General features: G+C 36.4%; 1 protein-coding gene across 1 annotated transcript; it reads right to left on the reverse strand.

Annotated features, from left to right (window-relative positions):
- Nucleotides 1–5,786: 5,786 nt before the first annotated feature.
- ST18 (ST18 C2H2C-type zinc finger transcription factor) lies at nucleotides 5,787–101,385 on the reverse strand. The gene is made up of 21 exons (XM_079299847.1): nucleotides 101,260–101,385; nucleotides 74,269–74,323; nucleotides 72,327–72,357; nucleotides 56,622–56,812; nucleotides 51,483–52,280; nucleotides 48,594–48,728; nucleotides 46,813–46,903; nucleotides 45,201–45,305; nucleotides 43,899–44,104; nucleotides 40,502–40,713; nucleotides 31,717–31,962; nucleotides 25,989–26,104; nucleotides 22,747–22,809; nucleotides 21,880–21,948; nucleotides 16,718–16,780; nucleotides 16,537–16,617; nucleotides 15,281–15,502; nucleotides 13,176–13,264; nucleotides 11,594–11,697; nucleotides 8,999–9,142; nucleotides 5,787–8,322 (listed from the first exon to the last, which is right to left on the reverse strand). The coding sequence occupies exons 2-21, from the start codon at nucleotides 74,321–74,323 to the stop codon at nucleotides 8,182–8,184; spliced, it is 3,162 nt and encodes a 1,053-aa protein (XP_079155973.1). The 5' UTR covers nucleotides 101,260–101,385; the 3' UTR covers nucleotides 5,787–8,181.
- Nucleotides 101,386–144,179: the final 42,794 nt, after the last annotated feature.

Genomic DNA, 144,179 nt, shown 5'->3' on the forward strand with positions numbered 1-144,179 from the left:
TGGAATTGTGTGGGTAGCAGCCGGTACCATCTGGCTTGTTAATAAGTAGAGGATAAAAATGTCTAATGCCTTGCTCTACATAAATACAAGAATTGCCCTACAAATAAACAGCTCCCAAAAACCTCAAATGATGAGAACAAAAGAAAATAGTGTGGTCTTAGCTCATTAAAAAATACTGAGGAGAGAATGAGGGAACAGTGGGAAAGCCCCATCACTTGCCATCTGAAGTTTTAGTGTAACTAAAACATATGGGGAAAATAATGCAAAATTAAAAGTGGTAATGCACTTTTCACACCAAAACATATTGGGCCACTATACAAATGATGCAATTAAAACTGCTGCCTTCGGGAGCCAAAACCTAAGCTGAATAAGTACGGTACAATTAAACTTTTTGATTTAAAACCAGTGAAAGATTTATCATAATGAAGCTCAGAATGCACATAATATGACTTGGGGGCATCAAAGCTAAGCTATAGAAAGCCACATGTCCTACAACACAGAGTTAGAATTGGAAGACTGACATCAGCAGATTTTAGGGCACAGAAAGGCTTACAAGTTCATTTGCACGTGAATGGCCAAGACCATGCAAAATCTTGCCTGTAAACAGTGCAGTATTGTAATCACTACTTTAATTAACAGGAAGGCAGTGCAAAGCTGCCTGCATTGGGGAAATAAACTCTGATCCTGTGGGCTGGATGTGAGAGCCGCGCTGTTGTGTTTGGAACCTGCTGGAACTTGCACAGCGCCTTATCTGGGAGGCTTCATGCGCATCACGACAATGTCCCCTAATCTGGCAATAAAAAGGGCATCATGAGCCCTGGCAGCCGGGCCAGCCAGCCAAGGCTGCAGTCACGCCATGCTCCCAAGATGGGGAGAGGAGATTTAAGCCTCTTGCAAGAAAAAAACCCAGCAAGGATTGCCTCCAGCGTGGCCTGGGTATGGAGGGGGAAAGCGAGGAAATGCAGCTGGGTGTTCACTGCCTGGCTGGGGCTGGCTGTACGTGGGAGGGTGCACAGGTAGAGGAGAAGAGGCACTCACACAGCACCTCGGTTCCTCCAAACCACCACCCCCCCACCAAACCTCAGCCTGCAAAGGCAGTGCTGGCCATCGGAGTTTTGCACCTTTGGGGTCTCCCCAGCAAGGCTTAGCCTGCCCTGCTGATGCTGGGTAATGCCTTCATTCTTCCAGATAAAACCCATGCCAGGGCGGGCCAGGGCCCAGAGCATGTGCTTCCCCAGGTAGGAGGGTTAGTAACAGTACTCCTGAGCAGAGAGAGAAAGCTGGAGAGGATATTTACTGTGACAAAATGGGTGAAGACCCACATTTGGAAAACAGGCCTGTTCAGCTGGGTGGAGCTGATATAGTTTGGCACCCAAGGGACTACTGTGGCTTTCTGCCCTGTGCTCCAACCCTGTAGGTGTCAGGGTTATAGTTACTGCTTGTCTACCTTCATTCTTGCTCAAATTACACTCACACATAAGACTTTTGCTGTTTACATCCTTTGAGGTTGCACCAAGCACTCAAGCACAGTTCTCTGGCCAGCCTTACACTAACTCTTGCTGCTACTCTGAGTTACACGTCATGCTGATCTGGAGCTGGCCCTTGCCAAACAGAAGCTCTAACAGCTGAACCTCCCTCCTCTTCCCTCTTCTCATGAATCATAATTTTTGCTCTCATAACAATCAGCTGATTTTTCACAGAATCTGTAGGAGCTCCATTATCTCAATAAAAATACTTCTGCTTTTATAGCCTTTGCTTCTGTTGTTTTGAAATTTAGCTTCTGCATTTTGAAAATTTAGTTTGAGGCTGGCTGGCAGCACTAACTGGAAGATATCTTCAGGGGAAACCATATAAGAATCAAGGCAATAAAATGAAGACTGTGATAATGTCTTAGAAAAAAGAAAAAAAAAAAGGGGGGGGGCATGTTATATGCCTTACACATTTGCTGTGGCTCTTTCTCCCTCACTGTATGCACATCTGTACCTCATGCCCATGTGTAAGACTGGTGTTGCTCATTCTCAATGCACTTTGGTGTAATTTTCTTTTTCCAGATGTGGAAACAGAGCTTCACGTGTCTTGCTCAGGGTAACCTAGAAGCCTGAGTTGGGCCTCAGTCTGGGGTTTCTGTGGGTCCATTTTGTCTCCTGCCAGCTGGAAAACATGAGATATCCCTTCACAGCCTTCAGCACTAGTGCTTTGTGTGTGGTACCTCTGCCACGTGTGTCTGTGCAAAGAGCTCAGCTCTTCAGTCTGTGGAGGAGGCACTGCACTTCCACTGCAGGAATTCAATTTACACCCATTCTCCTGGTAAGTTTTTATGAGCCTTTTACAACCTTCATTCCTTCACTAAGATCTTTTTGACCATGTATCAGAATTAAAGAAACCAACTCCCGGTTCTAGGCACTTGCCTCCCAAAGGAACTAAACTCATCCTGCACCTAAAGGATCAGATCAATTTAATCCCAATAATTTTGAAATTAGGATAGAACGTGGGTCCTAATTCGAATTTTGTTTATTGTTTTACAAGTAAGCAGAGGGTGCATGTCAGATGCTACATGTTACTGTAATTAGGGAATATTGCTAGCCAGATAGCTTCAATCCTAGTTCCAGCTTCAAGGAAATGTTTGGACAGACAGTATTGTCATTTAAGGAAAAAATTATATTAATTTTTTTTTTTCTCTCAAAAAAAGAAAAAAAGAAAAAAATTAAAATAATTAAACAAAAGAAATGTGCACAAACCAGTACATGAGGAGTTTGGTAAGCTATAGAACCAGGCTTGGGGAAACTAGAGTGATGTTTTCTTCAATAGTTGGGATGGATACAAGTACCCACCTGGAATTTTATGATGTACTGTTTGTGCAAACAAGTTTTAATAGGATATATATATATATTTGAGGCATAGATAGATAGATAGATAGATAGATAGATATAGATATAGATATAGATGATAAGATGATAAGATGATAGATATAGATATAGATATAGATATAGATATAGATATAGATATAGATATAAATATATAACAATTCTATGAAATAATAGGAAAACTTAGTAGATCTGGATTGGCCAGAGAAAGGAATTTGAAAAATGCTTTGTTTGGCAAAAACTGTTGTGCATTTAGCTTCTAAAAATTAGGTTCCTCCAAGGGATGTGAAGCTGGGCACCAAAAGCTGGTTGGAAAAAATCTTGTGCAGTAACAGTTTCAGGAGCAGACAGCAGCAACCTAAACAGTAATTGCTATCACATAACTGAAAAGTCCTGAGATTTACTTAGACAATGTTCCTGGGAACATTTGTTAAGAATGAAATGCAGTTGAAGCAATTTGTACCATGAAGTCAGACAGGAAATCAGACTAATCCCTGATGCAATTATGTGTAAGCTTGGCTGTCTAAGACTTACTAGAGCAAAAGAGAAAGAAGAAAACCAAGCCAGAATGAGATATTGAAAGGTGCTGTAAGTAGGTCACTGTCCTACATTGCACAAAAGCTAAATGCAGCTCTATCATCCCACAGTATCCTGAGCAAGTTGAACAAAGGACTTTTTCTAATACAGATCTCCCGGCAGCATCCAAGTTATACAGCTACATAAATCATAAAAAAAGTTCAGGCATAGCAGAATTTACAGGACAGGTAGAATGTACTGTGCTGAATAAACACAGGAGAAAACCAAGAAGAGGACTTGTGTCATAACTCTGTGTCACTGCATGATAACAAATTCCCATCAAGAAATCCTGTGATTTATTAAGAGTACAGTGTAAGAAGGATGAAGGGGCATTGAGCAGAAAAGCCATGACATGTTAGATATATACAATAAGTCAGCAAGAGAGACAAGATGCTTATTTAATAAATAGAGATAAAATTCTATTTTCTACAGAGTTTATTTTCTACATCATGAGCTCAAAACTCTTCATCATGCTTAGTTTAGAGAGAGGATGGGCTTCCTGAGCTGTCAGGACAGCAGATGTTGACTGTTCTTGCTCCCCTTCCTTCTCTTTCGTATTGAAAGCTTCAATTCCTTTCAAACTAATTACAATTTGGGATTTGTGTATTTTTACTGAATTATGTACTTTCCCCCTTCTACAGGCATGGTTACAGAACAGTTGTTAAAAATGGGAACTTCAGAAGATGGAAATGGTTTGAAAGGTTATTCAAGCACAATGCCATTGTTATGGGATATCCCCCACCCCCCAGTTTATATCAGTTTAATAATGAATATAGCTGTCTTGGAGTGACTTTATAATGTTTGTGTTTATTATTTCTTTTTTAATGGAAAAAGGCCATAATTTCAACACCAAATCATTATTAGGGCAAGTTATTTAAAGATGAATATAAATAGTCTTTAGATAGTCACTTAATTGTGGATATCATATTTCTATCCAAAACCACGGGGAAAAGGGTTTTTCTGCTCACAATCCTTGTCTCAGGTTACTGGAAATATTTGAGATTAGAGCACAGTTTTCTTAGGTGTGTGTAGAACCCAACATCCTGATACCACTGCCTTTCCCCAATCTTATAAACAGCAGATAATCATATTTAGTATATTTGTATAATATAATATAATTATAAATTATGTGATAAGAGTTTTCTGTCTGAAATAAGGCTTTCTAAATTTGTGATTTCAATTTAGGCAGCCAGGAAAAATGAAAATGTTTGCCTCAGTCCTTATCTGTTGAGCATTAAGGCACATTGCTAAGACAGACCTGCTTTCTGCTTTGTCTGTGATGTGTGAGGAAAGACTGTTCCACTAGTGCCTCATGATATGAAGATCCACAGCAGAAGTTTAATAGTAAATTTTTAGAACCCTTAAAATCTTATTTTATGTTCATTGTCATATTGTATAAATAACTAATAATTGACTTAATAAAAGAACCAGTTCATGGTGCCCTTGGATAAGTGTCCTAGAACAAAGAAAACTGAATTCCACTAGAGCACAGCTTCCCAGGACAGCTTCTGTCTTCATTCCAGCCCTTTGCTGACTCTACAGCTTCAAACCTGGCTAGATTTGTGAGCATCCTGGATTCAAATTTTTTAATTCTCTTCTAGCTAAATGCAGGACATGCAATTTTTTAATGTGTCTGTCCATTTTGGTTTATCTAAATATGTCTATTCAAATAAATAATTATCAGCTGCTTTATGGCATTTAAATTTGACTTATTTTCCAAATGAAAATTATTCTCTATCTGTGGAAAGTTGGAATCTGAGACAAGAAATGCTCCTGAAGCCATTAGCACACATCCTAAATAGAACTGGCCTGTTTTCGCTACAACGAGCAGTGAAAAAAGAAAGTCCATTAGAGGGAAATATTGTCTTTCTAAAGCCAGCAGATTTTTATTTCTGCAATGTCTAAGCACTGCAATTCTCAGCAGAAAATAGCACTGGAACAGTGGGCGGTTCCGAATTGCTGGAAACTTTACAATGGCTTTTATGTTTAAACATCATTTAGCAGCTGTTAAAGGTCAGCACAAATCCTGTACTTTATCAGTATAAATGAAGTCTACAACTGCCAAGAAAAGAATTCATTAAATAATGCAGTGATTATCATCTTGAATTTTTTTTCCCTTCTGAAGTGAAAAGGACCTCTTAAGTGGTTCTATTTTTCTTCTCCTTATTTCGAATTGACAAAGTAAAGCACTAATTGAAATATTTATATCAGAAATTTACTTATGAGGATGACACATTTTGTACACAAAGCAAGTGAAACATTTGACACATCATATAGTGCCAGGTGCAGTTAAGAAAGTGTAATATAAGTAGGCATTTAGAGACTAAGAAGCCCAACAAACTTGCTGCAATATTTCATTATCAATTTTATTTCCTACCATACACCAAATGTACAGCACAGAACACAATTTTGTCGTTTTGATGTAAGAAATATTAATTGTATGAAGAAACAGTATACAAACTACTCCAAATTAAAAAATGCATACATCATTGCTCTTTACAAAAGGTCTAATTTACAATATAGCTCATCAATGCATTTAAACACAAAAAAAAAAAAAAAGAAAAAAGAAAAACAGAAAAGAAAAAAACAGTGCACATTACAAAACACATCAAGTACAAGGGAGGCAAATAAATACAAACATACTTCACAGAACATCCTGAGCAAACAACCAAACACAGATAAATTAACCTGAAGCCATAGTAAATCATAATAATAAATACATAGCTCAGTAAGAGATTTTTTTTACTTAAATAAAATATATAACAAATTTGTTAAAATATTTAGTAAATTAAATTTTAATCTCTGTAATGAGTGAACTCATTTTGTATGCATTTAACAAGTATAACAAATGTTTGTTTTTTTGTGTTTTTAGCAAGAACAATAATAGCAAATTTTTGTTTGGTGTTCTCCTATTTATATTAGACAGCACATATGGTAGCTTTTGAAAAATCAATTTTAAAATAAACACAGCTCCTAAGAACACACATTTTCCCCTGTCTAAACTAACATTGGAGAGTTGAATTAACTCCCCAACAAAAAGCAAGCCCCACCTAATGCAGAACAGTGACCACAGTGCATGAGAGTTGAATCACTTCTGAATAGTACTTTTGTGCAGGAACAGTAATAATATAATTGTATATGTCAAGCCTGTGAATGCCATCATATTCAATCTAAATATAAATGCGGCTAATAAAAATAAACACTTTCATTATAGCACGGAAAAATTAAACACACGCTAGATCCATGTATACATTTACACTGAGGCACATATGCACATGAGGTGTGTGTGCATACAAAAAAGGCAGTTTAGCTGGTTGTTTATACCTTTTTCTTAAAAAAAATAAATATAAAAAAAAACTTCTGAAACAATGCTTAATTACTTACAATCCCTGAAATAGACATTGCCTCTGTTATAGCAACCGCTGCTTTCTGACGGATTCAGAAGTTCCACACCCAGGCTGACCGGATACCGAGGCGCAAGTGCTCGTCTGTCCACACCTCCACCTGCCTGTCTGCTCTGTAGCACTTGGGACCCTACCAGAAGGCTGGTGGCAAATTCAGTATCAGCCTAGTCTTAGTGAAGAAGGATGGGAGAAACCAGTCACGGTGTTGCTACTGGCCGTTCAAGGGACCAGCGGCCACCGTGGTGCCAGAGGGGTGTTTGCTGGTGCCCTCCAGGCCGCTGCCTTCTCAGCTGCCATTACCTTCAAACCATTCAAATGCCATTTCAGGGGAGATGTGTTCGACTCACTATGTACAAAGCCTTTAGCTTGGGATGTGTTTGCGTTTTTTTTAAATCCAAATCCATTGCAATACTGGTCACTTGCTTAAAACCTCAGCGTCTCATACTAAAAAAGTACCAGTACCTACCTAATTACCCTTCTTGTTTAGAGATAATTGTCATTTCCCTCCGTGAGCTAACTCTGAACAAAAACTGCAGTGGTAAAATAAATCTGAAGTTCTCTTGAAACATTTTAAATAATCATTCTCATAGGCTAAATCACGCAGCCAAGTCAAGTGCTTTGCTGATTGCTATATTTCATTATTGCTAACATATTCTTTAACACACTGTTTTCCAGCATACTGTGCTTTTAAGAGCCCGAGTTCCCCACTAGTGGGCACCATTTATCTTCTCATTCCATGCATCTTCACATCTCATGTTACTGCAAACCCATTTCTGATACAAAGCCATTATAAAAAAGCAGGATGTGAGGAAAATAAAACTAGAACCACGGTTCAGTCATTTGTTACTTTCATAGTTTTTTTTTCTTCCTGTACAAACCCAGCAAGTTATTTAATTTACAGTATAGCTTTCAGTCTATTTAAAATCCCATTGGAAAATAAATTAATAAACACATTTGTAAAAATATGGCAGGCCGCAAAAATGCTGTTAAAAGATAAAAAAACCAACTCTTTGATTAGAAATAAATAAAAAATATAAAAAATAGTCGCACACACTTTTTACATTCACTTTACAAAAACTGAGTGCAAAAGAAGAAAAAAAAAGAAATTGTACTGAAATAAATACAATATACTAACAGAGTGCATTGCTGTTAATACAAATAGTCTGTTGTGGTTTTATTCTTTTTTTTTTATGTCAGCTGGGAAAAAATTAGTGCAATGTTGCAATTGTAAATGCAGCATGGCAACCTACACCCCTTAGCAGTACATGAACTCCTAACAGATCCATCTGGAGTTTACTGCTGTTAAGTAATTTCTGTTGCCCAGCAGCTTTCACATCCTACACATGGATGCCCTTCACTGCCTGTTTGATACTTTCCAGCAGAGCTTTGCATTCGGGGGAATAGTCCCGTTCCAGATTGCTGTACATGTCTGTGAGTGTATTTACATATGCTTCGAAATTCTGCTCACTGATTGGCCCCTAAATGGAGACAAAACAGATTATAATTGTAGGAGGTAAAATTAAGGCTGAAAAAATCCAAACACCCAACCCCAAAACATGGCAAAGGAGCGATATGGCAACTGGGGAGAAGTCATAAACATCTATGTTTTGTTAATGTTTTATGGTGTGTTAGGGATTTTTATTTTTGGTGGCCAATTTTTCTCTGGGACTGTGTCTGATATTCCCCTTAACTGTCCTTTCTTAATCTTCCAGTGGCACTCTTGACATTTGGAAAGGGGACTGGAAACACGAGTACCTCTGTGGCTTTGACTGTGTTTGAGAGAAAGATGTGAAATTTTTGAGAAGATAGAACTTGGTTGTCTCCAGTAAAATAATCTGCATGAAACAGGTTATAGATTATCTGGGAGCTGAGTAAATAAGGATTCTCACCAGAGTGATGTTTTCACCCTTTGTGCAGGGAGGTTTGAGGGAAAAGCCTGCTTTGCACAGTGTGTACAGGGCAGAGATACCAGGGCTGGCTCGTTCCTGAAAGCAACTGCACCTACTCACACTCTTCATGATCCTGCATCTCTGCAAAGCAAATCAGCCTAAAAATGCTCTCTGCTAATGCACCTCCAGTGCTCCTGTGCTTGCTCATCTTCTTCAAGTGCAGGCAAGACAGTGTCAAAAGAAGGTGTTATGGCTGGGGTCTTACCATCTGTGGGAGCTGAATGTCAGCAAGACTGGAGATGAGGGCTTGGCTTAAGCCAGCTAACTCCTTCAACAGGCTCTCGTTGTTCTGCTCTATGAGTTTGTTCTCTTCTTCTATTGTTTTCAAATTGCTCTCCATAGATGTGATCTAAAAGAGACAGGCAGGAACAAACACAGACAGACAAACCCTTGGCAGCATTGTTACTGCAGTTTCAACCCAAAATATCAGCTGGACGGTTACAAGAGAGGCCATGATGAATCTGAAACTCAGCTATGTGGTTTTTAAGAGAGACATAGCTTCTCCACAGAACATTCAGAGCAAAGAGGAGGAGGTATTTCCTCTGAAATGACAGACTTGGCTGCTGGTTCATGGAGAAACCTGGCAGCAAGGCACTGGAGAGTGCCCCAGAGTGGGAGGAGGGAATTGAGCTTGGAAGGTCAGTGTGGAGCTGGGATGGAGAGTGTGGCCACGGGGCTGGTGGAGGGAAGGAGAAAGGAGGTTGATGTTTACATTGCTGTCCTGCTCTTACAGCATCCCTGCTGCTCGAGCACAATAGCAAGGACATGGGTATTAGATGCTGTGCCTCTTTCCTGCCCTGCTCCTGGGTGAGGTCTGGGCTGGCTGGGATTAGCAACAGGCCTGGTGCTGGGAGCAATAAGAAAAATACAGAGTGGAAAGGAAACTGAGAGGCTGAGTGTGTATCACAAAGATGATCTCTGACCAACAGAATGGTAAGGAGGATTTTGGAAAGAGCAGGAAAAAGCAGCCAAATTAGAAAACTGGTATCTTTTTAAAGTGAGAGTTCTGGGATATACTCAGGTCTGAAAGCTGAGATGTCAAAAGCAGTGCTTAAAAAATAAAAAAAAAAAAACCAAAAAAACCAAAAAAACAGCAGTGGCAAGGTCTGGTTCCTTCCTGCCCTGCTCCTTGTCCCAGGAGCAGACAGCTTGGCAGGGCAGAACAAAGGGCTGCCATCCTAGTTCCCTGTCACAGCTCCACAAGGCACTGACTGGTGCAGTCATATTGTCATGCCTATCCTATCCTATCCTATCCTATCCTATCCTATCCTATCCTATCCTATCCTATCCTATCCTATCCTATCCTATCCTATCCTATCCTATCCTATCCTATCCTATCCTATCCTATCCTATCCTATCCTATCCTATCCTATCCTATCCTATCCTATCCTATCCTATCCTATCCTATCCTATCCTATCCTATCCTATCCTATCCTATCCTATCCTATCCTATCCTATCCTATCCTATCCATCCTTATGAGCATCCACCTCTTTGCACTACTGAATTGCCTCCTGCTTGTGGCTGTTGTGCTTCCTTTGCTCACACACAGTCACACAGCAAAGCTCCCCAGTGTGAGAAACCCCTTTGTGTGTGCCTGTCATCCACTACAACCCCTCCTCTGGAGAGTGTTCATAGCAGCCTAACACCTGGCTGGGTGGCAGGAGGTAGGAGATTTGTGGCTTCTGCTGTAGTTGAGTTCAGGCTTTGTTGGTCAAACTGCCTTCCCCAGGGAGAAAGCCCAGGCAGGACAAATCTGACTGCATAAACTGGGCAATCTCCATGCAAGTAGCAGAGTCATCAGCAGGGAGAAGCAAGTGTCCTGAGACAGTGAGCACAGCCCCTCTGCCATGCAGTTTGGTCTGGGTATCCCCACAACTGCTGTGTTGTGAAGCCAGATTGTTTAGACCCAGCACAGGTGGCACAGGCTCCTACCTTGTTTAGATCACAACACACAGTGGTTATTGCAAAAACAGCAGGAGTCAACACTGCTCATTCCAATGTGGTGCAAATACAGGGGAGTATGGTTACACTCAGTTTGGTTTAGATCAGTTTAGATTCATATTCAGTTCACAGATTTCATTTAATTTCACTCTTATTCTGAAAATTCTGAAGCTTCTGCTCATGTTTTTACCCAGTCTGCCCAGCTTAACTTCCAGGTGCATATGTGAATCTGAAGGGATGAACCTATACAGCTCACTGCACAGAACCACTACCAGCATATTAAAGACAATCTCTCCAGTACACAAAATAATGAAAGAGAATGACTCTTCTCCACCACTGCCATCAAAACCCTCTGCTACACAAATTAGCAAAAGGTATATATTCTTTACCAGCTGTTGCCTGGAGGCAAAATTCAAACTATTTGAATAACTGACAGTGTATGAACTAAACTATTTGAAAATTTTCTTAGGTACACATAAGAACTCATTAAATTCAGCTCTCATTAAGAGTTGGACTGGATTTGTAACAGGAATTATCATCCCTAAAAGTTCAAGTCATAGGACCTCCATGGTTTGGTAAGCAAATATTCAGTCAATAAAGGAAAATTGATGTTTTGTTTGGTAAGTATGTTTTATTTCTGCTTGCTAAGATTAGTTACAAACTGCCCTGAATTTGTCATTCACCAGATCTTTAAGACAATACCTGCTAGTTATTTACAGAAAACAAAAAAAATCCATGAGGCTGGAAAAACAAGTGCAGAGGAGAGTAGCTATTTTTAAACATAGCATTTATATAGCATTCAATTTATTTATCATGCTTAAACATAGCATTAGAAAAGTATTCGCATTTATGGCATACCTGAGTTTGAAGTTTCATCATGTCAGCTTCAATTTTAAGATTGGATTCATTCAGTTCTTTTATTTCCTCATCCAAATGTCTTATTTCTTCATCACTCTCAATACCTGTAAATAGTTGAAAATAACAATATCAGATTCAAAGTGTCCACATGTAAGTGGACATATGAGTAACAAGCTGCATTACCTGTTACTTAACCATAGGAAAATAAGCTTTTCAACAAATAGATTGATCCTTAAATTGTGTTTTTGTTTGATTTTGCTGTCAAAATTCATTCCTACCTGTTAAGCATCTATATGAACTGAAACAGATGGAGCTATCTTAGTCCTCATTTTTTCATAATTTCTTTTTTTTTTTCATTGCATCGTGCAATTACAAGCTGGAGGGTACAGAAAGGAAAAATTGCCCAGGAAGAGGAAAGTTTATCATAAAACATGAGGAAATATTTATGGTGCTTGGGTGTGGGTTTTTTTTGTTTTGTTTTGTCTTTGCTTTGTTTTGTTTGTTTGTTTGGGGGTTTTATGAGTTTTGTTTGTTTTTGTTTCGGTGGTTTTGTTTGGTTGGTTTGTTTTAAAATGAATTCAAAAGCAACCTTTCCTTTGCAGAAAACACATCAGGGCAACATCTTCACTAGTATTATAATTTCTCATTCATGTTTCTGATCTTGCAAGAATAACTTCAGTATCACAACCTTAGTTATATCTGATAAATAGTGAAATCTAAATAACGGTGAAATTTACAGATAACTAGCAAGTATTACAGGAGAAAAACAAGAAAAATGAAGCCTGTCTTTTTCATCCCAACAAGTTAGACTACAAGTAAAAAAAAGCTTCAGTTCTTTAATTAAAACCTTGTCCTGAAAAATACTGAGCTGTAGCAGCTGCTGGCAATACATGTGCCTGTTTCTGCTTAGGATCACTCTGAGCCCAACCCTTCCTGGAGATTTGTGCCACTGTTGTTACAGCTTTAAAGCCTAGAACTGAGTCTACTGGGGAGCCAGTTTGGGAAATCTTCAAGCAGTACTGCAATCATTTTCCTCAGCAGTTGGAGGCTAAAGACTAAATTTTCTGAATCCTGGCTCAATGCCCAACTTGCTAAAGCACATTGTATAAGAAGGGAGACTCCTACACATTTCCCCCTGCAACTCTTTGGCAATTATTGCTTTACACTTAGGTTAGCTAAATTGCACAAGCACTACATAGATATAAACTCTGTAGGAATGAAGTTAGAGAGATGAGTCCATTTCTGCCCACAATATTTCTCCCTTCTTGCCTTATTCATCAGGCAGCTAAGTCCTCCTGGTCTGTAACTAATTGTTTATTAATAAAAACAATATTGAAAGTATACCCTAATAAAAACTCATGCTCTGTGACAAGAGCATATCCTTAATGTTATCAAGATGTAAATGAGAATAATTTTATAATCTCTCATGCAAACATTTTTGTTAGTCAAGATTTTTTATTGCTAGAGACAACTGAAAGTAGTGAGAATTAATGCCAGAATGGCGTAAAAGGGCACAAGTATAAATGGGAGTCAGGGCCCTTCTATCTAAATAAATGTCATCATTTTTTACAGATCTCCTTACCGCCACTTGCTTTAAGCTTGATAGTCATTAATTCTTCCGAAATTTTGCCCTTTTTTATGGTTTGTGCATTCAGAGGACAACCAGACAGGCTGAAACAGATAGGAAAAAAAACATTAGCACCCACTTGAAAATGGCAATAATCCTTTCAGGCAATATTATCATGCACTTGGACAGACCTCTGTACCTAAGGTCACATCAGTATCTCCATTATAGCCTGGCTCCGGGGAATGACATAACACATAGAGTCATTTAGCTGTATATTCCAGCTTCAAAACTGGCACAGAAATCTCAATCTGTGAGTAAACAACTCTTAAGCATATTTCAAAAATAACAAAAATTGCAGTAGCAGCTACTGTTAAACTATATGAAGATACATTTACAGAATTCCTAAAGTTCAAACACTTATAAACTGTTTTTATCAAGGGATTGTGCTCCAAAGGGGAATAGAGTATGGTCCTTTAAAATGGCAAGTTTACTATCCTAAAAAAAATTAGTTAATGGGATGATGTCCACAGTGCACAATTATTGTATCACTTTGTTGATACATAATAATGATCAATACAATAATAACTCTGCATATACCCTATAGGCTGTAATAGCTTTTTTGAATGGTCCTATTATATAGTCAGTTTGCTTTTTAACCACTGTTCACATTAAATTACATTTTGCTATTTCAAAGCTTACAATTTCATCAGCTGGTAATTATCTGAGGCAATTTTTATAGCCCACTAAAGGGCTGAGAGGAATTGCACTGTCTTAATACAACCTTTATAAATAACAAAGAAGAAATACCCATATGCTGAAGAACTGGCAGAAGGATTTTTTAGGTGTAGCTGAGTAAGGAGTGAGGGAAAATTTTATTGCACAGGAAAATGGTTGCTCTGTGTCTGTTTGTGCATGTGTGTGTGTGTGTAAAAATTAATTAAAAAAAAAGAAAAAAAGAAAAAGAGAATCCTAACAGAAATTGCATTTTACACATAGAAAAAACACCCTGAAAAAAAAAATAACAAAAAACAAACCAAATCAGCAAAACCTAAGCTTTCATTATCTTGGCTAAAAGCTATACAGGTTCTAAATTTCTGCTTATTATCTCTGTCCAGAGCAGATAGATAACTGGGAGATTGTTTGACAGCTATGAGTTACCTGTTAGCAACTTCAAAAGTCCTAAGAAAGGATATCAGAGTTATATTTGCTATGTCATTTTAATTAACATGGTCCTGAGGGTGACAAAGTCTTATGAAGGACAGGAATCATCTGTACTACGAATTGCTACCAGCTAACATACAGTTTTTGCTACTTGCTTAATTAGCCACAATTTACAGTAGTGTCCTGATGAAAAGACTTTAAGGTGGAATGTAGGTAATAAAATTAGGACAACACTGGACTCTTGTTGAATTTATTCAAATGACCTTGGGCATTTCTTGTTTTGGAGAAGTTGGCTCAAAGTGTTAGGAGGAAAGCAAAAGAGATAGAGAATGTAGATTTAATTACTGTTAAAGACAGAAAACCAAACTTGTCAATCAGACTCTAATTATTCTTGATTCAATATGGTCAATGGTGTTTTTCACAGTGATAGATGGTGTTCATTGTTGTTAGTTATATGTGTAACTCCTTCTCTGTAATGATAATTTTCTTTGTAAGATTGTTTTAACTCCAGAGTTCTTTAATCCAAATGAGTGCTGCATGCTTAATGTTTTTCTTTGTTTAACTTGACCGTTTAAATGCAACATTTTTGAGTATAATTTTTCCAGTGGTAGAAAGATGAGATTAATGACTCTTGGCTAAAACTTTCTGATGACATTTCAATTATATTTCTCTTTTCTTTTGAGGATATTCAGATACAACTCCATATTTTCCTAGGAAAGGAATCTATTTAATTTTAAAATTCATAGGTACTGTGCTAATCTGAACACCTTGGAATGTCATGCTTCAATGGGAACATAGAAAAAGACATAAAAGCTTAAGTCTCTCAATTCTGTTTTATATTACTTTAGCTGCAATGTTATTACTCAAAAGACTTTAGCACAATTTATTCTAAACTCACATGTTTCCAATTCAAAGTGGAATGTTAAGGAAAAATGAAAAGAGAAAACACAAAGTTATACCTTCTGTGGGTGACAAAAACATTATTAACATGACCCAGCCCGTTGCAGCCTGGCAAAGGACAGTGTGGCAGCTCCTGTTTGTTCAGTTTCCAGGATAGTGAAGACCCATTGACAGGACTCTCCTTCTGTCTCTTGGCAGCCAAAGGACAGCCAGAAGCAGTGCGATGAGAAGTGTATTTACCTGATATGTGACCTTGGCCATCACAGCCTATCACTGGACATCTACAGAAACACAGCAAAGGAAACCTCATTTTCTCTGGAGAGAGCAGGCAAAGAGTCACAAAAATTCCAAAAATCCTCCTGGCTGCCTTTGCCACTTTGCTTTAATGGGGTAAGGCTTGGTCCCTGGTGGCACACTGTACCAGAGCATCTAAATCTTGTCAAGCTGAGTTATAGGGGTTCAGCTGATCTTAAAATAAGGCAATTTAAAACACAGTTATAGGGACTAAGAAAATAAGACGTTAATTTAGACAGTATATTACCAGAAAGGAAAATTGAAATTCTATCACGGGCAATAAATCACACTTCTTCAAGTGTATGGAAGTCAACATTGTCTCCTTTCTATCTTGGTTTCTGGTATGAAGCAGGGGGTGGGTTCCTGTAACTGGAAAACTTGCATGGAAATCCATGCAAATACTTGCAAAGAAAGGATAGGGAATTTTTTGTGCTGCTCTGTTAGTGTTATACAGTTTTGCATGTCACTAGCAGGTATTAAGACAACATTCCACACAACTAAGTCTTCACTTTTATATTCTGGCAGTTATCAGTTACAAATTTTAATTAAATGTACATTTAAGCCAGGAATGTAGTGAATATCTATTGAGTTTCCAGTTTTCACTTTAAGTGAAATTTTCATTCACAGATAAAGACATGAGACTTACAGATATTTAAGTTCTCTGGAACATATTCTGAACGTGTCACTCTGATTTAATTAGCTGACATGTTTCACCTCAGTCAGTAACAAATTTCCTTCATTTTGCCAATTTTTTCAACCAATTGGCAGTTACATAGCACTCTTTAAGATAACTGGAGCAATGCAAGCAGATACAGCAATCCTTCCTCACTGTTCAGTCTCCTAGGTGATGGACTCCACCAACTCAACTGGAAGCAGAAACATTTGGTTTGCTTCCAGCTCTGGGCACTATTCGCACATGGTTGAGATTAACTGGAGCATCTCCCTATGATTCCTCAAGCCCTGAGCTCTTACAGGCCATTTCCCCCCTCCACTGGTGGTGGACCCCTGTTTCTGTACTCACTTAAGTTCAGGGTCTTCTTTTTCTTCCTTTGTAGGTGTGACTTTGATACCCCCTTTCCTGGCACGAGGACAGCCAGACAAGCTGAAAGAAGCACACAGAATAAGAGCCACCTCTTTGTGCTGCTGCCAACCAGGAGCCCTGAGCACTGCAGCCCCATGGGATGGGATGGGATGGTTGTTACCTTCTGTGGGATGCATAGTTCCCTGTGACGTGGCCAGAACCATCACAGCCAGGTGTTGGGCACCTATGGAACAGCAGAGGAAGCTTACAAAATACAATCACAAAGATACAGAGCAAATAATGTGTACAATCTATATTTTGTCTAGAGTAGAAGAAAGAACAGAAGAGCTTTTGTCAAATAACTAAACCTACCTCTCACTGGTTTTTGTCTTTTTCTTAAATAAGCAGACATTGGGGACAGACATTATTGGGGAGGGATTTAATTTTTTTAATAGCAGAGTTTTAATAGGGAATGTGATATATATTGTATATTGTGTGCAGATTTAGTTTATATCAATGTTTGCATCAAACATTTTTCCTTGTACAGAATCAACATTACAAAGAGAAGAAAAAAAAGCAGCTTGATATAGATCTATCTGTAAATTTGCTATTACGTGTTTGTTTGTTATTGGTATGATGTTTTCAGGTAGAGATATAAATAAACACTTTGCCAGTATTTACAGAAGGGGAAATGAAAGCAGAGCAGCAGTTTTACTTTTGGGCATCAGTAGATGATAGCCAGAATTGGAATTTAATAATTTGTGTATTCTAGCACTGTAAGCATACCAGAGGAAAATCTCTTTCTAGCTTGAGATTCAGTTGGGTTTTCAGCTGAGCAATTGGATTATGCTTATTTCTCATAGTTAAGGGGTTTCTCTGTTTATGTGTGACAAACAAGCCTTTTAAAGTATGAATGTTTAATACTGAAACATCCATACAATATAAAAACCACCTGCCTGTTACTGTGCTTTTGCCAGCAATCTGGCAGGGTGGGCTTTTTGCTTGCTGTGCCCCAAAAGCCAGCTTGGGTCAGTAGGTCTTTCCACTGACTTCTGTGGGGTTTGGGGCAGGACCTCACTGGTAACACCTGCCATCTCAGAAGTACAGAGGTTTTATTTTTTCTTTAATTTTTCATGTTGTTTTGTTTTTTTGTTTTGTTGTCTTGCTTTTTGGGTTTTTTCTGGTTTTTTTTTTGTTTTGTTTTGTTTTGTTTTTGTTTTGCTTTTTTTTTTTTTTTTTTATTTAAAGCTGTTATATATTTGTAGGGTGGTTTGGTTTGAGGCTTTTTCAGAGAATATAAACATATCTCAGCAAACAAAGCAGCACCAAAAAACATTTGCCTTAGAACTTATGCCAGTTTTCTCTATGTTTCTGTATTATACAACACAAAGTTCTTATACTAAGCAACCCTAAGGGACTTTGAAATGCTATGATTTTTACAGAGTATCAGAATTACATAAGGAGCTGTGCCAAATAGTGTTGTACTGAACCACTAAGGAAAGTGGCAGGGTTCAATGTGCTCTTAAGGGTCTCAGTTGCTACTGAATCTTTCCTGAGTTAAAGAGATTTGTGATTCCATCTAGTCACTCATAGGATGCCATGGAAAACACCTACAAATATAATTGTAATAGCACATCTGAGTGTGCAGGTGCATCTCTTCACATAATATTTAAAACTAGTTTTCTGTGAACAATTAATTTGTCAAAAATCTGACTTCTTTAGGACAAGAACAAATTTATGCATTGATTCAAGTAGAACTGAGAAAATAATTTCAAACTGAGAAAGGGGTGACTTTTTTTTTTTAAGATAACGTCAAAACATTTCATGATGACACTTAGTGAACAAAATATTTTTGGCAGAATGACTTGCCTCACACTGACACCAGAGGTAAATGTGGGGGTTTGCAGAGTGGCAGGGTATGCCTGAGTAGAACTAAACATTGACCTATTAAGGGTAAGGACTGGGCACAATGTCTCGTGGAGCAGGCAGCAAGGGCAGATGTCTGGAGAGTGTGAATGTTCACAAGTAAATCCAGAACACCTGCCAAAAGCTAAGGAAATTAATTTTGGCTACTTGTTTTATCAGATGATCACAGATGGAAGGGCTCCCTGCATAGACTGGAGGGGGACCTTAATTCAAGAAAAGCTCTTTGTGTGAGACATTCAGATCTGAAAGTCTGGGAGTTGTGAATATACTTAAAAAAAGACACTGAACCAAATTTTATACCACCCCATCTGTATTTACCACTTCTGGCAGCAGACAGATATCCAACTGGATTGGAGTCTAGCTATTCTGGAGGTCACTGAAGATTTGAGGCTGAGATATTATCAGTACTAATGAAACTGTAAAAGGATATTTCAGGTGGGCTACTCATAAGCAGTAAAAAAAATCATTAGCATGGAGTTCGGTTTTCTAAATTTTGGTCATATCTGTGTCTGGATTGTGAAATTCAAGGACACAAAAGACACCAAAAATCTATTGCCTTGCAATCAGTAATGCTGTGGAATTTTGTCAGCTTTTAAGTGGTGTTTGGACTGGTGCCCCAGCTTAGGGAGTCATCCTCTGTAATGGATTCCTGCACAGAGCCAAGAAAATAGGATTTACATCGAAGGGCCAGAGGTCTCAGGACATCAAATTAAGAGATGTCAACATTCAGGTGAGTGTAAGTTACGAGTTCTTTTCCAATTCTTCCACATTCTTTATTCAAAAATAAATTTCTCAGTGAATTCATATATAAATTCTTGCAAATGGGAATTGAGTACCTCCTATTTTGTCAATCTCTCCAAGTGGATTGCTTTATCTTTAGGAAGATGAACTACAATTATATGTAAAATTTAAACACTGAGCTGCAGGTTTAGAAGCACTTCTGGTACTTTTTTTCTCCTCAAAAGCTCACCAGAGGTGCTGGATATTAAGCAAACCCATAGAGATCAGCTGAGAAAACCATTTTCTGAAATTTGTTATACTGCCTATGGAATATAAATCAATATCAATGTTTTATGCGGAAGCCATGTAGAAAAACTGCTCAAAAGTCTCCTAAAAATTAACATTTAACCATTGCAAAAACTAGTCTAGGATAGGATTGACCACCTATTCCTAAAAGTTTCTGAACTATAAGTAAATACCTCTAAAGTACACATCTAAAATTATTTAAAGTTTGATATGCAAGCTCTTTGATTAAATAGAATATCAGCCACAATTATTCCTTTTAGCTTTAAAATCTGAGTCATCATCAAACTTATTATGTTTTAAATTGACCATCTCGGATTGTTCTGAACAACAAGAATCCTCATAAAGAAATTTTCTTGAATCTGAATAACAGGCCCACTTTCTGAGCAGATCTTCCTTATTTCCAAACTGTGGATCACATGGAAGCCTTGTATCTTTGCTGGCATAGAGTTTCATAATTAAAGCCAAAATCTTATCTTGATTCTGGCAAATTAAACATGAATAACATTTGGAAAAAATACACAGCTTTTTCATATTCATGCCTAACTACATGAGGGTACTTTCCTGGCCTGATTCTGTGAGCGTTTATGCCCTCTGCTCACACAGCAATGCTGAAATTAACTACTGATATACCAGCACAAGCATGATTGCAGCATTTTGGAATAAGATTTAATTTAGACAGAAGCAGAGTTTTGTTAAAAATATCACCTGAACTACGTTTGCAGGAACCTAAATTAAGGTGGTGCATTTGCAAAAAATAATTTTATTTAGCCTTTTTTCCTTTTGCGAATTGTCTGTGAACAGATTTTGATTTTTGCTCTTTTTCTAGTTAATTGAAATTAAATGCTAACTGCGTTATGCAACATATTTCTGTCTGTGAAATGTCCATGAACTTTGACTTTGTCTTTCACAACTCACTTATTATACATGGCGTACAGTGTGCAGTTTGTCATTTAAGTCATATGCTGTTGCTCCTCTTTCCTTATGGCATGACCAAAACTCTAGAAGCTTTAGTGGAAAAATAACCATATTGGTATGCAAATTTTCTTATTCACACATGAATGGGGTGGGGGGGGGGTGATGCATGAGGAGCAACTATTCAAAATATTTGTATGAGTGTCTTTGTATGGCAGCAGGCCAATAAAAGCAGGGACAAATATATATGACTCAGCAAATGACTTCAAATTTGTCAGCATTTTTGCAAATCAGTTCCTCGCTAACCATTCTGCTCTTTTAAAATAAACTAAACCTAAATTTTATACCTTTGAGGATCAGAGATATCAAAAAATGAAGCATTGTGCCAGTGTGCCAGTTTACCTACTGGCTTTGGGAACTGCTTTGGACAGCTGCCTGTATAAATGGTCTTTCTTTGCTATTTTGCTGCATCTCCTGTACATTCAACTTCATAGCTACCATCAGTTCAGCATTTCAATTATAACTGAAGTTGTAAGGCTAGGGAGTAAGACCACTAACATTTGATCTGGGGAAGTCAAACACTGTGCCAAGCCTAAATGTAGTCACTTCTGCTATTAATATCATTAGAAACGAAAGCAGTACCATGATCAGACTTTAATTTCTTCTATCTGGACTAGGGATGAGCCTAAAGGACAGAAAGGACAGTCACAGGGTTCTCCCCTTTTTACATGCATTCATGAGTTTTTCCAAGCCATCTATTATGGGATCCAATTTACAAGTTGCAGAGGGAAAGCCATGAAAGAACTCTAATTATCCTTCCCTTTTCCCCACATCCTTATTGACAAAGCCAATTCAATAACTAGATGACTGGTTGCCAGTGCCTCTCTTGACTACAGATTTTTGAAATATTCATATGTCCCTATACATCTGTCTATATAGCAAAGCCTGCACAGTCCTTTTGTAACTGACATTTCATGGTGAGAATTATGCCAGCACAAAATCCTATGACTTGATGTCTGCTTTAGTGACATTAAACTCATCGTATAGGGTAGTGAATAATAAAAAGGATTTGCAGGTATTCTGGTCTCATTTTTAGATTTATTCTGACTAGATTTATTTCTAACTAAATAATTCCAATTAATACTATCTCGATCAGTTGCCAGGTCAATCTTGCATATTAGATATTTTCTATTCCTCTCTGATTCAGAAATACTGAGAAAACTGCATCCTTCCTAGTGTTCACAATTTTTGTCCCCCCAGGTCCTGAATAATGAATGAAAATGAAGGGGTACAAGAATGAAGAAAGACAAATGGTGAAAAGTAAACTTTATTTCACTTAAAAGCTTTCAAACCATTTCACTACACTTTTCAGACAAAGGTTTGATACCAGAGCAATTCAAATTTGCAACTTCAATAACACAGGGAACATGTTTGTCCAAGATAAAAACCAATAATATTTGTGTTATTGTCAATACTTACTTGAGCTCCTGAGAGTTAGCAGCCATAAGGGATTTTAATGTCTTGTCAGCTAATGGGCACCCAGAAACACTGAAAAGAAAACCTGATGTGAAATATTTTACTAAACCAAAGCATTTATTGTTATCCAAAACAGCAATGTCCAGACAATCTATGATTTATATTAGTCAAAATTATACCCTCAAATATTTATTCTTGGCCAACATAAGCCAACATAAGGCTGTGGTTCTTAAATCACTAAAAAAAAAAAAAAAAAAAATTAGTTTGGGACAAAGGTTTCTAACTCCTTTAAAGCTTTGCTATGTGAGGACAGTGGTACATAGAATCCATCTTTTATGTTTTCTATATGAAGACATCTAGAGGATCTGGTCCACGTGGTTGGTAGAAGGCAGAAAACACTTCCATTCTGCTCCCAAGGGAAAAGCAGGAAACTATTGTTTCAACAATAATTTACTGTCTATGTTGACAGTAGGCTATTTTGAGGAAAATACTTAATATCCTCATGTTTATAATAGCAGATTATGAATTTCAAAGCCATTCATAGAGAGGTATGCAGAAACCTCATTTATGCAACAGCATCTGTATAGAGACTGCTTGTACACTCAGGGAAATGCAAACTTCACTAAATGACTAATCTGCAGGTCTCAGCTGATAAATGCAGCTACAGTAATAAGCATATGATGCTGAACTTCCTCAGTCTACTAAGTCCAGCCTTCACAAATGTAACAAAATCAGGAAAAGCAACCACATTTCTCTGTGGATAATTTTCTGCAAACTGCTCTTGAATCCATGGTTAGTACAAAAAGGTTCAAAGTTGACAGAGGTAGAAGTATCTCTGTTTCCTGTTTCAGGCTTCCTGTTGTTTCTTACCTGCGGTGTGAGGCATAGTTTCCTGTTACATGACCACTGCCATCACATCCTGGGGTTGGACAGCTGTGCAAAAGAGAAGGAGTGAGAAATTACAGTGTAGATAATGCACCACAAAGCTCACCATACTCTGCAGTGAATTATGTAATGATCCTGATATAATGTTCATCATTACACACTGTCACAACACTGCAGAAATCTGGAAAAAATTCACTTCTATTTTTTAATTATTATTTGAAGCACAGAGGGAAAGAATTTATCTCATTTCCACAACACAAGTAATTCAAAACCTTGGGAGATTTTTTCTGTGTAGGGTTACCTTTACACAGGTATTTGCTTACAAAGTGGGCTCTTAAAAAGACTGTTTTATTATTGGCACAACATTTTCACAGTAATTCATAAATGTTGGAGCAGAAGTTTGTGATCTGACCTCTAGTATAACATACTGGAGGCCAGAGAACAGTAATATTTAAAATAATTCCTTTCACTCCTGACTAAAATAAGGCACCTTCTTTAGAAACATATCCAATATCTATTTACTGATACAAGTGAAAAAGATGTTAGGGTTGTTTGCAGTACAAAAAGCACGTCATCACACATCTAAAATTTTGAAAGAGAACAAAACTTTCTCAAGCTTCTCTCACTGAACTGAGAGGTGATACAAAGGTGGTTGTTGTGGTGTGGGAATGGTACTCCCCAAATTTGTGTTCCCACCAAGACTCTCCAAATCTTAGGCTTCTTCCTCGCCCTCCCTTTCTCCTTCCCCTGTGACAGGTTGGAGAGTAGAATTGGAGGCACAAAAGGTGAAAGCCACATTTTGAGATAAGAACAGTTTACTGGAAACAGCAATGAGATAACAGAATGATTGGTAAAAGCAAAAACATCCACAGGAAAGTGTACAAGATAGGCAAATGATTGCCAGAACAGAACTGGTGTTACCCAGCCATTCTCTTTGCCAAACTCACTCGACTGGGAGGAAAGCATCTCCCTGGGTGAGGTTATGGAATAACCCAGCTCCTGGTTACTGCAATATTTAACCCTGTCCTGGCTGGAACCAAGACAATTGTGTATGTTTAACAGAACAGATACACTCATTTAAACCAACAGATGGAGTCATACTCCATTTAGAGAAGATGTTACAGTTTCTTTTTTTCCTCAGTCTTTCTTCAGTTGTAACACTGAAGTAAATTTTCAAACTGGGATGCAGTCCTCTGTAAAAGGGCAAAGATACCAAGAAATGCAACTTGTACATGGAGGGGGATAATATGCCTTTGTGAAATACTTTAAAAAACTTTAACACCAACCCTGCAGAGTTACCTTATAAAGAACTGTTTCTCTTTCACTGGGAATATGGATAAAAAGGGCAAGCAGATGCTGCACAAAAACTGTTATCTAGTGCACCATGTTAATGAACAAGGGGTGCCTGAGATGCTCACCTGGCTATTTTCTCTGAGCTGGTAGAATGCTAGGAAGTTTTTCAAATCTGTAAAAAAGCCTTAGGAAGACATCAGCCTCATTTTCACAGCCCATTTCAGCCTGATTGAAGCTGTTATGGCCAACAGAATTAGCATGGAAAAATAGAAAGCACATGCTGGACGGTGGTGTTCATACAGCAGTTCACTCCAACTGCACTAACCATGTATGAAAATTTTTCTCTGCAAGTGCTTATGTCATTTTAAAAGCTTCCTCATGATGGAGCCAACTGTACTGAATTTTTTTGTAAAATATCTGAGCTCAGTGGGATCATAGGAATGTAGTTAGATCCCTATATTTCCTATGGATTCTTCTGATAAATTAAAATTATTCCTTGTTTAATTTTTGACACAATTACATCTTAGATTCCTGTTTTTAGATATTGTTTGAACATAATAGAGTACAACCACTCTAAGCTCATCATTGCCCTAGTAAATACTTTGGTCCTATTATTTAGGAGAGTAGAAAAGTATATTACAGGTATCTCAAAACAGGTCAGTATCACAAAGAAATAAATATTGCTAAAGAAAAGCCATTAGTCTTCAGCAAATAAACTCTCAGTGATTTTTGTATGCATTTGTTTTAGGAGAAAAGGCAAAACAACCTGACCTGTAGCAATTTAGGTCATGAACTATGACCAGATATAATGTGGTGAGTAGACAACATGCAGACTGCATGACATGAGGAGAAACAATTGCTCTTCACAGCAGCTTGCCCCGGGGAAATGTAAATTCTAGAGACAGAGGCAGCTCTAACTGCTTCAGTGCCACTGAGTCTGGAGAGCAGGACACAAGTTGGAGGGACGTGATTCATTTATTTATGGGTGAGCCTGCAGTTATGGGCTGTCATCACTAAGTGATGTGAGCCACACTTGTTCAGAGAGACCTGCTCTGGTTTGGGACAAAAGGAAAGTGCCATAAATGATTGCTGAGTCCTGCTTGACTATTACAGTGAAAAGTCTGTGTTAATATCAAATTGATATTGACATGAACGGAAAGGGATTTTGTGAAGAGCCTGGATAAGATTTAAAAGGTGACTTGTGTTATGATCTGTTTGGGACGATTTTAGTGAACAATTCTAGACTGAAGCAAGCTGTTGTATGCAGACGGATTTAATAGACTATTTGCAGTTCTAGATAGTAAAGTTATGGAACTTAACACAGAGCAAGTGTGTCTCAGTATTTGGGAAAAGAGACTATTAACCTGTAGTCCCAGGGTGTGAATTTCTACAGCCACTGGATTTTCAGTGGGGCTGAATAACTAATTCTGCTTAGAAGGAAGCAGATGAAAGATTCAAACATGTTTCTTACAGGCTGGAAAACCCCATTCTATCTTGTATTTTGTCTCCTTATGAACTCTGCATGTTTTCTGTCTGAGAAATCCTGACTGCTTCTACACAAGCTCTAAGCAATGGATCTATAATGACGATTGTTCAATTAAAGCTTATTTAATTATGCAAGCATTAGCAGAGGCAATCTGTAGCATGTTATGAAGCTGTGTGTTTTGTAGAAGGAGCTGTTGCCCACTTGTTACCTATCTATCTGAGGAATAAAGAGTGGACCCAGTGTAAATTTAGTCATTAATCTATCTGGACCCCCAGGCACACTCTGGCTTGTTACAGCTCCAAACCTCATCTGCATACCCACAATGTGGAACTAGCTACCAGCAGTGAATTGTGCAAGTCTCCCTGCTCAGCTCCTGCAAATCCACTTCAAAACAGAAGCCAGAACAGCAGCATAGCCAAAGGAAAATGCAGCATTTTATGTGACTCACGTGATGAGTTCCTTTTTGAGATCCCTTGAATGGAGCTTGGGTTTAGGACTCGGTATGGAGACATCTCCTGGGTACTTCTTTTCCTCCATGTTTTCTGGAGAGCTCACTGGATCTTTCTGAAATATTAGATGAGAATTTAACAAAAGATTTCTCTCTTGAATTCCTCCCACACATTCAAGAAACAATTTGCCATGGCAAGAAGAGAACCTCTTGTAAATTATGAAAAAAAATGTGAAAGAGAAATGATGGAGAGAAATTAAGAAAGTTTAGTATATCATAGTTTCAGGTTCTTACAGGCAGATTTTTAAAATGTGCAAATATTTCTGAAAGCAGATGCTCGTTTCAGCCATATATAGGATAAATTTGTGTTTGTTTTGTAGGATGATGATAAAGGCCAAAGAAAAGTACACAGAGAAAATAAAGGTGATTGTTGGTAGAGCCAAACAAGACTGACAGTTATGTTCTTTTTATTTGCTATGTAAGTACATTGCTGGCTTTTTTAATACAATTGAAGTGGTGACCATTGCATCATAATTTACAAAACTGCAACCATAAATTTTATAAAGTGTTATTTACATAAGCAAATGTAAATGCAAAGCTTTTTAGCTCTGTGGAATAGACTGTCCTGTTATCTTATTGAAAGGGCAGATTCTTGTTGAAATAAAAATCATAAAAAACAAAAAAACTTCAGAACTTTTTTAATAGCAGGCTGCTAAGGGGAGTTCTTAATTTCTAATATTTGTAGATCAAAATCATCACTGCTACCCTACTGTTTGGTGGATGGTATGAATTATGAGCCTTCACTCCCTTGGGAAGCCATTTTGGAAACTTGGAGTCCTGGAAGGAAATTACATTTTTGTTTTCTGAAAAATTTTCTTTGATAATTTCAAACTAGCTTGGTTTATACTGTTTTGAGACTTAAAGCCTTCAATTATTATTATCTTTATCAGAGATAAGTATTTTCTTTTTGGAGAGATGCTCTGCTACTATTTTATCATTTGAGAGTTCTCCAAAGCTTATAGCATCAATTATCAGACCTCTATTTATCCCTTCTTGGACTTCATGTTGGTTTTGTGATTCCGTTCCAATGCTCAGGTGTTTCCCAGAGATTACCATCTGTAGGAGCAGAAACTGCTGCCTGTGGTTGAGAGGGGAAGGTCCCAGCCTCTGCTAAACTCAGAGTGCTGGTGCCACGGATGCTCTGGGCTTGTGCAGCTGGCAGTTGTGCCAGGACAGAGGAGCAGGGCTGTCTGCAGAGCTGTTAGCACAGAGTGCAGGGCTGAGCTGAATCTGGACTGAAAATGGGGTTTCTGCCTCCTGGGTCTTGTAAGCTCTGCAGGGGTTTTTCTTCTGATAAAGCTTCCATATGGTCCTCAATTCTGGCAGCTCATCTTTGCCTGCTTGAAGGCTGGATCCTCAATATGACTTTCTTCTGCTTTCTGCTACTGGTTACCTACTGCCTACTGTAACTCACACTTCACATATATAGAAACGATGCCATATTATTGCTGTGTGAATTACTACTGATTTTTTTTCAACCACATTTGTGGGGTTAATTTGTTTGGGAATAATCTAATCTGCTACAAATATAGAAAGCAAAAATACATATACTCAGCTTTACTAAACACTCTTGCACAGTAATTAATGAGCAATTATTTTGAATAAATAGAAAAACCGTCATATATTTCAGGCTTGGGGAATTATAGTTCTGAGGGAGAACTTCAGATAAGGAGCAAGAGAAAATTAGCAGCTACAGAAGGTCTTGATAAAATGTCAGTACAGAAATAATAAATGATTGAAAGTCTTCCAAACATGGAAACTAAAATGCTAAAATGCAAAAGTAGAAAAATGGATGTCAGCTTTGTTCAAGATCTAAGAAACATCAAAGATATTATTTCAGAGTTGGGTTAAATCTTGTTCCCAGTGGCATATAGGGGTGATTTTGGCAGTGGTATCTGGGGGTGATTTTGCCAAGAGTATTTGAATTCCTGACTTCTGTCCACAAGTTCTGACCCACCTTTCTTACAAACTCATAAGTGCCAGCAGGGATCATCACTTGTAAAAATGAATGCTCCCCAAAGAAACACAAAAAAAGTACTAACTCCCTGTTGCCAGCTGGAAGGGATCAGACGTCAAAATAACTTCAAAAAACACAGGTAAAATGGTTTCCAGTTAATTTAACGGAGGTTGAAGAAGGGCGGTTTATTAGTTTCCTGTCTAACTCTGCCAGGCTACATCTGCATCACTGAACTCATGTGTGTTTCTAAAATTTTAAAGCATGCCCTGCCTGGATCCTATGTATCTGAGAGGCATGCATCAGCCTCTTCCACTTCTTCTGAGAGCAAGGGTGTGATGAAAAAAGCCCTGTAGCACTCCACTGATCCTGATCTGGGTCATTCACCTGCAGCACACCAACCAGAGGAGCCATAACTGTGCTCCAGGATATGATAATATCTCCATATGTGTAACTTGTGTTCTTTGTTTTAAATTAAAGATATCCTGATATTTTGCTGGCAATGAACTGGAAAATTTGTGTGTGTGTGTGTGTGTGTGTGTGTGTGTGTGTGTGTGTGTGAGTGTGAGTATGTGAGTTATTCATCATGTCACTGTCTGATACCTGCTGCACCGAGCAGACTGATGGAGAATTATGTATATCCAAGGTCTGACAAAATGCTACAGTATTGCAGTTCACAACTCCATTTCCCTGATTCTTTTAATAAAACAAGATTTTGTGGTGAAGACTGACAGGAGTACACCTACAGACACCAGTATAACTGATATTAAAGGGTTTAGAATTGCAGTATTTTCATTTTCTATCTTTAAATAATTGGGGTTTTTTCAAATCTTAATGCTGAATTTCCTGAATCAAGCTACTAAGATTTGTAATTTTTTAAACTAAAACTATATACACACATACAATCAGAAACATCAACAATTTTATAGGTTTCTTTCTTAGTATATTGCCCAGGAGTAAGGGAGATATATAGACATTTAAACAGATGACTTCTTCAGCATTTTCTTAGTTCCTTGAGGGACACTTGGTGGTATTTAAGCAGCATAAAATCCTCATATGTAGAAGCTACAAAATCAGGACAGTGCAAAGGAAATGGAGGCAAACGAATACTGAAACTCTGCCTTTCTAGAACATTACATCACTACACATGGCCCCAAAGGTTCTTGCATCTGTCTGAAACATAGGTCAGAAACAAAGAACAAATACTTTTTAAACCTCTGCACTTATGACTAAAAGTAGAGCATCACATCTTGGCTTGTGTGCTTCTCCAGCTATTTATCTTTGGAGGGAGAGAGGGAAAACACCTTTAGCACTTCTCTCTTTCTGGAATGTTGGGTGATAATCGTCACAGCTAGTCAAGCCTAACTGTATGTATAATTTTTCCTTTTCCATTTGAATGGATTCATGGTTAAATGCTATCAAAATCTAAAGAATTTCAGACTAAAAGGAAAATCAGAACCAGCCCAATTGGTCCAAGCACTTCTATTTCCTGCAAAAAGCATGTGTGTATTCATGCATGCACACTACTGAAAGAAAGCAAGCAATGATACTCCATTAATGTACAGATGGAAGTTTATATTGATTTCAGCAAAGACCAGAACATAATGGTAACATGAATAACAGATAATAGCATCTGGCACTTTTAACATTTTTAAGCCCTGAAATCTTTGGAGAACTGACAGTTGAACTAACTGACAGCTCTAGTTATTTCTCAGTGCTTTCCTTTTGGAGAGATTTTGAGCTTTTTCCAAACTCAGATTTTTTTTTTTTAAGGGGGCATCTGGACAGGCTATTTTGCTGAAAGAGAGAGAGACAATATTTTCTGGAAATTACCACCAAAATTAAGCAACTGTTGTGCATATGAACCAGATAACAATGAATTAGAAATAGATATAATCAGTCATTTTCTTTGCATAAGGATAACTGCCAGTCTTTGATTTTGAAAACAGAGCCTCTGGCCCTGACATCACTGGACATATCAAGGCTCCCTGGGATGGCAAAATCTCACAGCAGAGATCTGGGGCCAGATCCTCAATTAAGGACAAAATACAGTGTCAAAGCACTGAGTGCAAGTGCATAGGACCATTATGTTATGTTGGGTAGTTTTTTCCAATTCCCTGTGCTGGAAAGGGACAGGGAAACATCCAGACACCCATGACAGCCTTGTCCGGTATGGACTGGGGGGGATGTGGAGATGCTCCTGACTTGGCTCTTGTGCTGAGCTGTGATGCAGAAGGGAGGAGGAGTGACACAATAGGTCCCCTGCCAAGCCTGTGACATCTCCTGATCCCAGCATCAAGGCACTCCTCTCAAAGCTGGATGTGCTTGCTCATTGTGCAGCCTGAATGGGAAGGGACTGAGCCCTCAGCTTCCTGCTTCACCTCAAACCCACTCCAAAACCCTGGTCCATGGATGTTCTGTCACTGGGGAGATAAAGACCATCATTAGCCCCCAGGGGGAGACTGCAAAGGGTTCAACAAACCCAGCCTCCAAGAAATGAAAGCTTTTTCAGTGGACACATTGCAACCCACTACCCAGCGGTGATAGATTTCTTTTTCCTCACGCAACTAAATTGTCTTTTAATTCTTAGTGGGTTCTGAATTGGATGCCTGGATCCCCCAACTTCAATTGTTCACCCCATCTGTGTCTCCTTGAAGTGTCAGATTTGATATTTGAACAAAAGATAATTTCATATTAATACAATAATCAAATTCTATTATTAGATATATAAGGAGTAAGTAGTATAAAACCTCCCAACCAGGACATCTTTTAGTTTATTTCTGAAAACTGTAACATAGTTTTTTATCTAATCAACCTTTTAAAGAGCTGGTGGTTCCTTCCTGATTTAAGAAAAGTGAAAACAGTCTATAACCTGAAATTCAGGCTCAAGAGAAAAAAAAAATTAAATCAAACTTGCCAGCAAAGTAGAAGAATAAGAAAAAAAGGCCATAGTAGACTACGCTGCCTTGTTTTCAAGACATGATAAACAGACATGAAAAAGCAAAACAGAAACAAAATCCAAATCAAGACAATTACTGATTTGGAAGTGACACTCTAGAAGTTTGATTGCATAAGTTGCAAGTTGGAGATCTAAGACTCAGTGGCATAAATTTCTTGCAGTACGTAAAATAAAAAGTTTTCTGATGAAAGAATATTACAGACAAGGTTTTAAGTATGAGTTTAAATGCTTAGATAGCAAATTATCTAGAAATCTAAGGAGCTGGTATGGAAAAATTGTCTTTTGTTTCAGCATGAAAAAAGTGTCTTGGTTTGATTTTGCTTGTTGGGTTTTTTTTGTTTTGTTTTGGGGTTTTTTTGTGTTTTGTTTTTTGTGGGGTTTTTTTTGTTTGTTTGGTTGGGTTTTTTATTTGTTTTTTTTCCCCTGGTGATTGCTTGTCCATTTGGGTGTCTGTGTTACAAGACTGAACCATTAGGAAAAAAATTAAAAAGTAGACGCTAATGATGGATACCTTTGTTTCCTTTACCTTAGAGACTTACAAACATTAACAAGTAGGCTCTGAAAGGAAGATTTTTCAAACTGAGTAATGGGTGCTTTTATTTTTATGTCCCATCCAAGAGACTATTAAAACCAGATGAATGTTCACAAGCCTCTACCTGTGGAAACTGATTCCCTTTAAACTGTACTAGATGGTCCTAAACACTATCATATGGTCCCTCGTGCAAGAGAAAAAGTCACTCAAACTGAAAAAATACCTCTTTTTCTTCTTCTTTTCTGCCATGGGTCTTGCTGTAGTTGATTGGTGTATCCCAGCCTTCCTGTTCACAAAGTGCCTGGTAGAAGGCTGCATTTACCAGGATGCTGCTTGCTTTGAAAGGAGAAGAGGAAGGAGTGGGAAGTGCTGTGCTGGAAGAAGTGAGAGGCATAACTTTGTCTTGGCTTCGATTCTTTTTCATGCTCAAATCCAGTGTGCCATTTTCATCCACTTCTATCTCAGCTCCCTGACATGCAACAGGAAATAGAGACATGTTTAGATATGGACAAGGCAAGGCTGTAAAATAACCATGTGGTGCTTTTAAAGGATAAATATAAATGCACGCTTTTATTTAAATTTATCTGAATCTAAACCCAGCTTTTCGAATTATGTCAGTTAATGTCCAACTCTTAGGCAGACTTAAGATTAGCTTCAGTAATGGTATCCCTGCATCTCAGCTTAAACATAGTAAGTAGAATTTAAATAAGATGCCGCTAAACCATAACCTATACACCCTAAATCTAGTTTTATTTAAAAAAAGTTTAGCTTTAAATCTTCTTGATCTTTTCACTCTTACAGAGAACTATGACCCCAATTCACAGTTAAAAGCATTAATGCATTGTTTAGATCATCAACAGCATTACTATTACATATCCACCCTTCCCCCCACACCCTGGAAACATTACAACATCTGCATCATGGTGGGGGAGAAGGAGGCGGAAAGAAATACATCTAAAAGTAGCACAGTAGGGTTTTCTACATTACTTGAAATAACAAACTGCCTTTATCATAGTTTGACTAGGCCACTAAGGCTCAGGTCTGCACCACAGACTGGGAGGTACAGGAGGATCTTGAGGAGGCTCTCCCTAATGGAGACATTCTGCCTGAGTTAACAAACCATTTGCTTTCTTGGAAGTACAGCAAAGAGCAGCCTCTAACTGCAGAGATGTGTTCAGTTTGGGGAGAGACCCAATCTCTCTTTCCAGCCTGGGAGAAGTTCTCCTGCTCACAAAAAGGGGCAAATGCTGCTTGACTGTATAGAAACAAAGGAAGGAAATGTCACTGTTCTGCCTTACACTGGTCACAGAAAAAGAGGACAAACTGCTCTTCTTGCAGTGGTAAAAAGCTGCTGAAAGTGCCACTTACTAATGTAAGCAGCAACAAATTTGCCCTCATGTTTAATATGCTACACTGCATATTGACATATTTTATGTATAGGGATGAATATAAGACTAGTCCTTGCTATTGCCAACATTTACTGAAGGCAGGTAGGGGGAAAATGAAACCTGGCTTCTGGAGGACAACTCAGTAGTCTAGTTCAGTGTTTTCCTGAATAAGGTGGAGAACATTCAAAGACTATGGGGATAGATAGCAATGCCAGAAATTTACACACAGAATACTGTAATTAACAGTATTCTGCTCATTGTCTTCCTGTTATTGTCATCACTACTATTTTTAATTTACATCACCACAAAGCTTGGACAACACTTGGAATTTGGGGTAGATGTGTTTGGTGCTATGCAACTGTAGGAGACAATTGTGTAAACCAAGATTTCCAATCTTGAGTAATATCACAGGAAACTCACAGTGTAAGTGAATCACCTAGATGTTGTGCTGTAAATAGAAAAGGGTCAGGTATGTCAGGGGGAGAGTTTGTCTGTCTTTCTTAGACCTCTTTCTCAGAAAGACATTGGCAGAAGGAGTCCTTTTCTTTTCCTGCCCATTACATATTGCTGGGGCATGATGATTAGTCAAACATTCAGTTCCTAAAGATGGGGCAATGAAACCTGTCCTTGCTTGAGGATCTTAGGAGTTGAGGTGAAGCAGGGAGTTCTTCTCATGTGCTGAAAGTGTGACCTGGCCATGTTGACTGGACCAAGGATTCAAGCTTCCTTCCTGCAGCCTTGCCTTCTACCACTGTCAGTGATGATTCATTTAAACATAAAATATGATTGATTAAATTTTCTGAATCACAAGGAAAATATTGGTGGTAGATGACACTTTGAGGCCTGACAACCCCTCTTCACTCAGCCAGCATGATTCTCATTTGCATCCATGAGCCTGACACAGATGCCCACCTAGACCAAAGCACCACCAAACCATCTGCTTGTCCCTGGTTCAGAAACTCAGGCACCTCTTATGTTTGCTTCTCCCACATAGCCAAGTTCACATTTTCAATCATACAGCTTAAAGGGAGAGATGTTTTATTATATTTATGGGAAGTAAATACACTTCTAATATGTTCATACTAAGACGCTTTTGTTATATCTTTCTGTCCCTTTTTAGTAAATAGTTTAATCTCCTGTGATAGTTTTAAGCCCTGAATTTGACAGTGCAGCTTATCCTGGATAATAACTTAGTAACCACAACATCTTATGCCATCTGTATAATATCAAATACATTTTTATACCAGCATTAATAAACCTTAGTTACAAAAATCCAAGATATTAACTATATCAGTGCCAAGCACACACTCCAGGATCTGACAATATAGCCCTGCCATGATCGCCCCAGTGTTTTTTGGCTTCATAGTTGATATGTAACTATAGCAATGAAATAGAGCTACAGTAATCAAGTTTAATGACCAATGTAAAGTAAAATGCTAAATATTGTAGTTGCTGACATTTTTCATAATAAAAAAACTTGGGTTAAGTCTGCACAACCAACATTCACATAAAATTCCAGACCTCTGTGACAGATGGCTTAGGAAAGGAAGCCATGTGACTGGGCTGCGGTAGTTTTATAGTGCAAAACCCATAAATAGTGCAGATTCTCTGTCACTGACAAAATATCAACTACTCAGAAGGCAACAGCAACAACAAAAAGGACCAAAAACAATCAAGGTCCCCTTCTTAATGCAACTTGACATAGAATAATGTCAAAAAAATCATTCTCTCTGAGAAACAGATACCAATAGCCTCCACAAGGAGCTCTGGCTGATAAGCAGAACATTTGCTAACACAGATATTTAAAGCTTTCTCAACAGTTACTGAAATTCATGTAGAAGTTGGGCTGTCCAACACATACCTAATTCAGATCAGGGGAGGCTGTGTTGTGTTTGTGAAGTAGAGTGCAGATGGGGTTTAAGTGTGCTCACAGATGCACACAACAATTAAATAAAGTCATGGGAAAAACGAGATTTTGCCCATTGCAGGACTGATCACACTTTTACAGCATGGCTTTTTACTCAGAATGGTATAAAAGAGCTATTGCTTTGGTGCCTTCCTAGCAAACTCCAAATGGCAGAGCAAAAGGAGGAAAGTCAGAGTTATTGCTCCAGTTTACATTCCTACTCTGATCCCACCCTCCTCTCAATATGTCTCCTTTGCTTGCTTTGCCACATTTATTTTTACATTAATTTTTAAATGGAACTAAAAAGACAAAAATGGGAAATGGGAAAAAATGCTAGAGCAGTGCTCTGACATGCTGACAGAAAATGGCACTTACTATGCTTAGCTCAGGCTTGTAAAGGCTGTGTTCTCCTCACTGAAGGCAAGATCTTATTACTGTTGACTCTAGTGCATGTGGGAACAGGCCTATATTTATCCATTTATGATGACATATTTAAAATACAGCTAATAAAACAATGTAAACTGTTCTGGTTATTTCTTAAAACTGTAAGCAAAACAAAGATGAAAATGTATATTTTTATTTCCTAACTTATGTTTGTTTTAAGCTATGTAAATTGTTGCAGCCTGATTTTGATCTTATGTTTTTATTTGCACTGGTGTAAATCAGGAAAATATCGACTGAAGCAATGAAGAAAAGTCAATGAGCATGATAGGATACACACAGTAATTAAAGCCAGGTTACTTCTCACCTACTACCTCATCAGCGGCAGTCTAATCCCCCCACCTCACATTTTACAAGCAGCTGATAAAAGGATTCCGGAATAAAAAATGAAAGAAAAATGATGGGAACACGTTTTCTTTTTTCCAGCAGATATTCAGTGAAAAAGTACTTTTCAATATACAAAATACTACTTTATTACCAAAAATTAAGACTAATATAATTAAACAACAACAACAAAAAAAAAATAGTCTGTATACTCTCCAACTACTTTGTACAATAAAGTCAATCTTTTTCAGCCTTGTTTATCTTCTGGCATAAATATTAGGGAATATTTTCTATTCCCTAATTAGGTCCTGTCCTTAGACCTGAATTACAACAGCTAGGACAATAAAGGATGCTAGGTTTTTGTGTTAAATTTCTCCTCCATTTTTGGTATGCTTTTGGCCCATCTGATCAGTCATAATATTTAATACTCTCTAGTGTGTCTCCAGTAATTATTACAAGTTAATCTTTGTCTCAGCTGGATCAGAAATAGTAAATTATTGTGTCTGCATGGATTTTATTTCAAACCTGTGACACTGGAGATTGTGTCATGACATATAAGGCAACTCATGTATTCTTTGGTTGGCATCAGCCGTGGAACTTAATGCTAACCAAGTCCAAAGGAACAACATGATCAATGATTTTGCATTCCCCCTAGCAGTTCAATCTGGTTTGGAACACTCAAAAGAGCTCATAAGTTCTGGTATTGGGAGTAAATGTGACTTGTATCTTGCCGTGTGTATGAATAATATTCTTAATACAAGTCCACCCAAAAGAGCAGAATCTTTATTTCCAGCCAACAAAAACACATGCACCTGGTCCTCAGTTCTTCACACTTAAATTTAAGCGATTGACTACTTCTGCAGAAAATTAAAATATTAATTTGGGTCAAAGTGAGAAAACTTGTAACAGCCCAACAACATCTGAGACAAAACTGGAGTCACAATTTAAGCCCAGAGCAGTTCACAAATTAAAAGAACCTAGCCAAGAAGGTACTTAGAGAGCAATATGCACAGCGGTATTACAGGATGGTGCTTAGTGATACTCTTGGATGATTTTTCATCCTGTATTTAGGCTTTAAGGTATTTGGAGAAAAGTACTGCCTGAAAACATGCTGAGTGCTAACTACATGTTTTAAATAATTGATGCAATTTTCACCATCATCAATATCCAAGAATGGAGAGAGATGATACAATTTTATTCAAAAATCAGAATTTAAACTTTAAACATTTTTAGCAAGTGTGATTTTATTTTTATATTTTTTGTTGGTTTATATTTTTATATTTGTTGTTTTATTTCAAGGCCTAGTGTGCATATGCCATTTTGTCTAAACAGGTGGGAAAAACACCAAAACAGTCAACAAAATGCTTGGCAAGCAGTAGTGATGAGGATACAGATAAAATGTTGCTTGCAGCTACCTCACTGAGACATGTGTAGTGAGGGCTGTAAACAGAGGAGATCCCTGCAAGTTATGATGCTGTGGATTCTTACACAGAGCTAGAAACTGCAAGCTAAGTCTCCTTGGAGAGCCCTTCTGGTGACTTCAATGGGAGCTGAATGAAGCTACATAAACTGCAAATCAAATAGAACCAGGAGACTGGCCTGGGGTACTGACTGCATGAGAATTGCCTGGTTGGGATTATACTCAGGGGAAAATTTTACTACAGTCCCAGGCTGAATGGATCAGACAGTGCAACATTAATGTGATATTAATTATTTTGAAAACTGTATCACCAAGGTATCTGATGATCTTACTATTTTGTATGCAACTGATACATAATTCATAGAGAAGATTTAAGATTAATTTTACTGTACATTTCAGAATAAATGTATTTTTAATAGCTTAATTTTTAAATTGTTATTTTTAAACTTGTGATATTTGTCAGATCACCTTGAACATAAGGTCTCTTTGGAAGTTTTTCTCACCAGTGTTAATGTGTAATGTGACTTTTCTATTATTGTTATACTTCTCTTTCTCTTTTGTTATCTTGGACTCCCTTTTGAACTGATATGTAGAGGATGAGAGATACAAATTTGAATATTAATTAAATTACTGACATTTTGAACTATGTTATAAAATTTATTTACTTTTTTATTTAAATGTTATCTGTATATACAGGAAAGGGGTGAATATTCAGGGCAAACTATCCAACTCTTTCTAGGAGAGGGACTATGTTTTGGGGGGTGAAGAAATAAAATTTAAGAGGCAAAAAGAAAAAAGATACTTGGGAACACACTTGTGCTAAAAATCATTTTGCTGTTTCCCCCACTTGTTTAAGCAAGGCAACATATGCATGCCTTGAGCAAATACAAGGAAATGCCACATACTTGAAATGTTTGAACTTTAAGTTCTGCTTTTAAAACTTAGATGCACAATATTTTTACATCTCTGACAATTGTGCTACTGGCAAAGTATTTCCAGCAAGCGTGGGAAGTCCTCTGCAGTCTCACATATCTTGTTCTACCACCACACAGCCTCCCATCTGTAAAGAACCAAGGACTGGATTTCTGGGACGCTGCCTGATACTCAAACACCTTTACAAGTCAGGAGCTTTGATCCACTAAAGTATGGATGAATGCTAATCAGATTTTCTTAAAAAATGGAGCAAAAGGATGTGCCAAGGGGCAGGGATGAGATGCTTGATACTGTGGAGCTCTGAACACAGCCACACAACTATTTTCAAACCTGTTGAAAGTGTGTGCTGTTGAGTAGAAAAGGGAAATTATTAACTCTGTAGTAATGCATTGCATTATTTGAGTACAAATGCAGATAAACACTCAAGAGGGGTGTTTTTAATACTCTAAAAATTTGTAAGATATTCTAGCAATTAAACATTTACTTTTAAAGGATTCAAACCAAAAAACTGTGGAATTAAGTTGTCAGACTGTCTTCAGTAAAGACACTTTCTAATTTTAAAATATGAAACAAAAAAATACTATTTATCAGTGTTTCTAAATTGTTTTGTGGCTGGTAGTGCACAATTTTTTTTTTTGTTTGTTTGAATCCTGTATGATCAAGGTAATAAATATCCAAAACCAAATAAAAATATGTTTTGTGTGCTTTTGGACACTGAGTCTGTTTGGGGCTTACTTGTCTGTGTTTTGGCCAGAAGCTAATTATGATTCTTCTGTCAGATGTTTTGTAGCAGTATGCCCTCCAGAAAGTCTGGCAAAAGTGGAGGCAGGCAGATAGCAAGGTAGGCAGGTGATTTTCTTTTAGGCTGGATTCCTGGCTGTGAAAAAGGAGTAAGCTATGTGCCCCAAGTGCCCCTCTGCATCATTACTATTATGTTCACTTCCATTCAATCCTTCCCCATGATTTGGCAACTGTGAAGCAGGTACATAGGAGAAAATCTTTGGGTTATGCCTGGTCCCTTTACTGCTCTTTCTGGCATCAAAGGTCTATTGCTGAGGTCAGCCAAAGGCTGCTGCAGCAATTTAATCCAACCATTGGCATCAGTTTTCATTTCCCTACTAGAAGAAGTCTCTATTAAAGACTGATGGAAGGATGTTTTTTGCAGCAGATATCAAGGATGAATTTGTCATTGGGAAAGGTTCTTTGAAATAGATAATGAGTTACAGGGAATGCATGTGGATGTACTCTAGAAAGCTTACCCTGTGGCATCTACCAACACTGATTTTAATGTCCAAAACTTCACATGCAAGTATAAATCATAAGCAGCAAATTAGGGGATAGCACTCTCCAAAGGCACAAGGCTCAGAATACCTAAAAAGGTATTATGATGGTGGCAAAATTAATGATTCCACACATACAAAAAAAAAAAAAAAAAAAAAAAATACAGCTAACCTAGCAGTGGTGAATAAACCCTCAACCAAAATGTACCAAAATGTAGATCAACAGCTGTGGAAGACACATCTAGCCTTGGAGGCTCAGATAACAGAGAGATAAGGTAGAGTGACACAGACTTGCAGAAAAACAGATCATCTGTCTTTTGCAGCAAACATCATGAGTCAGAGTCCCGCAGCAAAAGCACACCTGCTATGCTGTGTTTTGACAAATGCACCTCTTTTCACTCCCCAATGATTTGTCTTTAAGTTCTTGTAATGACTCCCTCTTACCTACAAAGAGCTTTCAAAAGTTTCTTTGCAGTGGAACACGTGTGACTTTAATGCAAATAATAAACAACCGTACTCCCACACCACTGTCATCAGAAGAAAATCTTGTCTATTTTCATCAGCATTATAATACTATCTAATGGCACAGAAAATAAGGCTCATAGCTCACACAGCACCATTTGTAAATCATAAAGATCTGTGAGGAAACGCAGAGCAGAAACCAAAACACGAAAGCCACACAAACATCTACAAAATTAGGCAGCTTTCCATTATGACAGACTTGCCCAAATTATCTATCTCCAAACGCAGTGGGCCTGATTCTCCACTCTTGCCAGCAGAAAGGGGAATTTTACCAAAGTCAGTTGTTATTCACCCCTTTCCACCTTGCCAAACTGTTAGGGGCTCCAAACACAACAGACTCCATAGGTAGTTCTGTTCCATTGCTAGCAAAATATCCCCTTGATTAATCATATGATTTTTATGTATTTTTCATACATCAGTCCCCAAAATGATCACTAATGGCAGGTTTCAGAGGGAGAAAAATTCCCTCTTAAAACAGATCTTACTCATTATCCACCACAGATTGTTTTTGGATTTCAAACAACCTTTTACTTTTTCCTCCCAGAAAACTCCCCCCTTGTAATTAAGGCTCAATTATGAAAAGAATTAACAACGTAATTCCTGCTATTTATTTAGTTTTTATCAGAACTGGTCACTGTGTTACAGATTTTTTTTTTTTTTCTCTGCCTCTCTTCAAAAGAGCATGCAAACAGAAGCCTCCTTTTGGGGGATTTAATGCAGTCACTGACATGAAAGACAGTTTATTCGCACAGTTCAGTAGCTAGCACACCCTCCAGGTTCTTGGACTACCCTACCTTGGCAGACAGACTCTGTGGTTTGTTGGAGAGGATCTCTGCTGCTTCCCTGCAGCGGGTGGAAAGGTTCAGGATAGCAGCAGCTGCTGCTATGTGGGTGTCTTCACTACATTGACCGTAGCTATAAGAGTTGGCATGGCAAGGGCTCTGTGTGTGGGCGCTAGCACTAGGCAGTCGATTAGAAAATTTCACTGGATTTGAAAAATGCTTTGCTGTTGAAGAGAGATTTGATTAGCAATTGCATGTATGAAATTTCCCCCGTTAAATAGTTTTGCTTCTCAGACTACGATTTCATACATTAAAAAAAAAAATATTCAAAGATTACATTTAAAACAATCCGTTTGCTATTGCCAGTAAGGATTTACAGTAAAAATGGCTTCAGAAATGCAATAATTTAATTTTTCCTTCAGAAATACACATCTGTCAACAAACCTTCTGAGATTTTTACTCTTATTTTACATATCCTTTACTCAGACATTAAAAACAATGATGTCCAAGGAAAGACTGAGCAAGCATTAGTGTGCACCCATTGTGATTTGACCACTCCAGTGGACAAATGCAATTGTAAATGTATTCTTATAAAGGCTTCCTCTTGGAGATCTGTTGTGCAAAAAAACCAACTTGTGACTTGTCCAGTCTTAGCTAAAACAACACTGCTTACTCTCCTTAGATGAATATGTCTCTTATTTAAATAGCTTTGCTTATGTGACTAAGGACCAAAAAACTCTTGAATGAAGCAGAAAAATCAGATAAAAACATTACCTGTAAGGCACATTCAATACTAAATACTTTGTGGAAATATTTAGAAATTTAAGTCCACTCTTTAAACAATTTAAAACATAATGAACATGCATGTGTTTAGAGTCCTTTGTTGGCTATATTTAGAATAATACACAGATTTATTAGGCACAGGGAGGTCAGCTGAAAATTAAATACTAACAGGTGAACAGAAAAGCACTTTCACATACAAAAGTGGCAAGTGTGCTTCTTTTTCTTCATCAGTAGCATTTACTCTAAAACAGTTAGAGAGAACTCTGCTCTCTCTTCTGGATTTTGGAGCTTGAGATGGCATAAACTGTTGCAGAGAGAACACAGCATCATGATTTCAGCTGTAAAGAAGCAATAATCACTTCTTTTGTTTGCAGCCTTCACAGTGTCCTACAAAGATAAACTAAGTAAAATCCAATTTCTCAGCCTACACCCAGATACATCAAGAACATTTCTGCATATGGCCATCTGCTCCTTCCCTAAAGATCTGAGCCCCAAGGCTCTGGATCCCTTTGGATGTAGAGCTTTGGCTGAGTGCTTTTTAATGCTGAGAGCTACACAAGGCATAGGAGGACTCATCTTCCCTCAAACTTGGGATGCTCTGAAAGAAACGCTTGTTTATGTGCTTTGACTGTGGCTGAATGCTATATTCCATTTTTCTAAGCACTGGAGGCATCTCAGTAGAGCAATACATGAAAGCCTCATGATTCAGTCCTTCCTTTCTCTAGTGAAAATTAAAAAGGATTTATCTACCCTGCTGTAAACACAGCACTGTAGCACAAACAAGATAGTCTACATTTTTAACAGTTACTACAATAGAATTTAAATTGTGTTTAAAGACCAGAAAGTGCATTTTTTTATTACCTATCTTAAAATAAAAAGCAACCAACAACCAATCAACCAACCAACTAAAAAATCACCCCAGGCTATAAAGGGTGTATTTTTTGTTAAAAAACCCCCAAGTTTACAAGTGCAGAATACACAGAGGGCTAATGATGGGCTTTTGTCTGGCTACATATTTACATAGGACTCTGAACCCATCACTACATCATCAGCTTCTTATTGCCAACTTTTGTATACCTGAATAGTTAAATCACTCTCCAGCTCTTTCACTTTCACCTTTCCATTAAAATAATAGCTGCACATTGCAATCTTTGCAAGAACAACAGGCTGTAAACTTCAGCTCTGATATAGTTCATACATAAATTGCATATATATGTATTTGCATTTGTATAAAAACATTTCAATCATTTTTTCCTTGAAATGAACCTGTGAAATAGACATACATCTGTGCAAAGAGACAGCTAATAGGGAATATTCAATTTTACAAACAAAATTGGAAAATCTGCCACCCAAGAAGCTGGCAATGCATATATTTGCTTTCATTTAAGCAAGCCTATTTTCCAGGTCAGATAAATATCTACTTTTCATTTGCAATTTTAAAGAGAATATTTATATATATAAACACAACAAACAGATACCTACAAACACATATGTGTTTTTTTGAGTACAGACACATAAACAAATAAATATTAAAATTTACAAAATTTTATAAATATGTAAAACATATATAATATTTTATAGAATTATATGTATATTATAATTAATTTATATATTAATTTATTCATTAAAAATATATTGCTTTTCTGTTCACCTTACTATGAATGCTCTTCTTTGTTGGAGTAAGTGGGACAAAATTTGTTTTCCTATTTTATTTTCCTTTACTAATCTTTTTATCATTTGCAAAACAAAAGCCAACTAAAAATTCTTTTTTAACATTGTTCTGGATCTATTTTCTTCTGACCCAACTTTTGGTGGAATGAAACATTTCCATTTCCCTCATGGCAACAGGATCATTTGCTTCTTTAAACTGAAGAATATTTTATAATGGTCAATAAAATGGCAGAACCTTGTTGATATTTCCTATGAGATTCTGAAGAGCATCTGCAATAAACCATCAGTGTTCAAACTGTGGTATCTCATTTGTACAGAGTAGTATCTCAACAAATCTGTAAATGATTCAAGCAGAGGAATCTTGATAACAATTTGATGCACTGGATATGACTGCACTACAAATACAATTTAGTGCAGGAATATGAGGTACCAAAACAAATTCAGCCCAGGCCTGGAATTAATGTAGCTTGGGCACGTGCTCTTCTAGGAGGAATAATACCTGTATAGATTCACCTAAATGGTACCTGAAGTACCTTTGAAACCTAACTTGGATTTCTTTATATTATAATTCATTATATCTTGTGCAGATACATTCTATGGGACTTCTCATCTATCCCATAAATATTACAATATTTAATACAATTATTACAATTTAATCAAGGAAGAAGGCAATGAGTAAAACATAAAACATTCCTTTTTACTCCTCTTTTCTACTGATAACTGCTTTCAAAAGAAGCACCAAAACCCTAAAATTTCTAGTAATTATATTTAGCATTTTAAAATTCTGTATTTAGCAAATTAATGTTCTATTTAACATTCTAGACACAAGTGATTAAAGATAGTTTCTACAGACCTTTTTAGAATTCTAGAAGTTTGAAAGCAGGACAAGCAAAAAGGAAAAATATTCATCGACATTTTGCCCCTTTTCCAAGAGAAAATTTAATTTTCAGCTTACATTCAAGAAACTGAGGTGTTTTTCGACCTTGTGACACAGGTGCTGTTGTGCGTTTCCCAAAGACTTGTGCATCAAAACTGGCATAATCAAATGGGACTTTCCCAAACTTCTCCTGTTCTTTCACCAGGGTGCCTCTGGAGGAAGTGACTGGCTGTGAAGTTCTATAATTGTAATGAGATACCTCAGGCTGTTTTGTTAAATTTGTCCTGCAGAGAGGAGGAAAAGAATGAAGGAGAAATACAAGAATGTCTTTAAATAACTTTGTCTTAAAAATAGGATATGATTGCATCTCATAATCCAAAAATGTGTTACTATCACATGCAAAACTTCCTGGTGGGTGTATACAAGAAATAAACAAGATGAACATGGTGGCTGACTAGTAGTCAAAAAGTCCTTTGACTACTTCACAAACTAAAGAACATTAAAAAAATGCAGTATTCTTCAATAGCAGTTTGGGCTATTTACAAGGAAGTTACTGACTTACTGCTAGATTACCATTTCCTTTAGTTCTAAAAATTTGTCTAGATTTTTTCCTAGCTTTTATTTTTTTTCAGATCAGTATTGTTCTCACTTTACTGTGAATGAGTATGGTATAAATATAATATACGATGATCTGTGCTATTTGGGAGGAACAAATGATTTATGGTGTGTTATTCCATTTAGTTAATGTCCAGTAACTACTTGTCTTTAGTAATTTCCTTAGGACTTTTCATATGTAGAGTTAAGGCACGTGCAGTTGGCAGACACATGGACATAATATTCTGTAATGGCTCTGAAGGAACCATTAGAGCTGATCATGTCAATAATCCACAAATTAAAGTGTCCCCAAATAGACCTGAATATAATAGGTTGTAATGGTCGTGGTGCCAATGATGTGCAAATTATGCATGTCTGTAGGGTCCATATAATTCAGACAAAATACAATTGCAATAAAAATTGTTTCTCCTTTTTGATGTCATTGTATAAAAAACAAATTAAAGTAATTAAAACAATAAACTAAAAATAAAGAAATTCTATGGATTGCTCTGATCAGGTTACTTGTGTGGAAGGTTTAATAGGGTATATTTGATTGCTTATCCAAAGATACATCTCTTGTCCTTCATGTCAGCCACATGCACGAGAACCAACAGAAAAATGGTGGTTTATTTTGAGAATCAGTTCTGCAGAGGTTCATCTTGGAAAACTGGGTTACCACTTAAGCCAAAATCTGAAGTGGGTGAAAGACCTGAGGACCAAGCATCAGAATTTTTGCATAAATAAGAGTTAGTTTGTTTGGAGAAACTGGCTTGTGAGGGCTCCTACCTGTGAGTCTGGTCATGGCACTGCCCAGCTTTTGGAGACTCGAGCTGGTTCTTTTCCTGGGACATTGCCAACTTTTCAGCTGCAGCAATTGGACAACCAGAAAGGCTGTTGAAAAGCAAAGGTGAAGAACAGAAACAAGAAAAAAACCATTGAAATTAATTCTTGTGCAAAGGAGATGTCTGCTGTTTTTCTGTGGAAACCAGTGACTTTGATGGTCTGTGCATCTAAGGGAACTACTGCTGTTATAGCTCAGATTCATCTGTTTTTCAATCCTTAATGCAAAACTGTGAAATCTCTGTATTTTAGGTGATATATCTGGAAACTGAATCATGTAGGAGTTTTCCACAGTTCAGCTTTGATGTTTTGTGTCTGGCAAGTCACTAGTAAATTTTTTGACAAATGACATTTACTTTATCAGCTAAACCATGCATATAAGCCTCCTGCTGATTAAAAGGAAAGTGAATTTGAGAAAAAAAACCCAAAAACCAGGGATATATGAGAGACTGTTACCAAAGAACACATTTTATCATTTCAAGTTGTGCTAGCTTATATTTTCCTATTTGTTTTATTAGATTAGAACATGTTTTCTTATCCTATTCATGGCTTGCTCATGATACAGCTGATGTGCTTCAAAGATGACTAGGGATTTAAAATAGGAAAAACAAAGAAAAAAATCTGCTTGTGCCTTATATATTCTTCTATAGAAACTTGTCATATGTCTGATAAAGACTAACTATTTTTAGTGTTAAATACAATATGATAGATCTTACTTTTGGTGTACTCATGCAGTAACAAATCAATCAATAAATAAAACCCCCAAAATCTCACAAAAATTCAGATCAACAAAGAAAGTTGGTTTTGAAATTGTTATGTCCTGAGTTTGATTTTAAGATTGACACTACATTTTCCCAGAAGCAGTGTGATGGAATATACTACTTCCAGCAGAAAGCAGTACTGACAAGAGCTGTGCAGACAGCAATGGCTTGCTGGAGACAGAGTGTGGCTCTCTGCCTCACCTGCAGTCCAGCTGTGATTCCCCAGCTGCCTGCCTGGAAGTCTTTTCTCAATTTTACCTTCTCCCTGCAGGCAGCATGCTAAACAGATAGGAGGGTTCCAGGCAGGAAGATTCCATTCCTGAGGATAACAAGTGGAGCTTTCAAACAACTTTTCAAATAGTTCACTTAAAATTTTCTGTTTGGCTAAAAGGGAACATGCCTTGATTGGAAGCTCCTGTCAACAATTAGCAGCATGTAGTGGTGCAAAACAAATGGGTTTTAGTTTCCATGGGGTTTTCCAGTTGTAGCAATAATAATGTATTTTTTCATTCCTTCCCCTTGTACGTGAAGAATTTTCAGTGTAAGGACTGTGATGAAATTGTAGCTTTAAATCTCATCTGTGAAAATACTAGTGGAATTTGTCATCCTCTGTGCTACAGCCATTTTTTAATATAATAGAATTAAACACAATTATTTGGTTATAAATAATACAGGCTGCCCTTGCAGTTCATAGACACTCTTCAGTGTAGTACCTAGCATCTAATTCCAAGATGTGCCTATCAATTAACTCCCGAGAATGTGTTAGTTTTGAGTGGACAGGAATTTTTCTGATCTACCTTCGGTGTGTGTTGCGATTGCTGTTGACATGTCCTCTTCCAGTGCATCCTGGGGTGGGGCACTTTAAAACATTTTCATGCATGGCAAGAACTAAACAGAAATATAAAAAAAGTTGAGAATAAAATGCATCAATTAAAACCACATGTTGTTCAAAAAATGTGCATATCTTCTTTGTACTCAGTTTCTCAATTGTTTCTCATTTTTATCACGAAAGAAGAGTAGAAAAAATGACCTTCAACACAGTGACTATGGTACCTCCAGCATAAGCCAGTCTATTTCACATGCATAAAATTGTTTATACAGGCTTTAAAAGAATGTAAGTGGAAATCAGCAAAGAGGTTAAATCGTGAAGCCTTTTATGCACCAACACTGGAAAATGCAGGGGGCAGAGGAGCCCTGGGCCACATTGTCCATGGTACATGGAGCTGCAGTTCCTCTCTGTCCCAGAGAAGGAAATCTCCCAGGTACATGAGGGCTGTTTATACATTTTATCAGATATTTTTAGTTCATTCCTTTGAACTTTGTACCTTCTATCATCTGAGCTGTGCTGAAACTACCTTGGACTAACCAGTAATGGTTCCAAGCATCAGCTTACACTCTTAGTAGTGATTACAACCTCTTGCCTGTACATTTCTTGTGCCCGTGGATGTGGATCACCTTCGCTAAACCTGACAGATATGTCTGGGTTAATCATTATGCACCTTTAGGGCACAGTGTTTCACAAAAAATTGACTGTTCAATCCACAGGTTTGTTCTGCCAGGAACCACATTCTAACTCTGTTTTTTTGTTTGGGTTTGTTTTTTTGTTCCCACCAGGACAGAGCATATCTAATTGGAAGCATGATAATTAACAAGGACTTGTTAATTTTAACTTTTTAGGAAGTTAATGTTGCTAAGGCCTTCGAAATTCAGCCTGCTTAATTCAGCAGATGTTTCCATAAGTACGGTTTAGCACCAGATTTAAGAAAGGAGAGAGCTACAGTTAAGAAGAGGATTTTGGTAAAGTGCAAATATCCTTTTAATTTGTTGTTATGCATACCCCCACAAAGAACTGTCTGACTAACTAGGTTGTTTAAGCAGATAGTTTCACATTAAGTTTTGGCTTATTACACAGCATTTCATTGCATCATGTTGTAGGATTACACACACACACAGTCAAGCCAGTGTAATCAGAGCAGCACAGTTAGAAATAAGCAGGGAAATTCAGGCTAGACTGGACATAAAAGGGTTAGTGTGATACTGGGACAGGGACCTGCTGTGGAGCAGAGCTGGGATGTGCTGATGGAAATAACCCTTTTGAGCTCAGCAGTGAGGAGGACACTGGAAGCATCTCTGCATAAGCATGCCCAGGCCTCTCATCTGTTGGCAAGGGAAACCAGCAGCCTCCGTGTGCGACTGCAGCGAACGAGGCCACGGCTCTGAAACAAGCAGGTGATGTCTGTGCCTTAGCAAAAGTGTGAGCGAGCAACATCTGGAACATTCAGGGGACTACAGCATGCAGGTGGGGGTGGGTTGTCTGATCTTGTTTTTCCCAGGCTGTCTAAGGAGCCTGCTGCTGTTTGTAAGGATGATGCTGAGGAGCATTTGAGCTGTACAAGTGTGGGAAGCAGGACTGTGACTGTGAGCTGGGGGGCAAAGAAGGTGTGATGGCTTCTTTCCCAGTCTCATCCTGCAATCTCATACAGAAAAAAGAGGACTCTTGTCCATCATAAGCACACACTACCCACAATACTGAGACAGATCCAGTTGTTATTCTGGACAGCAGGGTGGTGATACTCACTTTCTAGTGGCACTCTAACTTTATGTGGACAGCCTGAGAGACTGCGATGGTGAGGGTACAGCCCAGTCACGTGCCCTGTGCCATCACATCCTGGGATGGGGCATTTGGTTTCTCTCTTTTCAGGCCTGGGTGAATCTGCAGAGAAATCAGATAAAGATTTTGTTTAGGTTTAGCCCGTCTGCACTTAGCTGAGTGATCCTAGAAGTGTGATATACTCTATTTTATACTTCAGATTTAATTCTTGCAAAAAGTTTTAACAAGGCTGTATGCACTGAAATTTTACTTCAGGTTTTCACAATGTGTCTCTTAAACAATGATTTCCCTCTCCCAATATGCCATTTATGTGCTAAACTATATAGCTTTAGGACTCCAGTGTCATTTATTCCATTCAGAGCCTCAAACAGGACAGAAGCCACAATCCAATAAGCCAGAAAACTGGCAGCATGAGCCAACAGCAAGATCTATAAAGGAATAAATAAAAAAAGGAAAAATAATCTTTTGCTCTGTTAATGTCAGACTCCAGGAAGCAGGGACAACCAAATAAAAGCTGAGGTGTGAAACAAATAAACAAACAAACAAAAAGCATTTCAACCAGAAGCCATTCCTTAAATATCACAGATCTCTAGGCTGTAGGCTCTTTGTTAGGAGACTGAATACATGCCACTTTACATTTGAGAGGCAAGGCAAGCAGCTCCCTCTGGTACACATGGCAATGCTGCTTTGTGGAGCAGCCCACAAAGACACTGCAAGCATGGAGCAGGCGATACCCTTTCAAAGGAGAGGTCTCAGCCCAGCCCCACAGCTACCACGCTGTAACAGCCACCGTGCATCCCCAGCCTCTGTTTCAAGCATCTAGAGTTGTGCAGGACGCACTGGTCAGAAAACCTTTATTTGATTTCCAATGCAGGATCTGAAGTCTGGGCGAGAAAGGAATGATTTCTGGTCCAGAAATTCTCTTGTGAGAAATCTGGAGGAAGTGGCCGCATAAATTGCTGAGGATGGTTTTAGCTCCATCTGTGATTGGCTGCCAACAGCATTTGGTGCTGGGGGAGAAAACAGCTGCAGCCAGCACAGTGAGCTGCCTCCTTCAAGCTCATTTTTCTGGATCATGAGGTAGAATGTGCTTAGGGACAGAATCACCAGAGACAGCTAAGGTTTAAACTTCCTGGCAAGGTTTTAGATTAAAAAAGTAAAATAAATAAACAAGGAGGAAAGAAAATAGACTCAGCATCATCAGGAGACCACATGCTTTTTAGAATCACTGCAAATGGAAAATGCTACAATAGTGAACAGAAAATAAAGAGACACCCTGAAATACGATTTAGTGTTTCCTCCGATAATTAGAAAGGTTTATAATGAAATAGATTTTTTTCTGATCTAGCATCCAAGAATTAAAATTAAGAGCTGGTGGATTTGGTGATAGATTTTATAGAAATAAAACCCAGTTAATTATATAAAGTGGCAAAATTATGTGCCCTATACAACATTGACTACAATCTTATGGTGCTTAGGCAACCCAAATAAAGCCTCGTGTGTTACCTCTGAACTCACCTGGAAACCACAGCTAATAATGATATGAGGTAAAGCAGGAAAGGACAGATTCTGCCATTCTTACATCACTGTTCTTTCCTATGTGTGTCGTGAGAAAGTCACACTGACACCAAGGTGAGCCCGGTGAACACGGCTGCTCTCAGGATAGGAAAGATATATAAAAAGTTCCTGCATATGCCAAAGTCATCTGAGCAAATAAAGGTTCATGTAGTTTAATAAAAAGGTAGATTAGTACCATGCATGCACAGCTTAAGAAAGCCTAAGGAAAACACTGCTTGAGACACAAAAATGAAATGTCTGCATTTTTTTCCCTAATACCACAGGAAATATTTTATAGTTACAGCTACTAAAAATGCCTGTCAGTTCTCTTTCACAATAAATGCTTTAGATAAGTAAATTACTATAATATTTGCTATATCCACATGGACTATTCTAAAGTAACATTAGAAATATCAAAGTAAATCATTTATCAAAAGCAGAAATTGCGCCAATGCTAGAGTGACCTCGGGATGTCTGGAAGGCCAAAAGGAAAAGTCAAAGGACAGATGAATGTATTGTTACTTACTACAAAAGGGATTGTGCTTATAAAATTGCATCTCTTGATGTTCTGTAATTATCCTCAATTGAGGAATTTTGTACAAGACAACGCAGTTTATATATCAAACCCAAATCTTTTTAATTTTCACTTCTGGAAGCCTGATTAGTGTTGAAAATTGAGTGATGATCCTTTGAATCTGTAGGATACCACAAACCCTCAGAAGCAATAAAGATTTTGGAATTTTCTGGTATTTCTGCTGATGGTGACTAAGGCAGAAGAGCATGGCTTGTGCTCTTCTGGCTCAGAAATGCTGAATGTAGCAAAATGTAATGTTGGTTGATGTAATAATGATTGATATGTGAAGTAGACTGAACTCAGAAAACACGTCTTAGGAATTAGGTAGTGTGTTTGGTGGAGATCAATTTTTCACCCTAAAATTGCCTTTGAGCACAGTTTTAATGCCTTGTCTTTCGGCTGCTGAAACTTTGGAGGTTTGTATCAGCATCCTACAGAGGAGGAAGGAGAGGAGGAGGAAAAGGAGGAGGAGGAATATCAGTGCCAGCTACACAGGCCTTTTAGTACACATTACTGATGATTTCACATAGCAGTTTGGCAGGAAGCCAAGTACCTAGCATTTAACCTGGTTAGATGTGAGACACTGGTGTGAAGGTACATAATTAACAAAATTACCAGCTAAATTCCAGATTCTTTACTGTTGCTATAAAACCCAGCTCAGAATTGTCTATCAGCCACAGGACAAATGCTTAAGCCAGCAAGAAGAGCCAAAAATACTTCCTTACGTTTGCTGCTAAATATCTGTCTCCCACCAATGTCAATAACTTTGGTTTGTCTCCTTTCCCCTGCTAGATGCTCCAGAAGAAACCTATCCAGTTCCTTGTAGGTGCTGTGAAACACATGCCCTTGCTCTGCCTGCAGAGCAATTGCTTGCTCTAGCAAACTCAAGTTGCCTTTTGTTTTGTCCAGCTCAACTGACACGTCTGTAGTTTCTGACAGGCACTCGTTGTCATCTTCTTCACTTTCAGGGAAGAGATTCGGAATTCTCTTCTCGAAAGGATCGGAGGGAGGCTCCTGGGGTGCTCTTAGCTCTGTTTCTGAGTCACAGAGTGTTTCACAAGGACCATATTCCACCTCTTCCTTTTTAATTTCTGGGACTTCCAGGATGCTGGGTTGATTACACTCTACAATATATTTCTGAGTTACATGGGGCTTTACACTAGTTTCTTCTGAGAAATTCGAAGAGCTATCCCACTCGTTGTCCATAATTTCAGAGTTACTTTCATTTTCCTCAGATGAACAGTATTTTGGGTCAGATGTAGCAGTCTTTTCCTTTCCTTCAGCTGAGCTAATCAGGTAACATTCATCAGCGTCATCACTTTCTGTTTTTAAGGATTGAATACCACTGTCATTTAGATTATCTGCCACTGTTTGACTGGGTGCATCTTTTGCTACTTTTCCCATGTTCATTGAAGATTTGGCCGTGGCATCTTGATAGCTGGAGTAGTTGTCTTTTCTTTGACTGGAGTTTTCTTGCCCACACAAATGAGGGGTTTCCTCAGATGATTTTGTAGTACTCTCCTCTATATGAGAAAAAATGCAAGAGAAATAAGTAAGAATAATTTTTTTTTTGGTGTATTGTAGAAGTGACATTAAGATATTGGCTTACCAACTGCTGCTTTATTACTCAGAAAGGTACACTGAAATTATCGAATTCACACCAAGGATCTAAGACTATGTTTCTAAGACTATATATACTTTATATTATAGTTCCATATGAGAAAAAAGTATATCCCCATTTCTCACTGACAGTGAAAACATATATTTTTTTAGAACACATACACACACACGCAGTGTCATATACATGTATGTAAATATGATGTGCCATACATTGATACTACACATATGTAAATAATCTATATAATCTCTGTGTGTATATATACGTATTTATATAAGCACATAGACACATTTTGATATTCCTTTGATCTATTTTCACTTTTATTTCATCTAAGATTCCCAAATATTTTCTCAAAATAAACCCTAATTGCTTTCCCAGTCACCCCAGATCCCATGAAAGACCTTGATGGAAAAATCCACAATACTTCACAAAGGGCAAGCTGCTGGTCACTATTGAAATTGCCACACTAAGTGATAGATCAGGTCATGCACAGGCAAACAGAAATGGTTGTTATGCACAGACTCATAAAGGACTTGTTAAAGACACCACTGAAACGCATCCTGTCTTTATAAACATCTTTCTTCAGAAGAAAAGCAGCAGCCAGCAGGTAATAAAGGCTGCATGTAGGAGAGATTGTCAGTGTGGAAGACAATATGCCTTTTGTATCTCATTTAATTTTTTATAAACATTTCCTCTGACAAGGACACTCAAAAATACATCTCCATCATCTTCCTTTCTGGTAATTATCTCTCTAAAATCAACACTGGTTTTGCCAGGATCAAGTAAATATTGCCATAGTAACTAAAAGCATTTTTGGATGAAGGGAAGAATTTAGTCACAACACTAGCCCCTTCAATAATGCTGATTATAGGGTACATTCTTTTGTTGGGATCTATTCAACATAAACTGAAAAATTTAACATTTTACTTCCTAGAAAGGAGGATGAATAAACAAGCTTAGACTATTTCATAAGATGTGCCTATCCCTTCCTGAATCAGAAGAACTCCAGGTTTAAATAATAAATTAAGCATAGCCTAAAATGCAAATGAAGTTTCTCTCAATAACACAGTGAGCTATTAGGAGAAAGTGTAAAGGGTTATGATAATTTTAAAGTATTATGAACTACAGAAAACAAATAAAAAGCATTTTCAGTGAATATGTCCAATTCATTGAACTATTCTCTCAATCCACTTAACTACCCACATGTGTACAATAATGATTTATAGACATTATACCTAATTATGCATATTTGGGCTGTGTTAGAGTGCCTAACAAAAGCTCTAGAAAGCAACAATTACCTCTGTTGCTTAGCTACATAGTTTAAAATATTCCTATTAAGTGCAGATTATTGTGGAGGGGAAAAGGGGGACAAAAATGCACATGTGCACCACAATGCATTTCACTTTACTGCTGCCAAACTGTTAGCATTTTGGGTCATTTCCAGTTTACATAATTGTTTGGTTCAACTGTTTGTTATATGTTAAAAGAAAATATTGATTAATTCTTATTCTTCTTCAGAAAATTGGACTCGTGCAGGGAGAGGCGGCCTTGTGAACTGTGTGCATAAAGTTGTATTTAAAAAAGTGTCTGTAAACCTTCATGTAACTTTTCAGCAGCTGGTCCAGTACCACACACATTGCAGTATTCTGAATAAAGTGTGCCATCTTTTCACATCTCAGCAAGGAAGAATGATGATTTGGCTCTATAACTAACTTTAGACAAATGGGTTTCCATTATTTGCTCCTCTGCCATTTGGAAAATAAGAGAATACTGTCAGTGGGTGATTTCAAAAAGTAGCAAGATCTATGATAAAAGAAATCTCCCACCTATCAAAAGAAAACAAACCAAACAAAATGTTCAATGGTAAAAGGTTTTTTCAGCTATTTTTAGGTGTGAAAGATGAAAAATAGTGTAAGTTCATGATAAAAAAAATTTGGTCCTTAAATAATTGGCAGTGTCTAAAAATTTGCTGTTGAATAAGTCTTAACAGTTCAGCTGTCCCAGCTTTGCTTTTTACATCTACAGGCTGTAAATTTACTTTTAAAATAATCAAAACTCAGCTTAGTTTACAGTTTCATCAATCCATGAACTGAATAATTAACTGATCAACTGAAAAGAATCATGTGTTCATAATGAAGTGAGCAATATTACACTAGGAAACCCAGGTAAACCTATATATCGAGATCAACTGTATGCTTTCACTGAAATTTGTTTTGTAGTGTGTAAAATTTATGCAAAAGATATAGGTTGTATTATCACTGACACAAGGAGATTGGAATAAATCATACGGGTCTCAAATAAATATTTTAAAAATACACTTTTTTTCTTTTGTTTTGTTTTGGCTGAAGGGCATGGTTTCCCTACTTTGTTATCAATGGATTTGGCCCAACACTTGCCCCTTTTTAAAAAGAGAACTTAAGTAACTTAGGTTTGTCTAAGTATAGGTATATAGTTAGGTATATGACACAGAGTCTATTTTTACACCCATTTTAGTAATTTCCCTTCATCAAGTTCTTTAAGATGTGGAGAGGACAAAAAAAGGGGAAGAAAAAGACAATACTGAGTGCAACTGTGTATGGTCAGGAACCAGGCTGAATTAACACAAAAAATACAGCTAAAATCCAAATACCTTAATATAAATAAATAAATAAATAAATAAATAAATAGATAGATAGATAGATAGATAAATGAAGTCAAAATGAACAATAACAAAGCCCCAAGACAAGAACCATACTGAAACTTGTACTCCAACAGATTCTCTTCTGGTGTCAGGAGCTAGAAATACTCCCTGCAGCCTGAACAGGCACTGAGAGAGATGGGATTTTTTCCTTGATTGATTTTTCTTTAAAATGTCACCCAAAAGACAGAGACATTGTGTATCACCTTGCTACCTAATGTTCTGTTTGAAGATGGTGCAACCTTCTAGGCTTTCACAGCAATGGGATGCAGACCTTTGGAAAAATCTCCTAGAAGATTTATAAGTGACAGCTGACTGAAAACTTTACTGTTATAGAAGTGTCAAAAAAGCCTCCTCTGATAATGGTAGAATCATGATTTGACTCTTTAATCTGAAATTCTTCTTCCTCTTCTGTGTGTTTTATAGTAATCATATGTATAAAATTTGTGGGGTTTGTTTTGTTTTAAGGGACTTCAATTTAGAGTGGATAAATACACAAGTAACACAAATAAACAAATATACACAAATACACAAATAAATCTCAGTTCATCATAAAATACTAGGACTGCTCAGGCTCAAAGAAACCTTGAAAAATATCTAGGTCCACTCCTTTGTGGTAAAGGGACTTAGATTATATAATCTACCACCCTGTCCTTCAAAAGCATTTGATAAGAAGAAACTAAGTGTAAAATAAATTATCTTTTATTCCAATAGCAACCAGCAACTGAGTGACATTTAAGTTCATTCAGTTTACCTATTATCTATGATTGCTAATTTCCCGGAGTCAGACCACATTCCTTTTATTTTAACGTTTGTTATGTCACCTGTATGCAGGTGACTGCCAGTGTCTTCCTGATATCATCCATTGATATCTTCTCCCTTGTCTGATTAACTATTTTGGCAGGACTTCTTAAACAAATATGTGAAAAAAAAATTTGGTTTGAGACTTTTTGTACAACTTGAATATATATAAAATATATCAGAAAGGAAGGATAATCAAAACATACTATATCTATACCCTTCTGTCCTCCCATCCTTGTCCATATTCTGCAGCATGCACATTGTTGAAGCTGATATAAATTGTTGGATGTGTTTGGCTTACCAGTGTTGGAATAACAAGTACAAAAGTGCTGAGTCTAATAATCGTGTTAAACAGAACACACACAGCAGTCACACGCATGAAATTGCTTTGCTAAATGTTAAAGTCAACAATGTTTTGCTAAGCATTATTTTTCCCTCCTAAGAGCTCTATATATTCCAGTGAAAATCCACTCTTCAGAAATGTGTGTGATGGTGGTGTGTTTAAGCTTGTTCTTTGACAGAGGCAGTGGAGAAGCAGATGCTGCTCCATATCTGACCTGCTGCAGTCACTGTGTGACCTACAAAGCATTTACTAGACCCCAGGAGAAATTATTATACAAAACAAATGGGAGTAGGATGGTTAAAACTGGACAGAAAGGCACCATTCCAACTCTCCTAAAAGTCAAACATCTTGCACCCTGTTTCAAAATACTGGTTTTTATCTCCCTTACTGTAGAATACAAGTTCAAGTGGAGTTCAAGCAACTACCTGGAGCTAAGCTGCTTTCGAGGACACTGATATCTTCCTGTAACTCTGTCCTATCTTCATTTTCTTCTTTGCATTCCAAGCTGGGGCTGTAGTGGCGGGGTTTCATTAACAGGGACTTCCTTTTGTTGACAGGGACACCTGATATCTGATCTTCAGCTTTTCTCTTCTTAGCCATGGAGCATTTGTAGGCACTGCAATGATCAATTGTAGAGACAAGGAAAAATGTGAGAAAATGAGAAACAAATTGTTTTAAAAATAGCATCACCCTGTAGTTCAATAGTTAATAGTTTAAGTATAAAAATGAGATTGATTAAATGCTAAATTGCTTGCAGTTTCAGAAAACTCTGTCTAGCAGATATTTAATTTTAGCTCAGGTACTGAAAGTCCAGGCCACAGGCAAGTCCTGTTTCTTTTCACTGCTGCCAAAATCTTTTTTGGAGAAGCAGAATGAGTAGTACAACAAAACAAAAAAAATTCATAACCCAACAGCCTAAAGGAAAGGATAACAAAATTATAGCTTGTGTTGATAATCCAGGAAAACTGCTATAGGGAAAATTATACCACCAGTTGTATTACAAAATCCTGAGCCTTTGGTCCTTAACCTTTTCATCAGTATGAATATCCAATTACACATGTTGAGTTCAACAGCATAAAACCCATGAGAAACACACTGTGCACTGATAACATTTTGCAACGCCAGTCCCTCTTTTAATATTACTCCTGAGCATTGGTTTCATTTAATTTACTCCAGCCATAAAGACCTGGTTTAAGCTGTATGCAGGTTTCTGTAAAGACAATGAAAAAAGGCTCCTGCAAAGGGCTATTCATCTCACTTGAAACTATTTTTATGTGATGAAAGTGGGAGCTGTTCCCTGGGAAAGGTCTTATCCAGTTCAGATGCCTAACTTTCAGATGACACACAGGAAGAATGGCAGGATTTTAGAGAGGAAGATGTGTAGCAGGTTTAATATGCTTCTTTCAGATCCTAATAGAGCTTAATATATTGATCTACAGTTTTATTAATCTATTGATTTGGTTCTACAGTTTTTTAGCAAAACCTTAGTCACTATACAAATCTCTATGGTGTTAAAACATAAGACACTTTCCTAAAGAGGCTGGAATCTTCAACACTCTTTTCTTAATAATTTTTCATGTAAGTGATTTGACATTATTTTTTTATCTCTCACACACAGTATACTAGGAAATTTTTGTAGTACAAATAATAGTGCTCATATTATATCTGTCAGAGATGAAAAAACTACATATATGGATCTGTGTAATCCACTCAATGGTTTCTCAACCTTAGGTGCCCCCAAGGTGCATTACAAATCTGCATGATGCCCTTAGGTGTTGGATTTTGCATTTGGTTCACTGACTTAGCTGCAAGATTTAAAAAAAAAAAAAAAAAAAAAAAGCATGAATGAAGAGAACTATTCGTTACACGTATTAGAAGCTCAACAGCATAAATTCATCCTTCCAAGGTATCTTATGTGTACTAAATTGGCTCAGGTTCTGATTGTTTTGGATAAAAGCATATGACTAACTTGAGTTTATTGTTAAAAAAACCCAAAGAAATTTGGCTAAGCAACCTTTTGGCAATCTCTCATGGCAAACATGTGTAAATACAAATATCTGCATTTTAGGGGGAATGCTAAAATTCCATCATATACACCTCAAACACTGGATAATCTTGATCTTCTGAAGACTGAAATGCTAAGAGGATCTGGAATCCTTGAATATGGGATGGTAAGCATATGCTGTGGTTGAATAAAAGATGGCTTCTGTGTTATTTCCCTGTTTATGAACGCAAGATAGCATGAATATCAGAATAAAGATCAGAATCACAGCAGTATCAGTGTAGCACTGGAAATAATGCCCATATAACAGATATCAGAGATGGATGGAGTCAAAAAATGCATAATTTGCTTCTAAGGAAATACAGTTACTTAGTTCATATTTGTGAATGGCATTTCATACAAGTTGTCTTGTTCCAGGAAAATTGAATAAGTCAAAAAAGTTCGAAATCCCTTCATACACAATTTTTTTTATTAACCAAAACCATCACTAGGTTTGCTTTTGATGTTTCTCGTTTATTTGTCAATTTACCCTCCAGTAGATATTGTGAAAGTGTTTAGGACATGATCAGTTTCTGGTGTTTCATTTTCCTTTGACAAAACTACAGCTGTTCGCTAATAACAGAATAATTAATAGATTTTTGGAACCAGAGATCCAATTGGATAATGTATTATGCCCTCCTGTGCAACATAGGTCACGGAACTTAATCTATTCAGCCTTAATCCTGTAATTTGTCTAAGTATTGTCAAGATTTTGACTAACCTCAAGTTAAAGGAAAATGTGTCTATATGAAAAATTCATTGCTGTATTCTTGCTCACTGAGTACAGTCTTGTTTTAGTCCCACATTGTGGACTGGCATAACACTTATTCAACATGTTGATTTTTTCACCACAACTGGAAAAGAGAGTCAAAGTGAGACATCAGCAGACCATGGTCAAGACCAGTGTGGGAGTGTTGCTCCCACACTGCAGATCTACCCTGGGAAGTCAGAGCACATGAACCCACCTCACAGAACCACCATGGTTTACAGCAGTAAATCAAAAGCTGCTGCTGCAGCAAAGTCAGGACAGGAGGCCACAGATCTTTCTGGGAGCACACTGGTCATGTCAGAAAGTTTCTCCTCTATGAAAGACTAATGCATTAGCTTGTCCTTATTGTGTCCTTATTTCTGTACACGAGCAGTCACCCATCCAGATAGAGCCCATCATTTTTTTTTAAAATACATAAGATTCAACATTTAGTAAACTCTGATTAAAGGAAGTTGACAAACATAGATGTCCCTTATTTCCTAGGAAGTTCAAATTGCCCTCCATTCTTGTGGAAGAGATTTTTCATCTCTTGCTTTTGCTGATGGTCCTTTAAACTGCTGATTTTGAGCTTTAACTGGAATTTATTATTCAGCAGGAACCAGTTTAAAGTTCTATCACATATCACAAATACCTCACCTTTTCTACCTTACCGTGCTTAAAATGAAAGATTTAAATAAAACCAGAAGAAAATTCACAAGCAGCAGCTTTTTTGAGTACACATTATTTGTTAAGGATTTGATAATAGAAAACAGGAGTTTTAGTACTATGAAAAGAATATATTTATGCCTTTGTGACATTCATGTCATGTCAATTTCACCTTTGTCTTTAAAAGTTTCTATTTCTCTCTTTTCCTTGTGCACATTCACACACAGACACACATGTAGGTTATCACTGATTTGTCAAGCTGTACTTTGTCAAGTGGTAAACCTATAATTTAGCTTCTCTATTACTCATCTCTTAAATTCAACATCTAATAGTTTTGTTGCTATTTATCAATGGCCTGCTTGTTGTCATGGAACACTGATTCAGCTGTCAAGGTTATTTGGTAATCCAAGGCTCATAAAACAGGAGAAGCTCTTTTTGTTATGAGCCTAAAGCCAATACATAGTTGGGGGTTTTTTCCAAGTTTAACTGTGCTTAAATTTTATGGATAGAAAATCATGTTTGTGCTATCTAGAACGAGCAAAGTTTTTATATCTTTTTTTAGTCAGTAATTCTGTTACCAAAATCAGTCTTGTGTCAATTATCATAGTGTGAGTCAAGAGGTTAAAATCTAAGACACTTAGGACCTGGCTGCATACACTGAAAAATCCCCAAGATAAATCTTTCAGAGATATTTCATACCTAAATATATTTTGGGGAAATTTAATGGGTCTTTCTCTTTCCTTTATTTCTTTTCAGATCACGTATTAAAGACAATGGTAGTATGCAGGCAGTACTGTCCACTGGATCCCTACCACAAAACAATGTCTCAGGAGAAAGAGAGAAGTTTTAAGCAACACATGAACACATTAAGCTTTTCTTTAAAACTGATCATGATTTTTTTTTTTTTGTTGTGTTGTCTGTTTGGTTTTGGTTTTGTTTTTTGGGTTTTTTTTTGTAATTGGTTCATCTAAGTGATGTGTTTGTCAAGCCCTCAATCCGACCTTTAACCATGTTGTATCCAGCAAGGATTTGTTGTAGTTAATCTGCTGGCAAGAATTCAAGACCTCTGAGGATTTTTTCTTATTCACAGTAGCCTGCAGATTGGAAAAGCATGAAAACAGAGAAAAAAATTGCCATAGTAGGTAAAGCTATGGGTACTTTCAGCCTGAAAACTGTTTTTTAATAATACTTGTAATGGATGCCATGAAAAATAATGAGACCAGAAAAATACACATCTCACATACACTTCTTAGACTCAAGAGGGAAAATAAATGCCTTTAAATACCAAGGCACTCACATTTATTTTCTACTACTGTGTAAGGATCCCATACCTTATGTGAGTTTGTGCAACAAAACTTAGTGGAAATTTGTAATTGTGGAGAAAATTATTTTAAATTTATAACCTGGATTGGATTTTGACTATTTGCTAACAATTGAATTATGATTAAAGGAGACAGCATCTTCTGATGTGCGGAAGCATTTAACTTCACCCTAGTATTTACACAGAGAAAGTTAGTCTAACTACTCCTTAATTATATCATGATTGAAGATGCTGTCAGGTGCTTTTGACCTAGGTTTTTGTTTCCCCTCAGACTTTCACATGCCCTAAGGCAATGTATTCGAATACTCCTTACAGGAGGGAAGAGTTAGTATTTGAAAATTGAGGGACACTTGCCCCTCAAAGATGAAGTAGTAACATCCAAGTGTCTGTTGTGGTTGGGCTTTCTTCTAAGAATTTTGAGAATCAGAAGTATCTGTGGGGAAGGTAAACTTTAAACATCTCCCCATCTTAACCACTCTCTTTTATCAGTTCTCTAAGGCACAGATGAGCTGGATGCTGTCTAATTCTTTAGCACAAGGGCTCCCTAGGATTTAGGCTAGAGCAATGAAAATATCTGATCACCTAAAATCAAGAAAAATTTTGAATTCTTCATAAACTGATGATGATTAGGAGAATTTACTAGCCCTGAGTGCAGAAAAGGGATGACTTGCTCCTAGGATGTGTCAGTTCATGTTATATTGCTGATAAAACTTACACCAACCATCAAGGACAGAGGTTCATGAAAGGAGCTGTAGGGTCAGAGTTCAAAAAAGAGTGCTGGTAGACTCTGCAGTTGAAAACCCAAACAGGTGTTGGTAATTACAGTAACTTCAGATGGACAACAGAGGTTGGTGGAGTGTTGCTTTGACTCAGTGGTTTGTTGTCAGGTTAAAACAGATTTATTTTCCACTTTCTTAATTGACTCTCATTGTGAAAAATGGATGTAAATCTTGTAGCTCAGTGAGAGGGAAGGTATTGTCAGCTTAGGTTGCTCTAAACAGCATAACAGACAGAAAAATGGTATTAACAATTTCAAGAAGTCAGAGTCTCCACAGAAAGTCTGAAAATCCATAGCACCAGTCAGGTCTTCAAGAATTTTTCCACAATCAGGGTCTAGGGTGGTGTTCTTAATGCCATGAAATCACTTATTGAATATGAAAGAATTGGCACATCCATCCTGTATACAAAATCAGAAAAATAGATACAAGTGACTTTAAGACACACAGATTAATCTAGATTTTATACATATGTGTATATATATATGCATGTATATGTATATGTATGTTTAAAATTATACACATTTGAATGTTTTATTTAAAAAAAAAAGAAAGAAAAATGCATCACTTTGGATCATGGATACTAAAATATAAAATTTACAAGGCTTATAGACATTTGGAAAAAATGACAGCTAAACAGTAATCCTGCTTACTTTATCCCATGGATCTAAAATCCATATATTTGCTGGATTCAAAATGAAGACAGTTTTCTCAAAGCACAAAAAGAAAATTACTAGTGTAATAAAGAAGGATTTCTTGACCCATTCCTTTTATTTTTTTAAAGAAAAATACTTGATGACTTGCTTTTCATTAGTGAGAATGCCAGTTAAGAAAAGGCTGTAATGACTTCAACCCATTTGTGTACCATTCAACTCCCAATCCCAGAAGGATTTGTGTTTCAATACCTCCTCTTTTGTCTGCTGTATGGATTAAAAACATGTTAATTCATTATGTTAGGATTTCTACTACACTGTATTCTGGTGCTCCATTCTGAAATGAATTTTCCAATTCCAAACATCTTTCCATCCAACAATATATGAAATTGTGCTTACAGAGGTTTTGTATGTCCATGAATTTATCTCTGAATAGTGGAATATGCTGGAGCAAGGGATAAAATCACCATTATACCTACTTAAAATAAATAAATGTAAGATTTGTGAATAATGGAAAATTGCAAATGTCCAGAAACAACTGTTTGATTTAAAGTTATAGGTAGCCACACATCAACTACCTAAAGCACTTCAAGGATTAAGACTGTGACTGGCAGCTGAGAAAATTGCAATCAAGGTTTCAGCTAAAATTCATTAGTAGTCTAAGACCAAATTAAATCAGAAAATAAGAAGGCTTTTCCTATCTATTTTAAATAATTTTGCAATTGTTAAAAATATCCCAAAATTATGCAAATAAAAACTTATGACTTCATGTGAAAATATTAAAGAAGGACATTTGTTAACAGTGATATGAGATTTTATAGATGAAATTTTGAAGGCTAGTCCTGAAAAGGACCACTGAGTTCTCATCACTGTCAAGAAGTTAAACATATATTTGCCCCAAATGCTCATCTGGAGCCAGAGTTATTGGCAGTAGTGGTGTCTTCTATTTTATGGAATTAACCAAGATGTAGGATTATTTCAGATAATTTATAAAATTTTATAACATTCTGATAATTTATAACATGACTGAGAGTATTGTATTATACTGATTCAGACTAGGAGATGAAAAGAATCTGGAAAAGTATTCCAGCTGAAAATTCCCCAAAAATACATTTATGAAAGAATTCATCAGGTAAAAGCCATTTTCTTCCGTCAACATTTAAAAACATTTAAATGGTAAGAGTATAAACCAATAAAATGTGTGGAAAAAACTGCTCTTCATTTGGACACAGAGAATTGGTTGCAATGAAGCTTAGAACTTAGAGGATTTACTCCAGTGGTAATTAAAGAAAAGCTGACTGATTCTCATTTTTAAACAGCACACTAAACACCAAAAAAAAAAAAAAAAAAAAAAAAAAAAAAAGTCATCCCTCTGTAACTCATACAACTTGGTTTACAAGTTGTATCTGTGAAAGGGAGAGACTGTTCCTGTGCCCTGTAGCAACCATTCCAGACTTAAAGGACCTTCTATGGAAGTTTATTGCAATGATCTTTTTTCTAAAATGCCAGAGTTGTCAGAAGTTCAGTCCAGGGCTGGACCAAGATGAAAGGAATGGACATGAGATTTAGATGGAAAAAAGATAAAAGGGATATTTATATTTATGAACACTAGTATAGAGAAAAACAAGAGCAGTAACTTGGGGGTATTAAATGTTTTCTATATACACAAATGGAAGGTTTAGCTACAAAAAAAAAAAAAAAAAAAAAAAAAAGGAGCAGAACTGGCTAGATAATAATGTGGAGAAAATATGGTATCATAACTGAAAGCTGGCTGGAGCAAGATATTAAAAGACGTATTTTATTTTAAAAAGACATATAAGAAAAAGCAAAGGAACTGTCATAGCCTTGTTGGTAAAAGAGGATTTATTAGACCCCATAAGAAGAGGCTGGGGAGAAATGGGTAATGGTGTAGAGTCATTATGTACTGAACTTGGAGATGTTTCAGGCTGTAAACTGAATGTTACAGGCCACCTGACCAAAAGGAACAACTGGACTGTGAAATGATTTAGCAAATGCAAAGAAGCACGTAAAAAGAGAGGAGCAATGGTAAGTCAGCAGTAACATAAGAAAAAGACATAAAGTTATGGTGAAATTTATCCACACCTCAGCCTCATGCCTGTGGGGACAAAAGTTTCAGGCTGCAAGAGGTCAATGGAATGGCTTTTTATTTTTCTCTTAAAATATATTCTCATTTTTTATTCAACTCTATTTTATTATTTTGTCAGGATTCTCCATGAAGGAAAGGCCACTCAGAGGAAGACACAAGAGATTTAACTTCTCTGATTTTCTTGTTTTCAGTTAACAAGCTTGTAGGATCATAAAGATTTCAGGTCATATGACAAATATTACATATAAACCCTCAATTTTAAATACTGTGTCAATGAAATGGATGACTTTTTCGGATGTCATTCCATAAATCAAGAACTCAACATGGTTAAAGTTGTATGTTTTCTAATAGATAATTTATTTTTAGTAAGAGTCAGTTTAGAGAAAATTTAGTTTTCATTCTGTGGAGCTCAAGAACTTCTTAAACTCAGTAATATGAATGATGCTCAAGATCTGGGCCAAATCCAGCCTCCCTAGCCTCTTTTTCATTTACTCACTCAATCTGTCCAGGTTCAGTAGGTCACTAAATTCCAGTGGGACCCAGGCCAAGAATTTGGCTTAGAATGGATTAAGTTTCTAGGCAAATCTACAGATCATCCACACAACCTTTGCTTCCATAAAGCCTTGCACATGAGTGGTCAGCCTACTAGCTGAGTAAATGCTTAAATAAAAAGCATATTGGTAACTACAGTCTGGTTAAAGAAGATGTAAAGGAGATCAGCTTTGTGGGGTTTTTTTGCCAACAGAGAATGGGACTGTAAGCAGCTCATTGTGAGCAGCCAGCACCTCCCTTTAATGTAGCAGGAGGTCCCATGGCTGCATTCTTTCCCTCTCCTTGCTATCTCCAGGCTGTGCACAGTCTGTTTCTGCTCACTTTTGCTTGGCTGAATCAACCCTTGACATCAGTCAGAGGCAGCAATTCAGCTACCCATAATATTTAACTCATGATTGATATATATGAGGCAGAAATTACGGGCTGGCTTTTCCATCTCTATGTGGCTTGTGGTCATCTACAGGGAAAAGATCTGCCATAAGAGGAAATGAACATTTGGGGCTGTAATGTTCTGATGCATTCTGTCATGCAGCAGAAGGCAGGAAGGCATGTGCAACCCTAAATTTCTGTGTAGGTTTGGGAGGATAACATTTACTATGTGCTGATAAGCACAGAAGTTGTGATGGGGAAGACAGAGACTCATGTAATATATTAAATAGCATAAAAATTTCAGTCCAAGGCAGGGAGTATTCTAAGATATAGCTAGCTCTCAAGTAGAAAAAACCTGAAAATAACTATCTCAATCTAGGGGCCACAATAAAGTGATGTGGATTTGACATGTATTTAAAAAACCCTCTTCCTGAAAAACATAAATTGAAACTAAATTATAATTACCCTTTTTAATATGAAATGGAGGCTTTAAGTAAAAAAAAAAAATTTAAAACCACAATCAAACATAATAATGAAAAGAGGCACTGAGACTTCTAGATTTTGGCTGGAAAGAAATCAACATAGTAGACATCAAAAGAGGCCTATAATATGCTAGAAATATATCTAATGCAGTTGTTGTTAAACAGAGTTATAAAAGTCACATATAAAGCAAATGTACCTGAAGTATCTACTAAAGCAAGCTAAAATAGAAATCTGAAAACATAAAACACTTTCTCTGAAAGTTCTAAATAAATCCAGTACACAGATCAAAAGGTCTCAACATGTACCAGAATTAAGCAAATTATTAATCATAATTAACAGCTGCAACCAAAGTTGTATCAAAAGAATTATGACATACAGTTCTTATTTCAACCATCTTAGTGATTCATTCAGAAAAGTTCACTGAGTATTCAAGTTAAAGAACTTTAAACCCCAATGTTACCTGCAAAATATTAAAATTAATTACTTATGATCACCCAGAACCATGCTATCATTTAGAAACAGAATGGTGGTTCTTATTATCTTATTACTTTTCATTCAAAGAGTGACATTTTAGCAAGAGTGAAAAAACTTATCTGATCTTCTCTACACACAAGTTGCAAACATTATATGTAAGCCTTAATCCACTCACATGAATGTTGAAAGAAGAAAACTTGAAGTGGAAATGTTCGGATTTTGACTTTCTTTCTGTTTGTTTGTTGTTAACTGTTTTCTTAACAGTTGTTAACTGTTTTCTTAACAGTACTTATTATGTTCTGAACTATGGAAGCCCCTGGTACTATAAAAAAGTCAAAAAGCCTGAGATTCATCAGCCCATTCAAACTCTAGGAAAATTAAAAAAGAAAAAGAAACGAGATGGAGAGGCAGAGTGAAGGGAGAGGAGGGATGACAACTCTGTAGATTTCACAATGTGATGGTTAATTAGAGGGCAACTGGGAGATGAAGGAGGCAACAAGGGAGGAACTTAGACAAGACAGACTATAAACTTGATTGCCATTACAATTTTCATTAACTCTTGTTTTTTTTTTTTAAGTTATCATTACTATATTGACATGAAGGATATAATAGTAAGGATAGGTGAGTTCTAACACTATTTTTTGTCACCACTATGACTGTGACAATATACTGTGACTATATACTTACCTTTCCCTTGCAGTAAATGGCACCACAGGATTTTTCAGTGTTTCTGTTTGACTGTTCAATGTTTTCTATCAAACATCAGCTACAAAAACATTTCCTTAGTGTAAAGCATAGATTTCAACAGATTCTTTGAGAGGCTTAGCATAACAGATAAAGTTAGGAATTAACAGTGTTGTCAGATAAGAGTAGTAAATGAACAAGATTTAATGGGAATGTAAGAAAGCATGATTCATAATAATGTAACAAACTTGCTTGTACCAAAAACCATGGAGTAAGAGACAGAGGTTAATATTTTCAGCACCCCATAACCATTTCAATTTCTACAATGGCTAGGCAGGGAGGAAGTTTCTTTTCCAAGGAAGAACAAGCATCAGATACTCTAACACATTCTATTAACAGATACTGGGAATAGCTACTCTTAGGATCAATGCCCATTGTTTAATTGAAGATCAGTTATCAATAGAAACATCATGATACAGATCTCTGACTCAAGTGCAATGCCTAATCCAATATGTCATGGAGGAATATTGAAATGCCAAGGTGACACAGCTCTGCCCCAGCCAGTTACCATCATGGGGAGTACTGGGGAGGAGAGCTGGAAGTGTATGCTCTCAGCATCCAATCTTCAATTGCAAAAAAAGACTTTCTCTGAAGCTCAGACATGTCTGGCAGTAGCTGCAACAATTGACCATCTTCATTTAGCATTTACTACTAAGTCTGCTTGAATTCAGAGATACAATTTGTTTCAGCAAAGCACATTAAAGGCTGCAAGTGTCCCACACTCTCTGCCAGTGGGAGACAGATGAGACACCAGGAAATGCAAGAGTCCACCTCAGTTTCTGTTCCAAATGTGCTTATTCAGGATTATGTCAAATGTGCTTTTCCACAGCAGTTTCCAGAAAATCAGTCTCTGACCAACTCCTGTGGAAACAGAAGCCAAGCCCAAAGGACAAACCTGACAGTTTTCCCAGATGCCAGCTAGGAACAAACAGATTTCTCAGTCTCTGTCTCATTGCTAAGCAGTGCTGTGGGATAACACCACTGTGAAGGTGATAGCTGCACAAATCAACCATAATCTCAGTTCTTACTGAGGGACACCTTGGAGCCTTTCTGTGTGATTTTTCTTCATATGCTCACTTCTTCCATCATCTGAGTACAACTTCCACCTCCTTCTCCAGTGATCTGCCATACCACTGCTTTTTTTCACACAAGTACTTCTTAAAAATCTGCTTTATGAAGTTCAGGAAAAGAGTTGCCTATCATTCCTTTCTAAATGCAACCAGGAATGAATAGACCTTTTCTTTCATGCCATGAGCTTTTCCTGACTGGCCAAATTTCCTTCTATCTACCAAACTCTCTACCTTCATTCTATCACTGTCTGAAACAGAGCTCAGTTACTGTTGCATACATGCTATTTAATAGTTCTTAAAAGAAACCAGGAAAATATTCAGAAATGTAGAATAAGGGATAACTACTTCAGTTAGTTAAATGCTTTTTAGCATTTTGTCGTATACTTGTATACAACAGCTTTAAAACCTTACAGGTAAAGGTAAGGAACACATTTCAACAATGTATTTTTTAAATTTTAACACAGATTTTATGAGATACTTCAGTTCCACTGCTTGCAGGGTTGATTTGCTGGTTTCCCACCCTCCTAATCAATAGACAGCAGCAAAAGAGTGAATTGTCTAGTTACTGCTTCTAACAAATGGCCAGCCAGATAGCTCTGCTCTGTTGGTCCTCTCTCTCTCTGCTAAAGTATTCAAGATACTCATAACTCCATACATTCACAATGAACAGTTCAACTTCTCTGAATATCTAAAATGTCTCACAACACTGGAACATGAGCACCAGATAAAAAAAAATATTTTCCTTACTTTTGTAGAAGTGATGCAACAGCACAGAAAGTAGGGGGAAGTGTAACTATTGCCACCAAACGGCGATGCTGCTCCCCATGGCTTGAAACACCTGTGGACTCTACATTAATCAGTGACAGACACCCAAAACACTTAGTTTCACCTGTACCTAACCCAGAAAAGGTATCCTTACTATTTGGATATGGATTTAGCCAAACTGATCTATTCTTTTGCAATCCTGTGCTTGGATCAATCCAATTTTCTCTTCCTTGGTCTGACCCAGATGCCACTCCATAACCTACAGATGGTTCATTGTACTGTATCCCATCTGTTAAATAAAACACAGTAATGAGAATACATCACTCCAATATTCCTCACTTTACTTTGGTTTCCATTCTAATCCTGGACACAGCTGAAGGGCTTGGTCCTTTCAGTGGTCCATGACAAAACTGTCTAAGAGAAGACCTCTCCATTCTGCTTCTTGCAGAAGATGGATACAACAGAGCTTCTGTGCCCAAAAGGTGTCAGATTCAAACTTGAATGTATGAACAGGGATCTCCCAGCTTCAGCTCTGGCTTCTACCACATACTGTTGTTTGCTATGTTCAGCTTGTGATAAAAAGATTCATCTTTTCTTAAGGTAGCTTAGCTAACAATGAAAACACCACAGAAGTACATTCCCAAATAAAAAATTAAATAATGTTGTTAATAAATAAATGATCAAGACTTCAGGGAGAAATACTCCTATTTTGAAAGACTTATTAAGAGCAGTGTACTATGCTTCAGCACTACAACACATAAAGTAGATTGTTAAAATAACCCTAATAAAGTTGAACTAGTAACACAGAAATGTTAATAGCATCCATGTATAAAGAATTTTTTTATATTTTGCTGAAAGTTGTGATTCCTTAGGGCATATATTATATGAAATAAGTGCAAGTTTGACACATAAATTGCTGTGCATACCTGGAAGAAAAGACTATTCTCTGAAAAGTCAGCAGAGTAAAAGAGAATTTCTAGTTATTTTACTAAGAAAAACAAACAAACAAACAAACAAACAGCTTTTCTCTTAAGATAATATTTTTCTAAAATATACTTTTTAATGCAGAAAGGTGGTTCTATTTTTCAGGAGAAGATGGATGATAACAACAACAACAGTTTTCTTAGTGAAATTTTGGCTTTCTCAAAATCAAGAGGGTTTTTTGGCATTGAATTCTGTTAAGCAAGATTTCAATGCCTGAAATTCAGAAAAGAAAAATTTTCCTGCTTTATTGAATCTAATTGGTGACTGGAAGTCTTTGTTTTGCTTTCATTTATTTTATTCTCTACTTTTGTAAAACACAAGTTACAGAATAAGAAAAGACTAACAAATGCTCTAGAACCAATCAATGTTATGAAATTAATAATAATACAAAATGAGCATGTAAGCTTATGTAGTGTCTTTCATGTAGAAGTATCCCAAGGCACTTCGTAACAGAAACTCAATAAGGAGTGCAAAAGTGCTTTGTCAGATAGGATAAGCCAGGGGAAAAGGGGAAATTAATTAAGCATGGATTTAAATTTCTCAGCCAACACAGCATTTAGATCCTTGGTCAAAAAAGACAGTGGTTCCAATATCTCTACCCAGGGAACACCGTAGACTATTTTAGTCTTAAATTCTAGAGAAATGTTCAATAGTTTTCCCACAATAATATGGGTATGACTAACAGGAATGCTATCCAGGGGCTGCATTTCCAAAAAGCAGTCCCTGCTCCCTCACTCTACTTTTTCATGGACAAGTAGATTCATAGTAGTTGATCACCTGACTTTATGCCAGTCACTTGGCTGTGGAGATACCCAGGACAGGATTTGGTACAGCAGAAATCATAAATACCTACTTAAGGACTGGATAATTCCTTTCTGTGCTGTTTAGCTCACTATTTTAAACCAATGCACATTTCCTTATGGAAATGACAGTGATCTGCCACACAGTAGTTCTTAAGACAACATGTATTTCTCAGGGAAAAATAAAGTTGCTCGGGAAAAACTATAGCAATCGATAGTACATAAGTCACAACTTCCCTGATGTTGCAGAAACTTGCACATCCTCTATTTTTCAAGCATTTTTCTCTTAGGAATGCATGGACCATCCCTTTTATTGGATGGCTGCCTCTTCGGATTAATGCACCCTTCTGGTGCATAAATTAGCAATGCACAGAGGAAAAAAAGAAAAGCACTAAATCTCAGGAAACTGAAGCAGTACAGAAAAATGAGATTCACAGTAGAGCTGAATGAGTGACTCACCATGAATAATTTATCCAAAAAGTTAGCCTACACTTCTGTTCATGGAGTAGCTATAAGAAGCTTATAATTTCCTCAGTTTTATTATAAAACAAAACCTTAAAATATTATACGTCTTCCCTGCAAATAACTTCCTGTAAATATTTCATGTCCTATTTTAGTAGATTGAGCATTTTTGGTTGATCAAATAAATCACATGACTATGTTTCTGTTCCCTAGATGGATGAAACTCCAAGCACATATTTTGGATGCCTGCTGCAATAAAGCAAGCAGCCCAGTAACATGGGATGGAAAGTGAGTGTCGGGAAAATAATTTCATCTACAAAACCTCTAAAGAACTTTCTGTAATTTTTTTTTTCAGTATTTACATTGAAGCTCTAGGGAGTTGCAATTCTGATTAAATAACTAGGAATTTTCAGGTACCTCTAAATATTTTCTTTCTTGAAGATTTGGTAAAGAATAATCTGTCAGTCTTTCCAAAGTTTAATTTAAGATTTTAGATCAGTTATTCAGATTTGGTGCATGCACAGGTAGACTAAAGTAGTTATGTTGAAATTTTACTAGAATATTTTCAATCTGAAATATCTTTGTGCAGCTTTTGAATTTGAGTGGACTGACATTCTTTGTGCAAGTTTGAGAAAGATTTCCTCCTACTTCCTTAAACTCTGAAACCTCATCAAATACTTAAGGAAGGATGAGCCATTAGTGCATTTAGAATTTACAGGAGTACACAGATCAGTTTTATAAAAGCCACCTAGTAAAATATATTCATATGTCTTATAATGTTCAAATATTGACATACTATAATATATCTTACAGGGAAAAGACGATTGAAGATCTGAAGATTCACCAGAAATTACTTTTTGTGTGCCCTGACACAGGCTGAAGAAGGACAACATATCAGAATCCTGCCCACTTCACATTACTTTTGATAAAATCATAAGTATTGCTAACATTTCCTTTAGTTTTTGTATATCTAAAAAGTGAATCCATACAAATTATCCTTTTTCAGATCTATAAAAAAATTTGCTTGATTATTTATTTTATAACAGTAGTAGTGGTATAAATTTGTCAATATAATAAAAAAATAAAACTGAAAAATAAACAATGTAAGTTCTTACCTGAGCTCTTGAGCTATAGAGTCCACTTGAACTGTTAAAAAAACAAGAAAGAATTAATTAGTTTACACTTTCAGACTTGTGCTTTCTGCAGCCTTGCACCTGCCTATCTGTAATGACAGAGGAGTGGCTATCAAAACACAGGTGGTTATTTCATGCTAACCACAGGATTGTAGCTACTAGTGGCAAATGCTAAATGAACATGTAATTCTCACAGTCACTTTAGGACTCATGAAACATGGAGTATGATGTTCAGTGGAAATTTTAAAAATAAAAGTAAAAGCAAAGACCCTTGTTTTTCCTGAAAATAGAATGCAAAATCTTTTTTTTTCTTTTTTTTTTTTTTTTCAGATTTAAAATCAGTTTGGGAATTGCAAATGCTGGTGTTTACAAATTCCTGCCCACACAAGAGTATACAGCATATTGACAAGGCCAACAGGTGTCTCTAGGGATTACTCATATTGCAGAGGCAACTTTTGTTGTTTTCACTTCTGAGGAAAATATTCTTTATATATAAATTGCTATGAGAATTTATGCACATGTATAAAAACTTGGAGGAAAAAAATCTATACATTTTAAAATTGTGTTATTAGCCTTTTGAGTGAAAGGTTGTGAAATTCTACTAACTATTAACTAAAGTTTGCTATGCCAGTCAAACTGTTTTAACTCACAGTCCTGACCAACAGAGAAGACATGCCCTAGTGCTGAGGGGTGAATAACTTCTGTATTCAGAGACTTTCCCAGTTCTCTGTTTGGTACTTTTGAAACACATGTGAGTTTTATAATAATATCAGTGATTACCACTGAGGGTGGTGATCAAAGTTTTGATATGACAACGATTTTGTTTTTTAGAAAGGTTTGTCTGTATTTACCCTCTTATCTGTAGTCAGTCTCTGGTACTTCAATGCTCTTCCTATGGCTTGTCCTGAGTGAAGTCTAGCACATTTGCTCCTTTGATCATTTGAAAATACAGAAGTAATGCCAAACCACTCTAATTTTTCATTCTTACCATAACTTGAACCTGAAGGTACAATATTAACTATTTGAATTAGTGACTTGTGACAACAAATAGAAGTTGTCTGTTTTGCACAATCCTGAGAATGCACAATTCTCATTAAAATCAGAGTGAGGAATGGGTGCTTTGTGCCTCTAAAAATAGTCATAAGCAAAAATGTTCACAGGGTAGGCAAAACTTTGACATTTATTTTTAAGTATATCCATTTTTCACTTGTTATCAAGTCACAAAATTGTTGTGAATTACAATAAAAAGTTATTTTCCTGAAAGGGCTGTACTGCTAGTCAATCATGTTTTCCAGATGTTGAGATCATTAAGGGCCTGTTTATTTCTCAGTACTGCATTTCCATCTGTTCCTTACAAAAAGAGAGTAATATCTGGGAAATACAACTATGTCATAACTTTGTAAACGAAACATGAACACCAATACTTTAAAGAAACCCCACAAAGTTCTCTTCTGCCACATACACCTGGAGCTTTTGGTCAAAGAAAATTTACTTCTGCACCATATTACACAACTATTTTATGGATAATTAATGATAATAGACAGGAAAATAAATACATTCAGGTGGCTGAGACAAAGTTTTCATCAATTCAACATTGTCAACTCTACTCACTGTGGAAAAATAATTTGGGAGGGGAGGTTGAGTTTTGAGGATTTTTTTTGCATAATAAAAAGAGTAACCTTCATTTTCTTTGAAAAATAACTCAAAGAAAACAACATCTGTAGATTTTTTTTGGCTTTTTTTTTATACCATAGCTAATAACATCATGGCTCTTGATGCCAGCAGTCTGTGTCCTGCCTTGATTAAAAAAGCAGCCGTAAGGAAGCTACAGAGCCTCTCAGTGCACATTAAGGGCTGAGCACAGGAGCTATGATATTTCATGGTGTTTTGGGCACAGGGTCGTGGAGCATGCTTGCTAACTCACCCTTGGTTCCTTTGGAGCGTGTGCGCAGCTTTTTATTTTCCCCATCTGCATCCATCTGTAATATTAACACAAGGTCTTTAATTCATACCTTTTGCCATTGAGAAAAAAAATAGTCCAATGTGGGGGTTTTTTTTTCACATTTCCAAAGGCTAGACAGTAATAGAAAAAAAAAGAATAATCATGCCTTATTAATCTTGTCAAAGAGATAAAAAGCCATCTGTGAATATCTAGTAAATACCTAGGAGATACCTTTAATGATGCAGATTTGTTTAATAAAGTGATGGTTATGAGTGACTCTGTAAGGTTTAATGGCGAGGTCTACAGGTGTTAGCTGAAGGCATAAGGTTAGAAAGAGTAATGCTGCATGAGTGCTGTTTTCAGCATCAACCTCCTGAAACAAAATACCCCAGAAAGCTGCTGTGAATACAGGAACTCTGTATTTTTATTGTAACTGGAGCATAGCTCTATAGCTATGTTGGAACCTGCATTTCTGACAACTTTATCCTTAACACATGAAACCCTCTCATAACAACACAGCTTTGAAATAAATAATCACTTAATCAACTACTTATTTAAGAAGTTTTGCTTGAAGAGACAGTGAGTTACAGATTTATAGGAGATTTTTGAGAGAATGTAGAGCCCAGATCTGTATTTAGATTAAAAAAAAAACAAATCCAAGCAATGAAAAAACCCAGACCTCTCCCAGAAAGTCAGCTGCTGTCATAAGTTTTCTAACTGATATAAGAGAGTTCTTTCAAAATCAGCTGTTCTCACTACCATTTTGGCTACATCTAAACCCTAACTGGAAATATGCACCTTCTGGTCTTGGATATGGCCCAGACACATAATTATAGGGGCAGGCTTTCAATCCATGGATTTTATTGCAAACCCCTGAAATTCAAAGGGATTAAGATTTCATGTTGTGGTGTGGAGAACTGCAGTGACATATAGCAGATTGTACATAGGTGCAATTTTGACCATGTGCAGGGAGGCAAACACCTTTCTAAAAGTAACACCTACTTTTTCACATAAGGAAAACACTATCACCAGTAATTTTTGTCTAAGCAGAATATTGGGAACTATGTCTTCAGTCTCAGAGGGAACCTTACTATCTGCCTTTGATGGAATCTCAGTTTCCCTGTTTGTTAAATGACAAAAATGATAAAAAAATATAAAATATACTCTAGACCAAGCAACTCCAAAGGTCACTTTGCAGATTTATAAGTGTCTGATTTATAAGACTCTGTTGGGCAATAGGTAGATGTGGAGACCAGAAGTTGCCAGACATTTCTCCCTGCAAAATGTCTCAAGATAAATACTGATGTCAACAGAAGATTATGTCAATTATTTCACTTTTTCTTTCTGAGGATCAGCTGAACTGCACTGAACTGAGGAAAGATGCAAGAAGTCGTGTTTGTGCCTTTTTCCATTTATACAGTTTGAATCTCTGAGTATGACTTATTTTTAGCTCTATATGACTCAGATTACTGAGTTGTTTTGAAGGTCTTATCTGAAAGAACATTGCAGAATATGACAAAATTGACCTGAGAAATAAAATGAGTAAAGTCAGCCCTTCTGGGGGATAAAAAGCATTTCTATAATTTCCTGGGGTTTATTTGTTTTTATACATGTTTGAACATTATAAGCAGCTATTGGAATAAAAATACCTGCTTGAAGGAGAGAACACAAACATTTGAAAAGGTTTGTCATGGACATGAAGAAGGGTAATTCTAGAACACAGGTTAGTGATGTCTGAAATGAAAATATAAATTGATGGAAATGCACATCAAAGCCAGACAATGATACCTTTTCTCTGCTTAAATTTGCATCTGATATTGATCATCAGCAGGGAAAAACATGAGGGGCTTCTGTTTATGTAGAGGGGCTGATGGTAGCCTTTACTTGTTACTATCCTTAAAAGCTGGAGAACGAGTTTTGCAATGTGACTGCAATGGTAATGGGAAACATGGCTCTGTTCTCTGATGCTGAGTTGTGATTGAAGGCACTGACCTGCCATAGACTTATAATAGGGGAGCAGGTGTGGCAATGATGGACTTTAATTTCCTTTAATAAACCTTTTATGTGCCACACTTTTACTGCCATTCTATGCTCTCCAAGGTCCTGCACATAATAGGTTCATTACTTTTGATTACTATAGTCTATTGAGACAAACAACTCCAGAACACACTATATATTATGTTCAGTTAAACCAATATAGACTATTTATCCACTGTGCATTATTTCACCTGCAACTCTACAGACAAAATTAACAACAGCTCCTGTAAGCTAAAACTATTAAAACCACTGGTACTCCTTTGTCATCATTTCATAATAAATACCACACCAATCACAGTGCTGCTCTTTTAATTATGAAACAAAAAGTGCCCACTGCTTCTACTGAACAGCAGTTACTTTGGTCTAAACAGCAGGTTGCATTGTGATGAATATTTAGAAACTGCACAAAGAGTGAAAACCAATGATAAAATCCATGCAGGTGATTTTTCAATTGATTTTCTTTACTTGTAGAAGTTTCACAATATGATATATCTTTTTATCAACTCAAACCTATAATTTATGGGAAATTTTAGCCTGGTGCATACGCATATCAAAATAATCATCATGTCTGTGCTGCATAAAAAACATTTTAACTTACAAAACAGTCCTATGCATTAACTTGAAATACAAATGTAACTGAATAAAACTGAAATTTCTTAACTGTGTCAGCAAAAAATCCCTGTCTTGTTCAAAATTTAAATGTACTATCTTTGTACAGAGTTTGGTAGTTCCTTTAGAGACTACCTGATGCGCATACAAAGTGAACAAAGTGTCTCACTTTTGTTTTTCATCTACACAGATAATTTTACATGAACTTACAGCAAAGAATGGTCAGCAAGAAACATTCAAACTTTGAAATCACCCATGGAGCAACAAAAGGATTAAATTCTGAGAAATTCTAGCCAAGATTTTTAGAGGCAAATGTTATGAAGGTGTTAATTTGAGACGTATATTATTTCTGTTGTGACTGTAAATGTTGGGTGGATTCTGGAAGGTGCTTCATGCTGTCAAAGTTGGGGGATGATCACCCTCCCTCCCATTACATATGTTGTCTTGAGCCAAGAATCCATAAGGGGTAAATAGAATGGCCATGTCTGCACAAAATCCTCACTCACTCCTAATGTCTCACTGCTATTTTTTTTAGCCATAAGGATCATGGGGATAATAAAATGTTTGCCAGGAAAATTTTATTGGGGGTTATAGTCCCATAATTTTTAAGGGCAAGCTTTACAAAAATAATGGCAACTTAAGTTAAGTTCACTTAATCTTTGTGTTTTATAGCTAGATTCTCTGATTTGATGGATTTTAGATTCATCTAAACATTTTCTTTTCAAAATTTGCTGAAGCTAACTAATGGACTCCAAAGAAATTAGTGGGAAATACGCAGTCAGAAACACGGGGACAGAGGCACAACAGCTCTGCAATCCCAAATCATTAAGCAAGGAGGGTAAGAAATAAATGCTCTCTGCTTCATAATACTCCATTTCTGTGATCTCAAAATTTTCTGAAGATATTGATGTTGAGTTATTTTCTGAAAACATGTTCCAGCAAATCCCTCGAGGTTTATGAATGCCCTCTGACTTTGTGAATTTAATTCTGATCCTTCCTTCACTTTTCCGTCAGTGTTGGGATGGAGATTTACTTATAAATCAACAACTGGATCACAGAAAACTGACTGAAGTCGCTGACATTACCCCAAATTCTGCTTGGCTGAAACTGTAATAATTTGCTATTTAACTACTACAGGGTATTCATGTTTCTCCAGATTAATTTACTGGTGCAATAGCAGCAATCATACTTTCTGAGCAAACTATTTCAGAGTTTCCTGGCTGCAGGAATCAAATGGTACTTCTTTTGTTTGTACCATCCCACTGCAGTTAACAGACTCGAGAGCAGCACCTGGAAATACTTCCCTGAGAGAGAATCAGGATTTGGCTCTGAGTTTGTTTTTTTGTGTGCCTGGAGTCTGCCTGTGCACATGTGCATGCACTGATGCTATAATAGGATCCAAGAACATGACTAGCAGCTGAAAATAGGGCATGTGCAATAAATTATAATAATGACAATATTAATAATAGCCACTATTTCAGTTTACTTGCACATTTTTAAATTTGAATCACAGAAACTAAATTGACACTACTATCTGGGTAGGATAGTTTTACAGCACATTACTGTGAATAAACTATGAAGACAATGCTGCTGACATAGGTAAAAGTGAAATGCATCTCCTGCAAAGAGCTCATGTAAGAGCTATGCACTTTGTAGATTCCATTGCAATCTTCATACAAGTATGACTTTCCTGGAGTTTCACAGTATCAGGCTGTTTCCTTTTGTATAACCAGCTAGAGGAATTGAAATAGTCAGTGTATCTAAAGAGCATAAGGTCTACCACAGCACTGTAAGTTTCTGACTTAAAGTTACACCTGATTTTCAAAATTAAATTTAGGGAATCATTTCACTAGGACAAAATTTACCTGATTTTGAGAGGTCTCGAAAAGAACAACTTTTCTTTACTATTTTAAATTTGTGAATTACTTAAGTTAGTATTGAGACAATAGCTTCTGTCACAAAGTTAGAGAAGTCAGTCAGAAGAAAAAACCTTGCTGATTTTCAAAACACACAAATCCATTCTCAAGTCTCCAACACAAGCCACAAACTTCGAAGTTGAAGTCAGATTCTGCTAAAGACATTGAACAGGACTGTGCTATGCTGTGTCCCAAGGTGACACAACCCTCTGTGTACTTCTCCCTAGAGAAAATAATACACTCAGAGCAAGATTTTCTGTGGTTTTGGTACTCTATTTTGATATTTCTTTTCATTATCTCATGTAAGATTCTACCACATAAAGAGAGATTAAAGTCATAGAGAATAAAAAAAAAAAATTAAATCTGAAAGCAAGATTTCCTATAGCCCACCCCGAAGAGTAGAGCACTACTTGTATATACGTGTGCTGACTGAACTTTTATCTTAGTCTTTAGCAACATTTATAATATGAATAATAGTAATCTCACACTGACAGTGAGAACTATAGAGAAAGAATTGACAAGAACACATATAACAGCTTCTAGACAAAGTTATATATTTTAACTGCTGACAGTTAAAATAATTCAGAATCCAAATACAAATTTGTTAGGAACATCGCTTGTAATGTGGTTTAAGTTTCTTGCTCTTCTTTTTCTTTCTCTCTCTCTCTCTCTCTCTTTTTTTTTTCTTTTTTTTTTTTTTTTTCTTTTTCATAATAATATGATGACTAGAAAGGAAAAATATTTAGAAATATGTTCCTAAAAACTATCACTAAAAATATGCCTTGTTTAGTGATTTTGACTATTTTCAACCAAGGAATCATTGCATCTTTGTTTTGAAAATTTTGTTTTAGTTTGCTCAATGTCATACGTGATTTCTCGAGCAAAAACTTTAATGACATGGAAATAATTGTTTCAGATCTTTGAATTCCTTGGGAATTAAAATAAATACATTTACTACATGCAGACTTTAAGGCATGTTTATAACACATATAAATCATCGACAATTTGGCATTTTATAGTGTGATTGAATGGTGCACCCGTTTCTGAGAAATAGATTTTTTAATATTGAATTCACTACTTGAAAATATACAGACAAAATAAGCCCTAGATCACAGGCAAGCTTGAATAGATTTGTAATGAGTATGATTTATTTTGATTCTCACTTCTGATTTCTGAGTTGTCACTGCTGTTGTATACTTCATCCATGCAACTTTGCACAACTGGCAGTGCTGAATATAAACCAAAGCCATATGTTTATGTACTTTTGCCAAACGACTACAGCAAATAGTTCTATTATTCCCTTAGGTAACCAACATGTGCCAAGTATTTCTATTAGTCTTCTTTACCAAGGCTTTAGAGGGCAGAGTCACAGCTTCATGAAATTAAGGGGCAACTGCTAGTTTAAAATTCAGAGAAAAATTATATAGTATACTGTGCTGAAATGCAGCTCAACCCAGGCTACTTTCTGGAGGTTTTTCATCCTAGATTATTATTTTTTATGTAGTTCAAAGTCTTGTCACTATTTCCTGTGCTAGTATATGTTAAACATATTTTTTTAGAAGAGTCAATATTAAAAAACAGGTTTGATGCTTTGAGATCTTTTTAAGTACGCTGAAGTTCTAGCTCACTTAACTGCTATATAGTTAAAAAAATTCAAAACAATAAACCATATAAATATAAATATATATAAATATATATATAAATATATATATATATCACTAATAAATGATCAATCAAAGGTTAAATTTTAGCAGTGCATTGTGAAATATATTCTCATTCCTGGAGTCATATAGATTCAAAGATACTCATGTTACTGACAGTATGTACGGCTAAAAGAGTATAATTCACAAACTTTAGAACTAGAATTTCTACATATTTGCAAAGATTTTCATCTCTTCAACTGTTAAGTACTGCTATGCCTGACCATTGAAGATTTTTCTTAAAGCAGCAGCTATCATGCAATAAAAGTAGTCCCAGTGCATGAGAAATCACATTGTATTATATTACTTATACATAGACGTATCTACTCAAGTTAATTTTTGCAAATAAATTATCCCACCTTTGCGTGTTTCCAGGTGAAAATATGTGCAGATTCCAAAGGACCAAATTTGCCACACAGCCCAAGATGCCTTGCCTGATTTAACAGATAATCCTCAAATTCATCCTTAGAAAAAAACAGACAAAAAAACAAAAACAAAAAAAAAAAAAAAAAAAACAACCCAACAAAAAACAACAAACAAACACAAACAACAAAAAACAAAAAAAAAAAAACGAACAACAACAACAACAAAGAAAAAAAAACCAACAAAACAAAACAAAACAAAACCCAGCTACTAACAAGACTCTAAATCAAATGGGTAAATAATCCAGGTGCAATATTTTCTTCAGCAGTTTTACAAATATAGGGTGTAGAGGCATCAATGATGCTTCTAAAAGGCATAAAGAATTTTCTTTTTCTTCTCTTATAGTAATTTCTTTACACCATTAATGTCCTTTTGATAGCTCATGAAATAGACCTGCTCTCAGAAAAGTTTTTTGTCTCATGTGGACAAAAATCTACAGTTTCTTTATGTAGAAATCCTTAGTCAAATATTTTAATTGCACAAGAACCCATTTGTCTGAGTGGGATGGTTCAGTTCATGATACAAAATAAATGAGAAGCATTCAGAAATATTTTTAAAACAGAAGAAAACCCCTCAGTTTTATTTTTTCTGACTTCAAACATTAAAATCTAAAGTTAGGCAGGCTGCAAGTGTTCTTGGCATAACCAAATTAAGGAAATCTTTGACATTTCTCCATGCTCAATTTTTATTCCTTTCTGTGAGGGACTTTATGCTAAATCAACAGTGGCAGTGAGGGAAGCAGAGCTGCAGAAGTTTATATCTGAGTGTACAACAGTGAGATCCTTGTTTTAAGAAATACTGAATACCCAAACCCTTCTAACACTTAAAGTTCTAGGCACTTGCAACCTGGAAGAATCTAACAACGAGCAGTTATTAAGGGAAAGTTTTATTTAGAGGCTGCTGTTAAAACTAGTGACCAAAACATTCAAATTTTGCAATCAGTTGCAACTTCAGAGATCTGTTTCACATATCATTCAGTGTGTTTAGTGAAAGAGATCTATTATTCAAGATATTCCAATTACAACAAAGTTTGCAAATGAACTTTCTAAACTTTAACTATTCTTTTAATTATATCTGATGATTTTTTTCCTAACAAAACTTTGAATGTTGCATTTCTGAAATTGCAAAGATTCTCAGGCAAGCTGGAGTTTCATTAGTGACTAATTTATGCTTGTGTCCCAATAGATAGGACGCTAGTTTCATCCCATCAAGAACTTTTAATTATAATCAGTAAACTTTTACCAAATATGAAACAGGCAATAGATGCAAGATGATAAAGAAGGGAGAAAATCCAGAGCAAACCACTCCAATATCAAAAGAATTTTTAAGCTTTTTTTTAGTCTGCACGTTACTAGAAAAAGATGTTTATCCTCAAAATTCTATTTTCCTGTTATTCTATTTCAACATTCATAAAAATATATTAAAAAAAAAAAACACAAAAGAAGTCTTAAAGCCTTCTAACTTCTTCTTCCTCTTTGTTTGAAACACACTAACCTAAAACAAAAGACCTCTGAGAATAACTACGACGGTGAGCAAAGCTCTTTCTAAAGACTTAAACTTAGTAGATTTTGTCTAAAATTCTAGCAACTTAAGTATTTATTAACAATATATTTTTCCTTTATACTCTCAGAGATTGCCAATAAAGAACTAAATCACATAAGGGAGTAGCTGCAAACCCTTTGAGTTCCCTAATGTCAAACTCATTAGCATCCGAATAACCACACAGCAGCACATCATCTGCACGATTGCGATTTTTTACTACTTTTAATAGCGTTTCTCAAAGGGCTCATTTTCAACTTTCTTCAGTGGTTAGTTGGTTCTCTGGGGAAAAGGAGCTTCCTGACGCTCACAGCTTCCACTCAACAACCAGGCCGTTTGCTGTCAGAAGCATCAGCCCTCTGCCCTAACCCCATCTGCTGTCTCTCTCATCCTAAGGGACTGAGAGTTAAGACAGCACAGCTGAGATCCACTTGGAAAGTGCACAAAGGACAAGGAAAAAATATACAAAACTTTCCAGATTTATCTTTACATAATAAGCTAATATGTTGAAATCCTCCTCATAAGAAAAGGAGTTTGGACTGGGATGGACGTGGGGGGCAGGTTTTAGAATTGCACTAAAAAACTACATGCAACAGTGTAAAAACACAAAAAGCTGCACCCCTCTGCTGTATTTAAACACAACAGAAGTTGATGGTTAGTTAGTTTAAATGTGCTGGGCTTGATTACTTTCACATAACAGGGTGCTGGCTGCCATTCAGCTGATTCGTGGGTGAGTACCCAAATTTGAAGACGTGGTGTTTCATAAAAGCCTAATACAATGTCACACATCTGTCATGCTATAAACAGGGTCTGCAGGACTACACTGCATCATGGGGTGTGACATATCCTTAATGTAACTTAAACTATGTGTCACTCCTGTCCACACTCCAAGCAGTAAGTTATATTTCAAATATAAATGTAGGGATCTGGTAGCAAAAAAGTCTTGGTACTGATTTCACAAGAGTATCAAGGTCTTATACTGAATTTATTTAGTAAGTTTTATGAGTTACAAAATTGGTTGTGGGCCAAATTGTGATGTATTGCAAGAAATGCAGCAATCTGCAGTACCAGCTGGAGATCTCAACCTCAAGAGCCCACAAAGAACATCTAACTAGCTTGTTGGTGGTGATGGTAAGATCATTGTTGATGGAAATGAAACAGAACTAACTTATTTGTCAATCAAGGTTCCTCGGTGGGGTCACTCCCCTTAGGTTCACATGCATGTTCATTTGGTCCAATCTATTCATAGCTTGCATTAACTCCTTTTCTGTTTTAATCAAGAATTCAAAACAATTTACAGACAGCAAATTATGATTACGCTTCAACTGCTTATGTGTCTGAACAGTATTTTTTATTCTACAAAGTGCAGCCTGCCTATAAAGAAAACTTCCACCCTTTTCAACATCATCTCAGTTCCACTAGAGCAATAAACTTTATAAACCCACAAAGATGGAATATATGCATTGCTTGATTTGTCAGTATAATTGTTCAGTGAAGTCACCTGGAGCCTTTGCAATTCATTCCTTGGTTTATAGTCACTTCCAGTGCACCATGATTTTGTACTGACTCTGAAGTGCCATCCTACTGAGATCCATGAGTCACACCAGGATACTGATGTGAATGACAGTTTAGGTCCTGATCCTCTACATCAGATGTGTGTGACAAATCCCTTCAAACAACTATTTTTGTTGAGCTATCATCTGTGAGTACAAGTCCACTCATTTAGGTCAGATTACCAGAGCTCGTGATGATTTTAAAATGTGAAAAGACATATTGTGCAACCACAAAATTATCTCAGAAATCTGAAGTTGTTTTCTCTATCAGTTTTTCAATACTCAAAGCTGTACTATATTTGTGAAAGATCCCAAAAGCTTTTTTAATGATAATATATTCCATTTCCAATAAATTAAATTGATTTTCTCTCATTTACCACATCACTGGTTGATACATTGCAAACGTGGGAATGAATAATGGCTTCAGTTTGTGATTTGTTAACTCAGAATAAAAGTAATATCTAAGGAAATAAAATCCAGTGTGCTCACCATCATGATCCTGAACATTTCTTGTGTTTTCACAGTGACAGTGATTTCTCTTTCTCAAGACAAAATACTCAGTATTTGAGAAAATAATATGTGAAAGAAAGATACCATTGCAAATAAATAAAGATAACTCTGGACTTCAGTCAGATCTTTATCCTGCACAGTACAAAGTCTGTGACTTTACACATTAAGTTCTGCACAAGCCTCAGGGAGATCTGAAGTACATGTAAAATGTTCAGCTCGTGAGTAGCTGAATTTCATTTGGCCTACACCCTCCCTGCAAGAAATCTGCAGGGCTCTACTTGGAAACATCTCTCTTTTTTGTGTATAACTTGAACTTCAGAAAGGAGTTTCACTGGGGCAAAATATTCATCTTTGCAGTTGTTTCATTCTTTGCAAAATATGCAGGAAGCAGAATTAATGCTGTTTCAACAATTGCTTTTTCTTTCTCAGCTCTAATGCTAAACTTTATCTTATTTTGCTCTACCATGAGATGAACAGAAGGTCACATTAGCAGTGTGAGCAGTTGCCCTTCTAGTACCTGTAAAAAACTTAACTTTCTCTCATCCTCTCTTTTAAGCAGGACAGTAACTCCAAAGCCAAGATCATATTTCACCTAGCAGAGGAGTTTAACTTTCACCTGATTTAAGCAACAAACTATCCCTCAAAGATGCCAGAGGCTTTGCTGTAATTAACATAACTGCATTTAGATGCTACTCATGACTGATAATTCCAACACCTTGTGAAAAAAAAAAAATAAAATAAAAAGGGTTGCAAGCTGTAAACATTATAAACATATTCAAATAAGCTTAACGCAATCTGCCATGCTTATTTCTGCCTAGATCATGGACCAGCGAAATGGTTAATGCAAATGGATTTATAATTTGCTTTGGGGGGCCAGTTTCTTCTCCTTATTTATTAGCCCAGCTGATGGGGCAGATTTGATGAGGCACTTCTGGAATAATTGAGTCATCACACAAAGAAGGCTGCTAGCATTCAGAGTGGTTTTATCAGCAGCAAGCAGGCCTGATTACTGACAATTACACTCTGATCCGGTGATGGAGGAGAAAGAGCCAACGAGTGGGAAATGTCCGTGTTTCTATCCAGGAATAATTTCTACATTCATTTTACATGCTAAGTGTTTCCTATCTCTGCATAATAAACTGTAAACAGGAATAGATGGCACAATGTCCCTTAATATTTCCTGGTAATGAAGACACAAATGTACAGTGAGTGCTGATAAATATAGATGAAACATAAGCTATTCTCTGAGTCGGTATTGTTACCTTTAGAATAAATGCATTTTGGTGGTAAAAGCATAATCATAGCTAATGCAAAAAAATGACAGAAGATTGAAGCTGTCCTTGTAACTACACAGAAACTTTGTAAAAGTCCTGTTAATCATGACTGCTCCAGAGGCTCATAAGCTGAAAGTGATGTACTGCAAAGAACATAATTTTGTTTCTCAGTAGTCAACTATGTAGGAACTCTTTTGCTTTGACACAGTAAAGGGGAGCAACAGCAGTGACCTCCATTAACACTTCAGGGATAGAGCACATCTCGATGCTAAACTGAAAAACAATGAAGCTGGTCCTAGAAGACATCTTCACTATGATAAATTCTCATTTCCCTCTCATCAGCTTTAAGACAGTGTTTATAATGCATAATAGAGGTAGACCATAGATTTCATGAGTTGTGTTAAGCAATACATTATTGCCTTTCGAACATTATTTTTATGGCATGATGCTGTAAAATGACAGTTATTAACAAAATTCTGGAAGCAGAACTTTGAAAAACTCTGTTTCTTCAGGGGAAAAAATAGGAGGAAACATGAAAACAGACCTAGTGGATAGCTGAAAAGTAATTTTGTGTTTGTTGATGGGTAATTATAGATTTTGGCTAGAAAAAGTTAATGTCCTAGTCTAGGGAGAGTTTTCCTTTTTAAGAGTTGATCAGGCATGAAACAGTGAATAATAAACTTTTGCATGCTTGTTTATTCCTTTTCCTCTTTTTAAACTAATTTGTAGCTTCAAAAGAACTAAAAGTTATTCTCTGCCCGCCGGCAGTAACTATGGCAACTATGTTTCATTAAAGTAGCCACTTAACTTCAAGGCTTGTGTTACAATGATATGCATTATTTCGAGCAAAACCACTCCATAACAACCTTATGATTTCAGAGCAATTTTAAAAGAAAGTTCAAAGAGCACGCATCATTGACTCTGGAACACAGGGTTTGTTTTCTTTTGAGGTGTTTACTCTTTTCCAGCCAGGATGGCTTTCCCTGACGGAGTCACCCCTGTTGCGAGGAGCTGTGCTGGGGGATGGCTGCAGCCTCCAGCCAGAGGTGACAGGCTCTGCTCCCTGCAGGGCTGCCCAGCTGTGGCAGGACTGGGGACAGCAGGAGATGCCTGAGCACGCACATCAGCACCACTGAGAGCAGCGAGACTGTGTGGGTTTAATCACCCCTTACCGCCTTCCTCGGTAGCAGGAAGATCCTGGTCTGGTTCTGGTTCTGCTACACACCTGCTGTTCAGCTGCCACTGCTACAGTCTTTCTGCTGACCTTCATTCCCAGCAAGTTAGTTAGGAATTGATGGGTTTCAAGGGCAATTTTATGGGGGGTTGTTATGGTTGCACTGAAACTGTAGAAGTTCTGAAGCTGGTTAAGTTCAATCACTTCTCAAAAACTTATAGGCTTAATCTAGGTTCCTCAGTCCCTTTCCTGTTATTTCTTATTGTTCCAGCCATATTTTAAAAAATATTTTAATAGTCAGGATTAGAACATCGTAATTTTTGTTCTGGACAAAACCCATGGCTAAATATCTGACTGGACGTTTTCTGACATAGAGTCAAAAGGAACAATAAACCTAAAAACACAGATTGCTTTTACTAAAAGCAATATAACTACCATTCTGCTATCTTATGCATTCAGCTTGCCCTTTCTGAGCAAGTTCTCTTCATTAAGTATGACAGGCATGTCCCAGGAAAGTCACACAAAGGGAAGAAGTGTGCCTTCCCTCAACATGCAAATCACATATGTTCATTAACTTCAAGAGTGCCATGTGAAGTACAGTCTGCCACCATTTAAAAGACTTTCAATGACCCTAACTGCTAAAGATAATGGGGGCTTTCTTACACTACTGCACTGCCATGAAGATCTTAGGAACATGCTGAAGAGAACAGGGGAAAAACCATCAAGAGTAAAACTACTGCCTTGCAAATCAAAGCAGTACAGGATATCCAAAAAATTGACTAATATTTGTCAGATACCAAAATGTGCATGTCAAATGTTCCTTGGGATAGACTTCTTATGCAAAAGGTTTTCCTTTTCATATGTTTTTATCAGGTAAAGGGAGCAAGGAAAAGAATGTTCAGTTTATTCAAACTTATGATAAGAGGTCGGTGTCACCACAAATTGTTCAAATTCTCTTTTCAGAGCCTTTTATGGTTATAAAGTGAGACAAAGAATATTTCTTAGGATGAAACTTGACTTCTGATGTAGACATAAACAGAAGGCACCATGAATAACTGGGAAAAAAAAGATTTCTGGAATTCTCTTCCTGCCTCTGCCACTGATTTGTTCTGCGTCCCTCAGCAAGTCTTTTCACCTTTCAGTTAAATGAGGATAACAATGTAGAGTGCTGTAAAGTGCTTTTGTACATTTCTAAACATACTTTAATGTAGCAAATATTATTTTTGTTATCATGCATTCACCAGTTTAGTAGCCTGCTCATTTCATTTCCTCTGAAACTCAACTTAAAATGTTTCCTTTTACATTGCAGGCTTTGGTTGTTTTTTTTTTTTTTTTTTTTTTTTTTTTTTTAAGAGGAAGAAATCAGAAAGGATAATACTGAGAAGGATGGATATGAAAAAATGTATAGTGCACAGGAAAATAAAAGATATTTCCATTCTCTTCTTTCCTGATATCTTAGGCAATCTGGAGATAACTGTAATCTTTACACATCAGACCCTTATCTTAAAAGTCTGTTTCTTTTCCTATATAGAGAAAGATTCTCTGTGAAAATATCTTTAACTGTTTTCCTTTGAGTATTTTTGGTCTCATTGCTGAAAATGTCAATAAGGCATATATATATATATATATTTATGAGTGTATATGAATATATATATGTGTGTGTGTGTGCAGATAAATATGTGTGTATTTCTGTGTATATAAATTTATTTATATGTTTGTGGCAACACTAAGTTCAAATATCACACACAACAAGAACTGCACTTAATTTAAAAGTAATTGAAAGAGGAAAGTTTCTTTCAATGTGAATCCCTTAGATGTGTGGTAAGAAAGTGATCTGTGGTACCAACAACAATACTGAGTTAAAAATAATGCTACAGGAACATGTCTTTGCATTGCTATTTTATATTGGAAAAAAATAATAGCAGTAATTCTATTGTAGCAAACTGGACTACATCAAGATGAAAAAAATCATCCTATGGAGAGATGTCTTACAAACTTTGTCACTTAAAGCTCAGTTAATCTTCAGATTCTCTAGTGTAAACCTGGCTGCATTGAAAATAAGCAGGACACTCTGGTGGACCTCAATGAGACAATCTCTGTGCATGTGAAAGCACTCACACTTGGTGTTAATCACATAGGTATGCAAACACATAGTCCTGCTCAGAAGGTCTGACAAAGTAAGGTAGCCAAAACTATTTTGTATGTGACAGCTGCAAATAATAAACAGTAGTTTAGAAATTCCAAAGGCACACTGAATTAAATTTTGTTATTTCAGGTGATAGTTCTTTCATTCTTGGTAAGTAGTCCTTAATCAGGTGTCTGCATATTGGTATAATAGTCTGGCTTCTTGTTTGGGCTCTGATTAAATCATGGGCTCTGTGTCTTAGGTTGGTATCTCAAATGACAAAGTGTGTGCAGGAAAAGGGATGGGCTGAGGGGTGGATTCTGTGCTCAGGGAATAATCCTTTTTTCTCTTTTTATTTTCATATGCTGTGCTTACCTATTCAGGAGATAGATTTTTGCTTTCTTTCAAAGAGGTCTGATTGTTTTTCATCAGAACTGTGTCCTGATACAAGAAGTAGTGGCTGTGAGTTTTAAATAATCAGCCTCACTAAAGACTCCATTATGGCAACCAACAACCTTAAATCATTTTGGCAGTGCATTCTCTGCACTGCCCATGTACTTGGAGGCTGTCCTCAAAACACTGAAAGCTGGGACAATATTCATGGTTAAGAAAAGTCCAGAAGCAGCCAAACAGGTGGGCACTTCTTTCAGAAAAGGCCTTTTTAGATAGAAGACCTTTTGTACACTAGTTCTATCTTAGGCCCCTTTCAGGGGCTACACCTGAGAGAGAAAGTGAATTATCAATGACATTTTTTTAAAGAATCAGTGGTTTAACACTAATTTCTAATCAGATCGTACAGAAAGGAACAGCTCGCATGGCAGCTGTACTTTTCCCAGGGTTAATTACCTTTCACTGCTCTCTACTAATGAGTCAGCTGTTCCTGTCATCACACAACTACACTGTGTTCATCTGTAGCTCTAGCTGTGGACAAACACAGTAGCTAGAGCCCTGTTTACATATTGGCGAGGTTTGTTGTGCAAAGAATTTGCAAAGCAGTATAAAAAAAAAAAAAAAAAAAAAAAAAAAGAAATTCTTAAAACTCCTTCCATCCTTTTTTTTTTTTTTTTTCGTGGAAACAACACTATTTTTGGGGCAAACACCATGTTCTCCAGGTTACTAAATGTATCAATAGGAGTAGGAATCTAAGGACATAAAAGCTAATGAAGGGGGTTTTATGCAATATTGCATAATAGTTTATATAAGGGAGATTAGATCCCTGTAGCCATCTATCTTGTCTTACCTGCTTGTTGAGTGAGGATGTTTATTTATAGATTGCTGATCTAGGAACTAGAAAATTTCTTTATAAAATATTGGTTTAAGTAACATAAGCAATAACAGCACAAGAATTAATGTAGTTAATTAACCCTTAGGGAAAGAGTTTGTATTTTATATGGCAAAATTTACCGAGACAATGATTTAAGATTTTCAGTAAATGGTTCATGTTTTTAAATAATCCCAACAGGTAATTCAATAGCAAGTAAATAGAACACATCATTTTCTAGCTAGGTTGAATAGGATATATTTTTTATGGTCATATAAGATCAAGAGTAGTACTCACTACTGGTTGTTTCAGCTTTGCTTTGGGAGGCCACAAAGACTATGTGTAAAGTCAGGCATAGTGGCAGCTCTTCCAAAATTCAAGTCCTGTTTGTGTCAACATTCAGAAAATGGTTTTCATATAAATGAGGGCAGGATGCTAAACTGATTCTGATTTTATGATTTTATGCTGAAAATATCTGTATGGAGGTTGCCATGATCTGAGTTTTCCTTAGTGTAATATCTGCAGATGTCAGCAGAGAAAGCAAATTTTCGCCAGACACCAAAGGGACGACATACACCTACATGTCATGTAAGAATGTACTCAGCTGCTTGCAGTTTTATCTGCAACAGGTCTGCTTATGAAGTTATTATTTGAGACTGAAATTCCTTGCTAGCTGTCACACGAGATAATGAAAATTGAGAAATTTGTGGCAGGAACATAGGCATCTTAATATGATGATGGAAGAAGAAACTTAAGCTTCCAGTTCCAGGCAAATCTTACAGGACGGACAGCTCAAAATATGATAAGTTTCCTTTTGAGAACAGCAAAGCAAAAGCACCATGGAATTCTAAGGGATCACTTCAGTTGCCATCTAGGAAATGAGTGGTACACTTTCCTTAGAGCATATCTGTAACAAACCACCTCTTTCTGTCAGGCATCCTAGGCTGTGCAAGTTGCATTGACAGCTCAAACATTCTGAACAGAGAAAAAATGTAAGCTGTGGGGTCATGCTCTTTTAAAAGGCAGATATTTATTTATTGCACCATTAAAAGCAATTCTCGTGCTTGATTTTGGATTAAGTGAAAGTGAATTTCCTGAAGGTGCATTAATTGGGCTTAATGATTCACAGAAACCCCTGAACACTCAGGTCAGGTCAGGGAAAACTGTTATGCAATGCTCGTTTTGTCTCTGATTCTTCCTCTGACCAGATTATTCCTTCTCCCAACACATTTTATCTCACTCACTATCAATGGAAAAAAAAAATTCCCAGGAATAGCATGACTATTCTCCACATAGTCAAAGTCTTCTCATGCTACTGGTTTGCCTTAGGTTTCCTGAGTTCTCAAGAACATTCATTATTGTTCCTTTATTGATAGGCAGGAACTATGGAAAAAATCCTCTCCACTTGGTGAATAGAAAACCTTCACCTTTGGAATGAGTTTCACATTTCTGAGACCTGGTCTGCTTCATTTGAATTCTGTCAGTACCCAGGCTAAATATCTCTCTACTATAAGTAGACTTCATGCAGTACATGGAAGGAACTGGGATGATAGAAGGCAGCTTCTCTAGAGTCTATTGAGCTGATGATCTTATTTTGGAGGTCTCTGCTGAGATTCAGAAAGAAGGAAAAAAAAAATTGGTGCCAAAAAACATGATGTCTTCCATACGGTTTCCTCTTATAAACTTGATTTCTTTACTCCTGAAGTATAATGTGAATTTAAAAAACAAGGATCATGTTGCATAACAGACACCAAGCTCCAAATAAACAGAGAAGTAAGCCTTGTGACCTGGAGGGCATCTGCAATGCTGAACTTGCTGTTTATAGGCTGGCAATCATCGATTGAAAGCAGTTTATGCTCCTTCAGTATTACAGTACTATTCCCAATGATCACAATATAGGAGCATATAAGTCACATTAATAACAATAAAAATAACTGCTACTGCTAATGTTGTTGCTATAAATAACACTGGGCCCAAAGCATTCAGGGTTAAAGCTGTTTATTCTCCTGTGCTATTCAGAATGACTTGGGGATATGCAAGACACTTTTTAATGATAGACACTAAAGTGTTGATTTTTGGGGAAGAAAAGTTTGAGAATATGTTTAAGCTTTACAGGGAAAATGTTATAAAATTAAAAAGGTTTATGTTTATTGAACTGGTGACAATTTATACCACAATAGACTTTACATGCCCACATTCTTCTGCATGATTTTCATTGACTTTGAGTCTGTGGAGGTGCTACTGGAGATGCAGAGTCACTCACCCTTTGTGAAACTCATTATTTCAAAATAAGATCAAGCATTATCTTAGAGCAGAATTTAGTCCTGTGTCTATCCTACTCTTAGGGAAAGAGTCTGAAAAGGCAAAACAACATCAGGGACCCAGCTGTGGCTCCCAGCTTCCAAGGTTTGCCTGTGCTTTCCAAGGCATGGGTTAGAGAAGTGTAAATCCAAAGAGTGTCCCATAAGGACCATCCACTACCTAAGAGTTACAGCAGATATGTGCAGTCACATGAAACTTTGAACCCCAAAGGAATCTTGAACTGCCCACTTGGAGAATTTAGGAACTTTGCATTGATCAGAAAGAACTTTGAAAAGCTGTCCCTAGAAATTGAAAAGACTCTTTGTTTAAAAATCACACAACTATGTGCTAAAATCATGGCATGATAAATAATTCTGTAAAAGTCTAAATTTTTGCCATCAAATTTCTTGAAAAATAAAATAAAACAGTTGAAATCCATGCAAAGTATGCACAGCATCTGAAATTTTAATCTGAAAGCTTGTTTATAGTTTTTTATGGAAGCATGGGACATAATGAATCAATATAATCACCCAGTGAAACAGTGAAAAACCATAATCAAATAAATCTTTCTATTACTTTAAAGGTTGAGAAACGAAGTCTTGAAAGCCTGAGGAGACAGAGAAATCACCCCCTGAAAGTGTCTCCGGATGCCAAGTCGTGACCAACAGGAAAAAGAAAATGTCTGGAAATGCTTCTGTCATCAGTGTTTAAAAAATCTAACAGACTCAAGGTATTTTTGAATTAATGGATTTTGTTAAATCTTTGCAGTTCATTTCTCTTTTTTTTTTTTTTTTTTTTTTTTTGTAAGAAGTAGTTTTGATAAAGAAAACTTTTTTTAAAAGGAATTATAATGACTTCTAAGAAGAAAAGAAGGAAATGATACCTTCTCTTTTGTAAAAAATACATTTCTGGAGTAAAATTTAGTCCTCTGAGCTGCACAGCAGTATTCAGTTCTGTTATTCTGCTCTCCATTAATAGCTAAGCAGACAAAGATTTTCATCAATTTAATGTGAGGAGAGGAGCAAGAGGAGATTTTAATCTAAGGTATACCATATTATCCATATCACTGTCTTGTATGAATATGTGAAGAGATGATTTAAGAAGAAATCAAGTCCAGTTTACAGGCTGGGTGGGAAAGACAGGATTCATCTTCATAACTTTACATGGCTGAAATGCAAACATGTATTTCTGAGCCAGTAACTGCTGGATTCCCATGGTCTCTGGGTAGCCTGTAGGCAACCTGCAGGCATCTCTGGGCTGTGTAGATGTGTAATACATCTTACTCATTTCATACCCTGCTTCAGGGTGAGATGGATTGCACACAAGAAATGTCTCTTTCCACTGACTCTAAAGAGAATCTGGATGACTGGCTCAGGTCTAGCCACTTCCACTGTGCACACTGACATTTCACCAAATGGTGATTCCTAACGAAGGAACCTATGGCAATCACTGAACAGCATCTTAAAGCTTAAATAACACGTATGTGATCTGTGTTGTGAAATAGGGCTGGGAAAGTAAGAGAAATAGAGTAGGAAAGCATCCTCCAGGAATGAAGGCAGTGCCAGTCCTTGTAGGAAAGAACTGGCAAACAACGCGAAGCTGGTGAACAAATAAAAGGGAGCACTAGAAGATGCTGTAACTTACAGAAAAGAAGAGTTTGCCATAGCTTTGACATGAGCAGTGTGGTTTCAGAGACACAGGAGAACCCAGTGCCAAGAGGCAAAGCAAAAGGTCAGCACGGTATGGTAAATATTTCTTATCTAGATATAGCAAAAAGAAGAAAATCAAGCTCAAAGCAGAACAGACAGAAACTGAACTCTGAGCTTGTATGCATTGAAATACTATCCTTTTAATGTTTGCATAGGACAATATTTTAGGAAGGACTAAAAGTAAGTAAATTCATCACATAGATTAATGTCTGATAAATTGAAAGGGTATGATATGAATAAAAGTTGCTATTAGAGCTTATCTGTGTTTCTTGCTTGGTTTACTACGAACTGTTACACAGGGGAGAAACCTGATGTCACCAGTGACAGTGGATCTGCATTTAATTATTCTATATTGCTTTGTATTGACCATATATAATTCCACCTGTCCTGTTTTATTTGGTGTAATCTGTTCTGAGACAAATTTTCAAGCATGTAAGTAAATAAATTAAAACCCAAATTCCTTCTTGCGACTTTTGCTGGCCTTTGGGAGCTAATAAGAGCCAGATTTTCAAAAATTAAAATGTCATCATGCCTGTATTGCTTTCCACAAACATGCCCTTTTTTCAGCATGGAAGGTGAGTGTTTAGGCAAAGAATTACTAACACAATTCTTTGCTTGATTTGTGAGTGTCAAACAAATCTGAGTCATATGCACTCAGAGAAATGCTGTGTAAAAAACAAAGTGAAGAAAGACTTTACGTTATTATTATTATTGTTATTATTATTAGTAGTATTATTATTATTAGTAGTATTATTAGTAGTAGTATTATTTCATGTATTTACCCCAAAGAAAAAGCTCTTGTTGGTGAAATTCATCATATCTAAACAAAAGACTGGCAGCTTAAGTATATGAACAGGGGGAAGGGAGACTTATTTCCTGAGTTTCAACAGATGTCATACTTAATTGGTTGTGAAATAAACCAGAGCTACTCTCGGCCTGTTTCCCTAGTTTCAGCTGTGAAGACACTTTTAAACATGTGCATTTCCCTCCTGCTTCTCATAATGAGGGTGTGGGGTGAGAATCAAACCTCCAAAAGGAGTAAAGCAGCATGCATATTGCATACAGGCCTTCAGATACACTAATTAAGCAGAAGTGAGAGTTGCATCTTTTGTCCCTGTGAGATACACATCAATACAGAATGATCCAAGAAAACTCTGTTGAAGGGTTACTGCCTTTGCCTTCTGCTAATATCATGAAGTCACTGGACTATCCCATTCTGCACGTAGCTTTTCCACCTTCCTGTATTTTCTCTCAAAAACACTCTTTCTCCTAAATCACAGCATTGTCAATATACTGCAACTAGTTGAAATGGGAATTTTTTTTTCATTTTTGACAGAGAAATCATCTTAGAGGTTGGGATTTTTTTCCCCTTGTGGTTGTTTTCTGCTAAAACAGAAGAATAGCACTACGTTTACTACAATGACAGCTACAAGGATTTTTTTAAATGAAAGAACTGTCAAACAAAATAGTTTGGCTACACAAGGTGATGGGCACAAAACCACTTCTCACAGACCAAAAGCCCAAACATTTGCAACTGGGACTAACTACCAGTCAATTGTATGCTAGTATATATAAAGTCATTTTTTTCTAAAGGGCTATGGCAAAGAATGTTAGCCATTCATTGTATGCCTTACTGGATGTAGCCCTCTAAATCAAAATGCTCTTTTGAGCTTCACGGGAAAAATCTAAATATATAATAAATGCTTCTCTGTAAAACTCAGTAAACAATTTTTTTTTTAATGGAATAGTGTTTGTTATACCATTTCAAATGGAAATGCAAAGAGAATTGTGTAAAAAGAAAAATTAAGGCCAAGGTTAAATACGTTTAATTCACCTGTGGCAACCAAACTGAATAATATTTGTTCTTTTAGTTTAAACTTGGAACCCAGATCCCAGAGGTGCTAGGAGAGAGCTTTAATCCCCAGAAAAAAAATTCAAATTCCCAAAGTGTGTGATGAAAACCAGTATAATCCTTCCTGAAGTGAGAAGCAAAATAGAAAATACTTTTTTCCCTATTAAAACAAGAGCAGTCAACATGATCTTTATTCTTTTAATGTTTTACAGGTCTGACTTTCGGCAGATGACCTCTCTTGTTTGTCCCTACATGTTTTCCAAAATATAAAAGTGAAATAGAGTCCCAAGGGCACTGTACTTGAAAGGTTATGAGAGTTAGAGAATTTTAACCATGCCTGCCAAATCAGCAGATGGCTTGTGATTATAATTATATGCATCAATAAAACGAATAATCTTTACAAAATTTGAATTTCTACTAAAGTAAGGGATTTAGTAAGCAGATGCAACAGAATGCATTTTCTTTAACCCTTTTTGTAGACAGTACTGTTTATCACAAAAATAATGGCAAGGTTCTCCATAGATTAGCTTGGACATACACTTGAGCCATAAATATATGTTTCTTTTAACCAAGTGTCAATGCTGTTTAGGGTGGTTTATGTGTTCAGTTGCACTCTGTTCACTAAATGTTGAATGCTTATATATAGGATGATTCCCATCAGACACACACTTCAAAATGGTCTTTAATTTTATAAAATGTTAGAGATACAATGAAAATGTCATGTGTACTCCTTCTCTTCATTTTTGTTGCAGTGCTCATTCCTTCTGTTCAGGATTTGGTGACTTTCCGTGCCTCTTATGGAGTCTGAGTAAACCACATTATTAGTGAAGAAAATACTTCATCCCCAAATGTGGGGTATTTAAGAAAGGTGCTTTGTGTGTGTGTGTGGTCTGTTTTTGTTTTTTTTTTTTTTTTAATCAGAGAAAATGTTTTCAAGTAGAGAAATCATAATAATATGAAAAAAATTGCAACTATGGTTTTCTACAACCACTGATTTTACTTTCAAACTTACTTTTGTAACAAGATCATGTGTGTTAGATTGTGTCAATCCTCTTCCTGAAGTAGGAGAAAATCACAGAGCAGAAAAATTAAACAAAACAAAACAAACCAAAAAAACTACGCCAAATTTATTTGTGGACTGCCTCATAAAAAATTGTAGTTGAAGACATCATATACATATACTATAATTCTTCTAATATAGTCAGGAAGAAAAAATTTGAGAACAATAATTACATTTTTTTAAAAGTCCCTATTTGGCATGCTGTAGCTGTCTACTAACAGTATTTTAACATTTATTTTATTCAAACATTTAAATGAGAACTTTTATTTCAGGAAGCTATAAATATGTTTGTCTTTTTAGTTCCTCTTGTATCTCTGATGTGAAGAATGCAAAACAACATTTTTATGCTCATTAAAAAGTGGATTCTTACTTCAGAAATGACAGAGCCATTACTCTGTATCATGTAAATCCTTCTTAACATAAGGATTATTGACCTGATAGTCCATAACGGTGCCTTTGGAGCCATTATTACTTCACTATGCCAATCCAGATGCTGTACATGTGCTTCAACTTGGGGGCAGGAGAGCAGCGAAAGTGTCAAAATTTCTCTTGAGATTTAGGGAACTGACCTAGTGACTCTACCGCTGGAAAAAGAAGTTTACCGCTGTTTAGAAGAAATCGGGATCTCCGGTCCTCATTTGAACTGATGTTTTGGAAAAGTTCTAAAGTATTTTTTAAAATCCAATGCCCAACCAACCATGTCAATAAATGAAAATCTAGCTCTTTTCCACCAAAGTTCAAAAACGAAAAGTTCACATATGAAACCAAAGCTGAAATATGCGCTAGAACATCTTATATGAATCTCTTAAGCAAATCAATAAAACCATCATCTTCAAAACACTTACACACCTGCTTTACTGTATTAAAGTGAGCCATCAACCCCACCTTTGTGGAAACACTCATGTGTATAAATATTTTGTCAGTATTCACCTACCCAAGAAGGTAAACCCTTTTTCATTCTAAAGTAACTTTTGCTGTTAGGTTATCACCTTTTCTTGAAACAGAAATCAGTAAGTTAGAGAGGCAAGAGTTGATAGTATCGTTAAAATGTTCCATAAACATGAGAGAGAGCAATTCTCCTCCAAAGAAATTTGATGCAAATACAAAAAAAAAAAAAAAAAAAAAAAAGTTATGAGGGTGAGAACCTTTTTTATTATTAATTAAAGAGCATCTGTAATCTTAGGTACTTCAAGATAATTAAAATCCAGAAACACTGATTTTGCTTATGTAGTTTTTAATAATCCACCACTATGCGCACAATAATTCCAAAGTGACCCGATCTCAGGTATATATGTACGCTTCCAAAATCAATCAGTTCAGTAAAAGACTTTGGCCTAGATTCTCTATATATTTGTGGATATAGTAGAATATAAAGTTTATTCTGCATGTCATCTGCTATATTTTATTTTAGAGCAACAGCATCAGGCCTTCATGAGGGTTGTCAGTGACTTTGGAGACGCTTGTCAGGAATATCAGATATTTTGGGATTACTGGCTTGAAAAACTACAAACATGAAAAAAGCTTATTCAGAATTATTCAAATCAACTCTACAATACCACAGAGTTTTTCAGATCCGCATGCACAGCTCATACTGTTTGTACCCTGGTAGTGTGCACTGAGATAAACGTAGAGGCCTCATGTAGGATTGCAAAACTCAAAAAGTCGAGTGAAGTTTCTAAAAATTGGGAGTGTTTCATACTCCATCAGGGAGATCAGAATTATCAGAAATCAAGCTTTCTTTGTCTTTTATGTGTACTAAAGAAATTACAAACAAGATAAAAAAAAATGCAGCTATGTAAAACTACAAAAACTTACTGAGGCTCAACCTGTTGGATTACAGAATGTGATTGTCAGATTACAGCAGCATGATTTCTGTAACACTGTTGCATGTGCATTACCCCTATGAAACCACTCTTTGCTTTTGATAGTATAAACAGCTGAACTTATTAATGAGGTAAATGTTGAAATATCAAATACCCTTTACTCTTGTTGATGAAGATACGCAAAAAGGATACATAACTGTCACAGGGATATGCTAATTTTTAAAAGCTGTGGGGATGCAGTTGAACATCAAATGTCTTGAAATATTTTCTATTAAAATAAAACTGAAAACTAAATATCAGTTAGCATATTTTAAAGCAAACTGTTGCAGGACTGAAGCTTTATAAATTTCTGTTAATCTAGGTTTGAATTATAGGACTTGGAAAGAAAGCTTGTTTTCTGATGCCTGAATATCTCATATTTACTGGGGTAACGCAGGTAAAACATTGCTGAGATGCACACAACTTTAAAAAATATAGAAAATAAAATAAAATACACAATTTTACTTGAGTTTGATTACTTTCTCATCATATTTCCCAGACTGGAATTACTGGGAAATGCAAAAGCAGATATAACTGCAGATATAACTAATATATACTGAGTGTCAGGTAACTGGGATGCCATATAGGTGAATATAATGTTATGCATGTGTGAACTTTTTAAATAAATATGCACACATATTTGTATATATGCATATGCTCATATCCCTTTGCAAGGAGTCATCAAATGTCTATGTTAGAATGCCACATTTTATCTCACTGTCTGTAAGCTGTGGTGATAATTCTATTGCCCATGCAATAAAAAGAATGTTCCTGGGTAAGCGATATATCTTAACAAACTGACTTCTGTGACCTGTGAAGAGTTTTAATTAAGTGAACGGGTTACTCTGATATGTCTAAATACACATATATTGACAAGTTCTTTTTTCTAAATTAAATAAGCCTCACAAAGCAAAGCAAAGCATAGCAAATCAAAGAAAAGCAAAGCAAAGGAAAGCAAAGCAAAACAAACAAACAAGAAAAAAACAGCAAAAAGCCCCCAAACAAAACAAAAAACTAAACCCCCCCAAAAATCCAATAAAAGATCAATTGTGATACAGACTGATAGCTAAACCCCACTTCTTTAACCGTCTGTGTTCAATAAAGCATTCTTAAAACATATAATTTGCAGTGGTTTAGCAGGGAGGAGAGAAGAAGCATTACTTAATGCACACAGGCATCTTGCAATAATATCATGTTGTTTTGAAGCTAACATCCCCTGAGCCTCCAAAGTGCAAAGCAGACAGAAACATTTTAGTAATGCAAACAAGACTTTCCGGCAACTTCCTGTTGCCATTTTTCAGCAAAATAAAAGGTCCTGAGGTACTACACTGAAACACTACTAGAAAAGATTTTATCATTGCTGACACAGTCAGGCACCTGCTACTATAAGATATCAGCTGAATATTTTGCTGCTGTGCAAAGAAAATAAGTAATGACTGTGCAACTGTTAAACAGTAATCTTCAACTCTCTAATTTCAGCTTAGGTAAAAGACAACACAGAGAAAGACATAATGTAAAAATATTTTTTAAAATCCCAAAATTATAGTAGCAACTTAATTTATATTTACATACTTGTAAAAACTGTACCAGGGATTTAGGGGTCTAAGTAGCTGTCTAGTAGATTGAAATTTGCATTCATATATATAAAACATTTTCAGCAGATTTTTGCAGAGAAGTAAAAAGAAACTTTCTGTCTGCCTAAAGTTCATCAGATGTCATGTACATCTGAGGCAATGATTACTGTGTGGCAGTTCCTACAAGGAATATTTAATTCATTAGACTATAATTGAAATATCCAGTTCACAAAACATACTATTTCACGTTACTTTCGGAATTCCAGAAACTTTTGTAAGATGGCAAATCAGATAGAAAGGAAAGGAAACAAACAAACAAGAAACAAACCCAACCTTGATTCCAGAGACATTTTTTCTCCCCATCATGAAGTGACAGGGGGGGAAAAAAATCCCTTCATTATGACCTACTTGTCTAGAAACGGACTTTCAACCCCATGGTTAGGCTAAGATTTGCTCTACTTTCTCCCTAGGGCATAATTGTCAGACTGACTTACCGTGTGCCTTTTAGCCTTTGTTCTGCCTCTCACGCTGACATCAGGGAAGCAGTGATGTAGAATAAAGCAGGGGTGGGCTAGGTTAGTCCACTGTTTGTGTCGTTGTGTGGTGTGCAGGGACACTCTGTGATACTCTAGTGAGCTGCTAAGCTTTTTTTGTAGGCTTTGTGTCATTTACTTAACGACCAATCTCATTAGCTGCCAGGGTACAATGGGCTGATGCATTTTCTATGTACATACTCTACACAGTGACCCTCAAGGTTGCCGAAGGTCTATTTAATCAGTCAAAATGCTGAATATATTTGCAGTAAATCACAAAAAAAAAAAAAAAAAAAAAAAAACGGGACCACAGAGGTATCTCATGAGTGTTTACTCTTTCCTGGGAGTTATTTGCAGGTAATAAACTGACAGGAGTTGTAGGCAAAAGCAAGGGCAAAGAAGGGAAAAGGGCACTCACTGGGTTTGCATTGGTCACCTTTAATTTAGGGAACCTTGGGGGCCCTGCATATCACTGTGTCTCTGCTTGTTAATTTCTCCATGCAGTTCATGCTTCAGTGTAATCATGTTATCACAATTAAACCCCTTTAAATAAGAAGAGCAGCACTAACAAAAACCACAGCCTCTCACACATTGGGGAGGGGATGTGTTTGTGTGTGTGTGTATGTGTGTGATATTTATTTATTAACTTCCTTACTACAGGCAACCTCAGGGCTGGCATCTTTGCATTTCTAACCTCTCGTCAGTTACAAGGTAAAACCCTTTTAACTCTTATGAAAAATGAAATGCTGAAAAGCCCCATGAATCACGACAGCTGTCCATAAGTAACAGGGAGAGTGCTATTGTCCAACTTGTCCCTGGATAAAATGAATACTTTACAGCAGAGGCTGTTCAGCTTGGCTAAAGAGTATGGGGAGAAGGGGAGGAGGTCACTGGAGATTTCGCACACTAATTTAATCTGGGAAAAGGACAGGCACTGCATCTCACTTGAACAGACTGGCGGCAATCTGGGCTCCCACAGAACTATCTCCTTTTGCCTGTGCTCTATTTATTCCTTATCTCTGTTTACCAACCGCTAGGTCCCTTTCATTCACACCACGAGGCCGTTCTCCTACTATCAGTCAGCAGCTGACACTGTGGAAGAGCCTCAAAGGCAAAAAAAAAGGGATCAAAACTAAACCAAAGCTGTATAAACAAAGCAACAGTAGAAGTAAATGCATAAATCCTAATTCTTAACCCAACCCACAGGGTGCGAACAGAACCTTTATAGTAAATCCAACAAACCCACCACAGTGAGCTATGGCCTACAGAGGAAATGGGAAAAGCCAAATATCATTCATGAAATCACCATCTCAAGCAGAAACATTGAAAATAGGCATTGGAAGATATTTAGCTGGTTTCAGGATAACAGGTTCATCAGTTGTGCATATTCCTCAGCAAGTAAAGAGGCACAGGTTCACCTGTGGGTATGGTTTAAGATGAGCAAGACATTTTTACACCTGACCATCTTACCATTCAAAAGCCTTGGTTAACTTTGCACTCACTGTGATTTAGATTAAATTAGAGGCAACCACTTAAAAAAAAAATCTTTATCTGGAGATTGTGGTAATTTGGAAAACTTTATAGCTAGAACTTGAATGTCAATTTATTATTGAAGCATTTGTCCAATTAATTTTGCCTTTAAAACTCAAGATTTTTAAATAGCACCCTTTCTCAGTTGTTAACTTATATTTTTCACTCTTACTCTAAGTTTGTAGCACTTAACTTGAAACTCAAATGGGTGAAGACAGGAAAGAAAAGATGACTCTAAGTAAAAACTTATGACTCTAATAGAAAAGTAAAATAATAAACTCTGCATTTAATATTCTAGGTTTGGATTATTATGGTGACTTAATTGTACATAAGGTTTTTTTCTAATTTCAGTGGTCCCTTATTTTGTATTCTTAAATTGACTTAATAAGAGACAAGTTGCAAATATTCATAGAAAGATACCAATATTGTTTCACTGAAACAACCTAACTTTTAAAACCCATGCAATCTGTAACTCCCAAAGTAGGAATGTTCCTTCTTGAAGAGGAGTTACGCTTTCAGAACTATTCTCAACTTTGTAAGACATGAAAATACTGATTATCTGTTAACTGGTTAACATTCAATATAATGTCAGCTGTCTGATCAAGATAATTATAACAATTACAAAGAAAATGTTTCTCACTATCAAAGATGATCAACTGGATCTAATTTCAGTTTTGATTTTCACCTATGTGCATTATGAGCAATGAAGTCTTTACTATTTGGATCCTTTTTTCCAAATGAATTAATGAATTAAATTTATCCTTTCACCAGCTGCTAGGCAGCAGATGGAACCATTTCTGAAGCCTTGTTGAATTCAATCCATAAAACTCATTTCCTAGGATTAGCAGTCCAAAGTTTCTTTTAATGTTTATATACCGCTTGGGATTTTGAATTTCATGATGTTAAACTTTCAATTTAACTATTTTTTTTTTCATTTCATATCAAACAAATATGATCGTTTGGATTTCTATAGCTTTATAACCACACATTTCAGGTCACATAAGGACAAGAATTCATTTCAAAAGCAATCAAGTAATGCAAGATTGGGATCTGCGGGGTTTTTTTCCCCCCCTTTGTTTTGTTTACATTACAGCACTACCATAGAAACCATTTGTGTTGTAATCATAGATTAATTTAGACTGGTAAAGTTAGCTGCCTGCAACTTTGACAAAAACCTTTGCATAGAAATTTAATCTTACTAAGTAGTTTTTGAAAGTTACTGTGATCTGAAGGTGTATGTGCTGTTCAGAGAAAGATGTCATGCTCTGGAATTAAGTTTATAATGCACATTGTTTTTATAGTTGACTTTGTTGTAAGGTGGGTGGCGTTTTCTGTTTCTGATGAGGAAAAGAAAAAGTAACAAACAAATTATGGCAATTTTGTGAACACCTCAGTAAAGATGTTTTTCGGTGCAGTAACAGGAAATAATAGTCAGCTGCAGTACCCTGGACAGCTCCTCTTCTTTCGTTTTCAGTTTTCTCAACTCTGCTACACACCTCTGTCACGAGAATCAGAGATGAGGGGGCTTGGACTAAAATTTCGTTCACAAAGGTCCCTATTCATAGATCTCTGAAAAAATTAAGGTACAATTTAACCAAAGTTTCTATTAGAAACCTGTAAGAGAAAAAACAAATAAAAAAGACACCCTCTCCCGCTCAGGTTTCAAAGACATATTATATTAAAAGTCTTAAGAGTAAAACATCATAAAACAATGTCAAAGTCTTCCTGTTATTCAACAAAGTAAGGAAAACTAAACAACAAAAAAAAAAGTGATTCGTTGTTGTGTATAACAGTGACTTCCGCTAATTTGGCACAATAAATCTATATTAATCTAATAATGCAGTAAGCCAAGAAGGCCACATAATAATGATTACCATTGAGTAATTGAATATTTAGAAGGAGGAGGAAAAAAAAGGAAGACTGGTAATCTTAGCCTGCAGGCATGAAAGTACTATAACACAAAGATGATATTTACAAGTAAAAATGAAATGCTCCAAACTGGGAAGGCAAAAGCCTATATTTAGAAATACCTCATTTCAAATCTGTATTATTTGTTAGCCACCTTAGAGCAGAAATATATTCTTGTCTCAGATAAAGCTTTCATCACAAATGCTGTAATTTTCCTCAAGAATTACAAAACCATTGCACAGCCAAACCAAAGAAGACACATCTACACAATTAACTTAACTAATTTAATTGACAAAAGAGGTAGTAAATGGTCATTTTGAATCATACAAAGATCTTTAACTAAGAAAGTTCACCCCATACAGTTTTACAGTTTAAGGATAAAATCTGGGATTTGTGCTTTTATAATCTCTTAAATGAAAAATTCAAAGCACCTTGCACAAGATTGTCTTGCTATTTACATATGAAGGAAGACAAACATCTGAACTAAGTGCTTTGTTAAAGACAAAAGAAAGTCAGAGGAGAGAGCTATTGCTGATCAGAGTGTTAAACAGACTTTCTCTAGCATCAAATGCTGCTTCATAAAAATTATCCTCCTGCAAAATGTTGTCCCAGAAGGTCCATTTCATTCTTCAACCTTGCCTGATATTACTGTCATTTAACTTTCTAAAGATTTTCCTGACACATACATTCATTCTGAAGTACAGTATTCGCTTTTTTAATCAGAAGCTCTCAATTCACTCTCTGAATCCCAAATAATTTAAAGGACAGAAATGCCATGCTTTGAAACACTCTTTTCCCCTTAGAATAAAGCTAATAAGCATATTGATCAATAATTTTCATTTCAAAAGCATTACACATAATTTTAAAGCGATCTAAAGCATCCTAGGAAAGCTCTCTGGTCTGTAATACAGAACTGTAAATGAACCTGCATCTATCGAACAGTTCCTACAAATGTACTGGTCCCACTCTCCCTTTCCCACCTCATTTTTTTCTCTCCCTTTTTTAAAAAGCCAGTATTTAAGTTCAGTAACTTTTCAAAATGAGAGTAAAAGTGTCCTTGTGATCATTTCCTCAAATCAAATATCTAGAGCTGCAAATTTGCACAATTGTAAAATGTATATGAACAAAGGCTTTACTGAGGCAGTATAAATGCAATTACACCATGACATTTTATTCAGAAAGCTGTCTCAAAGCAGTTACAAGTAGCTATTTTTTAATTGAGGCCCAAAATAGCATTTAATATAATGGCCAAGCATACATTGTGGAAGAAACAACATTAGTGTCATTAAAATAAAAAAAAATTTAAAAGAAAAAAAAAAAAGAAAGAAAGAAAGAAAGAAAGAAAGAAAGAAAGAAAGAAAGAAAGAAAGAAAGAAAGAAAGAAAGAAAGAAAGAAAGAAAGAAAGAAAGAAAGAAAGAAAGAAAGAAAGAAAGAAAGAAAGAAAGAAAGAAAGAAAGAAAGAAAGAAAGAAAGAAAGAAAGAAAGAAAGAAAGAAAGAAAGAAAGAAAGAAAAAGTTTGCAGAGAGCAATTTAAACCCCTTTAAACTTCTTAACACAAATCTCTCAATATTTTAACATCAATACATGGATAGGATTTTTTGCTTTTGCAAGCTTAGAGCACAAACAAAAAAAAAAAAAGACAGAAAGTTACTAACAGTACAAGTTGCTTAAACATCAATGGGTTCATAGTGTGAAAAAGTTGTTAAACTTACTTTATTTTTGTTTCCAAACTTATATGTTTCTCCTCCCTTGTGTGCTGAACTGTGCACTAAAGCTGTGTCTTTGAAAGGTAGTTCCCATGATATGACATCCAGCGCCTTTGACTGCCTAGAGATAAGCACCTGCGTTTGTGTCCCCTCTTTACGTCACACCTCCCTATTCAAACCTTCTCAATATGATTCACATTTGCACATCAACAGCCTCATGCGCATACACAGATTTTTTTCGGCTCTGGGCCCAAAACTTTCACTTTAATTTTCATCACATGATTGCTGTGGCATATGTCCTTCCAAACCTCCCATATATCAGTCATCATGCAAATGAGATGGAATATCACTCCTCTGCAGCAGATGGCCAGGGATGATAACAATGGCTCAACAGAGGAGATTCAATGTCCCTGACTTTATCGCCACGGCAACAACAACCTAAAATATATGTAATGGAAGTGGTGCTTATTAATTTTGCAGGCTCGAGTGTTCTGATTTTGTGAGTGAATGGGCTGAGTTAAAAAGGGGGCTGTGTCCTCCTGCCTCTAGAAGACTATCTATAAAAGCCAGGGACCTGGAAATTATTTTCAGTGACTAAGAAGGCAACAGCCTAGCAATTATTTGAGTAATTAGGTGTAATTCCTCCCTGTAGGCCTTGTACCCTCCTGTGCTTGTTTCACAGAAGCTCGTGAATTAGACAGGCACAGATACTGAAAAGAAAAGTGCCTCAAGATATAGCAGGAGAGCTTGCAGGAACTAAGCTTCAGTGATATGACACTTGGCCTCCACCAGGCTTGGTAAACACAAGCCCCAAGCCATAAGTAAATAGAGGCCCCACTCCACAAACACAGACCAATTAAAATTACAAAGGCAGCCACACTTCTGGGTGGGGCTGGGGGAAGCTTTATTCTGCCATGGTCTGGCTGTGAGTTGCACACATAATGGTCTCTCAGTTCGGAGCACTAAGTACTGTATTCCATTGCTATCTGTCACTATCAAACCCAAGCACAGGGCTCTCTCAGGGCTGAGAATTTCTCCCTAGGGATTGATCATGCACCTTTAAGGAAATATTTCAAAGTGAATTTTCTATGTGTTGTCTTCTGAATGCAGAAAGAAGAAGTAAATGCAGCAGTTTGCTATTTATCTTTAACAGATTGACAGGCAGGAGTACCGATCTCCATTTTACCTCTGAGCAAGCAAAATCTCCAGCATCTCTTCACCCTGCTCATGCCACAACTTCCACATACTTTAATGTTTTGGGTGTGGGAATAACCATTTGATTCCTCAGAAATACAGCTCAGCTATAAACTGTATCTTTAACTAAGAAAATATACTTAAAGAAACTATTTGTGTTTTGTTCTTTTCCCCAGGGTAGACCTTGGAAAGATGGAGAATCCTTTGTCTCCCTCTGCAGTAGGGGGGGATGTTTAAGTAAAACTGATGAAATCTTCTGGGAAAGGAGTGGCTCCATCATGTGCTAGAGGAGAATCAAGAAAGTTGAATCGAGTATTGCAGAATTGAATCAAGAAAGCTTGCTACCCCTTACATGAGATAATTCTTCAAAATTGGTAAGATTGTTGAAAGCAATTTTCAGTGCTCGCCTAGTAGCCCACAAACCCTGAACCCTGAATTTAGCTACAGAGAGGAAACACCAAATAGTGTCTGGAGGAAAATTGAGATGCTGGATGCTTTCTTGAAGTGTGTGATAGAAAATTACAGAGGTAGTGCATTCTTCTGTTGTGTCAGGGCTCAATACCATCTCAGCACTGCTCATGTTCTCTGTAAGCATTTCCATTTTTTACAAAAGCTGTCTTCCAACTGAAAAAAACACACCAAGATGGGCATATTTCTATTGTGTACCAATGTCATAAACTTCCAGAACATTTATTTATCTATTTACCTTATGATTGTAGATCACCCACCACTCTCACCTTCGACCAGATATTACAGGAGTACACATGTTATTAGTTCCTAAGACAATGAATCAAAAAACAAATAAATTTAATGTGAAGCTTAATCTTCATCTTTACCTCACACTTTAGTATGGAGTTTGCATTGCATTTTCCAAACATAATGTCGCAGTTTTGTTTTCCTGTTTCAGAAAAGCTCAGCTGAAATGGAAACTTAGACTTTTTTGTGTACATGAGCTTTTTGTGCTTGTGTGTATGTGTCCATGTATGTGTGCACGTGCAATAGGATTCTAGAATTGTATATGTCCATGTTTTTTATTTCTGTATATTTCATTCTCCACCTTGCTAATTTGAAATTGTGTGTGTGTCCATGTATGTGTTCACGTGCAATAGGATTCTAGGATTGTATATGTCCATGTCCTTTATTTCTGTAAATTTCATTCTCCACCTTGCTAATTTGAAATAAGTCATGAACCAGGCACTTATGGTGAGATGAAGAGATAGCTTTGGTCCAAGCCTGTGCAAAGCTCTGAAACTCCTTGTAGTGGAGCAGTAGTTGGACAGAAAGCCAATACAGACAGTACTTCAGGAATGATGTTTTTCTGACAGCTTGTGTTATTTATGGGACCGGCCACTCTCTTCTGAACCAGATGGAGCTTTTTTCCTAGTCTTTTTTTTTTTCTCTTCTTTGTGTTCTGCGGTGCATGGCCTTAATTGATCATAGAGATTGGCATTTAGGTCACTGTCTTTATTTTTTCCAGGGTCAAGTATAAGTACTTCATTTACATTAAAGATACAACTCACTTAGCAGAGATATTCAGATACTCTTGAAAATGGGAGAAATATGGACTGGGAGGATGAATAAAATTCTTACATACAGATTACTTTTCCCTTTATGATAACTATCTATATAGTTGCATTGTTAGTGCTATGCATATTGAAAACTTCTTCCTAAAAAAGGATTTGAAAGATATTTGTTACATTCCGCTGAGACACTTAAGTAAGAAAGAAAAGTCTTTATCATTAAATCAATCCAAATTAAAGTTCAGATTTAACACAACTTTGCATTTTGCATGGTTTGCAGTCCCATAAGTAATGGAAAACTGGCAGATTGGATTGTGTTCAGTATCCATTAAAAAAAAAAAATGTTTGTAGATGTAAGAGCTTAACACTTAGCAAAACTTTAGGTAGCAACATTCATCCTGTTTTAATCCTCTGAGCAACAGGAGATTCTAAACTTGCAAGACTAATGAGGAAAAGGTAAAAATAAAAAACTAAATTATCCCTCAAACTGCTACTTAAGCAAAAGTGAAATATAATAGGAGAGAGTGATGGCTTGTTGCAGAAACACAAATGTAACAAATGTGATTTGCAATATGCAGTAGTTACTATTCAGACTTGTTATGATAGGAAATTGTGCATTCATGGTCAGACACAAGACTTCATAATCTTCAACTGATAAGTAAAATACTCCTCAAAGACCAGAGAAAATAATTTCAAATTAATGGTGGTAATATATCAGATAAACCAGAGTGACAAAGAAAATTTCCTTGCAGACTGTGCAGTAGTTACCTGACTGCTATTCAAGTTTAGGGAAAACTTCAAAAATTGTACAGAACTTTAGATAAACATCATGAGTATTGCATTCAGTAGTACTAAAAATGTCAATGTTTTCACCTGAATAAAGTTTATCTTTCAGTTATGAAGGAGAGACTAATACAATCAAAACAGGTAGTTTTCCTTCCTCTGAAGATATAGATGTACTCTTCTGTATGCCCACATCTTACCAAATGGTATTCCAGATCTACTTAAAAGAGAAAAACTTGTTTATGATACTACTTCTCAAACAAAGGATGCCTGAGACATCATGAGACAAAAAAAATAGAGTGACAATAATTATAAAGAAACTTAAATATAACAAATATATTTATACTGCTGTGAACAGCTATTATCGCAGCAGAATCATAACTAAACATTCTTGAAAGGGAGACATATCAAAGAAATCAGAGAAAATACAAGAGGCATATTGAAAAACAAGCAATATGGGAGATGAAGCTTGCTTCTTTACAAAGAGATAAGGGAATGAAATATTCTCTGCTGGTGCCAGTAAATTAGTTGCACACATTGACATCTTCAAACACCAAGTGCAGAGTCATTATAGGCAGTAACATTGCCAAAGTTGCCAAAACCATGAAGCACCTGGTTGAATAAAAATAATAAATCAGTCTGGAGTGAGTTATTTTAGCAGGCTTATGCTGAGGAAAGCTGGCAGATATATATGTAGCATAAAAACTACAAATCATTAAGCATTAAACTTCGAAATGGCATTTAGAAAATGTACTAACCATGTTTGTACAACATATTACTTCAAAAGTGTCAATTTAGAGGAATAGAAAGGAGGAAGGAGAAAAGACACCTGAACTAATATTAACAAGGGAAAAATTATCCAATTAAAATTATATATTGGCTCATGGGAATGCAAAGGTTTTCGGCATGTTCTCTGTGAAATACTCTATTCACTGAAATAACAGAAAGATTTCATCTTCTCTCTAGCCAATTTCTTTCCTAAATGTTTGCTCAACATTGCCCTAGAGAAAGCCAGCAAATTTTGAAGTACTCCTTTCCTGCCAATAAATTATAACACAGAAAGCTGAAAACAGATATTTCAGGTGAGTTTTCTTGAAGTCTCTTAGTGCTGGCATGCACCCAATTCTCTTAGGCTTTCTCTAAAAATACTCAAAGGACTATGGAAAATTCTCCAAGCAAAAGATGTAAAAAAAAATATTAATGGGGCTTGTTGTTGGGATTGTACCTCACTGAAAGCAAGATTAGAATATTGCTGGTTAGAGTTGCAGTTTCATGAAATTCAGGCAGATCTAAAACTGGGGGGGAAAAATTGTCTTTTTGAAGTCATATTTATTTTAATATATAGCCTTAATAAGTAACTGAAAGCAGTTATTTAATATTCACTGAAAATTAGGTGCAGGTGATGTCATATATGGATTAAGCCTTTCAAAAACTCCCATAATAAGGTTAAATAGTAACAAATATTCTCAGCTCTTGCTTCTAATTAAAAAAAGCACCCACACACATCTTTCTCCTAATCATTGTATTATTAAATGCATAAATAAAAAAACAATAATCATATTGCTATTGTGGTAACTTACTATCCTAGATACTACCAGATTTTAATTTGCATTTTAGATAGCTGATCAGCCGGAAAAATTCTTTTGAGTCACAATGTTGGATCTTGTAATAAATTAGTAATTTTTTCAGTCTTGACTCACAAAGCAAAATTATTCTGTTTATGTAAACTTTATTTTATAGAACTTTTGACTCCTGCATTATTGATGTGTTTGTTGACTATTTTAAGGGTTTGTGACTGTATGTGCCATTCGTACCTTTCATACACCATCATAAATTTTGTAAGAAGTAGGGGTGACACCTTTAACTTCTACTGTTAACCTTGAAAAACTTCATGATGGATATCTGCAGCATCAGAATCTGGGAATATAATTATTTCTAAGGGAGAAAATGAGCCCTGAAAATGTTAATACTAAACTCGCCTAATCTAAATAGTCATGAGAAGTACAAAACTCAACATAGTTGTGTGAATATGCTGATCTCTGAAAACTGTATATTTCCTTCAATTCCCTTCATATTTTTCAATATGTATTGTTTATTAAAGCCTATCATTGGCTGCTAGGACCATTCCAGTTTCTGTTTGGGATACATTCTTTCTCTGATTTGCAATTGTCTGCAGGCAAGTGTGTCTTCTTGCTCTGTTCCTGTTGTTCGCATTCCACAGTTTTCCAGATTAAAGAATTCAACAGGTAAACACCCATCTGTCTTGCAGGCTAAAAGTTCCTGTCCTCATATTTCCCTAGGCTTCCAGCTGTGGTTCTTCAGAGTTTTCTGATTGATAGCCATGCCTTGGGAAAGTGCCAGCCTTTTCTGCTGCTCTCTCAGCTACATGCACAAAACCCCAACACCTATTGCCAACAATGTCTTACCTGATCCCTGACAGCTGCACCCTCCAGGGAAATCCTGCACATCACTTTCCTTTCTCCTTTCTGCTTGTGTAAAGAACATATTTATTCTCCAAAGAAAATCTTAATGATGCTGTAGAAACAGTGATCTTAGTGTTACTGGGGTTTGAAAATTCTATATGGTGAAGAAAATTCAAAGGGATCTCAACATTAATTATCACGATAAAAGAAGCCAGTAAAAAGTATTTTTAAATATATCTTTTGTGGATATAAAGACAGAAAATATTGGCATTTTATTCCTTCTTTAACTCGCCAGGATTTTGGCACAGAATTTTCCTTCTGCTTCTAAATTTTTAGGATCTATTTTATAGATATATCCTACTAAAACCAGTCTGACTTGTTCAGTGAACCATCTTCCTAGCACAGAGATTTCTATTATATTTTTAAAACCTTGTCAGGTTTCACTGTTAAAATTTTAGAATTTATCTTGTTGGGAGTTTTTTTAACAACATTAAAATAATGTCGCTGAACTTTGAATAACTTCACTGGAATGTGTTCGGGGTGTTATACCATAAGACACAGTGATCTCACAAGGAAATCTTAAGCATTGCATTAAAAGGATACAAAGTCTGTGTATGCAATATTTTGAGTGTATGACCACAATTTGATTTAAATTTACATTTTATGCATCTTGTTAGGATTTTAAAATGCCATAGTAATGCAACAAACAATTACAATACTTAATGCTATAACACAGTATATGGAAACTTTGGCTGTCCAAACCATTATAAATAGGAATATGTAAATTCATCTCTGTTTTCAAATTTCTATATACAAATATGTATTTCATACAAACGTGTATATATATATATATATATATATATATATATATATGTAAATTTTAGACATAATTTAATTAAGCCTTCCGGGCAAAAAAACATTCTTTCTAATGCTGCAGAGATAATTTTAATAGAATGGAAATAGTACTATAAACTTTTTTCTGAACGGTTTGCACAAAAGTAAAGGAGAGCCATAAGAGGGATTCTATGTCTTTTTTTTTTTTTCCTCAGTGAATCAATAAGTTCTACAAGAATGCCTGGTCTTTAATCATAAAGTATTTAAAAAGCTTAAATCCAGAAAGGGATAACAACCATCTGAAAAAAGGGGGACTATGTTTCCACGGACTAGACTTGTTTTCTTTTCTTACACAGCCTAGATGGCCAGAGGCTATTCTGGACCTAATCCTAGGAAATGAGCCAAGCGTGATAAATAAGGCTGAATGCTGGGAGTGGCTAGTGTAAACCACTGTGTCATTAGTCACTAGCCCTCAGTAACTAAGTGTATGTCTTCTTCTGGCATTTCTAAAAGCAGTCTTTTAATTTAAAGCTCAGTCATTCCCTGTGTGTTGGAAATGTCAACTAAGAATATGCAGAGACCCCCATAAACTAATTACTTCCTCAAAAACTCCAGGTAGATCAACAGATGAATTATGCTCCACTTTGAGATATACACCGCACTCCCAGACATGGCTTGCCTTTGAAAATATCAGATTGCCTAGTCCTATGTTCATACAAGTCACCAGAAAAATATTCTTACTTCCAGCAGCAGCAGAAAAATTAGACCCATCCCTCCTACTAGAGAAAATGGAATGGGTTTTTTTAGTAAATTATTTTAAAATAATTTTAACTAATTAGGGTAGATATGGCAGCAACTGTAAAAAACTCCAAAAACCTAAAAATTTTTTAAGTGTTATTTTTTCCTTACTCAAACTTTGTGACAGTTAAACAATTTGTCCCCCCCCCCCCCCCCCCCCCCCCCCCCAAAAAAAAAAGGCAGCTAAAAATAAAACCTAATCATCACACCCTACTAAATAAACAAAAAAAATCCTCAGCTATTCTTCTTTGCTTTTGGAGAAAATATGGCAATTTGTATTCCAATTTTTTCAAGCCAAAGTTACAGGGGGCTAAAATAGGGCTTTATAATGGAAGTTGATTGCAGCCCTAACTATAGAGGGGCTACTGCCTTTCCATAATAAAGAGCTGCACATTTCTAAGGAGGGGAGGAGAATACTGCTCTGCATGACTTCTTGTAATTTCACTTCTTTAAATTAAGGTTATGTCTTGGGAACTTTCTTAGTTCTTTTCTTTTTAAAGTTTGATATTTCACTTCATGTGGTTTTAATTCTGATCCTAGTCCACTGGCATTTTGCAGTCAATATATATTAGAAATAGGAAAAATTATGAAGATTTGCACATTCTCAAAGCTGTGATCCCAATTTAGTTTGGGGTTAGTGGTTTTTGCAGGGGATTTTTTGTGTTATTCTGTTTGGGGACTTCTGGTTTTTTGGCGGGTGGGTTATTAATTTTGTTTGTGTTTGGTTTTTTTGTTCTGTGGGGTTTTCTTTGTGGTTTTTTGCATGAATCATATGAAAAGGCCATGGAGGCTAAAGCAGCAATTTAAACATGTTTGAATTTAGTTTGCTTGCTTCATATTGTCTTCTTGCTTAACAGTAGAGAGATTTTTGGCTGCTTAAATTTCAGTCTGGAATGCGTGCTGGCTGTTTTTCTTGTTTCTGGGCATAAAATGGATGAGACCACAGTGACAGTACCAGGAATGTAAACTGTGACCATAATAACCAGTGTCCAGGTATGATATTATTAGCCTCAGTTTCTATTGCATAAGGATTTGACTAGCAGTAAATGTTTTCCAGTCATCTGGATGTTTTACCACCATTAAAGGCTGCTGACAAACAACAAAGAGCAAGTAAAAGAATGAGATTATGCAAATTTAAATTGGGATTGTTTTCAGATAATTATAAATCAAATTGGCATGGACTTTTTTCAGTGTCTTCAAGGAAATACAGAGGAGATGAGATGTGGTAAAATGGACATCCTTGGAGGAATGATTTAATTGCATATAAATTCAGATATATGGTCTAGTCTCCAAAACTTTGGTGTAGATTTAAGTCCATTCATACCTATTGCTCTATTGCTTCTAATCTCTGCAAAAAGCCATGGAGTTAGATTTTGTGTTATGTCTATGATTAGTGAACTTAACAATTTTAAATGTTTTCATAACAATGACAGGTGAGAACATCTTTCCAACTTAAGGAGCTTTGCATTAGGGCATGCTGATTAAGAGCCAACCACACTAAAAAGCACTGGGTAGGAAGGCTCTTGCCTTTTTGGATATAGCAGCCATAAAACTTTACTTGTACAAAAGACAGGTTTTTTCTCGTAGTTTGGAAACCCTGAAGCTGAACTATAATATACCAGTGAGGATTGCTAAAAGATTCATGCATTTTAATTCTTTTTTGCAGTATTAAAGTCTTAAGTGACTATGGAAGAAATTAGTTTAAAAATTTAATTCTCACACACGTTTATTAATTGAAATGATAGAATAAAGGACTATATTTAAAGTCAAAATTTACATTTCACATTTACAAAATGTCTCCTAAAATTACTGCCTAAGTATATAACATGCATTTTTTGTGTATTCTTTCTCTAGAATACTTTAAAGAGTAGCCTTTTGTGTTAAAATTATCCTTTCCAAATATTAATATAAACAGTTTTATTATATTTCAAAAGTCTTATTCAGAAAACAAGAGTATGGCATTTCACACTTGAAAAGGGTGTTATTACATTACTAGCAGAAAAAACTGGAATCATGTCTTTTTGGGTATCCAGGAAAAATACTTCCTTTTTGCTTTAGGTTCTCAAAGTGCAAAAAAAATTTGATTATCAGGTCTTGAAGAATCAGTAACACTTTTTTCCTCTTCAAGTCTGTGTATGAATAAACATGTGAATAAACATGGGAAAGACTAGTCACAACACATCAAACCATACACTTAACACATTATAACATTTCTTGTTTCACAAATCAGTTCCAAGTGTAAAATGTTTCAGCAGTTTTTATAATGGATCTTAACCATAATTTTATGTATCAATTATACCAATGTTTGATTGCATATGTACCACACTGAATTTCCATTTCCCCACAGAATCAGTGACTCACGTGCTAAGGGTAAAAATAAGTAATTGAAGAAATGTACATTCAGATGATTTTATTCAAATATGAAGCTAGTGTACCTTCCAGGTTGTCAAAAAGAAGTAGTAAATTTAGTACAAGTTTCTTGCTAATTGAAAATCCATATCTTCATAATTCAACCTTGCATGAAGAAAATAAGTACAAATGCAATTCCTTGAGTTAAGCTTTATTGCTCACTTATTCAAATAATAGTAAGAACTAAATATTTAAATTTCTGTGACTTTCATCTGTCTTTATTCATATAGGTTCTGCAATAGTTGATTAAAATACTGTGGTATAAACTCTGTAGACCTCTACCTCCATAGAATACATTGATATTAAATTGAAACTGAGTAAAGCCAGAAAAACTGCCAGACTGTGAATGGATCAACCAATATTTTTAATTCAGTTTAGTAGGTGCCATTGACTAAAGAACAAAATGCAATCACAAATTCACTAGGAATAGAATGAAAAAAGAAGCATTTGATTGTTTTCCTAATTAAGTTACCAAAGATATGACTAATTTTATAATATTTTAAAGCATCCATATGTCCTAATTTGCATGCTTCTATATGTAGAAAGTCACTTAAGGGGAGAGATTTTACTAGGGTAAGCACTGTCAAACAGAAGAAGAATCAAGGAGTCTGTAAGTATAATACCTTCTCCAAAAAAAAGTTGTCATTAATAAATCCATAATCAGAGTTAAATCCATTACAGCCATAAAATACAAATTTACACCTTTAATGTATTACTCACTTGTTTAATTACTTATTTCTGTTAAAGTTATTTTGTTCTGTTTCTTGAAGGCTCAAATTTACCATAAATAAGCAGTACATTCAGGAGTTTAAACACACCAGACTCATTCATACAGAACACTAAATGTTCTGTCACCAAGAAAAATGCCTGTCACAGGGACTTGACACATTTTAGGATGTCTGACAACATTCCTTGGAAAAAACTGAAGTTCATTGTGAAATGTTGATTAAGAATGGCACCTAACTGCTTTGTAATGGCTAGTTTGAGTGCTATAACAAGTCTGAAATTATGTTTCAAAAAATAGCAAACTAAAAATTATCATTTATATAAAAAGAAAAAAATAATTAACATTTAGAGGTCAGTACCAAATCTTCATATTGTATTTTAAAAATCAACTGAGAGACACTGCTTGCTAAAGAAATAGGTTTGATGTGCTAACTGTGAGACATAATTTAGTGACTGCTTACCCTTAGGTTTCTATATGGAACAAAAGACTACCTGACCTTATATAGTATTGAGATAGGAATGCTGAGATCCACTGCAGAAGTGTTGCCTAACAAGCTCAGAATTTATCTTCTTTCATTAACTTTAGACCTTAAATGTAATACAGTATTTATTTTGTGGCTTAAAAGTATATAAGCATCTGTTAGCAGAAGCCCTTTATTTCACATAACAAGAGAATTCTGTTTATAATGTGTCACCAGCTGCTCAGTCAAAATGGGTTCTATTAGAACTAATTTAATTTTACATAAGTTGATCTATTTGCATTCTGAGTCTCCAGTTAAATGACTAGGTACTATTTTGTAGACTGATCCCGCTTCAAGCTTCAGTGTATGGACAATGCTTAATCAGTGTGTACATCAGGAAATAAACATAATCAGCAAGTGCACTAATTAGACCAGGAAAATTTTGCAACATGCATACACTGTATGGATTAACAAGGCAATTCATTAGAAATCTTAATTATGGAATATTATATTTTCCGTACATTTTATTTTATGATGCTTCAGATGAGTTTTCTCTAAATACAGAAGCCATCTACACTTCTCAAAGTACACAGAGAGATCCTTTTAACTCAGGCACATCTGTGTAGCCTCTAGTCTGGAAGCCTCCATGGAAAACATGCTTTGTTATCTCCAGCCAGATAACCTGACATGCTCTCTTAAACAAGTGGTTGCTAATCAGACATTAATATGTAGATGATTGAAAAATAAATACAAAATAAAACATATAGATAAAAACTTCATTTGGTAATATGGAATCTCTTCTAATCCTTAAGAAGGGTTTTTAACATGTTAATTTCTGAAAAGTCAACAAATAGGTACCTAGAGCTTGAGACGCAGCACTCAGGTTTTAATGCAAAAAAATTCCATTGAACTCAGCATGCTTCAAGCTTTCAGTATAAACTGGTGGCAAGATTCCAGTCTGAAGCAGAGATGTCAATAATTTCTAATGCATGGTGGTAAATATCTGGGCTCCTCTTCTTTGGGTAATAACACTGCTTCTTTGACTCCCTGTCTAACAAATGTTGCATCCTACTGGCATAGCTTTCTCCAGTGCAGCCAAGAGCTGCACATTGGTAAGATCATTCTATCACTTTACCATGATTTTAAACTATCATGAAGTGGCTCCTGTAGCACTTTCTGAAGATGAAGTGGGGCCCTGTACCCACAGCAAAAGGACACATAACTATGCTTAGTAAATAAGAAATGTTTAACTGGATAGGAAGTTTATGTGGAGAAAAAGAAAGTTCATCTGTCAGGAGCTCCACAGCCATATAGCCCCAGGAATGTCTCCTGGGGCACCAGTGCATTTGGCTCAGAACTACAGTGTGAGAATGGGAGAAACAGTAGAATTTCAAGTCCCCTAGCATATTCTTTTTAAAACTTAGGATAGAATACCATGGAAGGAGGCCCAAAACATAGATCATAGCTCTCTAACATGATGTAAGGTATCTTTCTTGCCCTTTTATTAACTCATTCTTTGCTCCATTTCCATCTTCATCTAGAAATCACTCATGGGAAGTGCTCATATATTTTCAGCTCTATAGATGCAATCTGCATAAACTATCAGGAGATTCATTGTTGAGAAATGTTCTAGTCGTCACAAGAATGGCTGAAATGAGGTTATGAATCTTTGCCATTACCACAGCCAAGCTTATTTCTTAGAAAATAGGTGAAGCTAAATTCCAGTGTTAATATAGTTTAGATCTGTCTGAAGAGTACAAAATGGGCACACTTCCATGTTGTCATTTTAACACAGTACAAGACCAATTTTGTTCCTGTTTGTTCTGTGTTTTGGATGTAAAATATTGGTTTGAACTGCTAGTGTTTCCTGCCCTTGGTGTCCCTAATATTAAGCAGAATAAGTAAATTGCAAATTTAACTTTAATTTACATTAAGATGAGTAAGGTCTGGGGGCTTTGACTGTAAACTTAAAAACTACTGTCAAATAAGAGTTACACTCTGGTCTGTTGCTAGCAGAAATGCCAAGCAGTACCCATATTAGGACAGTCCCTTGGCATCTGCATGAGTCATAAACGTGTCTTTTGGCCACTGCTTCATTTATTGCTCATTATGTTTGTTGTGGACTGGTAAAGCAGATATAAATAGAAAAATGCTTACGTAGTATGACGGACAGATTATGTTTAAACATTTTCAATAGCCTAGCCAAAACCTGACAAAGTGCTATTATTGACATCTGAAAATTCCCATCCCATAAAGGATTATTCATGTATATTTAGGCCATGCTTACTACCTTATTTGTGGCAACAGCCATGAAAAAAAAAAAAAAATAAAACCATGGTCTAATATATTCAGTGAAAGCACTTAGTAGAGATATGAAATATTCATGTGTGGGACACAGGGCTTAACAGCACAATAAAAATGCATTCCCAAAACAGGGGCCAGATCACTTAAATGAGATGGAAAAGGATATGTGACAGCACCAAACTCTTGTCCAGAGTTCTGGCCTAAAGGCAATGAAATAAGTAAATTGACAATCTGGGTAAAGCTTTTGTTGTTGAGAGTAATAATTCACATATTCTTTGCATGAGCATGACAAGTGAAGATTACTTTTACATTCAGTTCGTCTTTCTGTCCTAAATCAGCCCATGATACAGCTAAAGTTTCTTAAAAGAACATTGGCCATCATCATAGTCAAACAGTATTGAAAATAAAAGATTAAAGTTCTGAAACTTCCCTAATCCTGTAGTAATACTTCTTTTCACATCACAGATTGCACTTATTGCTTTCTTGAGATCACTTAATTATGATAGTGCTTGCGTTTTAGTTTGAGTTTAATAATAAAATAGGATGCCTTTTTAAAAAACTTTACTTGAAGTAGAAATTAATTTGCATTAGTTTATCAGTTACAAAGTATATTTGCCTTTGAGCAATGACTTTGTCACATCATCGAGTCATGGAAAATTCAATCTGTCATAGGCTGAAGGGCCAAATTGTAATAACTTCATTAGAGCATCACAAAAGGAGAGACAGGAAATTATATTGACAGGAAATTATTCCTCTCAAATCTCAACAGTTAGAGGACTTTTCTAATAATATCAATTTAGAAGAATACAGTTCTATGTCATTGCTGGTTTCACAAAGTGTAGAGGTCATACTGAGCAAGTGTGGACAGAACTGTTTCTCCATTTGACTGTATGATAAAAAAGTAGAGATTATCCCAGATTATACCAGGGACCATTTTTTTACTTCTGAGGTCTGAGATATCAGAAATGGTGGCAAACAGAAGTTCCTTACATCTAAACAATGCAAATTGGCAGGTTCTCAAATTGCAAAACTCTTTTGGAATAATTCTTAACATCAGTCTTCATAAAGACCAAAACCTTTGTTCAGAACAGTGATATTGCTGTCGGGGTTTATATAGACCCACATTTAATAGATGTGATAATTAAATTAATAGCTATTATCCTGAGCTACATGGCAAGGGGATTGCACTGTCATACATGCAGCTGGAAATTTCATTAATGCTATTGTGAATGGAAATTTTGTGGAACTGGTTTAAAAGAGTCCATCCACTTTAACCTAGGCTCAATTTAACTTAAACAGGTAAATCAAAATCAGTGAATTTTTCCAACACTTCAGATTCACTATTCCACTCACAGAAGCATTCTGTAATCACCAATATTTGCACATATAAATAAACACTTTGGACATATAAGAGAGGGTTTCCAGATGCCAAGAGCCGGCATTTGAAAATACGGTCCTAAATGTCATATACTACCCTTGATTGATGCACACACATCACAGTGACTTCACAGAGAGTTCCACTCACAGGTTGATAGCAAGATATGACTGTCATAAAATGAACATTAATCTGTGAACAGTGTTGTTCTCCACCATAGGGCAATGATACATTCACCATAAACTTTTTCCATCTGTCAAATGCACTGCAGTATTCTTGTGCCTACACTAATATTCTTTTATATTTATACCAGTGGTTTTTAAATACCATATTAGACTGAATTCAAAATATACCAAGTAACGATTAGTGGTGTAAAAATCCAAAACTAGCTTGGAAAGAAAGAAGCCTGCAGCTTGCAAATGATCTTGCCTTCAGGCTGAACAATTAATTGCAATTAAGAGCACTAAAATACAAATACTGTATTTATTGAAATAGTAGTCTACAATTCTTCATACAGGAGAAAACAAAGAAAGAAAAAAAGCACATGCTAAATTACTGAAGAAGCACAATCAAAAAGAAGTGGTCAACCTCCATACCAACAGTGAAGGTGTGAGATCTGGAGTACTTCTCCTCCAGTTTATTAGGTTTATTTCTCAGTCTGAGGTTATATTGGTGGCTCATGTGAGTGTACAAAAGATTTTACTTTTACAGGAAACATCTCAAAGCAGGCTCATGACATAGGCAACTGCATTGAAGAAAATAATGAAAAACAATGCCCTAATACTCAGTCCTTCATTTGCTGATAATAATTGAATTTAACTTAATAATATTATTTGATCATTTAAAAAGCTGGTTGAATAATAGAAATAATTACTTGTGACTATTTTAGTACCAATTGATGAAAAATGTGAATAGGTCACAAAATTAAACATTATTTGACTGTCTATACAACTAATTGAATAATGGAAACATTTATTCACCAGTAACATATTCATCTAGTACAGAAGAAAGGAAACAAACAATTTGCAAATCAGACCTACATTAAGAGGATCTGATGAATATCTGCAATATTGTCCAAATTTTTTGTTATTGTTACAAAGAATATGAAAGCTTACTGAAATAATATTGTCATTTACAATGACAGAATCTCAAAAGGGAAATAATTTGGGTAGAACACACTGGTATCATTAATCCACTGTATATTTAACTTGATGAATGGAATGACATTTCAAAGCACAGAAGGAAGAATAATCTCATATTTTAGGTACAAAACCAAGAACTAGATGACCTGCTTTCTTCTCCTTGTCCTATCATCAATTATTTTCACTGGATTTTCACATCCCTAGCTGGAAATGACTTGTTTCTGAGCTAATTACTTCTACTTAAGGTGAAGCTGTGGGCTTTATTCACAGTCGAGTGAATAACTAAGTACCCTTAACTACCTTTGAGTTAGGGCAACAGTAGTAACACGGGTATAATTAACTGAGGTTCAGAAGAATGGAGTACTTAAAAGAAACAACATGCTTACAAGGTATCTCACTTCAGCTTCCTCAAGGGTTCCTGCGAGGGGATCTTTCACTAGTGAGTGAAATCAATGATTAAGTATGAATAACTCCAGCAGTTGCTGATGTTACTTGACACCTTAAAAAATAATCTGCCTGAAACTCACGAAACCAAAGTGGTTGGAAGTACAAATGTAAAACTGTGGGAGCCATCTGCAACTGCTGACTAATGCAACCTTCAAGTTCACTTAACCAGTGTAGGGCAATTAATAAATCCCTTTCATCAGGAATCCCACTGTATTGAAAATGCCAAGTTCCCTAAGTCTTTATCTATGAGAAAACACCAGTCCTTGGAAGATGCAGTGTCCTCTCAGTACAGTGTTGGTGTGGGCTTGGAAAGCTGTGATCAACTTCATCCTGGATGAGCAGCATTCATTCTTCTCTCTGAGTTTTGCTTCTAATTATTATTAGCCAAACTGTGAACAAGAAAGACTTTCCAGGGCACAGTACTGGGTATTCCCATTTATAAAGGGTCTTTGCCTGATTATCTGCATACATTTCAACTTATTGTCTGTGTCCTCTGCTCCTGAGCAAAAACAAACTCAAAAGGTGCGAGATATCTGCTCTTAGCAGAAACAGGATACTGGAACCAGAATTAAGAAAATAACAATATTTTTTTAAATATTAAAAATAAAATAAATTGTTTCTCAGGACATGAGAAAGACTATAGTTTCAACCTTGGAAGGCCATATATCTGTTTATTTTAATCTGAAAAGGACTGCAAAATATGTAAACAAACTTAAGACTCTAAACATAGCTCTTTAACAAACCAAAGCAAAGCCTAATACAACAAAAACCTCAAATGATTTCTTTTGTTATTCAGAATTCAGTGGCAACTGTGTTATTTTGTATTAAGGCACAATACCAAATGTCAACAAGAAAAATCAGCTTGAAGTTAATGTTTTAACCTTTTTTCATTGTGACAGAATTGGATTTCCCCCTCACACCTTCCCTTTTCAAACAGAATTCATGCAAAACTGGCCACTTCAGTGACACATTTTGACTTTGACAGAACTGCACATTCTCTGAGCAGCAACACCGGTCAGCCCTTAGCTAAAAAGCTGCATATAAATTAATGACTTGAACAAGCTTGCAAAGCCAAAAACTGAATTTTAATATGGACCAGTACTTTATTCTGTACCTTCCTCTTTAGACTACAGTATAATGCAGGTGATGAATATTTATTCAACCCTGATTATACTTGAGCTGCATTAGTGTACTTTAGATTAAAGCTCTGTTGTTTCTACTGCCAATTCCCATGCATGGTAATATTTTACATTTTAGATCTTTTGATTTACACATAAAAATATACTTATTATAATGTCTACCATAATAACTCTCTTTTCTGTGATACCTTCTCTTCTACCATGGTAGAATTGTATTCATGCAGTGGGTTATTACATTTACAAACTTCCTTATTTACGGCAAAAGTCAAAATTGCTATAATTAACTATGCATTCAGTACAAAATTTAACTATTCAGACTTAAAGTAGGATCTTATTTTTTCTTAAAATATGTAATTACCAAGAACCCAGACAAGTATATTTTAAATTTTGCATTACTACAAATTTGAAGCTACTTGCAGTAAAAAGTGGTGGTGTTTCCACAAATAACACAGGATCCTACAAGATCAGAGCAACAGAAAGCCTGACCATGCAGCACCAGTAATGAGGCTTACTGATGCCATAAATTTAGTAAAACACTTGTGAAAGCCACTCAGATGTCATCTGTATCCTTCAAGATTTTATTTGTTTAACCAGTCTTGTCAGAGTACATTGGACTTATGGACTTGGCTCATAAGATATTGGAGAGAGAGGGATTTCTGAGTTAGATGTAGGTTGGTATGACTGGGTGGAAGGCATGAAGTACACAGCTAGGCAGCTGCTACACCACATAATGCCCTGTAAGCTGGTGCTACAGGGAAGGTTTGCTATGATTTTTTGTGTGTTTTTTCATTGTTTTGTTTATTGGCCTTTTTTTTTGTTTTTTTTGTTTTGTTTTGTTTTGTTTTGGGGGTTTTTGGGGGTTTTTTGGTGTTTTTTTTGTTTTTTTGTTTATAGAGCAACAGAAAGAGGATCAAGCATCTCTGCTAGTCACCCAGTATTCTGAACCTAACTTCATCACTTACACAGCCAAGCCTTACAGACAGTGGAGACTCATCTACGAGTTCATCAGGGAGGGAAATATTCCATCCCAGCCCCAAACAACAACTAGAGCAATTGCAAAGAGCAAGCATAAGTCTCACTGTAAACTGGCTAAGCTTAGAGCAGAACAAAAGTACTGTTATCACTCAAGGACACTGTAAATCAACTATTTTCCATCCATTTCAAGCAATTTGTCAGGTAAGTGGTAACATTTATCACCATAACCAAAATCTTGGGAAATGAGGAAAGAAAAAAAAAAAAAAAAGCAGTGAAGAAATAAAGCAGAAAAAATATTCCCACTGAAAAATTTCTTTCTCCTCTTGGCTTTATATGTGCCCTTTACTTTTCTTTTTTTCTCTTTCTTCATCCTCACATAAACAGGTTACACAGGCTTTTAAAATATAAGAACAATGAAAAGAGAATTGGACATACATGGAGGAAAGTCCAGGTAAGCATCCTGCAGCCAGACAATAAATATGATGCCAGAATGTGATACTTCTGCAAGATCTTACTTTCAGTATATGCAATGAAGTGCTTCTAAGCCACATATTGGAAACCACATATATATTTGTTATACTGCCATTGCAAATACAGGACATTTTCTTGTGTTTGTGCATTTGTCAACATCAGCTCCTCTGGACAATTATCACGGTGCACTACAGTACAAATGAAAGAAACAGTGTTAAAAGACACAATATCTGAAAAGCAACTATGTGAAAAGTTTAATATTGTATGACAATGAAAACAAAAAGGATTGAAGGGAGAAATCAGGTAGGTCATTATTCATTATTTAGACTTCTATACTGATAAAACCTATTTGTCCTTGAAAAGAAAATTGTCAAGATATTGACATCTATAATGTCCACAAATCTGTGTACAACATAGAGAAAAATATCAAATTTCTTGATCTGAGTAAATAAGAGCTAGTCAAAGCAAGAGAAAGAACAAAACTTTGACAGAGAAAGCAATGAAGCAAAGGAAAGGCAGACAGAAGCAATAATACAGCCATATAAATAAAACTTAGGTGGAACTTCTGCAAGCTGTTTTGACCTAGGCATTTGTAGAAGGCAATCACATTCTCAGTCATATTTCCTAATGAGATGGTCTAGAGACAAAGAGAGCAAGTTCCCTCCCTACCAAAAGTTGTATTTCAGATGATGGGTTCAGCATTCCATCAAGAGAGATATCACCTCCCCACAGCTGAGCAACTTAAGAGCACAGGTCCATTTGGACACTCAGCTTGACTTAGCAGACCAAAAATTAGGCACAAATGGCTCTTATGAAGAACCCAGAAGACCTTGGACATTATCAGAGACCAACCCAAGCAGCCAATTATCACCCCTAGGAGACAATTTCCTTTATGAGAAAAAATACAGAGTAATCGGCTTCGTGGTGCTGCAACTTAGCTACAAAGAACTTTTGAAACTCATCACCAATGAAATATTAATGAGACAGTGGGTGTTAAGGAACTCAAACAGTGTGCACTACCAGAAATTAAATTGTTAAATATTTTGGCTAACTGCCATCTCTGTGATCATTAGACTGAAATATTTGGCTAGTAAATTCAGTATCTTTAATTTTAATCAGATTTGAGTGTTTGCAAATGATGCAGCTGTTGCTATAAAGATAATTAAATAACCAAATAGCCAACAAATTTAATTTTAGGGTTTTTTTTTTTCTCTTTTTGGGAGAGAATTGAAGATTAGAGTTATTTGCAAACTCCTTAGACCTCACTGCTCTCAGCACTGAGAAAGAAATAATCTCAATGCATGAACTACGTGAAATATGTTTATTATATTAGGCCAGTGCAAACAAAGTATGACAGACTTCACAAATCTCACCATCATAACAGGCATCTTTGTTCCCAATCTCAGCAGAAAGCCAAAGAAAACCACAGAGATGCAATTACACACATCTGATCTTACAATTGGTGCCACTAAAAAAGCAAGCTGATGGCATGAACCAGTAGGAAAAGATTCACAGTTCTATTTGCACTGACTGCTTTTGTTTATTTGTTAGCGGTCCCTTACACCAGGTTGTGGAATTACAAATAGGATTACATCTCTTGTTTTGAATATGATGACTTGACTGCATAACATCACTGGAAATCAATATATATTCAAAGAAAATCAACTGGACCCAATAAAGTCATCCAACAATTTTCTTGGCATAAAAGTTATAATAACAGGCTGCTCTTTGGCTTGGGAGGCAAATTTAGGCTTGGTCTATAATATCAGAAGCAGCAAAATATTTATAAGAAAATAATGCAAAGTGCAACTCTCCCCCCAAGTTTGTGGCATGTTGCTTTGATTATATCTACGTATAGTATCTTGAAATAAGATTACCATAATTACAGTGACAATCCTAAGGGATATGCTATTAGGGAGAACTCCAGCAAGCACTAAATCCTAAGTAAAACAAGAGTTGCTTATGCGACTCTGGATTGTGTTTCTGTTCTCCAAGTACAGTTTCTCTTTTCACATACATGTGACTTCAAAAGGTGTTCACATTCAGAGACACAGTATAGTAGCCCAGGAAAGGTCAAATCCCTAAAGATTCTTTGGCATCTCCATAAAGCAGCACAAGGCACAGCACAAAATATTCCAGGAAGTGTAGACTTAACTTGACTCAGTAGTGATGGTATTTAGATTCAAGAAAAAGAGGCTTTAATTAAAAATCATACAGAATTTAATTCAAAATCATACAGAATCTCTTGCTAACACTGACATGAAAGTCAAAAACCCATCCTAGGTGTCATCAGAGTAGCCACATGTTTTTTGTTACATTTGTATGCTAATCACATAAGAAGCAAAAATGGGCTTAGATTGGAAATCAAAGATTGGTTGTATACAGGTAATAGAGTGCTCGAATGCTTTATTTTAAGATAGAAGGCTCTTGAACCAGGCTTTATTATTGAACTAAGACTATCTATCCTTTTTGACACTTTTTAAATTAAGTTCTTCCTCTAATTTATGTTTTTGTCAGCTTTCCTCCCTTACCTGGCTTTAAACTGATTTTTTTCTCTCAAAGTAATAAACTACTTCAGAGAGGAGAGAAAAAAATTTTAATGACCCTAGGAATTCAGATTAACAAAATGGATCATTTGTATACAGCTGCAGAATTACGAAACCTTTTGAAGTAGAGAGAGAGAGTCTTCAGCAATACACTGCTTCTAAACATTGCCACAAAATTCCTGCTAGTACTCCCTACATTCTCAATTCTTGACATGTTTCAGCAGTACCCCATCCTTTTGGTGCAAAATTATAAGATCAATGTTAAATCAAAGGGATAATGTTAAGGTCAAGAACACCAATGTACTCTTCCTTTCTCTCTCTTTTCCTGTCTCCAGTGTGAGCTTGATTCTTCCTATCAGTGGATAGTGCTACAGGCTTTTTTGAAGCTCTTTTAAAAGTAAATAGAGGTAAAATAATCTTTTTAAAAGGAGTCACTGATGTGAAAAGCGATCTGGTTTTCCTCCATTACATAGAGTCATGTTCACAAAATCATGCAAACATCCACTTCTCATAATCTTGTTTCAAAATGGTATCTCTCTGGCACATCTTGCAGGGTTCCTGGTTTAGATGAGGAAGAATGAAAGGTTTTAAAAGCTCTGAATTCTTACAGAACAAGGCTTCATTAAGGCAGTTTCTCTCAGAGAAAAATCCAATAACAACTTTAATAGAGATACCATTTCCAAGCAGGTCATACAGGTAATGTGGACATTTGCTTTCAGCATTAGAATATACTTTCAGTAGAGAAAATAACTATGCTCAACTAAGTTATAATAGCAATTAGACAGAATCTTAACTTGCCTTCAGAACCTCAGTGTGTCTTTTTAGCTTTGCTTAAAGTTTCTATGACTGCCTAAAACTCAGAATCCCTTCCTGATTTTTCAGCAGACCTTGATTCAAGGACTTTTTTCAAATTTATTTTGTTCTGATAGCTGTATGCTGATTTTGTACAGCTTTTCATCAACATTAGCCATCAGAACTTAGATAAATGTAAGACAAAACCTCAGGTAAAGACTATGAATGTCCTGTGTGATTCACTACCACAAATTGTGTTTACATTCCAGACTATTTCTTAAGATATCTGTGCAAGTACACATCCTAAGATGCAGTTCCAGTACAGGTATTTTTTACTTTTGATGTGGCAATAGCATTATCTGACTCTGATATGGCTTCCTGTAGAAACTGAACCATGAAGACAAATGGTAGAGCTGAAGCTCACTGTGAATACTCAAGTACTACCAGATCTGATGTTATGAAAGTAGTCTAAATTCATCATTCTGATTTCTCTGTTCAAACCCCACAAAAATAGAGGTCTAAGTATACAGAGAAAGATCCTTAATTGCCAGAGATGCAAATAAAGGTTAAGTAACCTGTGTGAAAAGCTTAATTTGTAAAAAGGAAAAAATTCTGAAAGCATGCAATGTCCAGTACAATTAACAAAAATTCAATGAATGAAAATCAAATGTAATTTAGGTACTTTGGTCTAAAATTTAAGTAAGTAACATTAACTTGTGAAAATTGTAAAAGGTAAAAAAGACTACCGTCAAGTTGTTTATTTATCTGTAGATCAGATAAATATTGTCGGCAGAAACTGCCTCAGCTTTTCCAGCTTATATGTTTGAGATGTGTTTTAAAAACATATAATTCAGGTGTTCCCTGTTTTGGATTTGATGATTGAGACTTCTGAATACATAGATACCATCCCTTTGGGAGAAACAGGGACTTAGAGGTAAACTTAAAAATATTGAGTGTGACTGTATTTGTTGTGAACAAAAGTAGAAAGCATTGCACATTCCCAGTGGTCATTGCATTGAATAGAGAGAGTAGAGAGAAAAATGAAAAAATGGAACTTTGTTACTATCTAGCTACTAGTAAAATATCTCTGTTGTCTAAACTGAATTAACTAACTGTTAACTAAATTTTTCACTAAATTCTCCCTAAAATACTCAAGTATGGAGTCAAGCCAAGGATTTCTCTGACTTAAAATTGGATTTCTCCTATAGAAAAGATTATCATTAAGATGAAAAGTTTGGAACACACTATGACTTCATCAGTAGTAACAGCAATTTATGTAACTAAGTATTTAAAAAAAAAGGACCATGAAATATATTTATGCATGATAGATGTTGCTCTCAGTCTCCCCATGAGTGCTGATTTCTGAATGAAATCAGGGTCTGATGCTACAGAAGCAATTGAATTAATACTTTTTGTGCTGAACAGATCTGTCAGGAAGAGAGAGAATGCCATAGAGTGTCACTGTCTTTTCCACTTCATTATTGATTCTCTGTCAGCATACAGTGCCCCTGCCTCACTGTGTGGTGTGTGTTGGTGTCATGTGCCATGTTTAACACCTGGGCTCATGATAACTGAAGAAATGTAGCTCGACATTCCTTGCCACTGCGTTAGCTGGAGCAGAAATATCATTTATTCTCTCCTTAAGAAAAAAAAAAAAAAAAAAAGCCAACAACAACAAAAAAAAAAGAAGTAGAGAGGAATAGAATGATTTCCCTAACATGGCTGATAGTAAACTCTGCTATGAACAGGATGCTATGCTATATGCATTATTATGTTGTATTGAACCTATATTATCTCCAGTTCAGAAAAGAAAACTCCCAGTTGAATTCTTCAGGCAGATTGTGTTTCATGCTCACAGACACAAACACAAAGTGCAAAGGTATTATTACTGAACAGCAAATATGATCTTTTACCATGGCAGGAAAAGTTACATCAAGTGTCATGCATACAGAATATCCAGTGAGGTCAAGAGAAATTACACGTTTGGTTGTAAACAACAAAGTGGTGCCCTGGCATTAAAACATCTAGGCAGCCTTGCTGTTTGACTCAGGATGTTTGTTACTAGGCAGGCAAGTGCTTTTGCAATAGGTAATAGCATATTTTCAGAGTAATATGACATGCAGTTAATATATGTACTAGGGTGGATGTTTTAAAAATGTTAAATTTTTTCCTGAGCTAGATGGGCAGTATCACTAAATACCACATACCTTAAAATTATCTCAGTCAGTTTTACTCATGTCTGTGTTGCTGGGCAAAGTGCATTTGAAAATAAAAGTGCATTTTGCTCAGCTCATGTTGAAGTCATCACAGAGGACATCCTCATTGGCACATGAAGGAGCTGTGCTTATGTCATTGAGCTCTTGATTTGTATTCTGTTCAATATGTTTTCTCAGTTCCACAGTTATGCTTCATGTTCATGGTATTGTGATGCTTGGAATGTAGAAAAGCTAGTCTCATTTTTCTTTCATATATTGTACAACAGGAGTGGTGATGGCAAAGTAATTATGCCTCTGGGTTGCCATCTAGGTATCATTAGTATTAGTAACAGAGATGAAATGTGTAAAGCTGCTGAGGTATGTAATGCCTTCACAGCAGTAGAGTAGCATTCAGTTTCTTCACATACACAATTACTCCAATGTAGTGTGTGTCACAGCACATTAAATTGGTTCAGGATTTTCATTAAAGTTTTTCTTTTCAGTATGTTTCAAGTTGATCTTAACAATTTTGTCTTCAAAGCAAATACATGAAATCTCAATTCAGATGTTAATTTCATTTGTGTGAAGCTGTTTGCCAGAATAATAAAATAAAAATTGTAGCTGCCACTTGCTTTCCTGCATTAGGTGTCTTTAAGAGCATTTCTTCAATGAATCTTCCAATGTGAGATCAGCTAAGGCAAGTTTGGATGTGAGCAACTGTACCAGAAAGGAGGTTTGACCCACAGGAGTCCCAGTTCCTTGTACAGCTATGCACCTGTGGGGGAAAAAAAGACTTACAATTTTGAGGCTTGTTGCTGTACAATTTTGATCAACTCTGCCATTTGGATGTGAATACAATCACAAACCTATGTACTTAGAGGTAGACACCTCTAGGTGGAAAAAGGTGTAGGCCAGTCGGAAAATATATGATGCAGAGTACAGTATTTGCTCTTCCTCCTGGTCTCAAGACACAGTCTGACATCTGCAACATGAGTCAGGAAGTTAGAAGAGATTTGGACTTAACAATTCTACAGTTCCATTAGGTGACTGGCTAAAATGTAGCATAATGAGACTGGAGGCGTTTTAGAAACACAGCTGGTGGGGGTTTTGCATTTCAATTTGTTTTTTCCTACATTTTTCATTTGTATTGAGATTGCGCAGAAGTGAAAATAATAGAAGTGTTCCCTTTGATTAGAGGTGCCTTGATTTCCCTAAGAGTAAGAATTACAGTTTTTGCTCATCAAAAGGCGAAATACAAATTTATTAAAGACAGGTTTATTTGAAAAACAAGCAGACAAAACAAACCCAAGATTAGAGAAATCACTTAAGTGGCTTGAAAGCTTTTGAGTGATTTTGAAAAAATACTGCCTTTAATCTCTAGTCTTTTTTTAAAGGGGAAATTAATCATTCTGCTGGTTCAGAAAAAGGAAAAATGACTACACATACATGCCTTGTTCATCCTACATACCTAAGAAGGTATCTTCTTCTTTAGAGAGGCTCAAACTAATTTCGCAGTGAAACATTTTTATATACCAAAAGTGTAAGATAACCTGTTGTGTGCTGTTGGATGAGTTTTGAAATGCATGTTATAAAATGTGGTACATTGATTTTTAATAAGTCAGTAACTACAGACTTATTAGATGATTAGATGTGGTTTTTGAAGGAGTTTTTTGAGTTGGCATTATTTTTAAAAGCCATAAAAATTCTAACCATTAAAATCCATTTGCAATAAACTTCAAGATTGTACCAGAAATGAAGCAATAATAAAATACATGTTAGAAACCTCTGGAGAATTTTCATTCCAAGAGATTTTACAAAAAGTTCTTTTGCAGGGTTTATGCAATTGTGTGCAGAATCATTTGTTCTTAAGAGTTTAAAATAGCATGAGATATGTCACACGACTGACTATATAAGAGTAATTGATCTACTGATACATGATACCCTCCTTTATCTATAACCTATAACTACTATCTAAAAGGATTCAAAGTTTTCTATTTTTTTTTTCTGGAAACTAAAATGTATCATCAAGGAAGGTATTTTAGAACCCTAACAAAGTACCTAACAAGGCCCAGAAGAATAAGAAATTATTAAGTCCAAGTCACTATATTAACTTTCACAGCAAAGAATGTTATTAAATCTCTGTGAATTCTTAGATTCTCTTAGGATGCTTTCACAGACTGTATTTCACATGAGGGTTTCATAACAGGTCTTATAGGAGTCTTAGTCCTGTTCCAAATAAAACCATAGAAGCATAGAATCATTAATGTTGGAAAAGATCTCAGGATCATCAAGTCCAACCTTTGACTGAACACCACCCTGCCAACTAAACGCACCACTAAGTGCCATTCCCAGTTATTTCTTGAACACTTCCAGAGGTGATGACTCAACCACCTTCCTGAGCAGTCCATTCCAATGCTTAACCACCCTTATAGTGAAAAACTTCTTCCTGATGTCCAGCTGGAACCTCCCCTGGCAGAGCTTGAGGCCATTTCCTCTGGTTCTGCTGCTAGTTTACGAAACATAGAATATCCTGAGGCGGAAGGGACTCAAAAGGATCACCACAAATCCTGGCCTGCACAGGACACCCTAACAATCACTTGTGCCTGAGAGCATTGTCCAAATGTTTCTTGAACTCTGTCAGGCTTGGTGCTGTGACCACTTCCCTGGGGAGTCTGTTCCAGTGCTCAACCACCCTCTGGGTAAAAATCCTTTTCCTGATTTACAGCCTAAACCTCCCTGACACAACTTCAGGCCATTCCCTTGGGTCCTGTCACTGTCACCACAGAGAAGAGATCAGTGCCTGCCCCTGCTCTTCCCCTCATGAGGAAGCTGTAGTTGCAATGAGGTGTCCCCTCAGTCTGCTCTTCTCCAGGCTGAACAGACCAAGTGACCTCAGTTACTGCCCTCTAGGTGCTTCACCACCTCCATAGCTCTTTTTTGGACAGTCTCAAATAGCTTTAAGCCTCTTTTGTATTGTGCTGCCAGAACTGCACACAGTGCAGAGTACAGTGGGTAATCACTTCCCTTGAGGAGGGCTGGTGATGCTGCGCCTGATGCACTCCAGGACAACCTCTTGGCTGGTCTTCCTGGTTGCCTGGAGAAGAGGCTGACCCCCACCTTGCCACAAGCTCCTCTCAGGGGTTGTAGAGAGTGAAAAGGCCTCCCCTTGAGCCTCCTGTTCTCCAAGCTCCCTCAGCTTGTCTTCAAAGATTAGTGCTCCAGACCCTTCCCCAGCTTCACTGCCCTTCTCTGGACTTGCTCCAGCATCTCAATGTCTTTCTTGCAGTGAAGGGCCCAGAACTGGACACAGGAACACAGGTATGGCCTCACCAGTGACAAGTACAAGGGGGCAAGCACTGAATCACTGCCCTGGTCCTGCTGATCATGTTATTTCTGACACAGGCCAGATGCCATTGACCTTCTTGGCCACCTGGGAACAAGGCTGGCTCATGCTCAGACAGGTGTTGACCAGCATCCCCAGCATCCCATTTTCTGCTGGGCAGCCTTCCAGATAATATGCCCCCAGCCTGTACCATTGCATGGAGTTTTTGTAACCCAAGATTAATGAAATTTCTTCAGAAAAAAAGCTGGATAAGTATAAGATAGTAATTATTTAACCCAATATTTCACTGAATGAAGTAGCCTTAAAATTAAGTGCAAAAAAGGTGCTGTATGTAAAGTGAAATCAAGCTGGCATTTGTAGCCAGAAGATAGTTGAAGGTAATAAGTAAAATGAGAAATGAAGGTTTAGGTAAAATAGGTGTTATCATTATCATAATCTTTGATTAAAATCTGTTAAGAACTGTTTAGCATTAACACAAACACAAAAACCTTGTGTAGGTACTTAGATTTTTTTTAGTATTTACATGAAAAATAAAGGGGAAAAATGCTGTGAAAGATATTACTTAAAACCCCTATTGAATCAGTAAAACCTAACATGAAAAGAGACCTCAGGATGTGCTTACACAAAAGTCCAACAGACAAAAGCCATATCTTGCCCTGTGTTAATAAGGGGGGAAAAATGGTTGACTAGAGGTAGAATATATGCATTATCTTTGCTTAACAGGTTAGAATATTCTCCTGGCTGGAAGCTCCCTGGCATATGTGAGGGTGAATCAGGACATGTAATTCTCAGCAGTTTCACAACTTGATGGCATGCTGCCAGAAGAGCCAGCAGGTCATTGATTGTTATTGGGGAATCCCCTGACAGTTCCAACCCCCAGGAAAAGAAAGGGAAGGCTGGGCAGCCAGCCAGGATTTCACTCCTGCAAAAATCCCAAATGCCTCTCACTGACAAGTTATGCAAGAACCATATAAACCTTTGGTACTGCTGGCACCCATGAAATTTGTGATGAAACATTGAGACAATATTGAGTTTTCTTAAATTTACTTAAATTACATTGATTAACAGCAGTGCTACCTCAAAGGGGCATAATAATGCATTTTAGTACACACCTTCCATAGCATGAGTACCTTCTGTAGCATGAGTATTTACTGTTATCTGAACCCCAAAACCAAATTATTGAATTATCTGAGCACGTTCATGTGACACTAGTACAAGTAATATAGCCACTGGTTGTCACTCTGATCACTTCAGTGCTGTGTGATGCACCCAGTAGGCATGTGAAATGTATTCTACTAATGCAGGTGGATGTATAGGTTACTGTACATTTTGATATTCCATTCAAATGAATGAACTATTTTTTCAAAGCTGTTGCCACCAATAGATTTGGCTTCTATCTTCACAGCTCTAAAGAGGCTGACAGTGATTTTTTAGGAAAACAACTTATACACCATGGAAATACAGTACAGTACAGTACAGCCACACAGTACAGAAAAAGAGTCTCCACCTAAACATCAGCAAGGACAAAAGTCAATAATGATTTCAAAACATGACTGAGTGAAAAGAGCATTTCCTGGTTTGCATAACACTTTGTTTGCTCAGTGACTACAAAGGAACAGAAAATTAACCTGTCAAGTTGTGTTATTCAGTCTAACTTCTTTGTCTTGTCTTTTTGACACACTTGCTTTTCTGAACACATTCTGGTTTCCAGACGTACTGAGTTCTCCATGCAGGGCTCAGAATATAGTGCTAAAAATTTCCATATAGCAAATTTTCAAGGTGCTTCTTTGAGAGCATGGATAGGAATTATGAGAAAATAAATCAACTGTATATTTATGAAATCAATATTAGGGATTTTTTTAATTTTTATTTTTAGGAGAATATTGCCTGTGAACGCGGTCAATAAAAGCAAGTGAGATGAATGGTACTCTATAAGACTTCTTGAAATCTCTGGGTGTTTCTTTACAGTCCTGGAAACTTTGAGAGAGATTGTCTTCTCAAGAGGTGTTAATACCATAATCTAAACCAGCCAGCTGATGGAGTCTTTCTTTGAACTTCTACACAACCTAGTGATTAATGATCTGGAAACACTGAGCTGTGCTGAACATTTAATCTTCAGAGAAATATAGAAATACAATGGACAACAGTTGCTAAACATTGAACAGCTATCGGTTGCTACTGCTTATTGCTGGGCAAACAGTTTAATTAGCAATTTCTTGCAGTTAAAAATCAATACTTAGCGTAAGGACATATGTTTTAGCTCAACAATTAATTTTATTAAACTCCCTGTTTTGAGTAATTTAATAGATATTTCATTGATGTAATGTAACTATTTTCAGATCCAAGGCTAGTGATAGGCAACCAGAGGTAACAGAACATCAGTGATTTCTTCATGAGCAGGCAGCTGCAGCCAGTAGAGCACAGCCAGACCTTTGGCTATTCAGAATCACAGAACCATACCATTTTTTAGGATGGAAAAAGCCTCTAAGATCACTGAGCCCAACCACTAACCCAGAACTGTCAGTCTTCCACAGAACCCTGCCCGTAAGTGCCACATCAACACATCTTTTAATACATTCAGGATTAATGACCCCACCATCTCCCTGGGCAGCCTGTTGCAAAACTTCAAAACCCTTTCCGTGAAGCAATGTTTCCTGTTATTCTGTTATCTAATTCAAGCCTCCATGGCACACCTTGAGGTGATTTTCTCTTGTCCTATCACCGGCTGCCTAGAGAAGAGACCCACCCTCATCAGGCCACAACCTCCTTTCAGGTGGTTGTACAGAGTGAAAAGGTTTCCCCTGAGTCTCCTGTACTCCAAACTAAATACTCCCAGCTCTCTCAGCTCTTCATCATCACACTTGTACTACACACTCTTCACCAGCTCCATTGCCCTTCTCTGGACATGCTCCAGCACCTCAATGCCTTCCTTGTAATAGGGAGCCTGAACACAGCACACAAGGTGCAGCCTCACCAGTGCTGAGTACAGAGGATGATCACTGCCCTGCTCCTGCTGGCCACACTATTGCTGATACAGGTCAGGATGTCACTGGCCTTGGCCACCTGGGCACACACTGGCTCATGTTCAGACATTGTTGACCAGCACCCCCACTGACCACTGACCAGCTTTCCAGCTGCACTGCCTCCAACCTGTGGCACTGCCTGGGGTTGTTGCAAGTACAGAACTCAATATTTCATCTTGTTGAGCCTCATATGCCTGGCCTCAGCCATCGATTCCGCCTGTCCAGATCCCTCTGCAGAGCCTTCCTTCCTACTCCCCAGCAGCTCAACATTCCCACACAACTTGGTGTTGGCTGTGAACAGACTGAGGGTGTTCTTCAACCCCTCATCCATACTGTCTATAAAGATGGTATTTTTACCACAGGACTGTCCCCAGTACTGAGCTGGTCACCACTTGTGACTGTCCACCAGCTGGATGTGTCTCCATCCACCACCATTCTCTGGGCCTCACCATCCAGCCAGATTTTTATCCAGTGAACTGTGCTCCCTTTGAAGCCATGAACAGCCAGTTTCTCCAGGACAATGCTGTGCCAAAGGCTTTACTAAAGTCCTGTGACAACATCTACAGCCTTTCCCTTGTCCACTAGATTGGTCACCTGGTCCTAGATGGAGATCAGGCTGGTCAGGCAGGACGTGCCTCACATAAACCTGTGCTGGCTGGCCTGATTCTCTGGCTGTCCTGTACTTGGTGTGGGATGTCACTCTAGGTCGTCTGCTCCATGACCTGCCACAGGTCAGGCTGACAAGCCTGTAGTGGTGCATTTCAGGGAATGGAATCAGAAAACTTATGAATAAACAAGTCTTGCATTTAAGCTTTTTTTTTTTAAGCTGATTTCCTGAATTTTTGCTGTCAGATCAGCATCCAAATAAATCCCCATCATTTTATTACAGTTGAGTATAATATGGGAAGAGTCACCACTCCCTGTACTTTTCTAAAAATGGTTAGAAATAATTCTACTTCAGGACTTCTGAGGATCTATTAAATGCTTATCATAAGCAAATGCAAACTCTATTTTTGAATTCATCTTCACCATCAGTATAAGAATCTGCAGGTCCTCTTTTTCTTCACATAAACTATGACAGCAAAATGTTTGCTCTCCTTACTGCTTTAGAAATGTGCCTGAGAAAAATCACAGTAACACACTTGGTAACATCAGTGTTGGAACTAAATTGCCAAAAAGAAAAATATTCATACCTAGTTCTCATGACTGCTCCATTCAGAAGGCAGTACACACATACCCATACCACTCACATCCTTCCCCCTTGTCAAACCTCTTGAGTTTGCATTGAAGTGGTACCAAAACTGCTGTTGGCATCACCTTAGCAGCTGATTTCAGGCTTGAGCACACACAGTGAAGAAGTCACACCACGATTCCAGGTACAGCTGAGGATGGTGAATCAGTCCCATTCTATAACAGCATTTAGTCAACTAATGTAATCCACCAAGTATGAGTGTAACATCACAATAAAAAACTAGAATTTCTGCATATTTTCTCAGAATCAAGTGAATTCCTTGATTAAAAAAAAAAATCGCTTTCTCTGACATATAAAATCAAACACAAACTAAACCCTCGGACTGAAATACAAGGGAGAAACCTAGAGAAACATCTTATGAAGGGATGAACGCAAAGTGATCCCCCAGAAAAAAAAGAGAACATTGAAATGCAAAATATCCTACCGACAGCTCCATGTAGCCAGCCCTATTTACAATGGTGTGCAAGCACAAAAAAAAAATAAAAAAAAAAAACATGTAGCCCACTTATGCAATTAAGGCTTGGCAATTTGATGAAAATATCATGGAACAGAATTGATGTGAATTTGAGCACCCTGCCAGCTCATTGGGATGGAATTGGCAGTCAGGAAAAGAGACGGGTGGTGTGATGTGCACGCATGAGCCTGCAAAGGCAAACTCTGGGCTCCAGGGCAATTGCCCGGAGTTGGTTATCCTGCAGGAAAACAGGGATTTTAACAATAGTTAAGCTCTCAAGGGAGGTAGGTTCTTCCAGCCTTTGGATAATTGAGGGAAAAATAGTGGGGCATAAATGTATTACCAACCTCAAATCATCACAATCTCCCCCCCAAAAAAAATTTAAAACATTAAATTTTTGCCATCATAGAGGTAGAGGCAAATTAAGTGATTTTTCTCCAAAATGAAGCTGCATTTTAATTGCAAAATTTTATGCACTTCACAGTAATGTTTACCTCTCTGGTGGTTAAATGCTTCTTCAGATTAATTTACTTAATACTAAATAAAACTAAAATGCACCACACAACTGTTCACATATGCATGATTTTCTTCAGTCATTTCAAATTTGTGCTATATCCTATAGGAGATACTGCATGTCTAAACATTTGCAGAAATTTAAGCACATAAAGCAAAAAAGTATTATACGGCAATAGACCACCAGGATTTCTGGAATTCTGTTTTAGAATTTAAAGCTATAGCACTATGTTTCTGAAAGAGCCAAGAAGTCTCCCCAAATACAGAATAATTATTATAGTTATATAATAATATTTTCTAAAAAAATCTTTCCTCCACTAGGAATGTTTTTACTCCACCATGGAGCAACAACTGACCATTCCTGTAACAGATTTGGCACAGAACAGAAAGACAATGAAAAGTTAATTATATGCCAATGTAATAAATGTTTAAGCATCCTGAAAAATAGCCTTGTACTACATTTCATTTCAAAAAGGGGTCTATTTTATAAGGATATTTTTACTTGTATTCATTACTTACTGTCAGACAGCAAGCACTTACTGTCAGATCTCACATTGTGCATATTACTGTATGATAGCAGAATGGCCACAATTCTGCAAAAGCTTGTAAATTGTGCCAATAACTGGACTTGCTAGTCAAACCCAATTAACTTCTAACACCAGTTTGCCTAGTAAAGCATCCACTTAGTCAGAACTCATTTGTGCTTTAAAACTGATGCATTATACATTTTTTGAAAAGTATTATTTTTTCATCATGTCATTGGAATTGAATATAAATAAGTAAATAAATATATATATATACAGCTGATTAGAAAATTTAAAGTTGCAAATAGAATTAAGCTGAATATTTAGGTTTTACAACATTTGAATGTGCTGTAAATACACGGCATTTTGAAGCATCAAGCAGTTCTCAGCTTCCTGCTGTGTCCCATATAGAGTCTCCATCACTATCACCAGTCATGCATAAAATAATTGTTTTTCTGCTTTTACAATAGGACCAAGAAAACCCTGCATTCTGGTTGAAATGAAAATGAAGGCAACATGAGTAATCACATCATGATGGGTCAGCTGTTGTGTACCGAACATCCTTAAAAGCAGTTCAATAATGGTACCTTTAATTAAATGTTTATTTACATAATCACATAGGTAAAAAATGTACAAATTTTTTTAAAGCGATATAATTTTTAAAAGACATTTTAGATTAAATATTCAGAAAATCAGTGATGAAAAGAAAAGGTTCTTGACAATGTCTATAAAAATGGTAATAAAATATTTACAAACAAGAAAAAAAACAAAAAAGCAACCCAAATTTACACATCTGAGATAGCATGAGTGAAGAAATTAACAATCAGAATTAAACTTTCTATTAACTACTGAACTGTGTTGCAACAAAATAGAAGTAAACTGAACACCAGATATAATTCTTTTTTTCTGAAGCACATTTGAAATAAACAAGTTTAATTTCAGCAATCCATTGTTGCTTAATCTGATAGCAGAATACTATTAGCATTTATGTAAATTTTTAATTGATAGACTGCCTTCACTCTGGCTAGTGTCTTAAAAAATCTAGAAAGTCAATGAATTAAAATATATTCTATTTACTTTAAAAGTAAACTCAAACTCAATTAGAAATAAGATAATTTTCTGTCCTTTCCATGAACGACAGCAGATCTTGGATGCAGAATACTGCTATTACTGTATTTAGTTCTTCACACAATGATGCACTTGGATCCCATGTAAGTGCAGGTCAGTAAAGATTCAATTACATTAGAGAACTCTGTTATTGTGTTAGTGTATGCTTAACTCTGGTTGGCTCTTATTTTTTTTTTTTTTATAATAACTCATTGACAGGAATATTTGCCTTTGACCATTGAAATGCTTAAATATGTGCATTGCTTCACACACCTTAATTGCCCCCTTAAGTCAATTTAAGCGTGCAAGTGTTTGGAGGATAAGAGATGGACAGGTTTTTAAAAGCACCTCAGTGGTGTGAAGAAAAAAGCAAACATTGTACTGTGAAATATAAATACAAAGATGGAGAGGCAGTGTACAAATAGGAGTGTCATGTTAGATTCGTGAAGTCATCCTTCCACTCTACTTGGTTCTGGCTCTATCACATGGAGTTTTTGGCAGGGAGATGTGGATCAACTGGAAACAGTCCAGGGGAAAGCAACAGCAATGAATTAGGTTTGGAAAACAAGATTTGGAAATAAAGACTGAAGAAACTGAGTTTGTTTATCTAGACAAGTGAGAAATTTCAGAGCATGCAGGTTGTTTGTTGGAGTTTTGCAAGCATTATGTGAGAAAATACCCTCAGAACTTCTGTATGCATAGGTTCTCCAGGTTACATGTCTTATCTTCTAAACCCTTGTCTATGTATTTTATATGTGTGAGGATGCCCACAAAAATACTATTAGATATTCAATAGATGGGAATAAAAGTACCCAATTGTTTTTGATTTTGCTTCTGACTGGTTGAAGTGCTCTAATCTATTGATTTCTCCTTTGTGGTAGAATTAATTTAAATCTCCAAATAACATCTAGAACTGTACTTAATTTTTTGTTACAAATAGCTATTTTTTAAAATGACTGAGGGGCTAGGGGAGAAGAAGGGATATAAACTATTATTTTTTTTATTTTTCTCTCCTGGATCGCTTTTGTCATTTGCAGGAAACAAACTGCCTCTGAGGTAACTAATTTGATCCCAGTACACACTGTGGTGAGTCACTCCCACCATATTATCTATGGATTACTGGAGTGTAATATTCTTACTTACCGAGATTAGGAAGCGATCAAAAAGAAACAGAATGAGGATGCTCATCCCTAATTATGTGTATTATGACAGAGAATCATTGTTTTAAGTTGCAAGGTTATTGCTTATGAAATCGTTGTGTATAAAATATTGATATTACAGTAATACTGTATTTTGACTGGTAGCATGGTGCATGCCGTCTGTATGAAACATAAGATCTGGCAAAACAAAAATGTTTTTCTAGGAGATTTACAAAGTGACAAGTTTTTTTTATTATTTAAGCAATCCTAAAGATTGAATAAATACATATTTTTCTTGTAACAGTATTCCAAGAGTGAATGCCTCAGTAGCAATATTAATCAGGAAAAAAATCTGTAATCTGTAGCATTTGTCATGTAATTAAAATGATAAAAAGCCGGTAAATAGGAGGGAAATGGCTGTCTGAAAGGAGTTACAAGTAGGCAGATATCCAACACATGCTCCTACAGTAGAAAACATAAAGCCATGCTAAAGCATTTATTAATTTGTAAAATTCTAAAAGCAATAGCTCCTCAAACAGTAAATGAATATGGAAATATCCCAAGAGTCCCATGTCTTTTTTTTTTTTCTTTTGAAATTTCTGCAGTGTGTTCAGATCCTAACTGGATTTTGTTCAAGCCTCTATAAAATCATGGTGCTCCATGTATCTTTCTTCCTTCTATTGTTGTGTTCCTCCTTCAGCTCAGTCTATACTGTAGGACATCCAATTATCCCATAGCAGCTCACATTTAATCTTTTACACTTTGTGGTAGGAAGGTGCTCAGATTCAACCTAGACTCATAAATGCTCTGAATTTCAAGACAGAGTCATCCTCCCTCAGGCAACTACTGGAGAGTGGACAGACTCCAGAATGGGATTTGGAACAGTTCATGGGCCTTGCATGATGTAATCTGAAGATGAGGCATTGCCTACCTGGAAAATCATCATTTTCTTTGATATCTAATGATTTTTTTTTCACCAGACAGAGAATCAAAGGGAAAAAAAAAAAAAAAAGAGAGAGAGATTTGGGGAGGAGATGGGCAGAGACAACAGGAAAATATTTCAGGAAACTAATGTTTCTACCTGAATGGAGACAAGAAGATGAAACTATGTCTTTTACAAGCCAGGCATTAAAGAAATTTCCCAGAAAGTTTCTCTCTAAGTGACTGAATATTTAACTATTTATACCACATTGGTATAAATAGCTTGGTGGTGACGGGTGGGAGGTTGGCAGAGTAGGTGTACCTGAAACAGTCAGACAGAATATTTCTGCACAAGTATATGCAGACAAAATTTTTGTCTTAGCAGTTTCAGTGCTACCATAGCACTCTACAGAGCTAGAATCTTCCCTAATATCTTCCCTCATACCTTATCTATAAAACCAGAGGTACTCTCATTTTTTTAATACCTTTTTGAGTAGATATGCTATCCATGTTAATCATATGCTCAAGGCACAGAATTATCCAGGTCCTAGTCCCAGTCAAAATCAGCCAGAAGGGCAGTCTTAAACTGCTACTACACGCCTCCCTAATTTTGGGAGTGTTAGGTGTTTCAGGTTAAGGGTCTGCTGCACTTCTACATTCAATTCCTGATAAAGGTACTTTGGAATTTAAGTCTCAGAAATTTTGGTAACATCAAATCCCTGGTTTTGAGTTAATGCATTCTTGAGAAGTCCTGATGATCTCTAGGTGTGGTCCTGTTCATACTCAGTGAACCTTGTGGTGAGAGATTGTGGTTCACATGGAGGCCCAGTGTAGTCTGTTATCAATATTGCCCCACTATGGTCAATGACACAATTCTTGTTTCAAATTCTACAGAGTCAGTTTTCAACACCATAATTAGGAATGAT

The sequence above is a fragment of the Erithacus rubecula genome, assembly GCF_903797595.1.
Source record: "Erithacus rubecula genome assembly, chromosome: 3".
NCBI classification, from domain to species: Eukaryota; Metazoa; Chordata; class Aves; order Passeriformes; family Muscicapidae; genus Erithacus; species Erithacus rubecula.

Coding starts and splice junctions, on each gene's coding strand:
- ST18 (XM_079299847.1), bottom strand. CDS start 74,323: ATGGATGCAGATGGGGAAAATAAAAAGCTGCGCACACGCTCCAAAGGA. Junction 31,963..40,501: donor CACAGAGTCTGTCTGCCAAG/GTAGGGTAGTCC, acceptor GTTGCATGTCAG/GGAGCTGAGATAGAAGTGGA. Junction 16,781..21,879: donor GCTAACTCTCAGGAGCTCAA/GTAAGTATTGAC, acceptor GCTGTTCCATAG/GTGCCCAACACCTGGCTGTG.